This window comes from Podarcis bocagei (genome assembly GCF_964188305.1).
Source record: "Podarcis bocagei genome assembly, chromosome: 8".
In the NCBI taxonomy this organism is placed as follows: Eukaryota; Metazoa; Chordata; class Lepidosauria; order Squamata; family Lacertidae; genus Podarcis; species Podarcis bocagei.
The window spans coordinates 61,769,270-61,913,182 of record NC_138133.1 but is presented as its reverse complement, the minus strand read 5'-3'; the positions used below and the strand labels follow the sequence as shown (position 1 = coordinate 61,913,182).

The following is a 143,913-nucleotide window of genomic DNA, read 5'->3' as shown; positions in this document are numbered from 1 at the left end:
GAATCTTTGTACTTTTGTCCATTTACTGTATTTATTTTCCCCGATTTGAACTATAAAATGGTGATTTTCTTGAGTCAAAATAAGAGTACCCCTAAACATTTTTTAAAGAAAAAAACTGGATTTTCTGTGTGTAGCGTTGTAGGATAAACTTCGTCATGGCCTCGCATATCTTTCAGAGATGAGGCCAAGAACACTTGGTTTTACTTTAAAAAAGCAAAGAGGCTGATAGAAATGCAGTAGGCAAACCAGAATGTCAAATGCTACTTCTAATTGGATACATACTGTACTGCACATTCAAAGCTCATCTGAAGCTCACGGTTTCCTCAAAGCATTCTGGGCACTGTAGTTTGCTAAGGGCTGCTGGAAATAGTAACTCCTTAAGGGGTAGATTACAGTGCCTAGAATTCGTTGAGAGAAGTAATGTTTTTCCCCTCCCTCCAAAAATGTAGTGTGTACACTGGTTTGTTGTGAAGAGGAATAATGAAGTGTTTTCATACATGAAGCTTACATTCATTTTTCATTAAGCATATGAAACATCCTCACTATCCCCCAATCCCCATTTTCTGTAGTAATTAAGTTGAAATACATGTAACTGAAACTATTTCCCATTTATCCATCCTTCCATTTCCCTCCCACTTGGTTTTCCTTTTGTCTCTTAGATTGTTCTTGTGTTTTCAGATTATAGGCTCCTTGAGGAAGATTTCACCATCTTCATGGTAAAGCACCATGTACATAAATATGCACACACACAGTAGTACACTCCCCCCCCCCCATTGAAAATATCCAAAGGTGCTCTAGCAGACTGGGTTTCTTAGGGGTAGGACATGTCCGGAATACTGCATTCAGCAGCAGTGTCCTAGCAGAAATCAGAAATGTCCGGGGAAATCTGGATGTATGGCGACCCGCGTCAGCAGTGCCATTTTGGGCGATTTTCCATAATAGCTGAAAAATTGCTTCCCCCTCCTTTTTTTTTTTTTTTGCAATTTTGCCAAAAAAGCTCAGAACTTTAAGCAACTCAACAACTTTTTTGTCCGGATTTTCACTGTTTGAAATATGGCAGCCCTAGTTTTCTTCTTTTGAAAACAATCCCACACATTTCAAGCTTACGGCCCTTTACCAAGGACATGCCCTGCTTACAACTCTTCCTAGGGAGAGCAAATGATATTTCCTTGCAACACATTTCTGTCTCAACATGTGCATGTTATACAAACCCACACTGTTCCACACCCCTGACATGGAATCTTCACACTGCTTTTGAAACCCAGGACAGATCTGGTTCCACTTTCAATATTTGTCTTCCAAGAAGCAGTGTTGGAATTTTTGAAGAACTTGCAATAAATGTACCTTAGATTGCCTCGCAGCCTCAGATTACAGAACTCCGGAGTATGCCTTCATTATACACCTTTAGGCACCAGGCGAAAACGTTCTTCTTTAACCAGGCCTTTGGTTGATTTGATTGACAGCCTATGCCTTTTAAAATGTGTTGGGGCGTTATTGGGTATAGGACAGTATATAAATTTAATTAACAACAACAACACCTGTTCCCCATAAAGCTGACAAGCAGAAGACAGGAGACACAATGGTAGGCAGCCGCAAACAGTAAAGACGTGATTGACTTGCTAAGTGGATAAATTGGTGGGCAAGGGCAAGGAGATGTGAAGAAACAGGCATTGTAGGATTTCAGAAATGGAGAATGGTTTGAATGGATTGAAGAAGGAACAAGAGCTCATGGAGCAAGTGTGAGAAGGTCAGCAGACCCCAGTTATCAACAACCTAAGCATCCTACAGAAACAGTATATCACACCCACAGGGCAATAAGAGAACTGTCATGGACACCCTAGCGATAAAAAGGGACACCCTAACAAGAAAAGGAGGGGCGCGGGTGGCGCTGTGGGTAAAACCTCAGCGCCTAGGACTTGCCGATCGCATGGTCGGCGGTTCGAATCCCCGCGGCGGGGTGTGCTCCCATCGTTCGGCCCCAGCGCCTGCCAACCTAGCAGTTTGAAAGCACCCCCGGGTGCAAGTACAGTGGTGCCCCGCAAAACGAATGCCTCGCAAGACGAAAAACCCGCTAGACGAAAGGGTTTTCCATTTTTCGATGCACTTCGTAAGACGAATTTCCCTGTGGGCTTGCTTCGCAAGACGAAAACGTCTTGCGAGTCTTGCGATTTTTTTCGCTCCCCCCTTTTTCTATGCCGCTAAGCCGCTAATAGCCTTTTAGCGCTAAGCCTTTAATAGCCGCTAAACCGCTAATAGCACTAATCTGCTAAGCCGCTAATAGGGTTGCTTCGCAAGACAAAAAAACCGCTAGACGAAGAGACTCGCGGAACGGATTATTTTCGTCTTGCGAGGCACCACTGTAGATAAATAGGGACCGCTTACCAGCGGGAAGGTAAACGGCATTCCGTGTGCTGCGCTGGCTCACCAGATGCAGCTTGTCACGCTGGCCACGTGACCCGGAAGTATCTGCGGACAGCGCTGGCTCCTGGCCTATAGAGTGAGATGAGCGCACAACCCTAGAGTCTGGCAAGACTGGCCCGTACGGGCAGGGGTACCTTTACCTTTACCTAACGAGATAAGGGAGTTGTATCAAGGGTAAACGGCTTCTCGCACTCCACGATAAAGTGAGAAGACAACAGTTAAAGCTAAGATCCCAAAAGAATATAGACACTGGATTGAGACAAAGTTCCAATTGTGGTTCTGCTGCTCAGGTGCTGAGATTCCAAGACAGACTGATCACCTTCAGAGGTTTTCTTTTGGCAAACATCATCTGTTGATGGAGAAACAGTCTGCCTCAAGAGAGACTATATGCTGTTCGCTTCCTTCCGACCCTTCTCTCATTCTTTCTCACATTTTATGCACCACCAGGTTAGGTTTTATGCTAATGTATGGTAGATCTCTGGATGATTTGCAGTAGATCAGCAAAGGTTTCCTATGGCTCATCCACACCTTCCTTGAGTGTGCATTGTAAGTTGCTTTTCTCCCCTTAAAATGTCTGATGTTCCCATGGTGTTTCCCGGAAATCACTTTTGTCCCACACTAACCCTTCATTTAATCCAGATTTTCTCCCATCTCCGCAAATCTAGAAATGAGGATGGAAAGTGTTTTTAAGGACTGGTGGGCATTTGCCTCACCTGTGTGTGGTGTTTGGACAAGACCTGTCTACAAAAATTTAAGAGCTTGGTCAAATGGAGAGGATCTTGGACCATCTTCAAAATATGCAAATACCTCTGGGGGGAAATCAGAAAACACATATTTCTAAGTTTTTCGGCTTTCTTTGCCAAATCTGTCATTTTCTCAGAGCACCAAGAATCAATTTTAAAAAAATTAAGGTGGTGGAAAGAGGGAAGGTGTCCAGGGGAAAAACTTCAGCAATCCCACCCACCACTGTATCCAATGTGTTTTGACTATGCACAATTTTGGCTTTAGGCGCGATCACTGGAATGTAGCCCCTGGGTAAGTTGCAGGCTTACTGTACTCTGATAGGTTTAAGAAATTGTTCCACAAGTTCCATTCATTTCAATGGAGGTAGAGCAGAACTTCTAGGTAAATTGTGCTCAAGAACTAGGGAAGGAAGGACTTCTTCAGATGTTGAAATTTAAATGTGGTTCCCACATTTACAGAGTCAAAGATCCTATCTAGTGGAGAATCAATGTGCATGCCTGGACAACTCACATGCTGTAATCTTCACACATATTTGTGCAATCACTCTCCCACACTACCAGGTGTGGAATAGTCACATGAACTGGGCATCCATGCATATAGGCCAATGCATGGAGCACATAGCTCCCACATGTTTTTTCACATGAGTGATGAAGAGACACACATTTCTCTACAATGCAGACATTCCCCATTGTGGTAACTTTATAAAGCAGTCCTTTTTCTGGACCTCTCTGCATTTTAACAACCAAGATAGTTTATAGGACTCACAATTCTAGCTCTCTGCTTAATGCTTGGGATGTATTTTGCTTACTTCCTCTTCTCCTTTCAGCTTACAAGAGAGTTCCATGCAATCAAGTGTTTTTTTCCCCCATAAGTAATTTTATTTTCCTCTTAAAGTACTGTAGTGACAAAAGTTGAAATCCAGTGTAAGAACTCCCCCTACTGGCTCTGGGGGAAAAAAAGATTTTGGTTGCAAGCTTTTGCTTTGTACAAAATCTTGCTGCAAAGCATATACACGGATCCAACCAAATTGAATAACTTTTTGAACTCCCTTTTGAGTTGAGTAAGAGAGAATGCTTATCTCCTTTTGAAATCAATGGGACCTGAATGTGCCTTCTGCAACATATTGCTATGGCTGTTATCTTGGGGTGTTAGGGGTGCTAAGGGAGGGGTAGTACCTATAGTGGGAGACATGCCATGCTCCTTTGGGGGTAGTTTGTCCACCTTTGGTCCCCACCCTGCACTCAGCTCTCATCTGCGGCCCCTGGAAGCTGTCAGCATGCAGCAGCGATCACACTCCAGGAAATGGCTTCAACTGGTCAGCTAAACCAGGGTAAGGGTAGCTGATGGGTCTCCAAACCTGAGGTCAGTTAGGGATTTACCTGCATGCAAAGGCAGGCTCTGGCAAATTGAGCAAAGGAGACCAATAGTGGGTCCAAGAAGGCAGTTTCTACACATGCTGTAGAGGGAAATGAGGAGCAGATGGGTCCATCAACTTGGGAAGGTAGCCTCTCTAGGAGAAGGAAAACTCTGATCCTAAATCTCTGCTGCCTTGTGACTACACTCATTCATGAGAAAGGCTTCAGGACTAAACCCCAAGGAAAAATCTGTACCTGCTGCCTTGCAGGACATCTTCGGGACAAGAAAAGGCAAAGGAGTAAACCATACACAAATCTGGAGTGAAGTCCCTAAGACAGTTGGCATCTTGTATGCCTGATTCGAGCAACTCCTGCAGATAAGCTGGTACCAAATGTATTGCTCTGTTTTCCTTTGAACTACATCAGCGAGGCCAAGAGCTGGTGGGTCTTGTTGTCTGGGCAGCCCAGGACCTCCATACACACTGCCCAAGAGAGGTCACTTCGGTGCTGTAATACAGCAGAAACAATGCAGGAGGCAGCAGACACGAGTTCCTGGTATCTGCAACCACAGCAGGTACTGTGATTCTCCTGCTTTTTGACTTCACCCTGGGGGCACATTCCATTGTCTCTTAAGACAGACGGATGCCAAAAACAAAAACTATTTCTTTGTTGGTAAATAACTGAAAAAAAATCTATATATGTTTCCTGAAAGGCGCTACCTGTTAGGAGATCATTGGTGTTCTCTCCTAAGTGTTAGCCATCAAGTTTGAGAGAAATGAGCCAACTCTAGGCTGATGTGTATGTGAAGAAACCATATATCTGGGAGCCAAAGAAATGTATATGGGACTCCAGCTACTGTCATTTCTGAAAAATTAGCCCTGCTAACAATGAGAGTTAAGGGTTCAACAATATCTGGAGGGCATAGGTTCCTAATATCTTATATAAGTATTTAGCTAGCACCTAAAAGGTTGGAAAAAACCATTTCTTCTCTAGGAGCTATCTGAACGGGCACCAGCAGCCACTGATTTCCTGAGCTGCTCCATAGTTCTACCTACTTACTTTACAGCTGAATAAGCCACATCCTATAAGTAAAGAGGCAGAAACTTTGCCTGTTAATGTCAGAGGACACTTTGGTACTCTAGGCCAGGGGTAGCCAGGTGGTAGTCTGCAGACATTATCTGGTTTATGGTCCAAATTTTACTGCCCATAGAATGTTGCAGAAATCTAGACAAATGTCCCATTTATCCAGTGGAATTTCTTTTCCTCCGTGTCCAGCTAATACAGGAGCATGGACTAAGTTGGGGGTTGAGAACTTCATGTTACATGCCAAAATTTCATGTAGAAAGCCAAAATTATTGTGACTGTGGAGGGAAAAAACCTAGTCCCTGGAAAGTAGGCTCATGGGGAAATTGCTTCTTTTCCACCCAAAGCTAACAGAGGCTAACATTTCCATGGCAAAGAAGATTACACAGGCAGAAACAGATTAAGCTTGGATTTCCTTTTGTGCAGCATCAAGGTCACTCGTCTGCGTCATCTCATGGAGTAGAGCACATTTGTATTCTTGAAATGTACAGTTTCACTCTGCTGGTTTCCAGATTGCAAGGAAAATAAACCCACTGCTGCCCACAGACAGTTTTAAAATGTCTCCACGCTGAATTGTTTAGCTTGCCATCACAATACTTAGATAGACTAGCCTGACAGCACATTGCAACACCTTCTGCAGTGTATGAGCTTTATCCCTGCTGTCCTTCTCATGTGTTGACTTAAACTGGAAATGTAAAACCAGAAGAGAAATAAATGAAATAATACATTAGTTCCATATCTGTGCCCTATAGGTTTTAAAAAAACAAATTGCCAGCATTGGGGGCCTGATCCAGACTGCAACCCTAGCCAAGCAGGCTTTAACTCTTTGCCTCTGCTGTGTTCCTAATTCATATTGGTTGCCCAGCACTGGCAATTTGTATAGGGGAAAATGCCCATTCGCTTCCTCTTCCTTCTTCTCTCTTTTCCTCTTCCTATTAAATAAAGCCTAGTTATTGTTCTCTGTTCTAAGAAGTTGCATCTGTGGGATAACCAGCCTCATATAGCCAACATGCATTAATCAAGCCTTTGTTTCCACTCATGGCTCTAACAAGCCTCTCTTGAGTTCCTATACCAGTATTTTAGGAACTTTCACCACTGTAACTAAGCCAAAGTTTTGCTGCTTGTGCGACTTTTTCTGAATGCACATGAATTTGACCTTTGGAGAGTTTGTAAGTAATACATTTTTAACTTGCCAAATGTGTTGTCTTGTTCTATGCTAGGCAAAGTGGAGAACTTTGGAAGGAACTTAGAAGGGCGTATTTTAAAGCTCTAACAGCCTATATTTCCACACTTAACTTTGCTGCATATTTTGTGACTTTAAATCTCTGCTCAGGTTCTTTAATCAAAGAGTACTTGCCCCAAACTTGGATCTTGGCACCCAGGAATTCTACTTTAATACCTATTTTTTATCCTGTACCAACAGCCTCCTAGTGTACACTATTTTAGGGGCCTGACATTCTTTCCCCCTCACCTACCATGGTACTGTTTGAACCCAACCCACCAACCCCAAGTTCTTACACAACAGTGGGTTTCTGGGAAGCATAGTCATGTTACATAAATTATTGGTATTACTGTAGATACACTTTCAGCCAAATAGATAGGAAGCTATTGCAGTATTTCTAATCGTACTAGTCCCCAAAGGGAAAACAAAGCAATCAGTCAGCAGGACTACAAAGCCAATAGTTTGAGAATGTGCCTAGCTTTGTGGCCTGAAATCTCCACCAAAGTATTTTTGGAGATGAGAAGGATGCCCTGCAGAAAGTTAGCTAAATATTTTATAGCGACTCAGCAAGCAGAACAAATACGGAAGGCTGTGAGTGCTTTCTATGGATCTCCAGAGAACCTTACTGGAATGCAAAACTCACACAGAAATAACATTGCAGGAGACAGAGGCTTAGTTCTCAGAGAGGAGGATGGCAAACCTGTTTCTCAGATTTACCAGTTCAGAATGTAGAGAATGTGTGAGAAACACACCATCAGGACAGAAAGCTTTTCTGCACTCAAAAAACTCTTCTCGCAGAAAACTGGATTGCAGTGCTTTTACCTAGCCTTTCTCTGCAGCCTGGATTAGATACAGATTTAGCATATGGCTGAGAAGTAGATCAAGATGTCAGTTCGCCCTCAAACTCAAGTCTCTTGGCAGAGGTATCTGTCAACTGTGCCAAAAAGTGACCTCCACTGGACTTCCGGTGCTGCGCGATCGCGTTACAAGCGGGGGTTTTACCGAGAGGGAAACCCCGGGCTATTTTGGAGGTTTGGGGGTGCCTCAGGGCGCGGAGGCCCCCCGTAAACGTCTCTGGAGGGTGTTCAGAGAACCTGGTTCCCGTAGCGACAGAAAGCGAGCGGTTCGGTCGTCAGGTAGCTCCAAAATTGGAGCGAAGAGTACGGCGGTGCTGCTTAGCGGTCGAGGGAAGCCATTGCCGACCTCCACTTAGCGAAGCCCCGAGCTTGGTGCGAAAGCGCTGCATTCTCACGCAAAAGAACTCCGACCCAAGAACTTTTTAATAATGCGAAAATAACAACAAGGAAGTCGGGAGGAGAAGTGAGAAAGGAGTGGAGTTCAGCCTGAAAACGGAATCTGCTCAGCACAGCGCGACTCCAGTGCTGGGAAAGTGAAAGTGAGTTGCCTTGGCGGACACATTGTATCTCTCCCTGTCTATCCCCCTTACTAAGTGAACTTTGTTTAGAGACTAAATATCAAAAGGCTGGCGGGGGAAGAGGAGACCAGGGGCGTACAGTTGCAGCGGAGAGTCCTTGAGGAAACGGAGGCAGAAACAGATGGAAGGAGTACTTCTCCTTTTTATTGAACTCGAAAGATAAAGGGAAGGCAAACCGGAAGAGAAGGCTCCATTGCTGTCAAAAGACTTCGGAGCGTGGTGGATTGAGAAAGAGCTTAAGAGAAAGGAAGACAAAGATAGAGTGTGCTTACATCCACTCCTGCAGTGGGGGAAATAGGTTTCAACTTTGCAGTCGCCCCGAGACGCATCCCCACGGAAAACATCATATGCGGAGTCGAAGCTAGCCTAACCAAAATCAACCCAGATGAAGCCAATAAAATCAGACTTGAAGTCACCAACATCCTCTGCTCCAGCAAACCACCCAGAAGCAATTTACACAAAGAAGAACAGAAAGCACTCACCAACCTGAGGAAAGACAACAACATAATCATTCTCCCAGCAGACAAAGGTAATGCCACTGTTGTGATGAACACATCGGACTACCAAGCAAAACTATCAAATCTACTCCAAGACCCTACCTACCAACCTATAAAAACAGATCCCACCACCTATCTGGAAAAAACCACCAAATCCAAAATAAAAGCCTCTCCTATCAGTGAAGAAATCCAGCTAAGAATCATCCCCAGAGAAAAATCATCCAGATGCCCCAAACTCTACGGTCTCCCCAAGATACACAAAGAAGGAACACCACTCAGACCAATAGTCAGCTCCATAGGCTCACCTCTACAAAATCTCGCTAAATTTCTCGCTAAGCAACTTCAGCCCTATGCAGAATCTATCGCTTCACACGTTACAAACTCCTTCCAGTTCATAGAAACAATAAAGAAGCAAAACCTACATCCCGATGACCTACTTGTGAGCTTCGATGTTGTATCTCTCTTCACACAAGTGCCCATTAATGAAGCCTTGACAGCCATTCAAAACAAATACAATCCCCCCGAATACATCCTGGACCTGACCAACCACTGCCTAACCAACACGTACTTCATCCACAATGGACAAAGATACAAACAGATAGAAGGAGCACCTATGGGATCACCCCTCTCACCGGTCATCGCAAATCTGTACATGGAACACTTTGAAACCAATGCTTTAGACAAGTCAGAACACAAACCCAAACTTTGGCTCAGATATGTTGACGACACCTTTGTAATTTGGCCACACGGGAAGGAAAAACTAGATAGCTTCCTCACACATCTCAACAGCCTACACCCCAAAATACAATTCACTATGGAAATAGAAGCCAACAACCAACTTCCCTTCCTTGACGTCCTAATCTACAAAAAACCTGATGGCTCCCTAGGACACACTATCTACCGGAAAAAAACACACACCAACCGCTACTTACATGCACAATCACACCACCACCCTGCACAAATAAACTCCGTAGCCAAGACTCTCATCTCCAGAACCAAACACCTGGCTGACAAAGACCACTTGACAACTGAGTTACAGAATCTCTCAAATGTGTTAATCGCCAACGGATACCAGCAAAACAGGGTTACGAAGCTAATCCAAAAAGAAACACCCCCCAAAAACCAAGACACAGAAGAAAACAATGGCATGGCCCTCCTTCCTTATATCAAGGGCACTACAGATAAAATTAGCAAAATCCTCCATAAACACAATATCAAAACAGCCTTTTGCACCAACCAAAAAATAGCCAATATCCTCAGAAACCCAAAAGATAAAATCCAGTTAGAAAACCAAGGGGTCTATGAAATACCCTGCAAAGTCTGCCCAGCCACGTACATTGGACAGACAAACAAACAGACGAATAAATGCACGTATCGCAGAACACAAGAATGCCGTCAAAAAAGAAGAAAAAACTTCCTCTCTTTACCAACACATGAAAGAAACAGGACACGAAATTAATTTTGCAGATTCCAAATTGCTCTTTAACATGGAACATCACCACAAGAGAATAATCATGGAAGCCATCGAGATAGAGAAACACCCTCACAACATGAACAAGCGTGACGACACGTCCCGCCTGCCAGACATCTGGAAATTAGCCCTCCCCACAAAAACCGACACCAGAACCAGAGGCACACAGAACGCCATCTCCAATCAACCACACCAGACCCAAACCCAGACCCTCTCCACAGATAAATTACAGACACCATCCAGTAGCCAAACCATAGTGGCACCTCCGGATGCTGCACCCCCCTGCAATCCCTACACAGATCTGGCTGGCACAGGGCACAAAACCACAGCTCGCCCCTATACACGAAGCCAAGCCAGAGCACAACTAAGTGCAGTACAGCCATCTTCTCAGAAAAACTCTTCACAAGGTCAAGAGGTCAAGACACGAAAGCTTTAGCAACTAATCCACACCTAATGACCCTCCTAAGTGGTACTCAGAATATCACTCAAGTAATCACTCAAGATATCCCTCAAGTAATTAATGAACAAAAGAAGAAAAGACACATTAACCTGGGAACTTCCTCTCTGCCCAGAACGTTGGAGGCTATACACCACACCCCCTCAACAGTATTTATAGGAACTCAAACACTGAGATCCTGCTCTGTTCTAGTAACAAGAAGCCGAAAGCACCAGCCTGAAGATGACGAGTGAGACCTCGTCGAAACGTCGCCTAGACACCCCAACTCTTACACGGGAAGACACCCGAAGACACCAAAACCTGCATTCCTGTACCCGTGAAAATCTACGAAAGCAAATATCTCACCTCTACGGGGAGGAAACCTTCCAGCTGACAAGAACCTACGAGAAACTAGAAATCCGAAGAGCCACCATCTTATGTGATCTCTTGTTCCTACGCAACTGCCGAGACAACAACTTAATTCCCACATGCTTCCAACTTAAATTCCACTCTAAAACCCCAGCTACCGAAAGGATCCTGAAACGAACTGAACTATCCCTAATCAGAAACGAACTACATAAGAAAAGATACCTACTAAACCAAACCAACAAAGATCTGCTCACTCTTCACCTCAAACTCTGTAACAAAATCCACCCTGCACTCTGGGACAAATGCAAACAACTAGCCGTTTGGAGAGCTGAAACAGAGTCCTCACATAAGACAGACATACACACCAACAAACTCCACAAACTAGAGAAACGCCAGAAGCCCAGCCACCCTCCACAACAACCCATGAAACAAACAGTACATAACATATCAGACAGGATCCTCACCTCAACTGAAACCAAAGTACTCTCCAAAGGTTTCAACTTTGCAGTCGCCCCGAGACGCATCCCCACGGAAAACATCATATGCGGAGTCGAAGCTAGCCTAACCAAAATCAACCCAGATGAAGCCAATAAAATCAGACTTGAAGTCACCAACATCCTCTGCTCCAGCAAACCACCCAGAAGCAATTTACACAAAGAAGAACAGAAAGCACTCACCAACCTGAGGAAAGACAACAACATAATCATTCTCCCAGCAGACAAAGGTAATGCCACTGTTGTGATGAACACATCGGACTACCAAGCAAAACTATCAAATCTACTCCAAGACCCTACCTACCAACCTATAAAAACAGATCCCACCACCTATCTGGAAAAAACCACCAAATCCAAAATAAAAGCCTCTCCTATCAGTGAAGAAATCCAGCTAAGAATCATCCCCAGAGAAAAATCATCCAGATGCCCCAAACTCTACGGTCTCCCCAAGATACACAAAGAAGGAACACCACTCAGACCAATAGTCAGCTCCATAGGCTCACCTCTACAAAATCTCGCTAAATTTCTCGCTAAGCAACTTCAGCCCTATGCAGAATCTATCGCTTCACACGTTACAAACTCCTTCCAGTTCATAGAAACAATAAAGAAGCAAAACCTACATCCCGATGACCTACTTGTGAGCTTCGATGTTGTATCTCTCTTCACACAAGTGCCCATTAATGAAGCCTTGACAGCCATTCAAAACAAATACAATCCCCCCGAATACATCCTGGACCTGACCAACCACTGCCTAACCAACACGTACTTCATCCACAATGGACAAAGATACAAACAGATAGAAGGAGCACCTATGGGATCACCCCTCTCACCGGTCATCGCAAATCTGTACATGGAACACTTTGAAACCAATGCTTTAGACAAGTCAGAACACAAACCCAAACTTTGGCTCAGATATGTTGACGACACCTTTGTAATTTGGCCACACGGGAAGGAAAAACTAGATAGCTTCCTCACACATCTCAACAGCCTACACCCCAAAATACAATTCACTATGGAAATAGAAGCCAACAACCAACTTCCCTTCCTTGACGTCCTAATCTACAAAAAACCTGATGGCTCCCTAGGACACACTATCTACCGGAAAAAAACACACACCAACCGCTACTTACATGCACAATCACACCACCACCCTGCACAAATAAACTCCGTAGCCAAGACTCTCATCTCCAGAACCAAACACCTGGCTGACAAAGACCACTTGACAACTGAGTTACAGAATCTCTCAAATGTGTTAATCGCCAACGGATACCAGCAAAACAGGGTTACGAAGCTAATCCAAAAAGAAACACCCCCCAAAAACCAAGACACAGAAGAAAACAATGGCATGGCCCTCCTTCCTTATATCAAGGGCACTACAGATAAAATTAGCAAAATCCTCCATAAACACAATATCAAAACAGCCTTTTGCACCAACCAAAAAATAGCCAATATCCTCAGAAACCCAAAAGATAAAATCCAGTTAGAAAACCAAGGGGTCTATGAAATACCCTGCAAAGTCTGCCCAGCCACGTACATTGGACAAACAAACAGACGAATAAATGCACGTATCGCAGAACACAAGAATGCCGTCAAAAAAGAAGAAAAAACTTCCTCTCTTTACCAACACATGAAAGAAACAGGACACGAAATTAATTTTGCAGATTCCAAATTGCTCTTTAACATGGAACATCACCACAAGAGAATAATCATGGAAGCCATCGAGATAGAGAAACACCCTCACAACATGAACAAGCGTGACGACACGTCCCGCCTGCCAGACATCTGGAAATTAGCCCTCCCCACAAAAACCGACACCAGAACCAGAGGCACACAGAACGCCATCTCCAATCAACCACACCAGACCCAAACCCAGACCCTCTCCACAGATAAATTACAGACACCATCCAGTAGCCAAACCATAGTGGCACCTCCGGATGCTGCACCCCCCTGCAATCCCTACACAGATCTGGCTGGCACAGGGCACAAAACCACAGCTCGCCCCTATACACGAAGCCAAGCCAGAGCACAACTAAGTGCAGTACAGCCATCTTCTCAGAAAAACTCTTCACAAGGTCAAGAGGTCAAGACACGAAAGCTTTAGCAACTAATCCACACCTAATGACCCTCCTAAGTGGTACTCAGAATATCACTCAAGTAATCACTCAAGATATCCCTCAAGTAATTAATGAACAAAAGAAGAAAAGACACATTAACCTGGGAACTTCCTCTCTGCCCAGAACGTTGGAGGCTATACACCACACCCCCTCAACAGTATTTATAGGAACTCAAACACTGAGATCCTGCTCTGTTCTAGTAACAAGAAGCCGAAAGCACCAGCCTGAAGATGACGAGTGAGACCTCGTCGAAACGTCGCCTAGACACCCCAACTCTTACACGGGAAGACACCCGAAGACACCAAAACCTGCATTCCTGTACCCGTGAAAATCTACGAAAGCAAATATATATATATATATATACACTTTGGTCTTTTTGCAAGCACATCCCCCCCTTTTTTCTTTTCTCTTTTTTCTTTTCCACACTTTGGGACTGCTGGAGAGATGGAGAGACTGGCCGTTTCCGAAAACAGGAAATAGCTACACCTCGGAAACAGAGCTATTCTGAAGAGACTTGGCGACCTCTAGTGGATAAACTAAAATTAACGGTCCTACAATCTACTAGCTTCCCCCTCTGTTTTTTTTGCTCCCCTTTCTTTCGCTTCGGTTATACCTTATCCCACCTCTCTTAACAGATACTAGACTGTTTGCTTATCGGACTGGGGGACCGCTTTGGGAAGAAAAGGGTTACGTTGGGGAGTATTATATGATTATATGATTATATGATTATATGATTTGGGAAGAAAAGGGCTATGTTGGGGAGTATTATAAGATTGGTAAACGTCTGAGCGGGAAATAATATATTTACGCAAAACTGCTAGTAAAAGAGGGAGCTGTGGAGGTGGGAGGAGGGAGGTATAAGTGAGTTATACGGTAAGGGACACAGAGAAAATATAGGAATATAAGATGTCATATACGGCAAAGAAAGGTGCGAATGGGGGGACCCCCGGAGAAAGGAGGGGATCTAAACAAGAACCAGACCCTAAGACAGATATTATGAAAATGCTAGTGGAAATTAAACAGAGCCAAAATAACTTAGAGCAGAAGTTAGAACAAGTGGATAGTAAAATTGGAAATATGGATAAAAAGATTGATGAAACAGTAAATGAAATCAAAGGCCAGATAAAAGAAATATTTAGAAGAACGCAAAATGTAGAGGAAGGGGTGAAGAAGACAAGATTAGAATTAAAGGATATTAAACGGGATAAGGAAAGAATTAAAGTTGAAATGTCGGACTTGAATAAAGCGCAAGAGGAGATAAAAGATATTATTGCAATGAATGAACTCCGACAGAGAGAGGCGAATCTTAGGCTGAGAGCCATCCCGGAGATACAAGGTGAGAATATTAAGGAAAAACTGATAAAAGAACTGGCGGCCTGGATGGATATATCAGTAGAAGAAATGACTGGAAATGTGCAGAACGCATTTAGAATGCGTGTTAAAACAACAAAATCTAAAAAATTTACAGGAGACTGTCTGATAACATTTAGGGATAAAGAATTCCGAAATAAGGTGCTGCAAAAGAACAGGGAAAAAAGACTAAATATAGGGGGAAATTACATAATCATCTTTAAAGATGTCCCAATTAGACTACTTAAACGAAGAGATTTCTATAAACCACTAGCACAGACTTTGAAGAGGAATAGAATTGAATTCAGATGGGAGTTCCCAGAAGGAATATCATTTGAATACAGAGGGAAAAGACATAAACTATTAAATCCAGAAGAGACCGGGAAATTCCTGAGGAAATATAAGGAATTAAGAACAGAGGAGGGTGGAGCAAGAGAAGTAGAGGAAGGATCACCTAGAAATACGAGAACAGAAGACGAACAAGAAACAGACGGAAGCGGATCAGACAAAGAGGAAGAAGAAGAAGGGGAGGAAGAAAACACAGAAAACCAGTAAAAGAGAGGAAAAAGGGAGGGGAAAGGGGGAAAAAGAGAGAAAAGTTTAGTGATTGTTAGGCACTATGGGGTTAAGAATTTTGAGTTGGAATGTTAATGGAATGAATGAGAAAAAAAAGAGGAATAAAATTGAGCAATTCTTGAAAAAGAAAAACTTGGACATTATCTGTCTCCAAGAGACGCATGTGGCTAAAAAACACAAAAAATTACTAATTAATAAAAGATTGGGAATAGAATTTGAGTCTTCCGATAAAGAAAAGAAAAGAGGGGTTGTGTTATATATTAAAAAAAAGATTGAAGCTAAACCAATATTCAGAGATGAGGAGGGGAGGATGATCGCTGTCCGGATCAGTTGGCAAGGCGAGAGTTTGATTGTGATTGGGATCTATGCACCAAATAATAATAAGACTGATTTTTATAAATACCTCGAAATGAAAATCTTGGAATATATGGATCAGAGAATCATTCTAATGGGGGATATGAATGGCGTGGTCTCCTTAGAAGCGGATAGACTGAGGGAAGGAGCAAGTAAAGAAGGGAAATTGCCAAAATCATTTTTCACAATGGTTAAAAACTGTAATCTGATGGATATTTGGCGTCTCAGACATCCATTGGATAAACAATTTACATTTTATTCCGAGCCTCACCACTCGATGTCACGGATTGATCAGGTCTGGATATCAAATGAACTTTGTCCTAGGGTAAAACAAGTTGAAATAAAACCGAGAGTAATTTCTGACCATAGTCCGATAGAATGGGAATTGGAGAGTAATGATAGAAGAACCTTCAGATGGAGACTAAAAGATTATCTTTTAAGTGATCAAAGAATTGTAGAAAATGCGCATAAAAAGCTATCAGAATACTTCATGGACAATCGAGACAAAGGTACAAATATTAATATGGTCTGGGACGCTAGCAAAGCTGTGATAAGAGGATACTTTATCCAACAGAATGCAATTAAAAATAGGAACAGAGAGAAAGGAAAAGAGGAAATTTTAAGGCAGATTATGGACTGTGAACAAAAATTAATTCGAAAACCCAACTCTCAGAAAATAAAAGAAAATATAAAAATTCTCCAAGCCCAATTTGCTGCGATGATAAACAGAGAGATAGAGTGGAATATTAAAAAGTTAAGACAAAAGAGCTTCGAATTCTCAAATAAATCTGGAAAGTGGCTGGCGTGGCAGATCAAGAAGAGAAAAGAACAAAGTACAATAAATAGAATTTTAATAGAGGGAGAAGAGGTTACCGATCCAAAAGGAATCAGGAAAGAGTTCCTAGACTATTATAGAAACCTCTATAAAAAGAAAGACAGAAACAACTTAAGGAAGATAGAAAGATTTCTGAAAGAGAAAATGGTGCAGAAAATCTCAACCGATAAGAAGCAACGATTAAATAAATTAATTGAAACAGAAGAGATAGAGGAGGTAATTAAAGATCTAAAAAGAGGGAAGGCTCCGGGACCTGATGGATTCACAGCAAGTTACTATAAAGAGATGAAATCTGTACTTGTGAACCCTTTGAAGGAGACCATGAATAATGCTTTAAGAAAAGGAGAAATCCCGGAGACCTGGAAGGAGGCGTTTATTACTCTCATCCCGAAGCAAGATGCAGACCTAACCCAGGTTAAAAACTATAGGCCAATTTCGTTGCTGAACACGGACTACAAAATATTTGCAGGTATTCTAGCAAGAAGACTGAAGTCCATACTGGTGGAAATTATCCATAAAGACCAGGCCGGGTTTCTTCCAGGCAGGAATATGAGGGATAATATAAGAAATATAATTAATATGCTAGAATTCCTATCGGTCAGAATTGACAAGCAGGCGATAATGATGTTTGTAGACGCGGAAAAAGCGTTTGATAACGTGGCGTGGGACTTTATGATGAAGAATCTAGAACACCTGGAAGTGGGTAGATATTTCTTTAATGGGGTGAACGCAATATACAGAGATCAAAAGGCCAAACTGATCATAAACAATATAGCGACAGAGGAAATAAAGATACAGAAGGGAACACGACAGGGTTGTCCACTCTCCCCGTTGTTGTTCATAATGGTATTGGAAGTACTTCTGAATTCAATCAGACAAAACGGGAAAATGAAAGGAGTAACAATTGGACACCACGCCTACAAGACCAAAGCATTTGCTGACGATTTAGTCATAATGACGGAAGACCCAATAACTACAATAGAAGAAATCCTAAAGGAAATAGATCAATTTGGAGAAATAGCAGGCTTTAAATTAAATAAGAGGAAAACAAAGATGATGGTAAAGAATGTAGATCAAAGAACAATAGAAATAATTCAAGAACAGTCACAGATACAGGTGGTTAAGAAAATAAAATATTTGGGGATTTGGCTTACGCCTAAAAACATAGACTTATTTAAAAATAACTATGAGCCAGTGTGGAGAGAAATAAAAAAAGACTTGGAAACATGGGGAAGACTGAAACTGTCCCTTTGGGGAAGGATCAACACTATTAAGATGAATGTATTACCGAGGGTATTATTTCTATTCCAGACCATTCCCATAATTAAGGGGAGTAAAATGTTTAAAGAATGGCAGAGAGCATTATCAAGATTTATATGGCAGGGCAAAAAACCCCGTATAAAATATAAACTGTTGACAGATAGAAGGGAAAGGGGAGGCTTTGCCTTACCGGACCTAGGACTTTACTATGAGGCAGTATGTCTCTGCTGGATAAAAGACTGGGCTAAGCTAAAGAATAAGGAGTTACTCGATTTAGAGGGCTTTAATAATAGGTTCGGATGGCATGCCTATCTGTGGTGTGGTAAGAGGAAAATACACAAGGGGTTTGAAGATCATATTTTTAGAGGCCCACTTATTGAAGTATGGGAAAGATATAAGAATATATTAGAACCTAAGATCCCACACTGGCTCTCACCCCTTGAAGCGATGAGCCTCAAGAAAGTCAATATGAGCGGAGACTGGGCAACATATGAACAACTGCTAATGAAAGAGAATGGGAAATGGAAATTAAAACCGTACGAGCAGATTAAGGGGCACGTGTATGACTGGTTACACCATGTCCAAGTTAATGAGATGTTTAGAAAGGAGGCAAAAGATAGAGGGTATGCGGATAAAGAATCAAAATTCCAGATGGAAATTATAAATAGCGAGGTGAAAACAATATCTAGAATGTACAAGATGCTGTTGGACTGGAATTTGGCAGACGAAGAAGTTAAGACAGTAATGATTCGATGGGCTAATGATGTGGGCCATGCTATACAATTTGAGGATTGGGAGAATCTATGGAAAGAGGGTCTGGACTTCACCGCGTGTATGACAGTGAAAGAGAATGTCATGAAGATGTTTTACAGGTGGTATATAACACCTGTGAAATTGTCAAAAATGTACAAAGTAGACAGCAAATGTTGGAAGTGTGAAGTGAAGGAGGGTGTTTTTTACCACATGTGGTGGGAGTGCAGGAGAGTGAGAGAATTTTGGGAGGAAGTGTATATTGAATTAAAGAAGGTTTTAAAGTATACGTTCAATAAAAAACCCGAAATTTTCCTGTTAGGAATGTTGGGGAATGAAATTAAAAAGAAAGACCACAAATTTATGTACTACGCAGTAACAGCAGCAAGGATAGTCCTTGCTCAGAAGTGGAAAAAAAAGGAAATGCCAACAATAGAGGAGTGGAGATCGAAGTTACTGGACTACGCGGATTTGGATAGATTAACGGGAAAGATCAGACATCTAAGAGACCAAAAGTTTGTCAAGGACTGGGGGAAATATGTAGATTACTTGGAACATCTTAGTGAAGGTCAAATAACGCTAAGGGGATTCAGAGAAGCACTGTGAAATAGGAAGAGGTATTGTCCAAGATAAATAGAAGTAGAAGAATGTTTAATGACAATACATACTAGGCAATGTGTATCTTAGAATCTTATTGCGGAAGATTTACGGGCGGGCTGAAGGAAGTCCAGAAAGAGACGACTATGTTAATTTGATAGGTGAAAATCTTTTATTGTATATATGGTATATTCGTTTTGTGCTGTTATTTCTTTTCTTTATTCTTATGCTTTGGTATTTCATTCCTTCTTTTACTTTTGGAAAATTAATAAACACTTATCTGAAAAAAAAACAACAACAAAAAGTGACCTCCACTTCCTTGAGTGTTTTCTTCCTTTAGAAAAGAAGCTTTCATTTGTCTGCCCCCTTCTCAAGGCACTCTAGAATAGCCACTGATGTGGAGTTTCAAGCTTAACTTTTTATTGCAAGGTACCCAAGGTTTGTTAGGGTGGTGTGTGTGGTTTTCTTTTCAGTAAACCTTTCTGCAGCACTCTGCAGCTTCCTGGCACATGGTCAGAGTTACTTTATGATGTCCTACCCTGAGTTTTGATTGAAGTGTGGGCACCTGGGAATACTGCAGAGTGCCGACCACTGTTGACATGGGGCTCATCCAGACTTCCCTTTGTGCCTAATTTCTAGGCACAGGCCCACACTTTAAAGCGTCATGTCGGAGCAAGGTTTTTTTGTTCCATGAAGCTTTCCCACTCTTTACTGCTGAATTGGAGTAAATGGCAATCTGTGGAAAACTGGATTGCACAGTGAAAGAAAGGATACTCACAAACTCCCCTGGACCACCTTGAAGTTATGATAATGATAATAATGATTTGATTTATATACAACTTATGTGCAAAAAAAGGTAAGGTAAGTACAATAAAACCCTGCCCACTACCATAATACAGTGGTACATCGGGTTACATACGCTTCAGGTTACAGACTCTGCTAACCCAGAAATAGTGCTTCAGGTTAAGAACTTTGTTTCAGGATAAGAACAGAAATTGTGCTCCGGTGGTGCGGCGGCAGCAGGAGGTCCCATTAGCTAAAGTGGTGCTTCAGGTTAAGAACAGTTTCAGGTTAAGAACAGACCTCCGGAACGAATTAAGTACTTAACCCAAGGTACCAGTGTAATAATAATAATAATAATAATAATTTTAATTTATACCCCGCCTATCTGGTTGGGTTTCCCCAGCCACGCTGGGCGGCTTCCAACAAAGTATTAAAATACAGTGGTCTGTTAAACATTATAAGCGTCCTTAAACAGGGCTGCCTTCAGATGTCTTCTAAAAGTCTAGTAGTTGTTTTTCTCTTTGACATCTGGTGGGAGGGCATTCCACAGGGCAGGTGCCACTACTGAGAAGGCCCTCTGCCTGGTTCCCTGTAACTTGGCTTCTCGCAGTGAGGGAACTGCTAGAAGGCCCTCGGCGCTGGACCTCAGTGTCTGGGCAGAATGATAGGGGTGGAGATGCTCTAAATTAGAGAATTTCACTAATTTTTGTCTCAATTTTGATATTTTCAAATGCATCCCCCCCCCTTTAACTGACAGAAAATGTTGGGGGGAAATGCAGGAGACATTTTCAGCACGGCACAAATAAAAACACAGATGCTCAAGATCTTTAGCCTTTTGCATCAAAAATTCCTCTTAGGATATGTCAGTTACTCATTTATTTGAGTAGGTAAGCAGGCAAAGTCAGTTGTGATATTGTAAGGACGTAAGCCATTCAGATGATATCTTAAGACTGGTTTCCTGAGATGACAGACCACATTGGGTTGGCCAACATCAGTCTGACAAGATATATTTACATGAGGTGAGGTGGTGAGAGATGGAGAGGTGAAGTTAAATTTGTACCCGTAGGAAGGAGAAACAACACCAGTTTGTGGGAAGCATGGCTTTCACTAACTAAAAGAGTAAGCAGACAAGCAACATTTTAAGAGCATAAGGGGTGCTGTAAGAGGTGACAAATTGCAATGCATGGGAGGCTAGAAAGATCAGAGGCCTAAGCATTGGTTGGTGATTTCAAAGTTGCTGAGCCTTTTTTGGCAAAATCTCACAAATCTCTATTTTTCATGAAAAACTTCTGATATAGGCTGCTATACATGTCTGGATGTATGGCAGCGTGATATTATAGTCTTCTAGTACTAGCTCTTCATTTTGAGTATCAAAATAGGAAATCTTATCTTTGTTTTCCCCAATGATGGAGGAGAAATTATGTTTAGTTGAATTTTTATGTGAGTTGGTGTAAATTGCACTTTACTGAAACAGTGCACAAACTGAAAAACATCCATCTTTTGAAATTTGCATTTATCCAGCCAAATAATGTGTGCAATAATATATATCATGGGAGAGTATGCATAAGGGTGGCCTGTTGTGGTTACAGAGCAATCCTAACCATGCCTACTCAAAGGTAAATCCTATTGAATTTTATAGGGTTTACTCCCAGTTTAGGATTACGATGGTAGCCTTAAGGGTTAGTGAGGTCATACAAAAAGATAACTCATCCTAATTTTAGATTCAATTTATTCTAATTTTCTAACAATCAACAGCAAGGAAAACTGAAAACTAGAAGTACTCAGCTATATCATCTAAAAAACCCACACTCCTGAGAAGAAATAGTCATTACTAGACCACACCAAGTGTTCTTTCTGGATGGTAAAAAGAACTAAGCACTTGCCATTTGTGTTTTGTCAAATATTGACATGAACCGTTTTATAAATTTGCAAGAAAATATCATACACAGCCAGATGAATCCATGCTGGTGAAAAGCAAGTTTTCATTGCTTGTTAGCAGATTTCAAACAATAAAAAATATTTTTTAAAGGAATAGTAACCACTAGGGGGCATGTGTGTGCTGCTTTGTTAGGCTTACCTAAATGAGGACTACAGATGAGAAATAAGCTTCTAATTTTCTGCATCTTCTTTACTGACATCATGTGAGCAAAAATGGCTTCCCAAAATTCTACACCCTATTTACAGACAGCAAAATTTGAGGTGGGGAGAGGATTTTGTTGAATGGTCTCCAGCAGAATTTTCTTATGAGAAAGTTTTGCCTAATTTAATACTGAATTAATAAAACTATGTTGTTAGAATACGGGTCAATATCATTTCCTTTAACATTATTGCAATATTATCAAAGAAAATGAAAAGTGGGCATGCAATTGCAGCTGCAATTCTCCACCTCATTGGAGAGAGGACATTTCACTGTCTATTCATCATTCGTGGTGTGTACACTAAATTTCTCCAACAGTTTGGTGAGAGAAGGGAGAAAATTCATGGTACCGGTATATTTTTTTCTGGGGATTTTTGGCCCAACCCTAGTTTCGGTATTCAGGTATCACAGAGCCTGCTTATCTATGGATGGAGAAATCTGTCAATTTTCTTTTCTCTTCTCATTTTTTTTCTATCTTATGTTTAGTTTGCCACAATTGCACATCACTCTGCAAACCTTTTAAAGGAAGGAAATATGCATATTTGTACCCCAAAGGTTTTTGTCTTATTTTTTGTTTGCCTACTCTGGTTCTGTGGCTGATTTTTTTTGTACTGCCCTCTGTAGCAGCAGAATCATAGAAAACAGATGATTTGCACCATGTGGCAGCTTATCAAATATTTGAAGGTGGCTGTTACATCATGTGTTAATTTTATTTTCTCTATGATAAACATATCCAACCCTTTCAACTTTTCTTCACATATATTACCGGTTGGGATTAGTGAAATATAGTGTTCTACTCGGGGCATGCTGATCTGTTGATACAGTATGCTTGGATTGTTAAAAACCTTTGGTATTGCACTAAATGAACGTGAAAGTAATATGCCTGGGATTCTCTCACTGAGATTACTGCATTACAAGGGGTTGGATTGGATGACCCTCAAGGTCCCTTAACAATTCTGTGATTCTATTATTAATCATGAAAGTAAAAGTCGCTATAGCACCGCAATGAAGGATGTGATACAAATTGTTTCGAGTCAATCAAGCGAAATGTAAAGTTTCGTTAATGGAGGGTATATTTTCATTACTCGTACAGCTTTATGTATTATGGAAGGACCCTTTCAGAAAGTCAAGTGCCTTCCTCGTAGTGATCACAGTATACCTTTAAATACCGAAGCTCATGGAGAGCTCTAGATTGGAACAAGTTAAGCGGCTCTCTCCCTTCTTGGTGATCTACAGCTGTTTTGGATTCCCAAAGACCACCAGGCCTAGTCAGCTTGGCCAATGGCCGTGAATGATGTGAATTGTAGCCCCAAACACCTGAAGTGTACCGGGGGGGGGGGGGAGCTGAGATATAGCCTGAATAAATTGGAACTTCACTGATGTGAGCAATTAACAGGCACATTTCAAACAATGGAGATTGCTACCCTAGGAGTAGGACAAGCAGGAGGAAGCACAAGAGAAGGTTAACTATTTTCCCTGCCCCACTACAGCCCCAGCCCCAAACCCCCCCACATTATTAGCCAATTTAAAGAAACTCCTGTTCGCTTGCCTCCTTCCCTGCAGTGGGTAGTTTCTTTTCTTTTAAGGTCTTACATGCACTTAATGCCATATGTTGTGTGGCCCATAGCTGTGGTTGGACAGGACGACAAATGAGGCGTGTAAAGAGCAACCAGTGTGTATACTGCAGTGCTTATTCTATGAAGAAAAGCTTTGTTCAGGAAGGGAGGGCCTTCACAAAACCAACATGTTAATAATAACGCAATGCTCATTAAGCTCAGAAGGCCTCTGAGGACTCGGTAACCACCCTGGAGAAGCTTCTGTGGATTGTGGTAGGCAGTGCCTTCTGTTGTCGACATGGGGCTTCATGATGAAACGAGGAAATGGGCCTTGACACGAATAAACAGTCTCCAGGGGAGTTGCCTCTGCACATTGCCTTTCAAAGCCAACCCATAGCAGCACGTTCTCTGGAGCACCTCTGCACATGCTGAGCCACAAAACGTCTCCTTTATTCTTATTTTTACCATTCTCCATCAATGAATGAGAAAAGAAACCACGTTAGAAAATTATCAAAGGGTAAAAGTTATGTACTGCTGACATCTTAATTCTTGTTGTCCTAAGATGTATTAATAGTAATCTGTCTCCCAGTTGATGGAGGGCAGGGCATGAGGCAAATGGGGTTCTTGAATGCATATGTGGTGGCCCTGTCCCTATGGTTCTGAATTTGGCTTTTTTCTTTTTATCTTACCGGGAATCGCTGCCCAGCAAGATCCTAAATCACCTTTGCTAGCTCTTCTCGCTGCCTTCCAGGGTTCCAAGATTTGATGACTCAGCTCTTAGTAGCTACACACGACTATAGCTGGAGTAAGTCATGTGACTATCCTCCAGAAAGCTGGTACAACCATATTTGGAATATAGCTCTATCAGGAGAAAAAAAAATTACTGACAGCATCAGGCTGGCACAAAGCCTGTCTGAACCGGATCAGTGGAAGGCCTGTGACTACGGAGACACCAAGACACTCTTTGCACTAACAGTTGGTCTCATCTTTGTCTTGTAGCACTGACTTCTGTGCCAAGATCTTTCTGTATTGCCCCTCCTTTTCTGAATGCTGATATGTGTACATAGTGAGCAACCTGACATTGTGTTGCGTTGTTTTCTTATTGTTACTCACATGCTTATTTGAATGTGGCTGCTGTGTACTATATATTGAAAACAGTAAGTTTTTTTAAAAAATCAAAGGGCAGGGCGGGGGGGAAATCTGACATTCTCAAGGCAGAGTGGGGAACGTTCAATGCGCTTACTGAATTTCTGAGGTGGCCCAGGGAAATTTGTGTCCTTTCTTCTATTGTAACAAATAATCTCAACAGTGGTCTGCACTCAGCAGCCTTCCCAGGTGCCTGTGCTTCAATCAAAACCCAGAGTAAGACATCATGAAGTAACTTCTCCCAGTGGATTTTTTCTAGATTAAGCAGTACAAGCAGCCATGAAGGCTGCAGAGGGTTGGATAAATCTCTAGTGGAAAGAAAACCACATGCACACCACCCTTGCATATTTTGGGCATTGTTTTTGTCTGTTTGTTTGTTTCTGAATGCAAATAGCCTAAGGGCTCCCTGGTTACAGTAGCTGAATATAAACACCTTAAATAAATATAACTTGCTCCCATGAAATGGTGTGTATTATACTTACTTTACAACCTTCCTGAGAAGTGACATATTTATTTCTATTGTATAAGTAAATCCCAATGGCAATAGTTGGAGCTACTTATGAGTATAGGTCCATCAGATTACAGTGGTACCTCTGGTTACGTACTTAATTCGTTCCGGAGGTCCATTCTTAACCTGAAACTGTTCTTAACCTGAAGACCACTTTACCTAATGGGGCCTCCTGCTGCCACCGCACGATTTCTGTTCTCATCCTGAAGCAAAGTTCTTAACCCGGGGTACTATTTCTGGGTTAGCGGAGTATGTAACCTGAAGCATATGTAACCTGAAGCATATGTAACTCGAGGTACCACTGTATATGGTAAATCTACCTTATTCCAGCTACGGGGCTTAGTGTATTTCTCCAAAGGTCAAGCTGAAACTCCTCTGAACAAGGACTATTCATAACACTAAATGGCCTGTCTAGAAAGTCTTGTTTTTTTGTGTGCAACTGTTGTTGTGTTTTCCTGGAACAGTATTTGCAAGTGAGACAGTTGGATCAATTAGCGTCTATGAAATAGAAAAGGAAAATATATTGAAACATTTTCTATTTCTCCATCTGTTTTTGTTTCCACTTGCCTGTTTGTTAAACTTCACAGCTGAAAACTAACAGGGATTGGGGGTGGGTAGAAATAGTATCAAGTTTGCAAGAACTTGGGGTCCAAGCAATGGTTTAGTTCCATGATGACCACGTTCTACCTCCACCGTCAGACGTAGTATGCCTCTGAAAAACAGTAGCTGGGAATTGTAGGTGCACAGAATGCTTCAGCTTGCAGGTTTCTAATGGGCATCTAGTTGGCCAATATGAGAACAGGATTCTGGAATAGATGGGCTATTGGCCTGATCCAGTAGGCTCTTCTTATGTTCTCCAGTGAGAGTTCATCCATACAATATGCTAAAATTGTGTAAGACTACTTAGTGTGTCTCCACTCAAACTTCCTATATTCTCCGGTACATGGTGAGTTGCAATTTTGCCACCTATACTATATTCAGAGCAAATAGTTACTATATCAGCTGGTTCAACTTTCTGCATCTCTAGAGAAGTCATCCACATGCATCTATTGAGCAAATCCCTTTATATCAGGCTCTACTTGCTCACTTTTGCCCACCCTTTTTTTTTTTTGCTTTAAAAACAATTGTGGAAATGCTTCTGGAGCAAATCAAATGAGGTTGGCATAGCAATCAACTCAACGCAACCGATAAACCAGGGATGGCACACCTGTGGCCCTCTGGCGGTTGTTGGACTACAACTGGTATTATCCCTATTGGCCGTGCTGACTGGGGCTGATGGAAGTCGCAGTCCAACATGCTGTAGAACTTCCTGCTGCTCAAAATGTTGCTCATAGGAGCTGCTCTCTCTCTCTCTCTCTCTGTCTGTCTTCTGATTGCAGAGTTTTGAAGGGTGCAGAGAGAACTAGAAAGAGAGAGACTTAACAGATGACAGAGAGGAAGAAACTCAGAATGGTGTGTGATGCCTGAGACCTATACTTGCATCCCAGGTCTGTATAGCCAGACTAGTCTGAGAGACTTTAACCTCTCACCCATGTGTAATTCATGTTATTGGGACTCCATACTCCTTTAATCTGTTGCTCAAGGATTCTCAAAATTGTATACCAACCTGAGTTGTTTCCCTTCCTGTCAAACCAGTTCTACTTCTTGGATTTTCTTAAGTTGCCCACTGCTTCTTCTCCCCTGCCCCCTTTTGAGAAACATGAGGTCTACTGGGCAGAAACCTCTCAGCCTGAATGTGTTGTTTCTTCCTTCCGTATCTCCCATGTCACTATTGTCCACAGCTCCCACACCTTAGAATCTCTGTGATTTGCTTATAAATTTAATATACACACATACTCTATAGACTCAAGTTCTCTTTAATAGTTGGCATAAATTAATCTGTCTTGAGTGATCCCAACAATGCACATTTCCTTAAAAAGTATAATAAGTGCCCAGTCAAGCATTCCTGGCAAAAAATCTAAGCAACCAGCAGGCACTGAAATGTTTTTCAAAAAAACTGGCCAGCGGACTAAGATCTTTCTTCCACCTACCTTACACATGCATGTCAAATATGCACCATGGAAGCTTTCCTAGAAACCAAACTTGTGTATCAGACTTGTCACTTTTATTGATCTCTGTCTAATATAATTAGTGTTCTTATTTAAAAATGTATGCATATGTGACGGTAAAGATGAAATGAAACATAAGAGAAGCAGGTCACCAGAATGGAAACCACATTTCTAATTAGGTTGTGCATGTTTAAAGTCAAACCCCAACCATAAGTGGACTGTTCTTCAATTAAAATAGGAGTCTGATAGCTAGTTAAGCATCAAGGAAAGGACCTTCTAAATAAACTAGAGGTGTAGCAGGAGCAAACTGTGCTAAGGAGCCATAAACATACTGCTGGGTTTGTTATTTATTCAACACTAATTACTGAACTCAATACTGATTAGAGAGTTTACACATCTCACACACAAAAAAACCTCTAAGTGACAACTAACCACAATATGTATATATTGTAGAAACAGCCGTGGCCACAACAGTAAAGGTTGTTTCATTAACCAACGTTCAAATTTACTAGAAAGCAAAATTACACTAGTCCTTTAGTAAAGTTTATAAACATTTTAAAAAGTGCATAACATCTGAAAACAAGAAGAAAACAGGACAACACTTAAAAATAAAAATAAAGAAAACAAATTGGGATGGGAAGGGGGACTTGTGATTGCTGCTCCACTTGATTGCCACAGGAATATTCATGTTTAACTCCAATCTCAGCTGCTGAGATACAAGGTGACCCCAGTTCTAAACACTACAATAAATTTATGCTTCATTTCAGGATACAAGTATTCAGCAACTTTCTGGGGCTTCTGTTTCATCAGCTCCCAACATATTATTTCTTCTTTTAAAAAAAAGTTGTACTGATAAGTTTGCTCTTAAAACCTCAGCACTAACATCATGTTTGTGTTTTGGTTTTTTTTGGGCTTTTTAGTGGAAAAGGCCAGTTCCCTAAGGGATGAGATTAAATAAAAGATTCTGTCTGAATCTTGGATTTCCAACCATCTACAAGCAAAGTGACCGAACTGTACTGAGAAAACAACAAGACACACCAGACTATACGTTAATTACACTGTATGTTCTTATAAATGAAAGAATGCAGTTTCATCAGATTAGCAGCTGACTTGATAATCTTATCATGTGCACACCCACCACACTATGCGAAAATAAAACCCTAGCCCTTTTGAAACAAGTGGTAGAAAAAAATCACAGTCACAGAAGTTGCCTTCATAAGCATTTTGAGAAGGGGCAGTGTGGCGCATCTAAACTGTACAATATAAAACATTGTAAGTAATAGAGCTGAAAACACAGAAGCAGAGTTCTTAAAAAAACAAACCAACGGTGCTTCCTTGACAGGTGATTTTAATAGGTGAACACCCTCTGAAGGTCAGACAACCTCTGAAGATCACTGGAGCCATTGTCATACAATGCAATTCAAGCCTCTGGTGAGTTGAGGGCCGTTTGCTACACGATGTAGTTTGCTCTACTTCCTACGAGCATTTCATCAAGTGGTCATTTGTGGTGAGATCCATGTTGAGAGAGTCTCGAGATGAGCAACGAAGTCTCAACCATTGCTAACAGAGGTAGAGAAAGTTCTGTCTGCTGCTACAGCCTGCTTTGCCCCTTTCAGCATTGGACCGTTCAGCTCCCAGTAACGAGGCCCATCCATTTTCATTTTTTGTTCAATCAGCTTGCTCACAAAATACCTTTTTCCCAATAGGCTTTTGCAATTTGGAAACATCCCACAGTTGCAGCTGTCGGTCAAAGTAGGATGTCAACTTTCTTGCTTTGCTGTTTCCCCCTGGGCTTCCCCAGTTTGCTCAGTGGGATTTCTCTGTGCATCTCCTTCCCCTTCTGTAAGGAAAAAAAAAGTTAAGCAGTGGCGAAATAGCATCCAGACCACATAATCATAGAGTTGGACGGGATCCTCCAAGGGTAATCTAGTCCAACCCCTTGCAATGCAGGAATCTCACCTAAAGCATCCATGACAGATGGCCACCCAACCTCTGCTTAAAAACCTCTGAGGAAGGGAAGTCCGCAACCTCCTGAGGGAGTCCTTTCCACTGTTGAACAGCTCTTGCTGTCAAAGTTCTTCCTGGTCTTTGGCTGGAATCTCCTTTCTTGTAACTTGAAGTCGTTGGTACGGGTCCTACCCTCCAGACCAGGGGCTAGCAAACTTTTTCAGCAAGGGGCTGGTCCACTGTCCCTCAGACCTTGTGGGGGGGGGCGGACTATATATATATATTTTGGGGGGGGGTAATGAACAAATTCCTATGCCCCACAAATAACCCAGAGATGCATTTTAAATAAAAGGGCACATTCTACTCTTGTAAAAACACGCTAATTCCCGAACCATCTGCAGGCCGGATTTAGAAGGCGATTGGGCCGGATCTGGCCCCCGGGCCTTAGTTTGCCTATCCATGCTCCAGACTAATCTAGTTTGAGCCTGCAAATTCCATGGCACTGAAAGACATGGATGGGTGTTTGGTTTGGCTTCTTTAATTGTCAATGAGTTTTAAAAATGTGCCTGGTAACTAGCTAATTTAGAGTACATAAAGAAGAATGGAAGTTCTGTGGGTATACAGAAGCGCGTGATGTACTTCACACTTGGATGTACATTGCTTGAGGTGTAAGCATTATGTCATGTTATAACTGTGAAGGTCCATGCACTCATGCAACTGTGTGTGCCATCCAGCTTATTGTACTTAGCTGCCAGAATTATTATTATTATTATTATTATTATTAGGGAGAAGAAGAGGAGGAGGAGGAGTTTGGATTTGATATCCCACTTTATCACTATCCGAAGGAGTCTCAAAGCGGCTCACAATCTCCTTTCCCTTCCTCCCCCACAACAAACACTCTGTGAGGTGAGTGGGGCTGAGAGACTTCAGAGAAGTGTGACTAGCCCAAGGTCACCCAGCAGTTGCATGTGGAGGAGCGGAGACGTGAACCCGGTTCACCAGATTACAAGTCTACCGCTCTTAACCACTACACCACACTGGCATCAAAGGAGTGATGGGAAAACCCTTGGCTTTTTCCAGTACCATGCATAAAAATGGCATTTATGTTATCGGAAATGGAATCCCATAGGAGGGACGAATTCTCTTTTGCGCTCACATTCCAACCACTCTGCAAATATTCACTAGTGGATTTCTCCGCAAGCTGTTCCCAGGAACTGGGAGGTGGTTTCAGCCACCTCCCATACAACCTTTATTACACCAAGAAATTCCATGCATAGGTAGAGCTGTCATAACTTGTGTCAGTTCAATGGAAACAAGTTTTTTCAGACACAGTAACACAGCCAATATTCGCACCCTCACACATGGGAAATAGCAGACAGAAATAAAATGTCCTTCTATTCCCTGTTGCAGCTCTGTCCCTTGAGAGCGGGGAGGATTGTCTCACACCTCTGCATTCCTCTTTATGGTACCTAAGTACAGAAACCTTGCAGAGGCATGCGATAATGGCATGAAAGGGAAGGCGTTTGCCCTTTGCTCCCTGTACATCCTTCCTACCTAGAGAGTCCCCATGGAGCAAGTGGCCAAATAAACCCAGGACCCAAAAAGTATTGTGCCTACTGTAATTACAAGGCCACTCTGCTGCAGGGATGTGGATGGAAAATGTAAAAAGGAAAATCTGTTTCATAAGTTCATTAGTAGCAATCAGTGGATGCCAACTGCAAATACAGTATTAGGCAAGCTTGGCAGTTTCACAGTTTTTATCTGTGTTTGCTAAATACAAGCAAAATAAACATGCCAAATTGGATCGCTCTCTAGGGTATCAGGAAATCGAAAACTAAAAGGAAATTCTGATGCAAATTTCCAATGCAAAAATTTCCAGAAACCCAAATCACTGCTCTGTGGGTAGGATTTCCTGGGGTATGTTAGCTTCATGGTAGATGGTTCTGAGTTGCTAAGGGGTTGTTGGAGACCGTCTCCCATCAGCTGAAGCCAACATGGCCAGTGGTCAGCGATGAGAAGAATCAATGACATTCTGCACAGCAACAGTTTCCCCAATCCTGTGCCGAGCAGATTGACTTAAGTGGCTCTTATTAACACCATGAAACTTTCTCCGTATCACAGAGCTCATGTCCATTGTGGAGATATTGGGGTGGGGGAAGAGAACTTCCTTCGTAGAAGCTGGAAAGACTGAGTGGTATCCGACTAACTCCTTCCATCAGTGCAAGGGAATCCGCTTGTGCAATGCAACTCCACCCCTCCCCCTGCGTGTCCCTGAAATCTGTTCTGGGGGTTCTCCCAACCCTCCAGAGCAGATCTGGAGAGAGCATGAGAGGAGAGGAGGGAAATCACAGACAGAAATCCTTGCACTGATGGGATGCGTTAGGTTAGGCCACAACTGCACCATACATTTAAAGTACCCGTATACAACTTTAATAGACATGGCTTCCCCAAAGAATCCTGGGAAATGTAGTTTGTAATGAGTGCTAAGAGTTTTTTGGGAACTGTAGGATCTGTGAAAGGAATAGGGGTCTCCCAACAACTCTTAGCAAGCTGTACATGGGTGTACTGTTTGAAGTGGTATAATAGTGTTTTAAATGGATGGTGTGGGTTTAGTCTTAGCTGGTAAACCAGGGTTATCAATTGGACTCCTCAAAGCACATTTTTATTATACATTTCTCTAATATAGGCCCACCAGCTTGGCCAAAACTAACCAGCCACATAAAAGGCTAAATGACAATCCATCTGTTTTTGAAGGGGGAAGTTAGCATATTGTAGGTGGGTTGTGGTAGCCTGCACTAACTCAAAAAAGCAGAGGAGATGTTGTCCTTTTTATACAGCAACATATTTCATGAACTAGTCTACTATTCTGCTATGGCCTTGTACTAGATAGAAGTACATAAAATGCCCTCATATACAAACCTGCTAAAGACTAATTTTTAATACTGAATTTTAAATTTTTGTAGCCTGCTTTGGAACCTTAAGGAGAAGAGCAGGTAAGACATTTAATTTTTTTAAAAAAGTAAATAAATTAATAACAATAAATGTGAAAAGCCACTAAAGCCCAGCATGTTGTTTCCATGAATGATGTCCCTTGCAGACTTATTAATGCTTTTTCTCTTAACCTTTCAGATTAGTACTTACCAGTTTTGTTTATATCAAGTTCTGATAACTTCAAGGATAGTTCACTAGAATTTCCACTTGCAGAGGACACAAGGATATCGTGAAGGGCATTTCTTCTCCCGGTTCTCCCAGAAGCAATGAAATCTGCATATGTAGATTCCACATCAGTCATTGCTAACCAGTATCCACATAGCAGTACCTAAGAAAAACCAAAGAAAATCAAAAGCTACATTAGGGATAATAGGAGCTCATGAAGCAAGGAGACAAATATGGAATCTTTAGATGATTTGTACAACTGGTAAGACAATTTCACACCTTGTATCGTGGAAGGCTTTGGGGAAGGGATAGCTAACCTGTGTCCCTTCAGTTACAGATAGGTAGCCGTGTTGGTCTGCCATAGTCAAAATAAAAAAAATTCCTTCCTGTAGCACCTTAAAGACCAACTAAGTTAGTTCTTGGTATAAGCTTTCGTGTGCATGCACACTTCTTCAGATACACTGAAGAAGTGTGCATGCACACGAAAGCTTATACCAAGAACTAACTTAGTTGGTCTTTAAGGTGCTACAGGAAGGATTTTTTTTTATTTTGACTGTGTCCCTTCAGGTTTTGTTGAACACCAGATCCTGTTAGCGCCAGCTAGCATGGCCAAAGCTCAAGGGTAGTGGGAGCTGAAGGGCACCAGGTTAAAATAAGCTGATCTAAAAATGATGTTAATCTATTAATTAACATCATCAAAAATGGTTTACTTTAAAGGTAAAGGTACCCCTGCCCGTACGGGCCAGTCTTGCCAGACTCTCGGGTTGTGCGCTCATCTCACTCTATAGACCGGGAGCCAGCGCTGTCTGCAGACACTTCCGGGTCACGTGGCCAGCGTGACAAGCTGCATCTGGCGAGCCAGTGCAGCACACGGAATGCCGTTTACCTTCCCGCTGGTAAGCGGTCCCTATTTATCTACTTGCACCCGGAGGTGCTTTCGAACTGCTAGGTTGGCAGGCGCTGGGACCGAACGATGGGAGCGCACCCCGCCGCGGGGATTCGAACCGCCGACCATGCGATCGGCAAGTCCTAGGCGCTGAGGTTTTACCCACAGCGCCACCCGCGTCCCATGGTTTACTTTAGCTGGTGGGAAATACCATGGCTGTCCATCATTTGCTAATGGGTCAGCCAAAGCACATTAGACTGGTGCTGCTTCAGCTGCTTCTGCAGTTGCACAACATCTGGAAGGCACAATATTGTCTACCCAGAGTGTCTGGTTTATCTGGCTAGCCTGAGGTTCTCAACTAGAAAGAAGGGAACGCTGGTTGGAGTGTGTTGGAGGGCTCCAGGTTGAGGAAGACTGCTTTATATCAATTCCAAATTCATGGTTGAATGAGGAGATCTGAAATAATGATTCACGTCCATCGCTATCCTAGCCCCCTCAGCCTCCATGTCTTTCCTGCTTTCAAACAGAATCATACACCTAAAATAAGCCTGCTAACAACAGGCATTTGCCTATTTTTAGCCTCTTTACTTGTGTCTCCCCCCGCCAGCCCCCAGTCTTCCTTTCGATCAGACAAGAGACAAATAGTTACATGAGCCTTCCTGGAGCCAAGTGAACAGTTATTTGAGAAGCTGGCGGAAGGGGATTAGGTACAACATTTTATACGGGCTAAATATAGCCATATCGAATGTCTCTGAGCAGTTTATCCACACAGGGCTTCACACCAACAGAACTTCTGAGAATGGCAGGCGGCAGGGCCATCAGCCCGAACAATGACACACTAACGTTAATGCTGTAAACAACATGATCTAACACAAAGCTCAAAAATTTATTAAAACAAAGCTGCACACACACACCAACAGAGAAAACGTTTCTCAATAAACTCATTATTTCTAGCTTCCCTCACATCTCCGCAACACATATAGCTAACAGACCTCATTCTAGGGCCGAGGTAAAATGATACCCTGATTATTTGGTCCTATCATACTAATGTGTGCCTAAATTCATCACCTTTGGGCTAATGATAGAAAGAGGTAGTAAGGTGGTAGCAGGCCTTTCTTTCTTTCCTTCTTTGCTGCTGCCTATAGAAGTGGCAATGGCCATAACCAAGCTGGCAAAGTTGTTCTTCTTTGGTGTCTCCAGCCACCATTTTCTTTCCCCTTCCCAGACTGCCTTGGGCCTGGATAGTGTCATTTGGGATGAGGATGAAGCACCACGATGAAAGGCATGGTGGCCCTTGGGAAAATTACAAACCCCTCTTATGGGAAAGGAGTGGTATGCTGTCCCCTAGTTAAAAGCTAGGTGACAGGGAGGAGGTAGACCCATGCTGATGTCCCTGATAACCCTTTCCCTCCATCACCCAAATGCATCTTTCAGCAGGGGTGGGGAACCTGCAGCCTTCCATATATTGTTGGATAGCAACTCCAAGCCAGCTTTCCCAGGAAGAGATGATGGAGTCCAACAACAACTGGAAGACTACTGTTCCCCATCCCTGCCTACAGCCTCCTAGGAAGCTAAGGGAGCACAGAAAAAGTGGGGAAAGCACATCTGATCCAAGAAAGAAGTGTTGTCTCCATTGAACCACCGAACTCCATTGAACTCACCCAATGGGGCATCCTACATGGACAGCCATTATTAAAGAGAAAGAAAAAGGGCAGATGAACTGGAGTGGCTGCAATTCACTTACAGCAATAGGAAGCCTCTCTAAAACACCAGTTTGAAATATGATGCAAGGCAAAAAATTAAAAAAGGCTTGTGGAGGGGGGAAAGCCAGGCCTGTGAAGAGTGCAGCCTGAGGAGAGTATGTCTACATTTGGGGCCCAGGGCCTGTGTTTCCACACCACTGACTTAGAAAGCTATCAGATTCATAGGTCAAGCAGGCAAGGCCAAAACAGCACTGGGAAAAACTATGTTGTTTTGAGCCAGTGCACAAAAGCTTCCTAGAAGGGCCGGGGGAAACTGCCCTCTGTCCCACTCGAATTATTCATTGAGGCTTTGATTGGCAGCTGGAGAGGAGAGGAGTTTGAGTGGCACCCTGAAGCTGTTCAAAGCTTCTTCCCAATACAGTGATGCCTTGGGTTAAGAACTTAATTCGTTCTGGAGGTCCGTTCTTAACCTGAAACTGTTTTTAACCTGAGGTACCACTTTAGCTAGTGGGGCCTCCCGCTGCTGCCGCCACGCGATTTCTGTTCTCATCCTGAAGCAAAGTTCTTAACCCAAGGTACTATTTCTGGGTTAGCGGAGTCTGTAACCTGAAGCGTATGTAACCCAAGGTACCACTGTACTGTATCTGCAGTATATGTGTGGCAGGCCCTTTCCTGCAGTGGCTCCCTGTTTCTATTTCGCTTTCCTCTTGGTTTTAATGTATCTATATGGGGTTTGTTGTCTATTTGTTTGGCTGTAAGCCGCTTTGGGTTGCCCTGGTCAAGATAAAGTGACTAACAAACATTATATTAATAATAATATTAATAATAATACAAATACTGCAGATAATTTGACTGTGAAAGGACATAACAGGTGCAAGGTGGCAGAGAGAGGGACAAGGGGGAGGAAAGATTTTTCAAAGGTTCCATAGCACACTGTCATCTCAGTAGAAGGTAGACACAATGGTAAGTGAGAACTTAATGTTCTGTTTATCCTACTTAAAAAATAAATAAATAAATAAATAAATTAGCAGTGAAAGAGAAAAGCTTTTGCAAATAAACAATATGCAAGTCATGATCAAGGTGTCTCCCCTGCCAGGTAAGTAATATCTCTTGGATAATATCTCTTGGAGTTTTATGAGGAAGAATCTTCATGGGATGGGGGTAGGCCAGGGTTTTGAGAATGGTATGGCTGCAATATATTCTGAACAAAAAGCTAAGCTGATTGTAAATAATGTTGTGACTGAGGAACTTAAGATAGAAAAAGGAACTCGGCAGGGGTGCCCAATTTCCCCATTACTTTTTATTTCGGTTCTGGAGGTGTTGCTGAATATGATAAGAAATGACCAGCAGGTCAAAGGTGTGCAGGTCGGAGCTAAACATTACAAGTTAAGAGCGTATGCAGATGACCTAGTATTGACTTTGCAAGAGCCAAACACTAGTACGAAAAGGGTTTTAGAAATAATTCAACAATTTGGCCAGGTGGCTGGATTTAAGTTGAATAAGCAAAAAACTAAAGTCTTAGGGAAAAACCTAACAGATATGGAAAAGGAGAAATTTCAGGAGGAAACAGGCTTGACAGTGGTTAAGAAAGTCAAATACCTAGGGGTTTATTTAACACCTAAGAATGTTAATTTGTATAAGGACAATTATGAAAAATGTTGGTCAGAGATTAAAAAAGATCTAGAAATATGGTCAAATCTGAAACTGTCAATGTTAGGCCGAATTGTAGTAATTAAAATGAATGTATTGCCTAGAATGTTATTTTTGTTTCAGACCTTGCAGATTCTTGATAAGATGGAATGTTTTAAGAGGTGGCACAAAGACATTTCGAAATTTGTCTGGCAGGGCAAAAAGCCCCGAATTAAATTCAAAATACTGACTGACGCTAAAGAAAGAGGGGGTTTTGCCCTGCCGGACCTAAAATTGTACTATGAGGCAGCAGCGTTTTGCTGGCTGAAAGAATGGATGCTCCTCGAGAATACAGACATCTTGGATCTGGAAGGCTTCAATAATGCTTTTGGTTGGCATGCATATCTTTGGTATGACAAGGTTAACAGTACCTTCAAAAATCACATCGTTAGAAAAGCATTATTTAATGTCTGGATAAGATACAAAGATTTATTGGAAAATAAAACCCCTAGATGGGTGTCACCAGTGGAGGCTAAAGCAGTGAAGAAACTCAATATGGAGGTCGGATGGCCGAAGTATTGGGAAATTTTAGAACAGGATGGAGACAAGGTTAAACTACAAAGTCAGGAGAAATTGAAGCACAAAGTAGAAAATTGGTTTCAATATCGCCAAATAATGGAAATTTTTAAACAGGATAGGAAAATCGGTTTCCAAGTGGAGAAATCAAAACTAGAGACCGAACTGCTAGAACCCAATACTAAGAATTTATCTAGAATGTATAACTTGCTGTTGAAATGGAACACACAGGATGAAACAGTTAAATCTGCTATGATTAAGTGGGCGCAGGATGTTGGACACAACATTATGTCAGATGACTGGGAATGGTTATGGAACACCGGTATCAAATTTACGGCATGTAATGCCTTAAAGGAAAACATTATGAAAATGGTATACAGGTGGTACATGACCCCAGTCAAGCTGGCAAAAATCTATCATTTGCCCGATAATAAATGTTGGAAATGTAAAGAGACTGAAGGTACTTTTTACCACCTTTGGTGGACATGCCCGAAGATAAAGGCCTTCTGGGAAATGATCTATAATGAAATGAAAAAGGTACTTAAATGTACATTTTCTAAAAAACCAGAGGCCTTTCTCTTGGGCATTGTCGGCCAATTGGTGACAAAGAAAGATAGAAATTTCTTTATGTATGCCACAACAGCAGCAAGAATACTCATCGCAAAGTATTGGAAGACACAAGATTTACCTACTTTGGAAGAATGGCAGATGAAAGTGATGGACTATATGACACTGGCTGAGATGACAGGCAGAATCCGTGACCAACGTAAAGAGATGGTGGAAGAAGAATGGAAAAAATTTAAGAGCTATCTTAAGGACTACTATAAACTCAACGAATGTTAAAATGTTGTGGTTGCTAGAAGTAACAGGGTACAGGGATACAAGGTTAGATAATAAAGGAGGACTAAGACGACAGAGATTAGAAAGTAACAACTGGGAGTTGCTAGTTCAAATATGGACACTGGGATGCAGAGAGGGGGGGTATGGGGAAGTCCAAGAAAAGAGGTTTATGAAAATATCTTTGAAAGTATTTTGTATGTTTGTTTTGTTTTGTGTTTGTTTGTTCTTCTTAAAAATGCTGTAAAACCAATAAAAATTTATTAATAAAAAAAAAATAAACAATATGCAAGTCAAACAAAGTTGGGCTGACACTGTAGGAACAATTGCTCTGGATTCGATGATCAGACAATTTCCTGTATCAAAATTTCATACTTTGATCCTTCCTTCCATGTAAACATATTTACCATTTGATATTTGTCTGATCCCTTTATCCAGGGATGATTTCCGAGACTCATGTGCAAAGCTTCTGAGTAATTGGGCAAAAGACCAGCTGCAGCAAGCCACTCCTCAAAAACAAATGATAACTGGGCTCTTGGTGCTAATTTCACATCACTCCAATGTTGTTCACTAATTATTCCCTGCCAGGCTGCTGACTTACAGCAATCTGTTAATGCAAAAAGCTTATTACAAAGCCTGTTCTCATGCACCATAGAAAACTGCATCTTGCTCTGCTGATTGCAGTAAGTTTGCTGAACAACTGATAATGATGGCATTATGTCATATTTAGTCAATTAAGCTAAAGAGTCACTTGTATATGGCGGATGGCAGAATTAGTAAGACTATTTTCTGAACTTTGCCCTTTTTATTATACTATTGATCATACTGTTTTGTTAATGCAGGCATCTTCAACCTGTGGCCCTCCAGATGTTTTGGCCTACAACTCCCATGATCACTAGCTAACAGGACCAGTGGTCAGGGATGATGGGAACTGTAGTCCAAAACATCTGGAGGTCTGAAGGTTGAGGATGCCTGCGTTAATGGATGCACTGCTGTCTGTGTTTTAGGATGATGATTTAGATGTACCTGCCATAAATCTGCATCATCATAAGGTCCCAGGGTGGGTGACAACAATGTAAAAATACATAAATAAAACCAGTTAAAACACTTTATCATTAGAAGAATAGGATGGATCCTAAAAATAGATGTCTTGGATGTCAAACAGGAAACGAACAGGAAGAAGAAACACTGTATTCTGCTTGATAGATGTGGGGATATTTATGGAGACATTTGCATGGACATCATGGAGGTACTGATGGGCACACTGCCCCCTCTTAGGAAATTCCATAGTTAAAGTGACTACTTCATTTTAGTTCTACCCAGGCAAAGAACCCATGTAATACAGCAGCTAATAGCAGGATCTGGGAAGCTCTTAGTTCAAATCTCAGCTCAGTCTTTAACTTGACAGATCTAGAAACCAAGGTGTATGCTTTGTTTGGGGTGCCCTATGCCATGTTGTTTCTGCTTCTTCTGGATCATAGTCTACACTTCCAAGAAGTCCCAAAGAAAGAGCAGAGGACACTCTGTATAGATAAATATGGCCCAGTACCTGGAAAGAAAAACAGGAAACAAGTCCTCTCACTAGAATTTTTCATTTTCTCTAAGGAAACAGAAAGCCTTTAAGATCTATGAAGATCCCATAAAAACACATTTAATTTTTCATGTAACTGCATTAGCTGATAGTCCTAGATTTTAAAACATTTTTCCCCATAGAAAAACAAACCATTTACAATAAGTGAATTGCCTAGGGTTTCCTAAAAGCCTCACACATAATTATCGTGTGAGGAGACTAATGTCATTTAAATATAATAAAAAGATACAAGTCTTTTATAAATTCATGAGATTTCTTCAACTGCAACCCTATGTCCATATTCCTGGAAGAAAGACCCACAGAGCTCAGTGGGACTTATCTCTCAGTAGACATATATATATAATTGTGCTGTTGTTATGGTTACCTAACTTAGACTGTCTCAAACTCCAAACAACATGCTTAAGAGTTTGGACAACTAGAAATAAAGCTTGCCTGCCATTGGCAGAAGTGATCTCTAAGAAAATAAGATTGTGGTTGTGTTGGAAATACTGTATGCTAAAAGCATGTTTAAGCATTAGAAGTGCCACAACTCCTTTAATTTGTACAATACCATGTCTTTCATGACCCAAGCTGGGGAGGGAAAACAGAGCACATGGTTCATATGTATAAGATCCCAGCTTCAGTTCCTGTCATTAAAAGGATCACATAGTAAATTTGTGAAATACTTCTGCCCGAGATTCAGGTGAGCCTCTACCAGCTATAAGACCAATTCCTCCATTCCATGCCCCACCCCAAACAGAGCTTCGGCCAAACATGGGTCACTGAAACTTTATAGACCTTCAAATTGCAGATTTGGGCGAGAGCCATGACATGCCAGCTAATTTGTACTGAGCATTTAAATTGCAGAAGGTATTTACTTATTTAAAAGAAAGAACAAACATGTTCATTTGCTGGAGTTGGCTTGAAATTCGAGGAAAATAAACCATACACCCAAAGGACTTGAAAGTCAGCAAGTTGGTTCAGTAATCAACACTATGATCCAGCAGGTACATCATTTGACTTCTTACTCAATCTCTTTTAAAAATAGCAGTTGCTACCATCTGACTTGGATCACCACTTCTCCTTTTATTGAAATAGAACCTGGTGGGACCTGCTGTACAGATAAGAAAGGATGCTGTGTATCAGTTCTTGCTTTAGTGCAACACACTAAACATTTGTCCATTCTTACTGGTCCCAGCTGAGATATCATGACATCTGCAAAAGGAAACAGATGCATTTTCAGATATTGGTGCTTCTTTATGGCAAGTATTCTTACATCAGGAGCTTTCAAAGCAGCAATAAAGAGCTGAAATTGAACAGTGTAAGCTTGAAACAGAACCATTAAGGAAACAGCATTCCAAATATTTCCAGAGAGCATCCCTGTAGAAATATGAAGTAGACCCTAGTGAGAATGTGGAAAGACAATTTAGTTCTTTAATATGACCCAGGTCATACTAACACACACTTTCCAAACAAGCTGATTTTCAGAACTACGCTTCTGATACAATTAATTTCAATTACTGCAATGCATATGAAGGTTTGGCTGCCTTGATGCCCCAAGTCAGCTGCCCCAGATAGAGCTCAATGAATGTACCTGTCAATCAATATACATGTTTCAGTGACAAAGCAAGCATGAGTTATCACTTTAAGTGGTCACGTGAAAAGAGTCAGATTTGGGTAAGCCACATACTATATACTATCATTATGCACACAAAGACACTGCGTCAAAACTTTGCAGTGTATTTAAATATATGTTGTCTTGTTCTGCATATATATGTTAAAATGACATGCAATATTCTGGACCAGATTTAGAGGTTTGTTTTGTGGATTTATTTCTCTGCCCCAAATCAGCAACCCAGAGTTGGAGATAGAGGGGGAATCAGTGCGACACACTGCCTAGATGGCAAGGCCATAAGTGAAAAATGGGCATGGAACAGGACCTGGGATCTTTCACAGTTAATTTGCATGGATATACACAGCTCTTTTACCTAAAGGCATGGGTAGGCAAACTAAGGCCCGGGGGCCGGATCCAGCCCAATCGCCTTCTAAATCCAGCCCGTGGACGGTCTGGGAATCAGCGTGTTTTTACATGAGTAGAATGTGTGCTTTTATTTAAAATGCATCTCTGGGTTATTTGTGGGGCATAGGAAACTTTTTTTTCCCTTTTCAAAATATAGTCTGGTCCCCCACAAGGTCTGAGGGACAGTGGACCGGCCCCCTACTGAAAAACTTTGCTGATCCCTGCCTTAAGGGATATAAATAAACAATTAAAAAGCAGGACTGGGAAAGACATTGATCTGCCCCAAGGCTCTCTGGAGCACTCTTGTCAAGAGTAAACAATATGACACAGAATATAAGGCAGCTTCAAATAAAATCAAGGATGAAGATACAGGAGGCTGTAGAGCTCTTCCCTACATTGTTTGCATTTTATGTAGAGGTTTTCAAACATAGAGGTATTAATTTCAATCCAGCACATGACTATATCTATCCTTAAGTGATTAAATCAGACAACGTTGCATGGAAATACAGTGGTACCTCGGGTTACATACGCTTCAGGTTACAGACTCCGCTAACTCAGAAATAGGATGAGAACAGAAATCGTGCTCCGGCGGCACAGTGGGAGGCCCCATTAGCTAAAGTGGTGCTTCAGGTTAAGAACAGTTTCAGGTTAAGCACGGACCTCCAGAACGAATTAAGTACTTAACCCGAGGGACCTCTGTAGTTAAAGCAAAGCAGACAGGCAATGGTTATGCATTTTACAGCCCAGTCCTCTGACTCAAGTCTTGCTATGTCCAGTGGGTTTGCTCCCTGGTAAATGTGCATAGGATTGGCTTCTCAATTAATGTATGTCAAGAGACCTGGTAAATGCAAGAAAAGAGCTTGTTTCTCTTCTATCCCACACTTTTGCAAGGATGGGGAACCTGTGACAGATCAAGCGTTGTTAAACCAATGATCCCCAACCAGCATGGTGGGTGGTCAGGAACCATGGAAATGGTAGGCCAAACACAGCTCCCTACTCCTGCCTTTCTGTGTCATCAAACTGTCCCCGAACCCATCATTTCCAAGCTATTTTCCTTCCCAGCTCTCAGCTCTCTGTTGGAGGCTTTCAAAGGATTACAAAACTGAAGCCTTCTGCAGATGACCCATCAGCAGTGGCAAAAAAAATTAATGATTAGTGGCAAAATAGGGTTTTAAGCAAGAAGTGTGAATATACCTTTAAGCAAGGTTGTGTGCGCGTGCGCGATACTGTTTTATATGAGACAAAATAAATTCACATGGAGGAAGTACTCAGGAAATTAACAGAGGATGTGCACAGTAATGATATTATCCTCTAATAATGTTTCAGAACCTACGGCATTTTTCTGGGGGTGGGAATCTCTGAAACCTCTTCTATATGAAATGCAAAATAATTCAGCTGGAATGCGTGATCTATCAGCTGAATAATACCCCTAAGAGCTTTATGGTAACTGTCATAGTCCTAACAAAGGGCTTATGCACCTTATATAGAAGATTCCTCTTTAAAGAATGAAACAGCTGACAGTCAAGGAATGCCCACTGTAGCTTTCATTTAATTTGCTTGGTCCTAAAATGGCATATGAGCAACCAAGTTTTAGAATGAATTGAATTGTGTTTATTTCTCATTGGTTTAAAATTTAAAAAAGAAAATAAACAGAGTGGTCAATCATTTTTCATGTATTGTTTTTCAATATCATTTTAAGCAGGAAATTATATAATCAGAAGAACTCCCAAGTCTGATGATTTGCTCCATTTTGATTTGAATCTGCTCACAGAGCTGAACCGAAAACAGCACTACACATAGACAAAGGGAAGATCTTAACAGGAAGAATAATTAGAATATATTAATTAGAAAAGGTCCCTGGGCAAAGTGGGGGGAAACCCAAATAGCCAGAAACAAACCAAAACAGTCACATCCACAAATGACTCAATGGCATGAAATATAAACTAAGGGAGTGTACAGACTGAAGATCAGAATTATAATAGAGTACCTTGGAAATAAGAACAGAGGAAGAGAGCCTTAGAATTATAGAGTTGGAAGGGGCCACAAAGGTAATCTATTCCATACCACTACAATGCAAGAATCTTTCATCCAACATGGGGCTCAAACCCATGACCCTGATATTAACAGTCTCATGCTCTACTAACTGAGCTATCCCAGGTAGTTCTGTTGTGCATCTGTTGTGCACAAATGAAGCCATAAACACAGCACTTTCTACTCTTTTCATTTGCATTGCTGCAATCTTTGTTATTTAGGAATGGGAAAAGATAACAGGATTAAACCAGATGTGCAACCGAACTGTCATCCAAAACTTCATTCACTGGAAAGTCAATGAAACCCATTATGATTGCACAGCTGTCAGAAAGATTCCTTTTTATTGAAGCTTCTGAGAGAACATTTGAGGGAGATGCAGTTTCACGGGCATGGAGGGCAAGGGCATAGATGAAGCTCTGTTTGCTAAATAAACATATTCAAACACGGAACCTATCTGGGCCACCCATTTTGTTGTTGAAATTAGCACAACCATCCTACTTGGCTCGCTGCTTCTGGCCATGCGATGGAATGTAGGTCATATTCGTTCTGCTAGACTGGATGCTGTCTGAGCTGATAAAAGAGCTGTCACACCAAATGGTCCATCTAGCCCAGTATCAGCAACATCTCCCCACGGCATCAACATGTAGGAATTCCCATCATTGCCAAATGAAATCAATGAACCTGGTCCATTAATGCATGATGAGGACATTAATGACAGTTAAGCTGTGTACCTCCCCATTTCTCATTCCATCCCACCAACAAGAGGACAACTCCTTTCTCACCACCATCAGATAAGCCAGGACCCAATTCTTCAAGAAAGTCCTGAGGAGCAACACTCTTAAGTGTTACTCCTCCCATGGGCAATGCCTGCAGGCAACAGATATCAGAAGCCTTCTTAACCAGGAGTCATTGATTGTCCTCTACTAAAAAACAAAAACAAAGCAAAACTGTAAACACATTGAGGATTTTACTCATTTGGAAGGCAAGCAGACAAATCATAATGAGGCACTAATAAATGTGGCAACATTTGTAAAACTAGCTTAACAGCTCAGCAATCCTCTGGATTCACAGGTCGTTAGACTTTTAAAATCATGACCAGTGCTGTCCTTTTTAAGTGTGGGGCAGCACTTTTTCTATACTAGAAAACTTATGGCCGTAGATGAAAGAACACACACAAAATAAGTGGGACTTTCTGAGAAAGTGGGAAGAACCACTTTTGATTCCATAGGAAGACATCTTATACCAAATAAAAAAATTCCTTCCAGTAGCACCTCAGAGACCAACTAAGTTTGTTATCGGTGTTGTCTACTCTGACGTGCAGTGCCTGTCCAGGGTCTACCATATTCCCTGATACCTGAACTTCTGAAATAAAAGATGTTAGGGACTGAGCCTAGGATCTCCTGAAGGCAAGCTACAGCCACCCCTAATGGCATTTTACCCACTTGCTGCAACTAGCCCCACTTGCAATTGGGAAACACACAAAAAGGAGGTGTATGGAGGAGGAGGACTACCACCACCAGGATAGTTTTCAGCAGGACTCCAGCAAAGGGTTGCCTAAGCTGATTGGGAGAAGAGCCTAAGTCCAGAAGTAGAATAACTGCTTTGCATGCAGAAGATCGCAGGTTCTATCCCCAACATCTCCTGACAAGGCAGGAAAAACAAATCTGACTAAAGTCCTAGAGACTTAATTTTAATTGAAGTATTATGATTGGATATATAACTGAATGTTTTTTATTGGAAAATCAATAAAAATGATTAAAACAAAAAGAGAGAATAGCTGCCAGTCAGAGCTAGATGGACAAATGGTCCAACTCAGCATAAGACAGCTTCTTATCTTCTTATTCTGTGTGTACAGATAGAAGAAATACATAAAGAATACCTGCTCAGAGAGGCTTATGCCTCACTTGAACATTTGTCTTTAGAACAAACAGCTTGCTTGTCACTTATCTACACACCTGTATCCTGGGCATTCTATTATAACTGAAGACAGTGGGATTTTGTTTTGTTTTCCCCCCACCAGCTAGGGTAAAGTCTAAGCCTCTCGGCTTCTGCTGTTATGCAACTACACAGCCTAGTTAAGACAATTATTATTTCATCAACCTTTTTAGGTCCGTTTCCAGCAGAAATAAGTTTACTGCTTCATTACTACACGGATCATTAAAGTTCCCACCACAGTGATGGACACAGATGGTGTCCATCTGAAAATATATGTGTACCAGTTGAAAAACACAGGCAAAAACTGAAGGCAGCTGGTCTTACCCTAATTATGTCATCCTATCTTCCGGCAAGTGACTCAACATACTGCAAACTTATATATAGAATTTATAACAGCTTAACTATTGCAACATCCCAAGAATCTTGGGAATTATGGGTGGTATCCCATGTTTTCTGTCCCCTGACGGAAGGAATCTGCCAACAGACAGGGGAGGGAGGAAATTTCTGTTTATTCCCCTTCCTCCCACATACTCCTAAATCTGCTCCAGAGCCGATGAGGGAAGGTAGATGGAATCACCAGGAATTCCCCCACACTGCTGACCAGTTCCTTCCTATAGCTTTGTGAGGATGGATACAATGCTCTATTAAGAGGCACCTAGCTCAAATTTCCATGGTGCAAAGGGAATATTAAAATCAGTACGTGTCTGTACTATTTAGGTAATATTTCTAAGCATGGGCATGGAGTACAAAGTCAGAATACATCTTTTTCTCTGGGATAATTTCAGCATGGCAAAAATGAAGCAAATCAGCTTCTCTAATGACACTTCCATGCAGAGTTTATTTCATGCTCACATATGACTAACTACTTGTCAGAAGTGCCCCCCCCCCGGTATTTTATCTTGTTGCTCCATATACCCACAGAAGTAAATTGGCCTCTATGCCACTCCGCAACCGATCAACCTGAAACCGATTTCATATGTGCAGAACATTTTTAGCCTTCCACTGTCAGGGGCTCAAAATAAATAATGCAGATACAACATGGGGTTGCAAATTAACAGCCAATGTCTTCACAACCTGCTGCTGATGCTAGATATTGTATTCCTGCCCATCTGCTACATCGGGCTCTTTTGCTTTTTTTGGTTGCCATCAAAAAGGTCCCTGTATTGAGCTACTTTCTAAGTCCTGGCAGTGAAGAAGGAACTACTGCTAGATGGAAAGAATAGCACAGTGTATGGGCAGCTGTTGGAGCTCTGGCAAGCATGCCAAGACAGGCCTTTTCTTCCCTTCCTCCAGCCCTGGACTTTGGCTGCCAAGATGGATGACTGACTGTATCTTCCCATTTAGAAGCTACGAGTAAAAGATCAGTGCCTCTCGGGAAGAAGCATGCTCCTGACAGCATTTTGGACCACATGGAAGTTATTAGTATTGTAATGCACATACCACTCATCTGTAAGTACTGAGTATTGGGCAGCATGAGAGCATAGGAAGCTGCCTGATGAATCAGAGCACTGGTCCACCTAAGCTCCATATAGTCTACACCAGGGATGGAGAACCTCATTCTCAAGAGCCAAATGTAGCCCTCTCTATCTTGCCCCAAGGATGCCACCCCTTCAGGCCACATCAGACCTGCTCCATACACTCCTTGCAGGCTGTTGCCTGGCTGAAATGGCCCTTGCTTGCTTGGATTAAAAGGCATGGTGGGTGTAGAAACATCTACCATCAAAACAGAAGCTGCCAGCATAGTTGCAGGTGCCTAGGCAGCTAGTTAGCAGGACAGTGTTGTTGTATTCTTGTACGTTAGGAGCTGATGAACCAAATGCTTTGCCAATAAAGAACTGAAAATCTAGTCATTCATCCTCACTGTCTGGTCGTGTTTGGGACAAAGCCAAGAAAGCCCACCATGCTAATCTACTTTCAGAACTCACTTATCATTGAGCTACCGGGAGGTTGTAGGTGGGCAGGGTTCCATTCAAATAAGGAAAGTCTGTTTATACACTTTAAAAGGTTCTCGCTTTAGGGGGATCTGAAATGCTGCTAGACCCCCTTCTGCACTTCCACTTTGATCAGGTGCATGAAGCACTGAAGGAGATTGTTTGCTACATCTATAAGAGGATCTGGCAGTTCTTATATAGACGTTAGAATGTGCCCAGTAAGGATAGTTAGGGGCTGCTTCCTTTGCAACCCAAATATGTCCATGCACTGCCGCAAGTGATTGGCCCTTCGTAATCATGGCTGCCTGCCAGAGCTACACCTCCAATGCAACTGAACTCACTTTGTAACATTTGCCTTGATATACTGAGACACCTGTCCCTTCTGTTGTGCCACACTGCAGTGATGCAGAAAGGGGCTGTAGCTGAGTGGCAGAGTACATGATTTGCATGCAAAAGTCTCCAGGTTCAATCTGCAGCATCTGTAGGAAGGATTAGGAGTTGCCCATGTCTTAACCTTTGAAAGGCTACTTCTAGTCAGTTCTAGCCAATACTGAGCCAGATAGACCGGTGGTCCGAGGCAGCTCAACTACGCTCCTTTCTGTGTTTCTTCATTAGCCTACTGAAAAATGTATGGCAGGGCCACAGCATTCAAAAGCTGCAGGAAAATCAATTTTTTCTCTTCACTTGAATGTTTCCAACAGCAAACACTGCTGAGCTCTCACAGCGCTGTGTGGTCAAGTGTGTGATTAAGCACAATTATATCCAGGAACATTCTCTGTAGTATTCACAGGAACTACCAAAGCAGGCCTATTGATTCATATATCATGCACATATAACACCATTTAGCTGCAAGCAAACAAGATGATGCAAATCTTGGCTGAGAGCCCCACTGAAATCAGTGTGACCTTTCCCCCCACTTTATCATTACATTTCTATCTCACCTTTCATCTAAGTAGCTCGAGATGGCTTACGTGGTTCTCCCCTCACCCCATTTTATCCTCACAACAACCCTGAAAGGTAGGGTAAGGTGAGAGACTGACTGATCCAAGGTCACCCAGTGAGCTTCATGGCTGAGTGGAGATTTGAACCCTGATGTGCAAGGTCCAAGTCGAACTTTCTAACCACTGAAACACACAGACTCTCTTGAGTAAACATGTATAAAAATCAGTCCACAAAGAGTAATCAACCATTAGGGTGAATTATGAGCAATATTAACTGTATTCCACATATTAATTTACATGTGCATTATATTTTACACATTTACTTCTAGAGTACATTTCATATATTAATTTACTCATGGAGTATATCGTTTCTGTCTTGCACCAAAAGGAAAGGAGAAGCGAAAACACACACACACGCCCATCAAAAAAGCTTTTCTATTGCAAGAAAGATACTGACAGCTGAATGGGACTTTGCTTGGCACACATGCTACTTCCTCACTCCAGAACTATTTGAAGAGCAGCTTTGTTTGAAGTGGCTCCCATTCAGAAAAGGAAAAGGGTGACACAAACAAGCCCACGTAGATGTAACTTTTTAAAGGGCAGCAAATCCAACTGCTGAGTTGTACCAATTGGCATTTGTACAACTGGGTGGGGGGGAGGAGGAAGGCTGGGGAATGGGACAAATATTATACCTGCTTTCCTGTAAAAACTAAAGGCCAACGTTTAATGGAATTACATTGGGTTGTGTTCAATGTACCGCTAAGGGGATTGTTCCACCAGTGCAAGCGTTTCTTCAAGCCCAACAAAATGATCTCCCCTCCCCTTGTATGCTTTCCCAGGGATTCTCCAGACCCTCTGGGGCAGATCTGAGAAGGGTACAGGGGCACATGGTGGGGAGAGGACAGAGAGAAAGTCCTGCTTTGCCAGTATGCCCTAAAGTAAAGGCTGGTTGCTTTCTCAACCTTTGCACAACCTTCCCCTGAATACGGTTCTGCTCTTGGGATATTTCTACTGGCAAAAGAGAGGGAGAGAGAATTTTCACCTATTCCCCCTTCCCTTTTACTCCTGACAATCTGCTCTGGAAGGTATGGCCCCATCTAGAACAGCACTGGAAGACAGTGGAAGGATTGGCAGAAACGGCCTCTCCCTAATGTGAACCTCCACTGGATCTGAATCCCATCCATGAATGGAAGTCCTTCTGTCTGCAGTGTCTACTTAGGATCCAAACCACCATTTATTACATTTATACCCAGGTTTCTTACACAATGGACTCAGGCTGCTGTGCTCAGCTGGTCTCCCATTTGGGGCCTGAAGAGAACCAGATCTGCTTGGCTTCAGTGTAGTAACGGTGTGTGCTTTCACAGCATAGAGAATGTAGAATCAGCTAGAAACTGATCAATATTTCTTACTGAATTAACACAAATAAAACTAACATTTCAATCAAATAAAATCTCCCTGCATCCTAGTGAAATTCCTTTGACACATCATTAAAAATGGATGATGGCAATAGAAAAAAGAAAAAGGCTAGGGAAGTCCATACTAGCTAGACTTGGGCATCTCAAGTTGCCAGTACTTATCACTCTACTTTAAAGATCACTTGTGGTGAACAAGGTCTTCTAAAAACACAAACACAGGCTATAGGGAAGATGGCATACGGGATGTAGCCAAAGGAAAAACAGATCTTGAGTTTAACAGCTGGAGCCTTGCACAGATCCAAGCCCTACACACCATTTGTTTCCTGGAGGAAGCTATGCTGTCTTAAAGACCAGCACTGTGCAGAAGGGTTGGCTGCCTGCTCCCCCATACCCAGCTTGTATTTCCTGTGAAGATGACTGATGAACTGGTCCCCTGCAGATTGCCTCAGTTAGAGGATTCAAGGAGTTACTGGCTGGATCACTACAGGCTGAAAATACTATTGCTGAAATCCACCTAGGAGAAGATGATTAGAGCTACCCTGCTGTCTATGGACCCCAGTGCTACCTGCTGAAGTTCTCTCTTGCCATGAGTGCTGCTGCCTGTATTGTTGATCTCTTGGTGATCCACTGTTGTTAGCAGAATAAACAACACTGCTTGCACATGGCTTATGAGTGGGTGTGTATTGTGGGAAGGCTGCTACTCATAGAAGAAGAAGAAGAGTTTGGATTTGATATCCCGCCTTTCACTCCCTTTAAGAAGTCTCAAAGCGGCTAACATTCTCCTTTCCCTTCCTCCCCCACAACAAGCACTCTGTGAGGTGAGTGGGGCTGAGAGAAGTGTGACTGGCCCAAGGTCACCCAGCAGCTGCATGTGGAGGAGCGGAGACGCGAACCCGGTTACCCAGATTACGAGACTACCGCTCTTAACCACTACACCACACTGGCTCTCAATAGACATGCAAACTGGAGTCCCAGAATGTAATATAAGAATATCCTCTAGATACTGAACCTGGTCCCAAATGCTGACTCAAGGGTTACACAATACAGTACATTGGAACAGGTTCCAACAGCAAAAACTCTAATATCCATATTATTTTTAGTTTCTGGTTTACTGCCCTCTCTCAAAAAAGACTGAAAAAGCAGAAATCGGACCCTCAAATGAGAAGCTAGATAAACCTGCTGGGATGACCTTACATGCAACAAATATCTAGGAGAGAGCAGTCGAGACTAAATATTGGGCCTGGTCATACTTTTATACTGCTGCTAAATGTGAAATCAAAAACTACTTGCATGGCAGCACTATTTTTATCCTTTATGACATATACACTATACAACTCTGCCATTAAACTGATCTGCTTGGGAAGAAGATTTGCCTTTCTGATTAAATGAAATGGCAACACATTTTTTGGTGCTGCACAAACAGGCTAGTTAACAGCCTTTAAGTGGGATTACAGGAAGGAACAATTTGCTCCAAAAGGAGAGCTATAGATAAATGTGGCATTTAGGCCAGATTGGACATAAGATTAAATACAGGTATGTGTCTTTCCCTTTGTGAGCATCATCATGGTTTGAATTTAGTCAGGTACACCAGAAGACTCACAAGAATAAAGTGGTCATACCACTATAATGCCTCTGAAGCACTATAGGTGAACAAATGGGAATGTTTCCAGAACAAGAGGAAATGTTTCCAGAACAGTATTATCTTTAAAATAGGGAAGTATCATAAAAAGGGATTGTGACCAAAGGGTTGATGTTCTCTCCAATATAGGCAGAGTTCAAATGAGTTATGAGGGCCACAGACCTAACTAAAAAACAATATGGAAATTAGAAAACAATGCAAATGAATCTTACTCCCCTATGTCACTTAGGACTGAGGGAGGACATACTTATGACATGCGGGAAATACTGTCTCCCTCCCTACACCTAATCCTAAATTGAATTTTTTTCATACACACTTCCACTTGCCCTTTGCCTAGAAAGCATGAGTCTCAGCGGTCTTCTGCTTGACCCGTGCTTTCTAGACTATGGGTCCAAGCAGTTTTGCCTTTCCCTGCTTTCCCCCAGGAAACACTCTCTTTAGTGATAAATCAGAACAAATGGCAATCTGCAGAAACCTGATTGTTGCTTGTTTCAACTTAGTGCTAAGTTGCCTTTCATCTCAGAAATGGAAGTGCCAAAGCTGAAACATTTGTAAAGGCTCTGGGATCTTCCAAGATAAAAACAAAATGATGTGACATAAAATAAGTGCCTACAATACGAAGAGTGGAAGACAAATGATTGCAGTTTATCTTCAGCTAAAGTATTTCTAAATACAGTGTTGCCTAACAGTGAGTAGGTCGCCCATTCTCCCTTCAAATAATTGAACCTGCATTTGTGACCATTCAAGCCAAATGCGCCCCATCAGCCCCATCAATTGTGCCTGCCAGACCTGACATTGCCAGCTCATTTCTTGCATTTGTCACCAGCAGCTCTTCCATGCCCTCTTGCTACTACATTGCTTAACATTAACACCACATTATGATACTGCATAATTCACGCCCTTGATCATGCCATGTAGCTTTGTAATGTAGCATGTGTTGAGAATAATATAACACTGCCCATCCCCATGTAATTCATGTTGCTTTCACATCCTACATGCCCACACTGACAACTGTTATCAACAATGAACAACATATTTCTTTGACGGGTCACTGTGAAGCATGAGGCAGAATACGAGAGCACTATATTCTTGTTGGAATTTTCTACTGTTATTCTGTTTGACCATCCAAGCACTTCCAGCACTAGAACTCGCCTGTAGAAACTATTACAAAGGGAGGTTACTTAAAATTCTGAGCCGAAGCTTGTTGTTCATTCAGTCTTTTTTCCATGCATACTCTCAACCCACTTTTTCTTCCAAAGAGAGACTGAAATTTCTACATGCTCTAATTCTTCTATGATTTAATGAGTGTCGCTCTATTTTCTGTTTGACTGTTGCCAAGCTTTCCCTCATCCACTCTCATCTAGCAAGTGCACCACACAAGGCCGGAAAGGGGTGAGAGGAAACTCCCCATTACCAAAAAGAAAAGACAGATTTCTCAATTGAAGCATTTCGTTCCATACTTGTTATGTGGTAGAATATAGAAGAACAAGCCTTACCGAGAAAACAGCAGCATAGCTTTGGTAGAACCATGTTTCGGCAATACAGTCATACCTTGGGTTGCGAACGTGATCCGTGTGGGAGGTACGTTCGCAACCCACAGCGTTTCCAACCCGCAGTGCTGCGTGTAACGCGCATGATGTCATTTTGTGCTTCTGCGCATGCACGAGCACCAAAACCCGGAAGTAACCCGTTCCGGTACTTCTGGGTTTGGTGCAGTCCGCAACCTGAACACGCGCAACCTGCAGTGTTCGCAACCCAAGGTATGACTGTAGTGTACAGCTACTTAACGGCATATACAGTCATGAGACAGGAAGATGTGTACAAATTCCTTATCATATACAAATGGGTTATATTTGTATTTGGGTTATACAAATTCCTTATCATAGGCTCATGGTTGGGATAAGGGGATGAGTTCTCTTATCAGAGCCAACCTTTCCACTAAGCAGCCATTTTGATAGGAGGATTCAACGGTGCTTAGTTAAAGGAATTTGCTGTCCCAAGAAGTGGTGATGACCATCAATTTGGATGGCTTTAAGAGATTGCACTCTGGTCCTGCTTTGTGGGCTTCGCTTTAGTCATCTGGTTGGCCACTGTGAGAACAGGATGCTGGACTAGATGGGCCACTGGCCTGCTCCATCAGGCTCTTCTTGTGTTCTTCGTATTCCCAAGGGTCCCTTTCCTGCCTCTGACCTCCACTTCTATTGGCTTGTACAGATGCTACACCACAGGAGACAAGGCTTGAAGGATCACATTCCCTCTTCTCTGTCCGCTTCAGCTTGACTCACCCATGGCTATTTGGAATGACCACACCAAAGTTAATCACAGGTAAACACTAACTAGGGTTTGCTCCTTTCCAGGATTTGAAGCTTCTTACTCCTAGAAGAAAAGGGTATTACAAGCGACAAAAGCTGGTGACTGATATTACTGTGGAATAAGATGAACCATAAATCTTCTCTAGGAATAGAATTGACACGGTGACAACTAATATTGACGCATTTCATCGTCTACCAAGAGCGGTTTGTCTAATTAGAATGTCTATGACATTATTGGATCAAGTGTTAAGTGTGTAAAGTCAGAGAATTATTCCTGCTCAACCAGAGGAGTTCGTTCAGGAATCAGACATGGTCATCACAAACAACTGAAAACTTGGGGAATAGTCTGCCTGTCATTTATTTTAGCACGACTAGACTTAAGTTATTTAAGTGGAATTGCAGACAGGCCATCGATAAACATGACAGCCTCAATAGAACTCTTCCACCCCACCCTCAGCAATACTCATAGCAGCAGTAGCAGTGGAAACCGTATGCACGCAAGTCAATCATATTCAGCATTTCCTTCTGCACGAAGCTCCCCCTAGAGAGACAACCAGTCTAGATAAATTAAAATTAGCTCTTGAAGCTTTAGTGGATTGCATCTTTACCAAACCATGACAGGAAATAAATATCCTTCACTGTGCAGAGAACTGCAACCTTAGGAATCTCAAGAGCTTTAAAAACCTTGGAAGGGACGATAGAAACAACCTCCAGTGACAGAGAGGGAAAACTCTGGACGACAGTATCACTACAATACAGCGTAAGTAAAAACCATGTGCTAAAACTGCAGATTAAAATATATGTCAACTTTACATGTCTGGGTAAAAGTAAAGGACCCCTGACAGTTAAGTCCGGTTGCAAACGACCCTGGGGTTGCGGCATTCATCTCGCTTTACTGGCCGAGCGAGCTGGCGTTTGTCTGCAGACAGTTTTCCGGGTCATGTGGCCAGCATGACTAAGCCACTTCTGGAGAAACCAGAGAAGTGCACGGAAACGCCATTTACTTTCCTGCCGGAGTGGTACCTAGTCTACTTGCACTTTGACGTGCTTTCGAACTCCTAAGTTGGCAGGAGCAGGCACCAAACAATGGGAGCTCACCCCGTCGCAGGGATTTGAAACACCAACCTTCCGATCAGCAAGCCCAAGAGGCTCAGTGGTTTAGACCACAGCGCCACCCGCACCCTCACATGTCTGGGTAGGCTAGCCTAAACAAGAGCACTTTTAGGAGGCACCAAAAAGAGAACAACAAGGCATCACAGCAAAAGATGCTTGACTGAGGAATCAATAAATTTTGAACGTTTACAAACCAGGAGAATGCAATGTCATGTTGCATCATGCAACCATAACAAATGTCATCAAGGCAGCTTTTTTATTATAGGCTGGAGTTACCAACTTGACGCCCAAGTCTTTCATTGGTGCTCCCAGGCACAGGTCCAGACTCTGAGCTTTCGTTGTTTTATATACTGTATATATATATATAAAAACAAGCCTCTAGCCCTCCTAGAAATAACGTCAGGAAGCAAAATGTGCAGCTACCCTCCTAAGCAATTTCTGTGAAATGATGCAGCCCGACTGCTCATGCCTTTCAGTGTTTTTAGCCAATGAGTGAAGTCAGAGCTGTCACTGACGACCGAGTTGCTTGGAAACCAGGCAATAGGAATCCCTGGAGTCCTTAACAGTTTGTATTTCCCCCTTTCCTTTAGAGCACTTCTCCTGCTTCTCTTATTTTCCAGTAACCATTGGACTACCCATAGCTTGCCCTTCCTTTTCCCCTAGCAACCACGATGCATCTTTCCTGTCGTGGGTTTGTCAGAGATCAAGTACTCCCTAGAAGCTAATTTCCGCAAATACCAATACGTAATACTAATACGTAAGTGCAGGTGAATGTTAGAGAATCCCATCTCCAAACAGCAAAGGCAGAGTGCTAAATTTGCAAACAGGCACTGCCTTTAGCAGTTATATCTGCACAGTCAGGACCAGCAGGACATCACTGACTTCCTATGGTAAGCATGAGGTTGTTCTGGGGGGTAGGGTGGGGAGAGAAGCAGCAATGACTGTATTGTCTGTAATTCCGTGTCATGCTATGCCCCACCCCCTGCGGTAGCCCTGTCACGCTATGGCATGCTCCAAATGACAGCTTTTTTGTATGTGACTGGTACCTACAATGTTCTCAAAATCTGAAATGTGCCCACTGGTCCAAAAAGGCTGGTGGCCCCTACAATAGGTTAATGTCAGGTGTTGAACACAGCTTCAATGCTATTTAATTTAGAGAAAATCCTAAATAATGTTTTGGTCACGCATCATGGCATTAAAAAATTATTAATCTAACATCAGCGTAATCTTAATCCCAGCCAGTGAACACTGGAGTGACAAAGTTAACAAGCAGCTTTGGGTTCAGTTGACCCATGTATGGTGCTATTACAACGACCTATCCTTATCACGCGGGACGCGTGTGGCGCTGTGGGTAAAACCTCAGTGCCTAGGACTTGCCGATCGCATGGTCGCCGGTTCGAATCCCTGCGGCGGGGTGAGCTCCCATCTTTCGGTCCCAGCTCCTGCCCACCTAGCAGTTCGAAAGCACCCTTAAGTGCAAGTAGATAAATAGGTACCGCTTTATAGCGGGAAGGTAAACGGCGTTTCCGTGTGCTGCACTGGTGCTGGCTCGCCAGAGCAGCTTCGTCACGCTGGCCACGTGACCCGGAAGTGCCTTCGGACAGCACTGGCTCCCGGCCTCTTAAGTGAGATGAGCGCACAACCCTAGAGTCGGACACGACTGGCCCGTACGGGCAGGGGTACCTTTACCTTTTATCCTTATCATAACCAGTAGAAACGCTGCTGGCAGCAGTTTCTAAACTAATCACACTAATGGTTGGTTCCACTGGGGGCTGAGGGCTCAGAGGAGGGAGACTTTGCCCTTTCTTTTCCGCTTTTTCCAACAGCACCATAGATCTGAGCTTCAGGATTGATTTTACAAGTATTATAGTGTAGCCAACAATTTTTTCCCTTCAAGTGTCAATATTTTGCAAATGTCTTATATTTCCCATCTTCTATCCAATTTGGATGCATTTCAAAGATACTCAGCAATAATATATAGACATACATAATTATTTTCACATATTCTTTGTGTTCAAAGAGAACAGCTGTACTCTAAACAAGGAGCAGAATCTAATAAAAGTCACATAGCTTTCTGAAATGGAACCACTCTAGTAGAAATGAAGAGTTGTGACCATTATGAAAAATCAGGATAATGTTGGCCACGTAATATTAGCTGCAAGCTCTAAGGGCAGGGGGGGGGGAAGAGACCTGTGAACCATCTAATTCAGCCTCCTGTTCAATGTAGGAAATCCAGAGCAAGGGCATCCCATTAGATGTCTGTGAAGCCTCTGTCTGGATATTGCTAGTGAGAGAGGGAATATCATCTCCTGCTAGGCAACTGTCTCCATGGTCAAACTCCTCCTACCGTTAAAGACATTTCCCCTAAATGTTCAGCTGAAATCTACCATCCTGTACCTTGAGCCCTTGACATATAGTCCTGACCTCTGGAGCAGCACAGAATAGATTTTTGCTCTTTCCTACGCAACAAGCCCTTCAGCTCCAGCCAAGTTGCTTGGATACAACCAGAGGGCTTCCAACCCAAACAAAATCCACATCTAACCACAAGTGTGTGCTTAATATCCAAACCCAGTTTTGCCTCCTATGCACTCTGGTCTCAATTTAAGCATACCACTCATGATGCAAAGCTCCAGAACAATACAAAGTCCCCATATAAAATAAGACTCTCTTTAAAATCTCACCTATTTGAATACAGTCTTTTGAATTGCTAGAGATTAATCACAGCCTTCCCTTGACTTTCAGAGACCTTAATTTGAGAATGAACTTTCCTGGGCCGAACACACAGTAAATTTCAGGGCACAATCTGCAATACATGTTGGAGATAATGATGCAATTTTTTTAGGCTAGTAGTGTACAGCAGGGCTGGAAAAAAACCAGGGTTTTCTGCTGGGTAATCTGCAGTAGATTAGAAAGATTTTCTGATCAATAGCAACAACTAAAAGGGCCCTCCCTCTTAATTAGCCAATTAAAATCCCTGAGCTTCAGTTACTCAGCTACAGCTACGACTCATGGCAAGGGTGGGAAGATGGTAGACTGGGGTCTACCAATAGGTCTCCAAGTCGTTTGCAGAAGATCAGCAAGTATTTCTGACTCTCAAATTTCTAACAAATAGAAGCCAACACACACAGAGCTTGCCCACCCGAAAACTGTAAGTAGATTTTTGTGTGGCAGGAATTATGTGCTTGGTGCTGGTACTGATCACAAACTCCTGGACAGAGGCTAAACCCAGAGACATCTGGTTCCTTAGTTCCTAGCTTCCCATCTGAACCACTGTTTGGTTCTGGTTGGTAAGACTCTGAGTTCTAGTAAAAAACAAAGCAGATCTTCCAAACCTGCAGTCTGCCCACCCAGCTCATGGAGTGCCATGGATACTTAGCTCCACCCACTGACCCCCCCATGTGAATCTTGCTCCACCCACCCCAAGTGACTATTTTGAATCTGGAGCTCTGTTCTAAAAAATGAATTAGAACCTGCAACCTTCAAGTCTGCCAACGGCTGGTGTTCTACATGATGATATCTTGGCACCAAGGACCATTTCACATACTACGCCGCAGCAGGCCTATATCCAATAGTCAGCCACAGCCTCTGCTCTTGGATGAGTGCTCAGTTTATTTTCTGTAACTTTGTCATATTCATTTTAGGTGTGAACTTTTTTTAAAAAAAAAATTGATGTGGCATAGCTAGTGATAGGAAGGCCCAGAAAAAAAAACTGGAAAAGTTGGGGGGTGGGGAGAGAAACCAATTTCCTACCATTTTCCAGGTTTTTCCCCCTGGATCTCCACATCTCTAGGAAAGACCCCCAGCAAGAGAACATAGGATGAACTCTGCTGGATGTGCCCAATGGTCTGTTTAGTTTTTGTATCCCATCTCCCACTGTGGCCAGCCAGATTCCTCTGGGAAGTCCGTAAGTGGGGCATCAAGACAATAGCCCACTCCCTCTGACACACCTCAGCAATTGATTCTCAGAGACATGTTGCCTCCAAACAGGGATGACTCATAAAATCATCATGACTGGCAGCCATTGACAATACTTATTCTTCGTGAATTTGTAATCCTGTTTTAAAGTCTTCTAAACTAGAGATAACTGGCATATCTTGACAGCAGTGAATTCCAAAAATTCCACAGGAACCATAACCAATCACTGAACACCTGGAACTAAGGTTGCTAAGGGCTTCTGCAGTTAGATCTGATCCAAGCACCTATCTTTAGAGGAACAAAAGCCTGCTGTTAATGTAAAACCATATTGATTCTGTGTTTATCAATCTGAAACCCCTTGCTCTCTCCTCTATCACTATTGAATACAATCTTGTACTTGCAATCAACAGAATGCATGAGAATCACCATTAGTGTCAAATTCACTCCTCCTTTTTTTACCCTAGGTGGTTCCAAACTTGCATGCACAAAAATGTAATGAACAGTACAACCCTATTCATGTCTACTCAGAAGCAAGCTAAACTGGGGGCTTACTTTAGAGTAGACATGCCTTGGTTAGGCGAGAATCCTCATTAAGTGATATCCAGTACAGGCCCCTTCCCATCTCCATTGTTGTGAAACATTACTTTCTTTTCTCTAGCAAACACAAACAGCTCTTTGACTGCACAAAATGCTGTGTCAACATCAGCACCTACTTACGCCATCCTACACAACAAAAAGAAAAAAGGAAGAGTATTGCAGCAATGTGTTTTGCTCAGCAGAAAATAAAATTAAATATGCAGAATATGTGAACAGCATGGTAGTGGGGAGGGAAAGAGAAGGAAGTATTATTCAATCACCCATTCTATTTAGCCATACAAAATGAGGAGATGCATGGCTTAAATCATCAATCTGAAACTGCAATGTATGTTTTAAAACTCACTGTTATGTTCAAGGTTAGTACAAGGACAACTGTGAATTGAGGGAGGGGGAAAGATGACAAAAACGGATCAATACAGACCTCTGCTATTTTAGATTCCTTTTAAAACAAGCATCATAGATTAACAAGTGGATAATATTCAGCAGAGCTAAGTCAATAACTTTTACTTAGGTTCATTAAAACAAGGTTGTTTTGAGCAGAGTATCACAAGGATTATGTTTACAACAAGCGTGTACTATTGGGAGCCAAGTACTGTATGTTTCAGCTCCCCAAATATGGGACTCTTAGAACTAGATGCTGAATTATAGAAGTTAGAACAATAGTTTCAGGTGCAAGGCACCTAAAAATCTGCAGCCCTCAAAACACTGCACAAAGATTTGTGAGGTCCTTTCAAGATATTCCTATGATATGCATAGGGAGTCAGCAGCTATGGCTGGAGAAACTCCATCTTTCCAAAGTCTCTGTAGTTGTAAGTTCAGCAATGTGATATGCAAGAAATATATGAAAAAGAGTTTGATACACTCCTTGCTTTCTTTCACTACCAATGTGACATAACCTCAGCGCTTATACACATACCGTATTTTTCGCCCCATAAGACGCACCGGCCCATAAGACGCACCTAGTTTTTTGGGGGGGAAATAAAGGAAAAAAATTTTATTTCCCCCCCAGGTGCGCTGCGCTAATCCCGAAGCTTGGGGCGTGCGGAGCTCAGCACGCCCCAAGCTTCTGGGTGCCGGCAAGCAGTCCGCTAGTCCTGGGAGAGCCGCGCGGCTCTCCCAGGGCTAGCGGACCGCTGTGCTAATCCAGAAGCTTGGGGCGTGCTGAGCTCAGCGCGCCCCAAGCTTCTGGGTGCCGGCAAGCAGTCCGCTAGTCCTGGGAGAGCCGCGCGGCTCTCCCAGGGCTAGCGGACCGCTGCGCTAATCCAGAAGCTTGTGGCGTGCGGAGCTCAGCGCGCCCCAAGCTTCTGGGTGCAGGCAAGCTCTCCGCTAGCCCTGGGAGAGCTGGGTCTCCCACAGCTAGCGGATAGCTTCCTGAAGCCTGGAGAGCGAGAGGGGTCGGTGCGTACCGACCCCCCTCGCTCTCCAGGCTTCAGCGAAAGCCTGCATTCGCCCCATAAGACGCACACACATTTCCCCTTCATTTTTGGAGGGGAAAAAGTGCGTCTTATAGGGCGAAAAATACGGTACATATCAGCATCATATATACAGTAGGTAGATAGATATATTTTAAATTGGGAGTCTTTTCCTGGTATATTACAGGGGAATTTGCAGTGGAAATTTTTCAGTTTAAATCAAAATGAATTCTGGTACCCTAGACTGTTACCTAATTTAGCATGTCTATTTTACTTGCATTTAATAAACAAAGCTTAAAACACTGAAACTACTAAGCTCACTTAATATTATTGGCAATTGGCATCCATTCATCGTTTCCAATATGAACTTAGGAAACAGAACGTTTTCCATAGAAAGATAAAGCACTGGAGAGAAAGGAAAAGAAATCAGGATCCTGCACTATGTCATGTATATTGATGAAGAGACTTGCAGGACAACCACTCAAAGCTCACTTGCAATTCATGGTTCACGTCTTCCAATTCACGAGCACTAAGCAGGTACCTTAGCCTGGTGTTCTTTTTAGCTGGGCACACTCACATCTTGGTGGAAGCAGTCAGGTCACAATGGAGTGCACCAAATGTACTTCCCTGCTCTGACCTTCTCTCCCTGGCCCCACAAAAATGGGGCAGGGTGAGGAAAAGCTTTCCACCAAGTCCCATTTGCCTAAATGGAGGTAAGGTGGGTAACGGGTAAATGGACAATAAATGCATTACAGCACAGGGAAGAAGAAAACAAAAGGGTACAGCCTCTGTCTGGAACAGCTTTAACATTTAACATAGGCAGGCGTGCAAGGGTAGCTGAAGACTTACGTTGCTATCTTCCCGCACTAATTAATGCCTCTTTCTTTCGATGCAAGATGACTTTGCCTCTTTGTCCTCCCACAAACACCTCTATATTTTTCTCCTCCTCACTGTGTGAAGTAGCTTCTCCATATCGACTGTAATTGCCTCCCACGCTAACATCTGCTTCCAAAAGACAACTCTACCCTCTGAGGCATGTCAGGTTGTGGGAGCATTTTTATGAGAACAGAATTAAATCAGCACCCCACTCTCCCCAATTCTTCCTTTCAGCTCATGTCTTTAGAGAGACCCATTTCTTTGGGGCTAAGCTACATAAATCACACAGTTTTAGCTTTTCCTTTAAAAAAAAATAAATGCAGCCATGGAAGCAGTATTCTAAGGCAGAAGAATTTCACCCTGAATTGGGATGGGTGGGGAAGGCAAAAGCCAGTTAACTTTCCTCTCAAGTGGTTATGCCATTAAAAGCTATATACCCCTACATGTCAATTCCTAGGCAAACGTGTGTGTAGCTTAACTATTCTGAGTTGTACCTTCATCCTCCTGCCCCCTCTTTACAACCAACCAATACAGTTTACGGGTAAGCACAGCAAAGGCTTCAGTGGATTCCTCCTCAACTTTCATATGAATCTTAGCCACTCTGCCCAATAAATTAGTTTCCATGTTGAAAGGCAGACAACAGATGGAGATAAACCATTTCATGTTGGTATCAGCTCTACCAACGAACAGCTTGCCATAAAAGCCACAGCAACATTTGCTCTCTCAAGACAGACCACAATGAAGAACTTACTGCTAACGTTGCTGCTTTTTTGTCTGGTGGAACTTCTGTAATAGCTGCAGAACAGGCAGCAAATCCAACAGATGCAGCTTTTGCTGGTATGTCTCATTCCCAGTTCTGGCTGCCATGCCACTTAAGGGCACAACAGCCCCAATGGCAACTCTGTAGGCATTCTCAAGCTTGCAATGCCGAACCAGTAGGATTGAATCAGCTGCAATGGATCATCAGGAATGCTTACTTCTAACAGTTCATAGAAGAATGGATTTCAGGAGGTGGAAGTCTAAGCACCCTGTCAAAAACTGCTTGACAATGCCAGATTACACCAGCCAAAATCCTTTTCCGCACAGCTACTGAAAGTACAGCAGTTTTCCTGTTCTGCTCATTCCAGAACCCAGCAAGCTGAAGAAATAGACTAACAAGGCCAGTTGCCCAAACAGTGATACAGAAGGAACGATGGTGCAGAAAACACCACTGATGGTCAAGGCTATTGCTAAGATGAAGCTCCATGAGCACAATGCAAGATACCAACCTAAAGGTGGCTGAGGTAAATAATTATTTCATGCAGAACTAAAATCAGGACAAGCCTTGCTTAAAGACAGTAGCAAAACCACCACAGACTGCTGCTAAAACAGCTGAGGTATCCTACCACAGAAGAGGAAGAACAGAAAGGACCTCCCATAGGTTGTTCCAGTCCATCTCCTACTCTAGCAAGACTATTTTTGGCTAGCTGTAGACCAGCTGAATGGGGACGCAGATGGTGCTGTGGTCTAAACCACAGAGCCTAGGGCTTGCCGATCAGAAGGTTGGTGTTTCGAATCGCCGCGACGGGTGAGCTCCCGTTGTTCGGTCCCAGCTCCTGCCAACCTAGCACTTCGAAAGCACGTCAAAGTGCAAGTAGATAAATAGCTACCGTTGCGGCAGGAAGGTAAACGGCATTTCCATGCGCTGCTCTGGTTCACCAGAAGCAGCTTAGTCATGCTGGCCACATGACCCGGAAGCTGTCTGTGGACAAACGCCGGTTCCCTCAGCCAGTAAAGCAAGATGAGTGCCGCAACCCCAGAGTCGTTCGCAACTGGACTTAACGGTCAGGGGTCCCTTTACCTTTAGACCAGATGAGGGCAACTTTTTCTTTCCCTTCCTGCCCCCACTCCAAATGGACGAAAAATTAATATTACAGCCCCAGGATGGATATAGTTTTGGATCTTCTTCAAGGCCATGATGTAGGGGGGAATCCTGCAGATCATGGCTTCCCCTGACACATGCCATTTGCCCTGCGCACTGCTGGGGAAATAAATAGTACTACCAAGACAGCTTTGACTGGCTGACTGAACCAGGTTAGGGTGGTTGATGGGTCTATCTCGGTGAGTTAAGGACATCCCCTGCATGAGAAGACAGGCTCTGGTGGATTGAGCGGATGAGACCAATAGTAGGTCCAATGGTCAAGGAGGCAGTTTCTGCATGTGCTGTAGAGGGAAATGAGGGGCAGATGGAGCTCATTAACATGGGAAGTTAGCCCTTCTAGGAGCAGGAAAACTCTGATTCTAAACCTTGCGGAATATCTTCAGGAGAAGGCTATGGATGAAATGGGAGTGGAGTCCCTGCATAAAGCACATGTGTGTTGAATGCAGAGTTCTTCTGTGCTTTAGCAATGGATACCTGGAGTGCCTGGAGGTGATTGGAGGATGGATGGCGGCTAATGGATTGAAGTTGAATCCAGACAAGACAGAAGTACTGTTTTTGGGGGACAGGGGGCGGGCTGGTGTGGAGGACTCCCTGGTCCTGAATAGGGTAACTGTGCCCCTGAAGGACCAGGTGCGTAGCCTGGGAGTCATTTTGGACTCACAGCTGTCCATGGAGGCGCAGGTCAATTCTGTATCCAGGGCAGCTGTCTACCAACTCCACCTGGTACGCAGGCTGAGACCCTACCTGCCCGCGGACTGTTTCGACAGAGTGGTGCATGCTCTAGTTATCTCCCGCTTGGACTACTGCAATGCGCTCTACATGGGGCTACCTTTGAAGGTGACTCGGAAACTACAGCTAATTCAGAATGCGGCAGCTAGACTGGTGACTGGGGGCAGCCACCGAGACCACATAACACCGGTCTTGAAAGACCTACATTGGCTCCCAGTACGTTTCCGAGCACAATTCAAAGTGCTGGTGTTGACCTTTAAAGCCCTAAACGGCCTCGGCCCAGTATACCTGAAGGAGCGTCTCCACCCCCATCGTTCTACCCGGACACTGAGGTCCAGCACCGAGGGCCTTCTGGCGGTTCCCTCATTGCGAGAAGCAAAGCTACAGGGAACCAGGCAGAGGGCCTTCTCGGTAGTGGCGCCCGCCCCGTGGAACGCCCTCCCATCAGATGTCAAAACGATAAACAACTACCTGACATTCAGAAGACATCTTAAGGCATCCCTATTCAGTGAAGTTTTTAATGTATGATATTTTAGTGTTTTTTGGTTTCTATGGAAGCCGCCCAGAGTGGCTGGGGAAACCCAGCCAGATGGGCGGGGTACAAATTATTATTATTATACCTATTTTGTAGGCCTATCCTCTTAATTTTTATATTGGCTTATTCTTCACTGCATTTGACATCACTGACTAACTGGATATTGAAAATTCTAGGATGTTTTGCAATGAGTTTAGAGTCCAAAGTTTCTTAAAACACACACATTTGTGGTCTAAGGCACTGCAAGCATTTGAAAAATGTGAATGAAGGACCTTCCTCAAAACAGGGCATTAAAGCGTTTCCTTAAATCAGGGATCAGAAATGCTAGAGAGTTATAACTTGCACAAACCCTCACCAACGGCCGTGTTGGCTGGTGCTGGTGGCATTTGGGAGTCCGGCAACATCTCAGAGGCCAGTTTCCCTAAACCAGCCTTCAACAATCAAGATACTTCCAAAGTGCTTGGAGCTAGAATGGGGGACATGCATAATAAAAGGTAAAGGGATCCCTCACAATTAAGTCTAGTAGTTAATGACTCTGGGGTTGCAGTGCTCATCTTGCTTTACAGGCTGAGGGAGCCGCCGTTTGTCCGCTTTCATAGACAGTTTTTCTTGGTCATGTGGCCAGCATGACTAAGCCACTTCTGGCGCAATGGAACACCAACACCAAAACCAGAGCAGCACACGCAAACGCCGTTTACCTTTCCACCAGAGCGGTACCTATTTATCTACTTGCACTGCGTGCTTTCGAACTGCTAGGCTGGCAGGAGCTGGGACCGAACAACGGGAGCTCACCCCGTCGTGGGGCCTCGAACCGCAGACCTTCCAATCAGCAAGTCTAAGCAGCACAGTGGTTTAACCCACAGTGCCACCCGCGTCCCTTCTGCATAATAAAAGGGTATGTCAATTACCAGAAAAGTCTGAAAGGGATACATTTTAAAATCTCCTTCCAGAAATTGTGAAGCTTAAAGTGTACCTCTGTCACAAGACCAAGATATTCCCAAATTATCTAGGAAGCTGAAATGATGTTACCTTATTCTGGGAAAGTGACCTCCTGATGAGGCTCTAGTGATTTCTGCATGTCACACAGCAGCTACAACCATAACAGCCTCATCAGAAAATAATGGAGAATTCTAAATGTTGACCCCCCCCCTTAGATTTTTAGTAGTCATCAGTGGTTTAGTAAACCAATAACTAAATGAGCCACAACTATCTTCTTAATGCATCGTGTGTTCTTCTCATCTGCTTCATAAATGTAACCCTCTGTGAAAATATCTACTGGGGGGGGGGAGAGATTATTTAAATACTGAGATCATTCTGGTAGTTGAGAAGCAGTACATAGCCAAGAACTGTGGACAATTAGGCTCTTAACCAAGATTCACACCTGTCAAGCATAGATTCTATTTTAAAACAGTTTCTCAGTTGCTCAGAAGATGGAATGTACACCAAGGAAAGCAAAAGATGTCAACCTATAGCGATAATATATGCGGGTCTTCAAACAGGTCATCTATGCTGCTATATACAGAAACCTTCAAAAGTCCAAGTGTGCCATGCTAAACAGGAGAGGATGGGACACTTTGAGCCCATTTCTGTAGGCAGCAACCACTTTGATACACATCATTCCTAATTTTAATCAAACAAGATAGATGACTTGGCTGGCAGTCTCTCTCTTGAACAAGCGGTAGTGTTGATTTTAACCTATATTTATCACTTAAATTAGTAGCATGTGGGGGGTAGAACTTGGAAAGGCCCACAGGAAGCACTTCCTTATTTTCCACATTTGCTAAAAAGAACAAAATGCCCACTATTAATTCGCTTCCAGCAAACATAAAGGATGCTTCCATGGCATTCAGCAGACTATTGGCATAACACATTGCACATTCTGGCACAAAACCCACATTTCAGCAGGAAGGATTTTCCATTACTGGAGGGAAATGATAGATTACTACGCAACCCACCCGTTTGTGGGTTTTTATTCAGCCAAATGCTTGAAACACTGAAGGCATCCAACAACAAATATGGGGGCTGCTGCCTGACACCTTCCCTGTGGCTGAAGAAGAGAGATTCAAATCAAGGGTCCATATAGGTGTTACGTAGCAAATGTCATCCTTCAGAGAACCTAATCCTTTAAGCCACTTTTTAAAAAATGAACACTCACACAGAAGAGGGTTAGTAGCACAAAGGACAGAAAGCATATATTTTGGGTTATGATCCAAAACAGGCTCAATATTAGATTGCTTCTCTTTTTGGACTCTGATACAAGAACTGGTTCATATCTTGACACATCACAACTAGTTCTTCATGGGCCTCACTGTTGTTACTGACATTTCTCAACTACCAGCTGTGTAACTGTATGTGCATAACATTAAAATGGCTGCTTGTGTTTGGGGGTGGGGTGGGAAGACACATGGTAGCACCTTTTAAGAGCAGCTCCCAATAAGCCCCGGGGCTGTGTGGGGAGAAGCAGGAGTACCCAGGAGCAGTAAATGACCACACACACCCCGCCCCTCCAACCAGCCTGACCCCCCAACCCCTGCCATATTTTGGCCTACCTTTAAGTAAACTGAAGTAGAGCTGTCACATGTCCCATAGTTTAGGCGTCATCCCTTAGCAGTCCACCACACTGGCGCGTAGGTCCGTCGTTTATTCCATCCCGCCGGAGCGCCACAAACCCCAACGGGTGCCCCTTCTTTACGCACGTCCTGGGGAGGAGAAGAGGAAGCAAAGGAGCCGCCGTCACGCCGGTCCTGGTTCGAGGAGAGGCAGGAGAGAGGCAGCGCCCCCCCCTCCCGTCCCCAGCCACCATCCCTCCCTCTAAACACTCGGGGCTATTTTTAGGAAGGCGAGAAAATAAGCGCTGCCCCTCGAGGAGGCGGCTCGCTCTGCGCGCAAGCCTGTTTGGAAGACATAAGGAGAGGAGGGAGGGGGACCCCCGAAACCAGAGGGCCGGGCAACCCTTCCAAGTCAAAGTCCCCCCTCCGACCCCAATTCTCAGCAGCTTAGGGCCCCCGCTGTCACTCGACAGCAGCGGAGAGGCGGGCGTGGGACTGGGGGGAGCCCCGCTCGGATGCCAGCAAAGGAGCATCCCCGATCTCTCCGCAGCAGCTTCTCCAGCCCTCACCACGGGGCGCTCGGCCCAGCAAGCGAGGCTCTCTCGCCCACACCGTCGGTTCCGCACGTGTTGCGCCTCCCTTTGCTGAAGTGGCAGCGGCGGCAGCGGCGAAAAGGGTGTGTGTTTGTATCTTACACATCTACTCACCTCCCCGACGGCCGATTCAGCGAATCGTCTCCTCTTTCCCCCTCGCACTGCGGCTGAACCTTCTCAGCTTTTGGGCACCTCTCCGCCCCCTGCAGGTTGTTGCGGGTGGTGGTTTATTTGCAAAGGAGGGGGGCGTCTTTTTTATTTTGGAAAAAGATTATGCCGGGGGTGCTTTGGACAAACGCCCGGGCGGAGCTCCCGCTGTCATTGCCTCCCCAGCGTGCAGCTGCAGCTGCTGATCCCAAATTCACGGCGCTCCGGCTGCATGAAGTCATCGTGCTCCTCCTCTTCCTCCCTCCCCCACTCCGGATCACCGCATTCAGCTCTTACTGGGGGTGGGTGGAAAGGCAACCCACCCGCCACGCGATAGATGAATGAGGCAGGGATGGATAAATGAGGGCGTGGGGAAGCTTCGCGCCTCTCATTGCTAACAGCTTCCATCTCCGGGAAACCGGCGAGGCTTGGCGTGCCAAAGGAGATTCCCTGCCTACCCTCCCTCAGACTTCACCCCGGCTTTGGATGCTCGATGGGCTGCTCCGTGAAAATCTCCCCTCCCCTCTTAACTTCTCTCCGGGCTCCCCCGAGGATCTATTTACGAGGGGGCGGGAGAGAAGCTGATGATCTGTGCGCTTTAGCCGGGATCCATCCATTTGCACCTGCGAGTTGCAAACCCGAGTAGCTGTGGAATGCAGAACTTGTGATCCCTGAGCCTCGTTCGCAGGCTGAGCAAGAATTGCAAGAGTGCTTGGGAAAAAGCGATTGCTCCCTGCAGAGCGTTTTCGAGGAAAGGCTACGTAGGCCCCTCGCGTGGTTGCTGTAGATATCTGCTGCAGTCCCAACTGTTTGCAATAAGGTTTCCGCAGCGTTTTAGCAGAAATCTGTTCAATCTTTCTCATTTCTGTTGAGTTATTGCCAGGCTTAGTCATGCTGAGAGCAAAACTGTGAACCTTGGAGCTAGTCCCATTAATTTCAGTGGGTCTGCTTTAAGCGTGAGTAACCTTCATCTCACTCGTAATTTGCATGAAGGCACTATGCTATTGGTAGCCTTATTTTTGGCCCTTTGCGCTGAATTTTCATTTTTCACCACTCCCACCAAAATAGTTTGTACAGTGGTACCTCGGGTTACATACACTTCAGGTTACAGACTGCGCTAACCCAGAAATAGTGCTTCAGGTTAAGAACTTTGCTTCAGGATGAGAACAGAAATCGTGCTCCGGCGGTGCAGCAGCAGCAGGAGGCCCCATTAGCTAAAGTGGTGCTTCAGGTTAAGAACAGTTTCAGGTTATGTACGGACCTCCGGAACGAATTAAGTACTTAACCCAAGGTACACTGTATTTTCATTCAGCTGTTCACCACGAGCCCAAAATCACTTTTCAGTTCAGTCATGGCCAGCTCAGAGCCTATTGGTGTATTGGCGAATTTAGGGTTTAAACATGTTATTTTGCCCCAATGTGCATAATTCCACAAATACATGAAACTGCACTTACCATTTTCTTGCACATTTGCCCAGTTTGGAACAATCCTTTTGGGTGCTTGTCCTGAATAATTTGGTGTCACTATCAAACTGGCTTCTCAAGGTTCTCTTAAGACTTTTTGTGAATGGGGGGGCACCAATCCCCCCAAATTTTAGGGGGGCACTTCTTACATTCCTCCATTGTAGGATCCACCCACTTGCACCTACTTTATGCTCCCTGTTCTTTAACCAGTTACCATTCTGTAAAGGACCAAAGCTCTGATCCCCTGACGGCTAAGTTTACACATTAACCTTTTGTATGTTTTTGTGTGTGTTCCAAATCTCTTTAAAAGTCCAAGCCCAGATAACCCCATTTACATGCTTTTTGACGCTGAGTGGGACAGGACTTAACCTTTGCAGAAGCCATGTTGATTCCTCTTCAGTAAAGCTTGTTCATTTAAATCCATGTTACGTCTGCCTTTATTAATTATTTCTATCAATTCATGTTAAGCTAACTGGCCTGTAATTTCCCTGGATCCCCCTTAAAAAATAATGTTGCACTGGCATATGAAGGCTGGTCTTAGGGATGTATTAAACTTTTTTGTATGTAAGCTCAACAATTTCACTTTTGAGTTCTTCAAGGACTCTTATGCAGATGCCTCCTGGACGCAATATTTTTGTCTGGCTTGAAGCATCCTCAGATTGTGATAACTCCCCTCATCGGGGTGGAGAGGTGATTTTTGCATGGCTACAATATAATTTACCATACAAAGTAAGAATCACAACCAATATTACTCTTTCCACCTCTCCCCACACATTGTCAGTATGTGGCCCTCAGAAGGTTACCCATAAAGAAATGGGCTGAAAAATGTCCCCCATCCCTAGCTTACAATGGCTAGATGTTTTCCAATGCCAGGCACATAGGAGGTTAGTAATAGGATAACAGTGGGCAGGGGTCACCTAACTAGCCTTACCAGCAGAAGCCATACTCAAGGACTTGCACAGTAGGGTTTCCTCCCTTCTGCTCCCCCATGTGCCCATGACCCCCTGGAATTGGCTCACGGCAGGTGGGTAGGTCAGGAGAACGCTCAGAACCACACGTGGTTTGCAGTGTGTTCAGAGAGCCTTTTCCTACAGAATATTCCTACAGAATACAGTGGTACCTCGGGTTACATACGCTTCAGGTTACAGACTCCGCTAACCCAGAAATACTCCCTCGGGTTAAGAACTTTGCTTCAGGATGAGAACAGAAATTGTGCTCCGGTGGCGCGGCGGCAGCAGGAGGCCCCATTAGCTAAAGTGGTGCTTCGGGTTAAGAACAGTTTCAGGTTAAGGACAGACCTCCGGGATGAATTAAGTACTTAACCCATGGTACCAGCGTGGTGTAGTGGTTAAGAGCAGTAGTCTCGTAATCTGGGGAACCGGGTTCGCGTCTCCGCTCCTCCACATGCAGCTGCTGGGTGACCTTGGGCCAGTCACACTTCTCTGAAGTCTTTCAGCCCCACTCACCTCACAGAGGGTTTGTTGTGGGGGAGGAAGGGAAAGGAGAATGTTAGCCGCTTTGAGACTCCTTAAAGGGAGTGAAAGGTGGGATATCAAATCCCAAACTCTTCTTCTACCACTGTACCCACAACCATAGCTGGAGTTTCCAAGCAAGTATTGAGGCCTGACACCTTGCTCACTTGAGAAATTTTAGCACTGTAATCTTCAAGGTCATTGCCTCGTGCGTTTCTATGGTGATTCAGCTGGCACTTCTAAACAGAAATGCAGCCTCTTCACACAGATTATGTTTTATCAGAACCATCTGCAGAGAACGCTCAATGGCTTTCTCTCTCTCTCTCTATTGGTCGCCTATTGCATTTATAACAAAGTTTGCCGTAATCTCCACCTCGGACTTTTATTTTATACTTATAAATATTCCGTGTAAAGTGTATACTGCAGATACTTCACATCTGTGGCCAGTGATTCTAGACAGTGATTTGTGGTGGATCTATTGTTTCTTCAAAGCTGCAGAATGTTCAAAGAAAGGGCAACTTGGGCAAGATTTTTAAAAATATCACAGGCTGACATGGCAAATATATAGAACTATCGAAGTAGGCTGAAGTGCTTGATCGAGACCTTTCTCTTGAGCAAATTCTCTTGAAATGGATGTGATTTGATTATGTTTAACATTCAGTTGTTCATTTTTGAAAGTGTTTGTTACTTACATCCTGCTTTATAGCCCTGAGAGGCTCCCAAATATCAAATAGTTCAAAAGGTTAGCAGATCTAATGAGGGGTGGGGAGAACCATAGTGCCCAGTTCGTTCATATGGCCTTTTGTTTGCCTTCATTCTTGGCCTTCATTGGTGTGGATCTTTGAGAAAACTAGAACTGATCAGGTGAACCATGAAGCTCAGTCCATAAACGGGTCAGGTCTTTGCTGGTTGGCAGTTGCCAGGCAACTGCTTCCACTGAGGACCTCTGAGGCAAAGGAGTAGTTCAGCCCATGATGCATCCAAGTTCTTCCCTTGTTGGGAGCTCTTAATCATCACTAGTATTCATCTCAGTCTTAAGCCAGTTTCACCTGATGGGGTTTGAGAACCCTGAAGATACTAAACTATGAGCTACTGAGAAGGGACAGAGCTCAGTAGAGGATACTATATACTTTGCATTCGGAAGGTCCCTGGTATCTTCAGTTTACAGGATCCGAGAGAAGAAGATCTAGAAAATCTCTCCCAAGGAGCTGCTGGCAGTCAGGGTAGAACAGATTACGCTGTTCTAACAAACAGTTTGATACAGTATAATAATCTTCTGCTACTGTGAACAATATGCTCTATATTTAGAACTTCGTATTTTTACCATGTCAGTAGAACAAAGTGAAGCTCCTGCCAGAAAAGGGTTTATGAATTTCCTTTGTGAAATCCTGCAGCTGTGATTCAAGAGCCCGTTCAATCAAAATGGGAGAGAAGGAGAGCAGATAGTGAAAGCAACAAGAAGCTGTGCTTAAAATATATATATATCCATGTGCACTTTCATGTCCTTGGCCACGTTAAACAAACGAAGGCAGCCATAGCTGGCTAATAACTGATTGGTAGAATCTCAGCCCAAAGCCCTGAGAAGACAGCATTTCAACTCACTACTGCCGTGATAGGCTAGGATTGGATGAGCATTACTTGAGCTGCAGCTTTTGCTGCTGGAGGATGCTCTGAAAAGTGGAACAGGAAGGGAAGCTGCCTGTGAGCACTGATCCCACAAGCAAAAGGGAGAAGCAGAAGCTCTTCAATTTTTTATACCAGAAAGTGAAGCTTGAAACCACACATTCTTCATTTGCAACTGCTTCAGATGCTGTATATCTGATATCTCACAGCCTTTCTGCTGCTACCATTTTCATAGAGTTCAAAAACTGCACTTCAATGACTTTTTTCCTCTGCTGTCAGCTTAATTTTTGCCATCTCTTGAGGTGGGATACATCTGAAGGAACTCTCTATCTTCTATTGCTTACAGCAAATCGGCTGCAATGGCTGTTGGCAAGGACTAGCAGTGTAAATCCTATTCATGTCTACTTTGAAGTAAGTCTTACTGAGTTCAATGAAGCTTACTTGCAGGTAATATAGGATTGTGCTGTATGATTCAACAGTAGTAATGGTCACAGTATCAGTCGCAAGAGATTGCCTGATGTACTAGAAAGGTGGAAGGACGGATTAGGTTTTGTAACACATACCCAATCACTCAGATTCTAAGCCCTGAAACTCTTGTGGCAGACATGTGCAATTGTGTGCCCTACCATGTCAACACTGAGTACTTCAGCAGCCAACTGCAGCAGAGCAGGGGTTTTCTTCCTCTTAAAAATATAATACCGCCTAATATTTTTACCTGACATTTCAACAATCTGGTATTAGTTCCTGGTTAAAGCATCAGATATATAGTCTGGGTGTATTCCTCAACTTGACTGCCACTAGAAGCTAACATGACCTCAGTGGTGGGTAATAGATTTTCCTAGCTATGGCTGGTTTGCCAGCTATGGCCATTCCTGGACAATTACGGCTTGTCCCCAGTGATTCAAACACTAGTGACCTCCCATCTAGATGATTGCATGGCAGGGGGTTGGGCTAGATGACCTTTGGGACCCTTTCCAACTCTGCAGTTCTATGATTCTATGACTACAGGTTGGCTCAACATGGAGCTGGCCTTGAAAATGGTCCTGAGACTGCAGCTAGTACAAAATGCAGCAGCCAGAGCTTACCGGGTCCAATCAAGGATATAGTTTTAGCATGCAAAGTCTTGAATGTCTTAGGCCCCTTGTTAATTAACTGCTCTCTATAGTGCTGAGCTGCACATATATTTTAAAGATATGCATCCCTTAACATTTTCACTACCACTTCATGTTGCTATTCATCACCCGTAAGTGCTGTCAGCCTTTTCATATAAATTGCTTTCATTGATTCTACCTTCCACTGAATGAAATGCATGGATGACTCCATTCAGACATTGAACTTCAAGGAAGAAAGAGGTGTGTGGATCACTTGCATGCCTACATTTTCTGTTGCCCCCTCCACCAAAGTCCCACACCACTTTTAGACAAACTCATGTGCTGCCAGGGCATGTTCCATTAGAGACAGGGGAGGTGTGCCTGTCTGTGTAAACCAAAACAGAAGGACCCTGTACAAGAATATACTTATAGGCAGTGATAGCTACCTGAGGAAGGGAGTACAAACCTTAACTGCTACAGCCAACGCTATTTTCCTAGAAAAAGAGGTAGTGGAACTCACCATGAACCCCTCCCTCGTTCTCTGAGAATGGCAATGGCACCCACCTAAGAAGTTTCCTGCTTGGCAGGGGGTTGGACTCGATGGCCCTTGTGGTCTCTTCCAACTCTATGATTCTATGATTCTAAGTGCTGGAACCCACCTGAGAGGTGCTGGGACAGTTCTGTCTGAAAGAAAGCCCTGGCCACAGCTTATATATTAGGTGAAACCAATCACCGCCACAATTACCTAGCAAAATCACAGTCGTGTTCTTGACTGTCTGGGCCAGCCTTTGCCAACCTGGTGCCCTGCAGATGTTTTGCATGAGCAGGCCCTATGGAGGTTTCATCCAAAAGATCTGCAGGGCATCAAGTTGGAAGCAGCTGGTTTGGGAAAGCGAAGGGTGCCTAAGAGGCAATAATAGTTGGATTATCCAAATGAAGGAATAGGAGGTGTGGAAATAGGGGGTGAAGATGAAAGGGATACTAAAGGTCTGCAGAACAGAACAGGATGGCAGCTTTGTAACTGAGTGAAAAACGAAAAAGGTCCTTAGTGTTGCAATATGTGGGACGATGCAGGAGGTTACCATGGGTTAGGGAGTGGTATGTGTGCAGGGTGGGCAGGCTTGCCAAAAAAATGGGAGGAGGCATGGACATGGGGATAAAAGTGATGATGGGTGCGAGGTGAAAGCTGCAGAGATAGTACAGGATAGTGTGCACCCCGGAAATGATCTCTTTCAGCTTCTGCCTTCTGGAACTAGGACTAGCCGCCTGAGAAACAGTTTCTATCCAAATGCGATTTTGGTTTTAAACAAAGTGTAAGGTAGTCTTTATGTGAGTATATTGTATTCAATTATGGGGTATCAGAGTTTCTAGGGGCTAACCAGGCTGGGATAGCTGGGATAGCAGGCTTGTGGGTTTTTGAATGTCTGATGTAGATTTTTTCAATTTCGTTGTTCTGTATAGGACAATGACAATAAAGATTATCGTATTGTATCATATCATGGAGCTGCTAAATGGAAGAAAGAAGCTACTTCAGAAATAGGGTTGTGAAGTTGAAAATACTGTTTAGTGCATGGGGTGGGAAGAGGAAGCTCAAGGGGTCTAACATGGTGGGGAGTAGCAGGAGGTTTGGCAGGGGAGTAGCCCCTAGTTCAGCTATAAAGACACTGTACCCTTTTTGATCTTGTGTCGCAAATCTTCTGACAAAATGGTGTTCTGCACCTATTTATGATGCATGTAAATTCCATTGAAACCCATCAGGTCTGTAATACCCTGACACTTTTGGTTACACAACTACCTACCATCACTGATGATGAGATAGATAACTCTTCTAAGGTTCATGGTGTACCAGAAGCTCTGCAGAAATGAATTGTGGCAATGTAATAACAGTGATGCTACGCTCAGGAATGGGCAAGTGTGTCTACCTTTTCATTTCTGGTTCCACCTGAACTATGCGGGCTTCTTTTTGGAGATGGAGGGCTAACGGTGGCTGAGGAGGACCCTTGAAAGCAAAGGGTGGCCTGAACAGCTTGAGTCCAGGTTTCCAGGATGCCTGTTTATGAAGGATGCACTTGGCAGTTAAAATTATGAACTGCAAGTGACTTTGCTTTCTTCCTCCTCCTGTCTGGTACCTTTGATTGCTTTCAGACCAAGTTTATCATTTGCTTCGCCTTCCATGTGTCCAGCAGGACCCTGCCCAAACTATATCATGTTTCGCAGGCATTTCCTTTAAAACGGATTTCAGAGCTCTTCTTTCTTTGCCCTCTTGTTTTCCCCACAATGTGTTTATTGTAAGCACACTGACAATATAATGAATGCCCAGACAGTCCTGATATTGTCTGGCGCTTTGTCGCTCCACTGCGTACCGTTATAAAGGATTTGTGCTAGAATATATATTTTGTGCTGTTGGTTCATTGTGGCAAACCTCATTAAAACTGAGGGATGGGGTTTGGAAATACAGCCCTGGATGCAAAGGTCACTAGGGTCACGCAGAGTTGACGAGATGGGTTGCACGTAAGGCTTTGATAATATCTTTAAAAACAGGATGGGTAGCTGAAGAAGCATTTTATTTTGCAGGTACTGCAGGGCTAAGGGAAGACGTTTTGATGTTCAAAATGGCTGTGCTTCGTGACGCAAGAGATGTGCAACGATTTAGTTCCCTGGGGGAAAGCACAGCTTGTGTGATTATGGCCTCCTTGGTGTTTCTAAAAATATTACGATACCAAGCAACCAGTTGGACTTCTTGTGCCGTTGTGCTGACTCTGGTGGACTGAAGATACACAGAAATGCTCTTAGTAAGTGGATTAGTGTCATATTTAAGGCTGAAAAGCTAGGGACTAGCTCATACACTATAGAATTGAGAAAATATAAAACGCAGAAATACAAAGTAGCTGGTATAATGCAAGGATGCCAACAGGATTTCCTGGGCCTGGTACACCGTATGTGGACTTCCCTTTCCCCCACATAACCTGTGATCTATTGGAAACAACTGCTACTTATGTACATACAGTGGCACCTTGGCTCTCGAACTTAATCCATTCCAGGAGTCCGCTTGACTCCCAAAACCATTTGGAAACAAAGGTGTGGCTTCCGATTGGCTGCAGGAGCTTCCTGCACTCAACTGAAAGCCGCGTAAGCCGCGTTGGACGTTCAGCTTCTGAAAAATGTTTGCAAACTGGAACACTTACTTCTGGGTTTGTGGCATTCAGGAGCCAATTTGTTCGACAACTAAGACTTTCAGGAACCAAGGTATCACTGTATATTAATTTAACCTAAGCCTCCCTCTTGTACAGAAAAATATACATCCATCAAAGGCAGAAAAGCAGCCTCCGTCTCCTTGCAACATTTCAGAGTCCTGATATTTACACTACAGTAATGATATTATTTGATAATTTAGTTGTTAATTTTTCTCCTCCAAGGCAGCCAAAGCACTATATATGGGTTTATTCCATTTCCCCTCCCACAGCAATCCTCTGAGGTAGGCTTGGCTTGCACAAGTTCACCCAGTGACTGATTTTGTACCTAGGCCTTTCTGGCCCAAGTCTAGCACATGAAGCGCAGTACTTACTGATCCAAGTTCAACACCACACTATAGTTATGGTAAAACTACAAACCAAAAAATACAGTAATAAGACTGTATTAAAGCTATGACTTATATAAAGTGCATCCATTTTTAAGGCAAATGCAATGGCTCAATCTCTCATATAGAAAGCTGCCTCATGCCCAGTCAGACCATTGGTCCATTTAGCCCAGTATTGTCAACACTGACTGGCAGCATCTCTCCAGGGTTTCAGCCATGAGCCACTCCCAGCCCTACCTGCAAAGCCACTTAGACTGAGGACAGTTTATCAGCTCCAGACAGAGAGCTAATCTTGACTCCTGAGTAGCTTTGCAAGCATTGCACTCGTTCCAATTTCCTCTAATCCACTCGTTGCTTCTTTCTGACCTTTTCTTTATTTAATACATTTATAGCTTACATCTTCAACACCTAGGGTTCTCTGGTCAACAAGTAATAGAAAAATATGCAACTCCTTCCCTGAAGGTATCAAACAATTAAATAAAAACATAATAATCCAATCTCAAATCCTAACAGCAGATTCCTAATGCAAACTTGAGTTACAGGAACCTAATTCAGGAGAAGGGAAATACTTCTTCCTTGCCATATCTTAAGGCGGGGGGTAGTTTTGCAGTGTGTCATTTTTGCATCTTGTTCTAAACCTCTCATTTGAACTTGAGAGATCAAGTTGTAAAAACACCTTGAAATAGTTTATTAATTCAGGCCGTACAAACAGCTTGAAAAGCTACATCGTTTTATTTGAATATATTCAAAGGCTGCCCTCATGTGGTGGTCTTTAAAATAGGAATGTGTCTCTTACATAATGGCATTACGAATGAACACAAAAATCTCCTACCTACTGATTTTTATTTTTTTTTTTAGTTACAGAAGCAAAAGATTTCAGAACTTGCACAGGGCTGCCCAGCCTGATACATATCTAAACCTTGGGATTTGTACAAAACTGGTCAGCTTCCTTATTCTAGAAGGGATGAATATATTTATAAATCTTGGTTTCTACCAATTTATTTCATTTTTCACATGTCAAATTAAGTTCATCACATTTCTTCATCAGTTTGTGTTATGGGTTCAGTGAGAACAAACAAGGAGGTCCTGGCAGGATTCATCAAAGGGAGAGGACAATTGGGAGAAGATTACTGAATGAGTGGCAGGTAGACCCCAAGTCGTTCACTAAGAGACATTCCTGCCCACAGAGGCAGGGGTATCGAGTCTTCCATCGCCCACCTCATTGAGGTTGCCCTGGTAACCAAGAAGGCATGAACATGAGTTGGACCACTAGTGAGCAGACTGAGACAAAGTTCCACAGACCCTCCAAGTGTCCCTCTTTTCCAGGGACAGTCCCAGATTTACAGAAGCTATCCCGGTTTCTGATTTGATCCCAGAATGTCCTGTGTTTCCTTAGGCCCCTGTTTTCATCAGAGGAATGTTGAAGGGTATGGTAGGGCGTCCCTATTTTCATCAGAGACATGTTGGAGCAGATGGAGTTAAGTGACAACCCCCCCTCCACCAGCCAAGGAGATAAGTAACTATGAAACCTTTAGAAAACATCTGAAGGGGCTTCTGTTGTCAAACATAATCTGTTCCGGAATACCATTCGACTTCCGAAACGTTTGACAACCGAGGCGCAAAGAGCTGTTCGCAATTTTCATTGCGAAAATTATTTTTTTTAAAAAATAATATTTATTGAGTTTCCAAAAATTTAAATTTAAACACTACAAACAAAGAAGCAAAAAGAAAAAACAAATGAAAAACAACACAATACAATACAAAAACACTACAAAACTAACACATAAGACAAATAAAACAAAACAAAGACCATTTAAAACATATTAAACAATTTCAATGTCATATCTTTCGTTCGCTTATTTACACGACTTCCTCACACCTGCCTTTTTGTATTCCACATCAATTAATTATTTCAGCAATTCCTTTCCATCTTCCCCTGTTTTCTATCCTATAATTATCTTAACACATTCTAACCTTATTTTGTTCCCTTTAATGCTCTATTAATCTATTTATACTTAATTCCTTATAACATTTCTGCTAAAGCCATATAACTTCATTCCAACTGTGTTCTAACATTCATTAATTTTGCAATATTTCTATAAATAGTCTTTAAACTTCCAGTCTTCTTCCACCAGCTCTTCTCCCTGGTCTCGGATTCTGCCGATTCTCTCAGCCAGCAAAAAGCAGATGATTCACAACAAAACTTAGGGCTCTGGCAGGGCAAGTCCACCTTCTTTAGCATCCGTTAATATCTTAAATTTTACTCGAGGCTTCCTGCACTGCCAAACAAATCTAGAGACGTCCCTCTGACACCTCCTGAAACAATCCCTCCCATCCATAGCTTGCAATGTTTGAAACAAAAGCAACATCCCCAACATCACAGCAACCCTCATCCCCACCACAGCAACTCGGCCCAACAATAACAACTTCCAATTTAACCCTATTTCCAAATCCCCCTTCTCTTCAAGCCAACGTCCTTCACAGTTGCCCTTGAATAAATTCACATTTTCCTCAGGTAGGGCTCTGATCCTCAATTTCATCTGTTTCTCTTTAAGTTCAGTCATAACAAGTATCAGCTTGAATTCATCAAGTTGTCCTTGTATGGATGGGACTCTCTCTCTCTCCAGTTGAATTACTTTAACTTCAGCAGCAAGGGTTTTCTCCTTAACTTCATCCACAGTTTGCCGTATCAGGATAGATTCCTGTATCAATTTCTGGGTGGTTTCTATATTGGTATTCACCTTTTGTCCCAGGTTATTTAAACTTTCTACCATTAAGTCAGTTTTAATATTTGCAGCATCCATTTTCATATTTATCACATCCATTTTCTTGTGAAGTTGTTCCAGCGAGTCATTTATTTTCACTAATACAACCGCTAAGTCCTCTTCTGGCGACATTCCGTCTTTCCCATCTGCCATAACACTCAATAGATTCAATGTCAATCTCACAGTCTCACGGGTTTTATCTTACCGCTGGAAATTTCCCAGCCCAGATCTTATGTAGCCGCCAGTTTCAAGAACTTCCACTAGAGGGAAACAGTTTCTATTTGTATTGATACATAATATCCTCTTATAGGCACAGTTCAAACGACCCAAAACTAATTTCAATTTTCAGTTACTTTCACTGCTGGAGACAGTAGAAACAATGTATCTTCTCTTATGCTAGCTGTCAATGAACGATCCAAACGCTGTCAATAAACATCCCACCAAACGTCGGACCTACTAGCAGCCCGTTCCCAGGGTCCGAGCGGCGGTATTTTACCTCTCTTGGTCTCTTCCGCAGGCAAACTCAGTCCACAACTCCCCCCCTTCTCCTGCCTCCAAGGGGGGGGGTTATATTCTTTACTTATGGAAATTTAGTCTTTTACAAAAGGCTTTCCAAGACTTCAGCTTGCAGCCTCAATTGCTTCAGTCTATTTACAAAAGGGGAAGGCAAACTTCCTGTATTGAACCTTTCCCGTTTTGATGACAAATTAGACGTTTTAAAAATCCAATTTCCCCGATTAAGCTCTACTCACGGGTAGTTACTTTAGAGTCAAATTGTCCACAGGAAAAAGTCAGCGCTCTCCGACAACAGCTATGCGGCTTTGCTCCATGGAAGAAGCAGATGATTCGAAGCACCGCGCCGCTCACCCTATGTCGCTCCGGATCCCCAAAACCGGGTTTCCCCGCGAGTGGGGGAGGCATAAAAGGTGCCCACCGAATCCCACGCTCACAGGCTTCTCCCGCCTGTGATTTTTAACGGGTCTCCGCCTTCGCCGTGGCAGCCAGACCCAGATTTCCACAGAGCTGATTCTTCCCGATCAGAGGAATCCAGACATTGCCGGAGGCGCCTCCCCGGAAGTCTCTTCATTGCGAAAATTAAAAAACACACGCCTTGGAAGCCGTTTGACTTCTGAGGCATGTTCAAATATGGAAGCAATTACTTTTGGGTTTTCGGTGTTCGGGTTCCGAAACGTTGTGCTACCGAGATGCTCGAAAACCAAGGTTCCGCTGTATAGGGAAATTTTAATGTTTAATGTTTTATTATGTTTTTATATGTGTTGGAAGTCACCCAGAGTGGCTGGGGGAACCTAGTTAGATGGCTGAGGAAATATATATATATGCATAAAGGTAAAGGTAAAGGGACCCCTGACCATTAGGTCCAGTTGTAGCCGACTCTGGGGTTGCGACGCTCATCTCGCTTTATTGGCCGAGGGACCTGGCGGCCAGCATTACTAAGCCAGTAATGCTTAGTAAGCCAGTTTACCTTCCCTCCGGCGTGGTACCTATTTATCTACTTGCACTTTGACGTGCTTTCAAACTGCTAGGTTGGCAGGAGCAGGGACCAAACAACAGGAGCTCACCCCATCACGGGGATTCAAACCGCCGACCTTCTGATCAGCAAGCCCAAGGCTCAGTGGTTTAACCCACAGCGCCACCCGCGTCCCTATATATAGGCATCCCTATTTTCATCGGAGAAATGTTGGAGGGTATGGTTCCAGTGCTGCTGGATGTCCAAGTGTGAGCAGACCTGGCCTACCCACAGGAATGTCTGCTTGCACAGTCCCGTAGGGCAGTGTTTCCCAAACGTTTTTGGGCAACGGCACACCTGTTTACCGGAAAAAAATCTCGCGGCACACCACCATTAAAGCCCCGCCCCCGTGACGTCAATCGGTGAGCCGGCGGCCCGGGCCTGAGCTGGAAGGAGAGGCGGTGCTTTTCGGCACAAGGCAATCGGCCTGGAATTGTTTCCCGCGCGCTGCGAAAGGGAACAGCTGCGGTCGCGCGATCCCTCCGGCGCTGGGAGGGGAAAGGGCGGAGTCGCAGAGCACCAGCTGGCCGAGCGGTTGCGCGCAGCGTTGCGCTTTTGGAGAGCGTGCGGCTGCTGCTAGGGGATCCGGGGACATGAGCAGGCCTGGCCCGACCCGGGTTGAAGGAGGACAAGCCGGCAGCGCGCCAAGTGAGTTCGGTTGCGCGCGACGGCCCCCGCTCCCCCCACCCCCGCCGGATCCTCGCCGCCGCCGCCTCTCGCCCGCCTCCCTCCCACGGCACACCAGCCGATGTCTCACGGCACAGTAGTGTGCCGCGGAACACCGGTTGGGAAACACTGCCGTAGGGTACAATCATGCACATAGCTAGTCCAAAGTCAATCCAGCTGAGTTTAGTGGGGCTTACTCCTAGGTATGCATGCTTAGAATTGCAGCCTTAGCAAACTGACATAATGTACTCAGAACCTCATTTGTCCCCAGGAATCACCTGATCCTTCTCTCTCTGTGGCCTCTGCCCATGGCTGAAATGGAGACTGGAAGCTCTTTGCAGAAAGAAAACACCCATTTTGCTTATGCTGCTATTTATTTATTTCGTAAGGTTTAAGGGACGCAGGTGGTGCTGTGGGTTAAACCACAGAGCCTAGGACTTGCCGATCAGAAGGTCGGCGGTTCAAATCCCTGCGATAGGGTGAGCTCCCGTTGCTCAGTCCCTGCTCCTGCCAACCTAGCAGTTCGAAAGCACGTCAAAGTGCAAGTAGATAAATAGGTACCGCTCCGGCGGGAAGGTAAATGGCGTTTCCATTCACTGCTCTGGTTCGCCAGAAGTGGCTTAGTCATGCTGGCCACATGACCCGGAAGCTGTACACCGGCTCCCTCGGCCAATAGAGCAAGATGAGCGCCACAACCCCAGAGTCGGTCACGACTGGACCTAATGGTCAGGGGTCCCTTTACCTTTAAGGTTTATATACCACTTGATTGTAATAAAATTCAAAGTAGTTTACAAAATCTAAAGTGCTGTATACATTTAAATAGGGCAAAGACAAATAATAAATAGACTCCCAGCCCCTGCTTGCTTGGCAACAGTCTACGAAAGACTGCAGCCTGTGTTCATGTTCAGGATATACCTACAAATGTGCCCATTCTGGCAATCATCCATGCTTTCACCTGGTGTTTCCCATTCCTCTGCAATTGGTTTATTTTGAGCACATCTTTCTTCCCTTGCGTCCTTCACTGATGTGGAAATATATGGGTTTTTACGTATATTATAGTGCACAGTAGACATGCAAACCTCAGTCACCAACAGACATTAGCAAATCAATTACCTTACCTGTGTGTTACTTTTCAAAGTTAATGAATTTCCAATTGGGTAGCACTGTTAGTCTTTTGCAGCAGAAACAACAGTCTTGAGGCACCTTAAAGACAAAGTTAATGAAGTGGCTGATGGCCCATCAGAAAGCCATCTACGGCTGCAATTCTAGCCATGTCTACTCAGAAACAAGTCCCATTTGATGCAATGAGGCTTACTCCCTCTTAAGTGGGGCTAGGATTGCAGCCTTTCTCACTAGCATGATTTCACAGTTCAGCAGAAGCTTGTCTTCCTTCTCCTTTCTGTCACAGAGGTATCAGGGAGGGACAGTTTAGCACGCTTGGTATTTTGTTCTTTGTGTCCTCAATTGCATGAATTACTCCTTCACTCAATTGCAATGCTTATTCAACCACATTCAAGGCCCTTTTTATTGCAAGGTTTTGTTTCACAGATGCATATTCTAGGCATAAAAATGGATGTGTGCATCTTCTCTCAATGTTTTACATCAGGCTCAGTGAGGCAGCTGCCTCAGGGCAGCAAGTATGGTACAGCTGGGGGGAGAAGCAGATCTGGGTCCAGGGGAAGCTAGTTGTTCGCCACCCTGCACCTTCCCCTCTGCCACCACTGACTTCCCTTTTGCCCCCGCCACTGCTAACTCCTCCTCTGTCAATGCCCACCAATGCTGCCTGTTCCCCCTGCCAATGCTGCCAACTCCTCTCCCGAGAGAGCCAGTGTGGTGTAGCGGTTAAGAGGGGTGGACTCGTAATCTGGTGAACTGGCTTTGCTTCCCCGCTCCTCCACATGCAGCTGCCGGGTGACCTTGGGCTAGTCACACTTCTCTGAAGTCTCTCAGCCTCACTCACTCACAGAGGGTTTGTTGTGGGGGAGGAAGGGAAAGGAGATTGTTAGCCACTTTGAGACTCCTTAAGGGGAGTGAAAGGCGGGGTATCAAGTCCAAACTCCTCCTCCTCCTCTTCTTCTTCTTCTTCTTCCCGATGCCGACTCTTCCTCCCCAGCCTTCATTTCAGCCTTTTTCTTGACATCATTGACTGGGTGGGGAGGCAGAGGTGTCATTGGCAGTGGGGAGTTGCAGCATTTTCTGTGTTGCCCAAAGCAGCAAAACGTCCTGTTTTATATACAGTGGTACCTCAGGTTACAGATACTTCAGGGGTTACAGTTGCTTACAGACTCCGCTAACCCAGAAATAGTACCTCGGGTTAAGAACTTTGCTTCAGGGTGAGAGTAGAAATCGCATAGTGGCGGCGCTGCGGCAGCAGTGGTTGGCCAATTAGCTAAAGTGGTACCTCAGGTTAAGAACAGTTTCAGGTTAAGAACGGACTTCCAGAGCGAATTAAGTTCTTAACCCAAGGTACCACTGTATTGGGATTTTGCTGGGAGTTAGGCAAGGTTTTTAAACCAATGATTTAGCAGACAGATACAAATCCAGAAGTTTCTTTCCACTTTGTCGAAAAGGCTTAGAGGAGCACAGATGAAGTCAACAGGTAACAGCAAGAGACCACTTAGGCTTCTGGTCTCCAGAGTTATTAGCCACCTTTTAGAAGACTAGGTATCATTATTTTGCATTGTTCAATGGTTGCTTAATTTTGTAAAGTAGGTTTTTAATGGCTGGAAAAGGAAGTTTCACAAATGGAGTGCCAGAATTAGAAGGTCCCATCCCTGTAAGCAGGGGTGTACCTAGGGATTGACCCCTGCTAAGGGCCCAGGCCTGGTGTGGGGAGCAAAAATGGTGTCTTTCTATTCTGGCTCCTTGCACCAGCGCTGTGAGGTCTCCTCCCCAGTTGGCTGTCGGTACTGTTAGCTCCTAGCCCATGGTGCAAGGGAACCTAGGTTTGTTTCTGCCTGTAAGGTACTACAGTGGTACTTCGGGTTAAGTACTTAATTCATTCCTGAGGTCCGTTCTTAACCTGAAACAGTTCTTTACCTGAAGCACCACTTTAGCTAATAGGGCCTCCTGCTGCCGCCGCGCCACCAGAGTACGATTTCTGTTCTCATCCTGAAGCAAAGTTCTTAACCCGAGGTACTATTTCTGGGTTAGTGGAGTCTGTAACCTGAAGCGTATGTAACCTGAGGTACCACTGTACCTCAATTCTACAAGGATACTCAGAGTAAGGCCTCAGTTGAAAATCTCAATAATCCAACAGATTTTATGTGGGAGCATGCTGTCCTTCAGAGTAGTCTTTGTTTTTAATTCTATTATGTATTTTGTAGGGTTTTTATGTTGTAATTTTATTTGGGGAACTGCCCTGAGATCTATGGGTGTAGGGGACGGTATACAAATTTAAATAATAATAATAATAATAATAATAATAATAATAGAGATGGGTAGGCATCAACAAGCACACTTTCCACACTCGCCATGGAGAGCTTCAATCTCACTATTGTTTCATAATTCCTTGTCAAACCTCCTACAATAATTTTCTTGAAGACCTTTTGTGGCAAATCCTATTCAACTTCTCATTGCTGCCATGTTTACTTGACAGTGAATGTACATGATTTCAGTTTGGCTTCCTTCCAAATTAATAGGCAGCCCATAATTGCAACTTTAAGATTTCAGAGTCCTTAATTCATTGTGGGCAAAAATGCATGCACAAATAATCAGCTTTTTTAATTTGGAGGGTGAAAATGAAAAAGCAGTGCAGAACAGACATTCCCATGGAACCAATTGGTTGTTAATCCATCCCATAGATTCTCAGTGGGACAGAGAAACAGAATTAATAATAGCATTTCTTCAGTGGGTTTCATGCAACACTAAATCTACTGAAGAGGATTCTGTGAGGATGCGTAAGAGAGGTTTTGTAATTCGGCACTTTGATACATTGAAAAGTGCTGCAAAAATGTAAATAAATAAATAAATAAATCTCAGCTGGCCATGTTATGCCTGAATGGAGTCTTTGGGAAAATTGATTTGGGAATCCAATCCCCAAATCTGTTTTATTTACATTTATTTATTACAGTTATGTATATGCATAGATCCTATTTTTTGCACCTTCATTATTTACCCTGTTTCCAGATGTGTCCAAGATTCAGAATATGTCAATATGGGGAAAACCCACCCACCAAATATTTCCCGATTTCTTCATGCGCTTTGTACTGTGGCCTCGTGGTGGCAGAGTAGGCTAAGAAATCGCATTCACGTGGGTAGATTTAGGACTGAACATCTGTATGTGTGGCAGCAAACATAAGCTATTAGAATGACGATTCCTTTGTCTGCAGTCCAGCTTCCCTGGTTCTTTTTGATGCTCTGACTTTCTCTCATTAGATTGGTAACAATGTCACCTCTTCATAGGAGACAATGGATAAATCCAGGAATTTGATACTGCAGTGATTTGGAAGCAGCAGACCCCAAAGAAGGTAGAAAGAAAGAAAGAGAGAAGTTTATACTCTTTCGCTCAAGTCTTGGGGCACACGCGCACACATTCTGTGTGTGTGTGTGTGTGTGTATTCACACACCCTGTAGATGCTTTCAAGTAGTATAGATGCCATGTTTCAGATGGGTGAGAGACAAGTCTGAATAATATTATGCCCATATCACAGGGAGTAATGAGGTGAAGCAGGAAGAGTGAGAAATGTACTATAACCCTGCCATTAATGTAATGTAACAATCTGCTGCTAACATCTGCATATGGCAGAATAGGAACAGGCTGAGTGAGAGTGGCTGCAATATCGTCTTTTCTTACAGGGTTACAGAACCACCCTGCATTATGCTCTCCAAGGTTGCACCCCCGCATTAGGCTTCCTGCATTTTCGACAGGGGTGAAGGCTGATAGATAGGAGCTCTCTAATAAAGGCTTCAATTACTGCCACCAAAATACTACATCACAGAAACATGTCTTTACTGGAGTACTACATGCAGATAGATGATAGATGATAGATAGATAGATAGATAGATAGATAGATAGATAGATTAGATTAGATAAGGATTTTACAAAGAATATGCAGATGTTTCAAGTGACATCATTTGACTATCTTGGCACGTGTATCTAAATTACTTGAAATCAGACAGTTATGTTGGAAATAGTGCAGCAAAATGAATCCATCGCCTTTGCAAAGAGATCTGTCTACTTAGGCACCAACTTTAGGGTTCATACCTGGTCTTGGGCCACAGAGACAGCAAGGATCCTGCTGGGGCATAGCGTTTTCCACCCTGCTAACCACCAAATTCCCTGGCTGGGGTGGTTTCTGAGCTTGTGTTGGAGAACCTCAGGACTATTGTTTTGGGAGACTTCAATGTCTATGTCAGGAAGGGCCTGCTTGGGACTTTATGGCTGCCATGAGGATGCCATCAGCACATGACATTTGTTTTCTGCCACTGGGGAAATGAGGTATTGTTAAGCACAAACTCTTTCCTTCTTGGGTTTGGATTGACAGTGGAAATCCTTCCCTGAAGGGTGGGAGACAAATTAAGTTGTCTGCCCCCCAGGGGCACCTATGGGATCCAATGGATTGCTGAATACTCTGGGGGAACTTTCTGGTTGACAGATTCTGTCAAGGCTTTGGTCTCACTATGGAATGACGAGAGTAGGGAGGGTGATTGACTCAAATTCTCCCTGGTACCCCCTCCAGTGCTGCAGAGCCTATAAGGCTCCCTGGTTCTCAGACGGTCTACAGGCAATTAAGCAGCTCAGATGATGGCTGGAGTGCAAATAGGCCAAGTCACACAATGAATGTGGTCAAGCACAAGCAAGACGATAACATTGTGCTTACTATGTGGCAGGTAAAGAGCACAATGGAAGCATGTTTGGAAGGAAGTTGTTTGGAAACCTTTGCTTACCTGCTGTGTCACCTATTTCTTCTTCTTCTTCTTCTTCTTCTTCTTCTTCTTCTTCTTCTTCTTCTTCTTCTTCTTCTTCTTCTTGAAAGACTTTGAGGTTCTACTCAAATCTTGATGCCACAGTATCTCATCTGGGAAGGTGTCCAGCACACAGTCTAGTCAAGTTTCTTCTTTGGATCAGTTTCAGTTGTTGCAAACTGAAACAGTCAAGCCACATGTCCTCCCAATCCTTTTCCTGGTTCCTATTGGCTTGAAAAAGGCAGTGGTGCAGTCTTTCCTGAATAGTGATGACATTAAGACCCCTGAACAGTTTGAGACCTTGATGCTTGAGACCCATATATTCCTGCCCAAGAATTAAGATTCGCTGGAGAGGTTCACCTCCGCATTTCACCTATGGGAGATGTGCATCTTCTTGTGCAACAAATTTTTGCTGGCGCAAAACATTTTGCCAGTGGAAGAAGACATAGAGCTAAGGGTCTTGAACTTAGTACTGCATTGGATGCAACCTCGAGCTCTCTTTAAAGTACCACACAGAATATGGGAACAAAATGATAAAATATAAAGCACTACATTAAAAGGTTGCAAAAATATAGGTCAAGATAATGAGGCCCACACAGAAGCACAGTAGTTGCATAAAAGCAACCATTTATTAGAGCAGTTAAATTTGGACCACAGTCGCCATTTATCTCAGCGCTGTTCCTGAATGGGCAAACACCACGCTGAATGTTAATTATTAAAATGGGCACCATATGCATATTTTCTTTTTTTAAAAAGAAACAGCAACAGCCAAGAACCACTCACCTGATTGGAAAGAATCACTCTGTTTTAGAATAGTGAAGTGAATGGTTGTCTTAACCTAGCTCTTTTTGCCAGTTTGTAGTTTTTGACTTAGGGATGATGAGAATACATCTCGGTTCCAATATATATTTAGGGAACTGTTTAAATGTGAAGAATATTTCAAACAAGGGTTATTGTGATTCAGTGAAATAAAACAAGAGCTAAATATGCTGAAAAAATAACATCCAAATCTAGATCTATGAGGCCCTGTGTCAGATGTAATAGAGGGGAAATGGTTTTGTTTATGGTTTGCTTTCTTATTCCAGGTGGCCAGAAAGGTCCCATCTCATTAGATTGTAAAATGAGTATTTTTATATACAGCAGGCATTCTGTTCCATTCAATCCCTAGGCATTTTGCACAAATGACAGCAAAGGGAGTGGCTATTGGTCCATTTCCATACAAATCTTGTATTGGCTGATATTCACTCAACTCATATAAAACTCTTTAAAAACAGGATAGTGAATGTGAAATGTTCAATCAAAACATGCATAGAGTCTTTCTCCTAATGCCCCCAACTGCATTACTTCTCAGTCATTTGAATCTGAAAACAGACGGGAGTGCTCTGAAAAACACATATTTCATTCCCTGTAACTGTAGGGTAATACAGGTAGAGATACAACAGAAGAGGGGTGGGTGGGGGAAGGGGGTAAGCCATCTCAGCCTGCTTTCAGAAGAAAGCCTCTTTTAATTCATTCCATTTCAATTTTGCATCGGTGCTGCCTTCCCTTTAGCCAAATTAATTTTGCCATGCTTTTGCAAGGAAATAATGTCACACTGAAATCCAGGCAGTCCCTCCTTATCAGTCAACAACTGTCCCCAGACAAAGCATTTTAATTTTGAAAAAAAGGAGGGGGGGCGTGAGACGCAGTGGGATTGGAGCGGCAATACATTTTCATTGACAGCCAGGCAGCAAACAACCTGCGTTCTATAATACCTTTCCTAGAGTGGTGGGGATCATTTTTGTGTGTGTGTGGTAGGCAGAGAGGGATTGGTTTATAGATGCTGCTTCCTGTCTCCCATAGCTGAATTTTTATATATCTCCTCCCTCCAGGGGTGGTTTTTTTGTGCTTTGTTTAAAGAGCTTCTATGATAATTTAAAACTCATTATTTTTGCAGGTTCCTTGTCTTTATGGAGCGGTTCCTTGTTTGCTGTGTGCCTGTTGTCCAAGCAGCAGGAATGCCATTGTAACCAGAGTGGCAAGCTCGGCCTCCCTGCGGTTTCCCTCTTTAATTGCCTTTATTAGGTTTGTCCCTAAGTGAGGGAAGGCTCCAGCTAGGGATTCAAATATGAGAGGGCACAATGGTTTTATATATATCCTGCAACAAGAAGTCCATTTAAATGTGTGGTTTTTTTTAAACGAAGCCATAAAATCAACCAGAAATGATTTTAGTTACCTGTGAAATATTCAGAATAAACAGGATTACTCAAATGGTTCCAGCGCTATAACTTCCATCCAGATTAGCATAGCTGTGGAAAGGGGCGGGGAGCAGAAATCTGCGTTAAATCTAAAGTTGCAGCAGGACAAATGCCTGCCTGCCTTGTAAGGACGCATTAAATATATGTGCTTCTTAAAAAAATGAGTTCATTTTACTATGAAGTGAATCTCTTACTGCGAATAGCTGAATATACAGCACTTAAAAATGTACAATTGTGACAGAAGTAATATCAAGGAGTCTTTCGCACCTTAAAGATGAGAAAACATATTATGACATAAGCTTTCGTAGACCATAGTTCACTTCACCAGATGTATCTGATAAAATGGACTGTGATCCATGAAATCTTATGCCATGACAATTTTTCTAGTGTTTAAGGTACTACAAAGTACTTAGTTTTTGCTACAACATCCTAAGGCTGTGTACACACTCCTGCTTACTCTGCATAGAGTGAGTTTCCACCACTGGTTTGGGAAGCAGTAAACACACGGCATTAGCCAGTCTGTCTCTATCCTGTCCCTATCCTGACGCTTCTCATGAAATACTGTGTTTTGATGCATTTTCCTCCAAACCACTTAGGATCTGAACTGCAAAAAGAATGACCTAACTACATTTTAAGCTGGTAATGTGTACACTGCCTAATATGGCTATCTTCCTGGAAATGAATAAAATTCAACCTGTCATGTGGATTACATACCAATTACAGTCATACCTCGGGTTATAGACACTTCAGGTTGCGTTTTTTTGGGTTGCGGACCGCCAAAACTCGAAAGTACCGGAACAGGACACTTCCAGGTTTCAGTGGTTGCGCATGCGCAGAAGCACTGAATTGCAACCTGCGCATGCGCAGACGTGCTGCTTCAGGTTGTGGACACTGCGGGTTGTGAACGTGCATCCCGGATGGATCACGTTCGCAACCCGAGCGTCCACTGTACATACCAAGATCTTTGATTCCAAAGGAAATAGGGAATAGTGGTAGACTAATAGTGGGATGTAACAGAGGCAGTATGCTGGTTGGGAAGCAGAGGAGGAGCAGTTAGGAAGTTTGATGGATTTTGTTTCTTGAATGACAAGCTCCACTGGCAGATGTTTCAGAGAAACAGCAAGAAATGTTCCCATCTCTACAGCAGGGGGGCTTACAACTATCCCCAGTCCCAGCTAGCATGGCCAATGGTGACAAGTGATGGGAGTACCAGGGTATCAACATCTGTAGGGTATCAGGTTGCCTATGCCTGCTTTAATGCTTCTCAACACAGGGCTTGCCTGTACTTCTATATTTGCTTAAATTGTTAAGAAGCTGTTAAAGGTGAGCTGGCAGCCGAGTGACCAAGCCAAGGGGGTTCAGGCTGAGGAATTCATGGAAACACAGCAGAACCAGGAATGCTTTGTTGCTCAGGCATGATCCTAGTTCCAACAGGCAGCCTTTTATAGCCTTGTCTGGCCAGTTTGGGTGAGCAGGGCTTGTCCACAGCAAGATATTTTGCTGCCAGCAAGATGTTCTATGCTAATTCTGATAGCTATATGGCTCACCTTGCAACTCTGGGGTGAATGCAAGATTCCATGTGAATTCCAAAGACAGCAGTGGCCATAATTACCAAGTGGGAAAGTAACCACCACCAACCTGGTGCCTTCCAGATGTTTTGGACTTCAACTCCCATCAGCCTCTGCCAGCATATGCTGGCTGGGCTGTTGGGAGTTGTAGACCAAACCACCTGGAAGGCAACAGTGTGATGATAGCTGCCGTAGAGGAACAGTCAGCACAAAGACACATATGCTTGGTCCACTTATGCCAATAGTCATCAATGTTTTATCTTCCACATCCTTATCTGGCCCTTTTGCCGCATTCTGATCCAATGTTATTACATTTAAAATCAATGTAAAACATGCATTTGGTTCAAATATCCATAGTTTTGAAAACAGCAACGGAGCTGGAAAACATTAGATTCTACATATCTATGGGGTTACAAAATACAAAATATTACATTTGAGAGGACTTAACTCAATAAATTCCTATGATTCAGTGAATTCCTAAGATTATCAGATTCCAACTAATCTGATAGTTCCCTCCTCAAAGAACTTTGTATTGGCATTGAGATGAAATAATTCAATTGGACACCCATCATGGGTTGTGCTGTGACCGTTAACTTTAGAAAGATGGGGGCTATAGAAGGAATGTACATAAAATCGGGAGCTGATTCAAGCCAACATAAATCCCCCCTAATTCTAACCAAATAATCTACAAGCTACATTCTTATCTATTTTTTTGGCATAAGCTCGCACCCCCAAACATGTTAGTAAGCATTAACTGGGCAACTCAGATAGCAAATCTTGCTCCTTGCAACACACCCAGGTATGCTAAACATACGAGGGCTTGGCCTCTTTTGTTTTGGAGTAAGTAAAATAAGGGTAGTGGCCACAGTTGGAGACAGGGATGGGAAAGTTTTCAGACTTGGACTACAATTTCCATAATTTCTGACCATTGGCCATGCCGGCTGATGGGAGCTGGAAGGCCCGGCTTCTGTATCTTCGAAAATTAGCATAGGTATTACTGTCGTAGACACAACAGAACATAACATTAAATGCAACGTGCACATCTCACGAGACGTACAAAAGTGTACATGCCAAACCTTTGATCCCTTTTAGGGGGACATGCTTTAGTAGTAGTAATTGGTGATTCCCCCCCCTTCCCAGATTGATTTGAAATTGAGCTCTGCAAACCAAACTAATTCCCCAAAATGGGAAAAAGCCAATTTTGCTGATTTCTCTCTAACCACTCTGGTTCTACTCCCCAAACACAACGGCACCATGAAGAGGAGAACAGCAGGGTATGTGTGGCTTCTTGCTTACCGGGAAGCAGCAGCACCTAAGTTTTGTTGAATGATGATGATGATGACGATGACGACAATAACAATGACAATGACGACGACAACAACAACAACAACACACGCCCCTCTGCTAAAACAGTGCTCCAGGAATTAGGAACCAAGATGCTTGAGTCTATTATTATTATTATTATTATTATTATTATTATTATTATTATTATTATTACTATTACAAACACCCAAGTCAGATATCCAATCCTTCTAGAAAAACACGGCGAAACAAAAATGTCTTCATTTGTTTCCGGGATCAACAAATAGTGGCAACCTGTTGTGTCTCAGCATGGTCTGTCACACAGAAAGCCCTGCTTCGAGTTGCTGTGGAGCATCTGCCTGAGATTGTAGGGACCAAGGACAGATGCCCTCACAGATGGCAGTGACCTACTGGATATGTAAGAGATAATGTATAGGGCCTTATATGTTAACAAACCTTGTTCAGTAGCAGATTGACAGCCATTGCGGATCCCATAGGTTCCCAATTGTGCAATGGAACTGGCCTCTGCCCCCAGGCATGCCGAAATCTATTCTGGGTTTCCCCTACCCCTCTGAAGCACAGGGCATGTGTGGAAAGACAGAGTAGATGGGTTCCTTATACAGTATTGTAGGAGCAAGTTGGCTGGATACCACCTAAGGAGGGGTGTGTGTGTGTTGGTGGCAGTGGGCCCTAGTTACAGCCTCAAGGGTAGCCCCACATAGAGTGCATCACAGTAATGAAGGCTTGAGGTTATGAATGTATGGACAATTGCAATCAAGCTATTCTGATCCAGAAACAGCTGTACTGTCTTACTAGGCGAAGCTGGGAAAAGTGATGCAGTGAAAACTCCCTGTACCAGGCCCCTAGCAACTGGTGCTGCTGTTGCAACAATGAAGGCACTAATGATGAATGTGGAGGCACTAGAGCTTGGTAATAATCTGAGATTTACTCTCAGAAACCTGGTGCTGCCTTTAAAATCCAGCTGGACATTATGAGCTGGACAGGCGCACATCTTTGGTGATGAAATGACATGAAGGTCTTTTAACCATTATGTGCTGGCTGGGGGTCCATGATAAAGTCTGCTCTTCCTTTGGAGTCCAGCAATTAATAGCAGCGTATACAACATCCCAATTCATATATTAAATAGGAATGTTGCAAGTATGCAAATTGTAATATGTTGCAAACCTAATTTGCTGCATGCACAAACAGCGATTTTGTACCGGTGCTATTCTAGCATATTACATTCTCCACGAAATAATTGGTCATGTTTGCAATAGGCCAAATTGCCTGATCCAGCCCAGAAACTGTAGATCACGGAAGTGTCAGCAGTTCACAACATTTTCAGCTCTCCAGCAGGTGGCAGCAACCCCCAATAGATCAAGCCCTATCCTGCTATAGAAAGAAGCACAACTTTCTCCCTGTCTCCTGCCCTCATCTGCAACCATCACCAACCAGATGCATGTCGGTTTTAAAGTTGGACACCAGAGACCAGATTAGCTTTTAAAGCCTCCAAAATTATGTTACAGAAAGGAAGTTGGTTTATGAAGATGAAGCAGAAGGAACCTCAGCAGGCAAGCCGTACCCTTGTCTGGCAATAGGTGGGACAATCTAAAGAGCTACAGTATTTAAATTAATTTAAATTAATCTTTGGAAGGTAAATATTCTAGGAAAACGCAAGGGCTGCTATATCCATATTGTTTCCTCTCCTGGTTGTTCAGGCTCTGCCATCGCACACATGTAGCATTATTTTAATTTCTGCACCTTTTTAAAGTATGAAGAGTTAATACTTCACCATCTCTTAATTTACTATTATACAGAAGAACTGCGAAGTAATTTACTGGGAGCCAAAGTGGATCAGTGTCAATTCAGAGCAGGTATTATCTCTAAGAATCCTGGTTCCAGCCTCCCCTTTGTCACAGTAGTGGCCTTTCTTATTCTCAGCTCTGTGACACATTTTGTATAGCATTTTGCAAACAGTGCGGGCAACTATATTGAATCAGACCATTGTTCCATCCAGTCCAGCATGACCTACTTCAGCAGTAGCTCTCTAGCTGGGGCAGAGGTAACAGTCATGATGCCCTCCAGATGTTCTTGGACAACTTCCATCAACCTTTAGTTTTGGCCATGCTGACTTGGGGCTGATGGGAGTTAGGTGCCTTCAAGATGTGACTGGGCTCTATTTGGCAACCTCTGAATTAGCCAGAGGTCTTTCCTAGCCCTGCTGCACTAAGGAGTGCGTTCCACCATCAGCCACAGCCCTCCTCTTGAACAGAGGCCAAGAGATGTGTCTAAAGACATACAGTAAATGAAAGACTAATGAGGAATTTCTGCAATGTGTGTACAGCTGCAGTCTGCTATGCTGTCTACTGAACCCCATGGTGAATCAGGGTTTTGCCTGTGCCTGTCTTAATATTTAACATCTGTGTAATAATTAGAGTTGCTAACTAGAAATTAAGCCAATGGAATTTCCTCCCAGTAGTTATCTCCACATTAGGAAACTCTTCAGCTGCTTAACGTTCCCGAGTCAGGCTGCTTCTCAAGGTAAACAAGCAGAACCAGAAAAACAACATCAGTCTAATTGCTAACATGGCACAGAAAAGGGTGGAGACAAATTTTGCAGAACCAGAACCATTCATTCATGCACTGTGGGTTAATTACACTATGACCTTCATCGAGCCATCTCCATTGGCACAACCCTACTTCCTTGACACATTGTTTAAATCTTTTCCAATGGCATTGCAAAGCACCAAGAGAAGTTTAAAATGAAGTCTCAAAACTGCATGTTGCTGTTGTCGTCAAGTGCTGGGGCACTGAGCCGAGACCTTTCTCAGACCTGAAGCCATACACATCCACTCATGACCGCATCTTCAGGAAATGATTTTGAGATGCAAGTAAACCATTACAGATTGAGCACCATGGACACAACATTCATATAATTTCCCTTCAAGTATCAGTGAGTCATCTCAGCACTGAGCAATAAAATCTTGAGGAACCAAGTCATGTACATGCAAACTCTACATACGTGTTTTCATGGAGAAACTTTAAAGATTCTGGCCTGAACTTATTAAGGTATATAAGGCACCCTATTTGCAAAAAGGTGCATTAACCAACTAAGGTTAAAACCTTTCAGCTGGGAAACATACTAACTTCTTATTGGCATGTACAATTCTTTTGGCAATGGGTCTGAGTTAAACTAAAAAATGCAGTGAAAGATAATGTGTATGCATAGCAAACACCCTGTTTGTTTAGATAGGTTTTTCCCAGGTTTAGCAGAAGTCAGTGTTCCCCTTTATTTTTATATTTCAAGCGCTGGCTGCATTGTCTTACAAAGTCCAAATAAGCTTCAGGCCTGCTGCAGTCATAATTGTGTTGTGGGTCAGTTACCTCAGAAATTGCCATCTCTCCCTCAACAGAAATGTACAGTACTTCAACAATTTAGCAATTTGTGGCGATTGCATTGCCTAGAAAGATGGCAATAGCAATGTTTCACCATTGGTAGGTTCTGTCTGGGTATTAATATGCGCCCTGCATCGGAACAATTGCTCACAGTTCTGCTATTATTGCTCACTTTGAAATTCAGTCAACAGCGTGTGATACCAAAAACAAGAAAAATATGTACACTTATCTTCAAGCCATTAAAACCTTACAGCTGTGTTTACTTTCTTTCCTGTGCAAGGAATGAGTAAAATGGTTTCAGACACGGAGCTTTATTCGGGGGGCTGGATAAGGAAGAGGAAGAAAGGGAAAGAGTAGGAGAACAGTGGAGGAGATACATCACGGTTTCTAGTGGTTGTTTCAGAATGGTAATATCTCATCTAATTTTAGCTTCTCTTTTGAAAGAGCAGAGATTCCAGCACCCCAATACATAATGGGTAAGGACCCATGGGTACACTTCAGCAATCTAATCATTCCAGGTAATTTGCTGTATGGATGATTGCATTAAGGCACTGTGGTCTAGAGACTTCAATTCATTTCCACCCCCACTCAGAGTCACAAGTGAACTGGAATGAGATTCATGCTTTAATCTCAGATTTTCAGCCACCATTTACGCTAATGTTTTTAACCCTGCAGTTCAATGGAAAATGTATGCATTTTATTGTCTTAGATTCACTTCCTTTGCTGGAGGCAGATGCTTGCAATCTAAGCAGTGGCCAGAAAAAGAGGGCAGAGGAACCAATCAAGGTGTTCCTTGGAATTAATGACAGCAGGCCTCTGAAAGCAGTGCTACCTGATCAAGAAGGTCATCTTTTTGAGAAAGCTGTGCTGATATTTTTTCTCTCTCTCAGCGATGGAGGCAACTCCTCTTTGTTCACAAAAAAACATCACCTGTGTAGCAAAATTCTACCCATATCCATTTATCATCTAGATAGCTGTTTGAAAAGGCTTCTTTTAACAGATAATCAAATAAAGGAACAGTCTAAACCAGGGGTGAGGAATCTTACATTCCTGAAACTGAGTTGACTTAGGGGAAAGGATATACTGTTGCTGGGCAATATACTGTTGCTGGGCAGGACCAAAGCTTGGATAATTTGGAGTCTTGAGCAAGATCCACAAAATGTCAGCCTAGCCAGCTTACTCAGTAACAGCCTTTTCAAAGTAAATTTCAAAGCTCCCAAGGAGTGCTCAGGAAGTTAAATGGGGTCACAATGCCAAAGGTTTTTAAAACTGCTAGGGCAAGAATGACGGTAATACTAAACTCGCACCAAGTACTTTTTTTTGTAAAGTATATGTGCAAATCATACATGTGCAGATCAAGTGGACTAGCTCACATAATTAGCATAGTCACAAATGAAACCTTCTTTTCAGAACCCTGAGGGTCATCTAGTCCAACCCCTTGCAATGCAGGAATCTCACCTACAGCATCCATGACAGATGGCCAAACAACCTCTGCTTGAAACCTCCAATGAAGGAGAGCCCACAACCTCCTGAGAGAGACCATTACACAGTCAAACAGCTCTTATTGTCAGAATGGGGAACCTGTACTCCTCCAGATGTTGTTGGATTCCAACTCCCATCAGCCCCAGCCAGCATGGGCAATGATGAGGGGTGATAGGAGTTGTAGTTGAGCATTATCTGGAGAGCCACAGGTTCCCTACCCATGGTGTAGACAATATCATGCTAGAGAGATCAACAGGCTGGCTCAGTACAAGACAATGTCCTACGTTTCTCAAAAGTTATCACCTTCTGTTGCTGTTGTTGTTGGCATCTGCCTGTCTTGGTTGAGTGTGCCTTTGGAGGGGAAGTCAAACTATCAGAGAGTTACAGTGCCAGCTGTGGCAGTACAGACCGACACAGGAGAGACATATTTTTTGCAGCTGGGGCAGATGAAGGTGTATGGTTTTGCCGTTACTGGTGCACCATGGCATTTCCTTCCCTCTGCCCTCCTCTCAGTGGTCATTCCTGCTCTGGTCACTGCAGTGGATAGACAACCTGACCTCTAGGTACTGTGATGATCTGTGAGGAATTCCCATATGGCGGGGTTAATGTTGCCAGCCTTCATGTCATGTTTGCAGACATCTTTGTAACTCAGAGTTGCTCTGCCAACAGGCCTGGTGCCAGAAGCCAGCTCCCCACGGCGCAAATCCTTGGGGATCCTGCCACCTTCCATTCTGTGTACGTGACCAAGCCAGAGTAGACGTCACTGAGACAGAAGAGCAAACATACTGGGAATGTGGACTTGGCAGTGTACATCTTTGTTTGAGACTCTGTCCTACCATGTGATGCCCCAAATCTTCCTCATGCAGTGCATTTAGAAGGCATTGAGGTGTCGCTCTCAGTGGGTGTAAGTTGTCCATAAAGCAGTATGCTCAACATGCAAGCTTGCTAGACTTTCATCTAGGTGTTGCTCATAAGCATCACATTCTCCCATACCCCTTTGGAGAGTTGAGCCACTGCCAATATGCTTGTCCAGCTCATCTTCTAGCCATTTAACATTAAAGAACTGGTGTTGGTGGTCTGGTCTGCACAGAAAGGACCATTCCAAGCAGGGGGAAAACTTCATGGCCAAATGGCACCACATTTATATCAACTGAACATTATGAGATAGCTACACTTGTATATATGAAAGGATGGTGGAGACGATGTCAATATTTAAAAGGCAAAAATGCTAAGTAGCTACAAAGAACTGCTTCGTTAAGTAAGGAAGTAAAGTATTCAATAATTTTATGAGCCAGTTTCCATAGTGGCTTATACATACACAACCGTAGATGAAATCTAGCCCTCTGCTATGAATAATTCTCTTCATGGCAGCTCCAGCCTTATTTCTGTAGGGAAATGGTATCTCTCCGTTTTAAGAATTTGATAGCTGGAAATGAATAGGTAGAGAACAGGAAGACAATGTGGAGAAGAGAAAACAAAATGCAAAGTAGGCGCACATTTCCATACTGAGGAAGTCAGCTGCAATGTGATCTGCGGCAGACCCAACCACTTTCTCTCTTGGGTACTTATATGCTGGATGTGCTGGATGAAAATATGTTTCTAGTTGTCTGATCCTAAGATGTGCTATTCCAACACACGAGGGCTTAGCAAACAAATGTCAACAATTAAGCCATCATAAAACGATGGTGTCATAGCAATGTTGCATCAGAGTTGCAGGCGGATGTACCTATTTAAATATTTAGAATCTGGGTATAAAGCAGTTTTTCAACTCCAATTATCAGTATAATATTTCTTCCATGTTAAGTTAATGCAGCCAGTATGTGTTTCTGCTGGTAGAATATATGCTTTGCATGGAGAAGGTCCCAGGTCCAGTCCTGGGCATTTCCAGGTAGGGCTAGGAGAAAATCCTGTGTGAAGTTCCAAAGGGCTGCTGCTGTCAATCAGTGTGGACAATACTGAAGTAGATGGGCCAATGCTCGGATTTAGTATAAGACTGTATTTTATGTTTCTATGTTCCCAGTGCCTCTAACTTTACATGTTCTCTTTAGCAATATATGGATCGTTCTGATGGGGCCAACATGGACTCATCACTGGAGAGTAACACTCCTGTGAACAAACAGCCTGGTTGCTTAGCAGAACCACCACACAGTTGTCTCCTGCACAGAGGTGGGAAGAGTCCAGGAGAGGGCAAATAGATACTTTGCTGAGGCCCAAGCCAAGATTCAGTGGATGGTTTTCATAAGACCAAAAATGTATGGTTACTTTGATTACGTGGGCACTTTCCACAGAAGCTTCCCCTTTCCACCAGAACCACTGACACACTGGTGTGGAAAATATCCAGGTAATTTTAGATATTCACATAATCTGAAGCATCTTTGAGACCCAAAGCAGTCACAGGACAAGGGCAGTTTTGTGGCAGCAATAATGTGATGTAGTATGGGGCTGAATCAGATCAATCTAGTTCTGTATTGTTTGTATCTCAACTAGTGGTCACCTTCCAAGTTTTCCAGTAAAGATGCTTAAAAAAAAGGGGGGGGGGAGAGAACCACTCTGCAAGCTGAGATGGGGTGAACTGAGTCTGTATCTCTATACATGCAGAGTACCTGCTCTACCATTGAAATTTACAGTAGCTTAAGAGCCTCTTTGCTGAGTTTAGTCTCAAGAATTATGCATCTAGGTACAGAAGAATAACTGCAGCCACTCGTTCCTACTTAGTTTTACAGTCAGATACAAATAAAAGAGCTCCGCTTGGCCTTTCTTCATTTTTTTTGGGTGGGGAGGGGAGTTAATTATGGATTTTGTTGTCGTTGTCGAACATACAAGGCTTAAAAATATGAATGCTATTTCCCTGGGGTTCTTAGTGATCTGCAGGAGTCTGAACATACCCTAATCTCACTGACTCAAAATGGATCAGAAAGCCATGTTTATTCATAATGACTAAATCATCTGTACAATTGGTCTGCTGGACTGTTAACATTTAGGAATGCAAGTTGTGCATGTATACAGCAGTAGATGTTTGGGACTTTAAAGGCTCACATAGTTTATTAAATAAGGTTAGGCCATTGATCTGTTTTGGCGGGTTCAGTAATTCTATTTTATTGCTTGCTGATTGAAGCAAAACAGAAATTGCATTTTAAATCCCATCTTGGAAAGGGGAAGTTTCTGCATGAGATGCTTCTGCTCTGATTCTCTTGCGGAAAGTTTTTTTCTTGAGCTTACAGTGCTTAGCTATGCCTCAGGAAATCTAGGTGCACCAGTCTAGGATGATATTTTCACTGTTACCTCATATGACTGGGCTTACAGCGATATGTGGCTTAAACGTAGCAAGCATACAAAACAAATAGACCCCTTCTGAGGCCATTACAGGCAGCGCTGTCTAGGACCAAAAGAAATCTTAATGAGAATAAAGGCCAACCATACTGAACTTTGTTTTAGGCTTGGCCAACCATAATCTTTGGTCAGCTAGCCCTTAAATATCTCAGATGACAGAAATAACGACTCATACCTCTCTAGTCACCTGAGGTAATTCTTCTCAAGCTACTAGCAATGTGTTTGTGTGTGTGACCTCAGATTAGGGAACCCTGTAGGTTTGCTCCTCACCTCAAAAGCAGACCGGTACCCCAACCTTTTTGAGAGGTACTTATGGGGGAACATTGCAGCGATCCCCACCATTCTTGTTTGTCTCCTCCTGTTACACCCCTTGTATCTGAAGAAGTGTGCATGCACACGAAAGCTCATACCAAGAACTAACTTAGTTGGTCTTTAAGGTGCTACTGGAAGGAATTTTTTTATTTTGACCCCTTCTAAGTTTCTGGTTAGGGGAGAAATTGCTGTCACTCTCTCCTCTAGGGTTCTCACCATTTAAAATCATAGAGTTGGAAGGGACCTTGAGTGACAACAGCCTAGATAACCACCCCTACGAGTGGTTGGTAGGGGGTGTTGACTGGAGCTTCAAGGGGGGGGGGGGTTACAACCTGGTTTCATCACTCCTGTTTGACATTATGACTACTGTGCCCCACTGCATCTCTCACACTTGCTACTTGCCCACTGCACTTATCTCCTCTTTTTCTCCCCAGAACAAAAGCTCCCTATTAGTATGGAGCCCATGACAGCGGGATGGATCTAGGAAACACATAGGCAGAACACAGCTCATCAGTCTCCTCCCGCCCTTTGTTGTTCAAGATCTTTCTCCAGCACACAATTGCCTATTTATTTTCTTTTGGATATAATATAATTCCATAAGAACATAAAAATGCTTTTGAGTGTCTGACAAGAAATATGATTCAGCCTTAGTGCTTCTCTAACATACAGTCATTCCCCCCCCCCCCAGATAGGTGACATTCTAACACTGAATTTCATTTACACAAAGACTATGATATTAGGAAACAATTTAGTGTAATCACTTGTTTCATTGCAAGGAAGAATCCAAACATTATTCTGTGGAATGAATTTTTCCTGCAGTGTTGTAGATAATAATGATGGTTTCCCAGATGTTGTTGCTGAGTTTTTCTTTTAACCTTTTTCACTCTCATCTCGAAGGCTACTTTAGCAAGGTAGGTTGTGATTGTTGCTGGGGTATAAAATTAGTAAATGCCCAGGTTTGCAATAGCACTTAGGGGAGTGTACCTACTGCTTTTTCCCATCTGTGTCCTAGCACATATTAGAAAAAAGCTGCACCTCATCACAGGCAAAATCCATTGTAAGGACTTCACTTAGGCATTTGGTCTTGGAAAAATTAGTGCTTGGTTGAAAAGGTACTCACTTCCTTACAGTGGTCCAATGTCTGAACAGGCATCACAAATATTATGGTCTTCTTTGCCCCCTGATATATCAAGCAGTCATGTCCACCATTAATTCAAGCCGGAAACCAGCATGTCAACCCTCACAAAAATGTTTTTGCACTGTTTATTTTATTTATATCCTCCCTTTCTCCCCAGTACAGGACCCCAGGAGGCTCATGACATGGATCAAAGAATCGTCAAACTGTAGCGTTGGAAGGGACCTGAGGATCATTTAGTCCAACCCCCTGCAATGCATGAATCTCAACTGGATCATACATGACAGATGCCCATCCAGCTTCTGCTTAAAAATCTCCAGTGAAGGAGAGTCCACCACCTTTTGGTGGGAGTCTGTTGTACTGCCGAGCAGCTCTTACTGTCAGAAGGTTCTTCCTAGTGTTTTGTCAGAACAGAGGTGGATTTAGAGGAGCACCACAGGTGGTCATTTAACCATTCACATTCCAAACACACCCAACACACACACACACACACACACACACACACACAGAGAGAGAGAGAGAGAGAGAGAGGGAGGGAGGGAGGTATGCAACAGCAGCAACTGTCTTGGCAGTCCGGCAACCATTTTACATTTCTCTGAATTTATCTTTTTTCTGTGCCCTGCGATGTGTGTGTGTAAATGGCGGCCACCCCCAAAAATGGTGGAGAATATTAAGAGAAAACTCTGCAAAGTCTCCTTTTCCTGTATGTATGGCATGTAAAGAAACATCTCAGAAATGTTATCAGAAAAAAATGTCTTCTGAGGAATTTTCCCTCCGCTCTAGTTCATCATTCCCCTCCAAGAAACACCCTCCTCCATTTTCTGCATCTCCTTTCTTGAGTGGTATTTTTGCAGAGAATTATAGCAATATTATTTTAAACAATATTATTTTAACAGGATTATAAAAACCAGCTGCCCTTTTGTTCTCTCTTGACTGGTAATCTTTTATTTATATAGTACATCCTGCCAGAATAATACTGTGGGTGCGCAATTATAATGCGGGTGATGTTAGAGCCCAGCCTATAAAACGGAGACAGCAAAGGGAATCATTTATATCCAGAAGAGGGAGAGAGAGAAAAGAAGTTCCTTTTATTTTATGCAGAGCAGGTCATGTATTTATTAAACATATTTATTAAATGTGTTTGTTTTGCATTTTTTCTTTTTCTTTTGGGCACAAAGTGAAACCACAGCTCTGTTCAATAGCATCAAGACTTGTGGTTTTGGTTTGAGGAAAATATTTTTCATATGATGTTTCCTTATTTCCCTGCTTGTACTGCTTTTTACAACTTAGCATAGAGCGGGGAGGAAGGAATAAATTCTGTGGCTGATAATGGGCTCCATGTCCACTGAATCATGAAAAACTACCATTACTGCGTTTTATTTTACCAGTGATTGGATTCTGCAGGACCTAATTTGTAAGCAACGGCATGGCTTGCAACAGCTCTACTAACTCTCTCGTCCCGAGCGTAGAAGCCGGACGCCAAACGTATTGTGAAACCTCAGGGCTTGTACACATAACTTCCAACCTAATTAGTCAAAAACATCATTACTAAAATTATTCCAACTTCTTTTATTGCCATGCTATTATCCCTGGTCCCTTTTTAGATTCTCCGTTATTAAAGTTTAATTAAGCTTCACTGCCCTCCAGTGGTGCATGTTATGAACAACATTTCAGAAACTGCAAGTGGTCGAATAATGTGGAGAAGAAATGATCTCAATCCATTTATAAACAAGGCGAAATATTGCGCGGCGTCCACAGCTGAGCTATGCCTCACAGGACCATGTCTTAGCATTGAAAATGACTCGAAGCTATCCTCTGCATGTCATGTGAATAGTACAGGTTTGTTTTTTTAAGTAGCTGTGCAGCCAAGTGACGCGGGTGGCGCTGTGGTCTAAACCGCTGAGCCTCTTGGGCTTGCCGATCAGAAGGTTGGTGGTTCGAATCCCCACAATGGTGTGAGCTCCCATTGCTCGGTCCCAGCTCCTGCCAACCTAGCAGTTCGAAAGCACACCAAAAAGTGCAAGTAGATAAATAGATACCGCTCCGGCAGGAAGGTAAACGGCATTTCTGTGCGCTGCTCTGGTTTTGGTGTTCCATTGCGCCAGAAGCGGCTTAGTCATGCTGGCCACATGACCAGGGGAAAGTGTTTGTGGACAAACACCTGTAAAGCGAGATGTGCGCCACAACCCCAGAGTCATCAGCAACTGGATTTAACTGTCAGGGGTCCATTGCCTTTACCATTTTAGCTGTGCGGCCAGAGACCACGATTCTCTGTATGGCTGGAGAATGAGTAGCAAGGAATAAGAATCAGGGCCAGCCCTAACATTAGGCAGAATGTGGCAGCTGGCTCATGTGGCAGAGGCTGAGGGGCGCAGAGCAGACTGAGCTGTGACACAGCCCTGTGCTCCCTAAGCTAGCTGTTGTTGCTACTGAGGACAATGGTGGAGCAGAGAGCAAGGAATCTTGATTATCTGTTTGTTGCTTTGTGTGTCTGTGTTTATTTATTTATTTGTTTGTTTGTTTGTTTGTTTGTTTGTGTCTGGTGGCTTTCTTTCTTTTAATCTACCAAAGAATACAATAAAATAAAAGAAGGATTAAGGGGTTTTCTTAGGACGGTGAAGGGCATGTGTGCTGTGTCCCGTTGGTCTAATGGCAGTGGCACTCGCCCTTCTCCTGATAGGAATACTCTGTGGGAGAAGAGACACCCAAAATTTGGGGAGGTCGAGGAGGGTCAGTTGTGGTGGAGAGTGAAAAATGTTCCTATTTTCATCTGAGGAATGTTTGTGGATCTGTAGTATGTGCAATTTAAGACAAATTTCTAACTCAGGTTTAATTTCATGGGGAAATGTTTGGTTTTTTTTATGAGTATGTAAATCCATGTTGGGGAAAGTACCGTGGCTGAGGGAACATAACAGCTCAGTGTTTCTGTATCAACATTGTGGCAGGGTGTGCATGTGTATGTGCTGAGAAAAGTGGTGTGTGATAACCCCGCAGTGTAGTCTAGTGTTATCCACTTGGGCTTTTTTTTAATAGAAAAGTTGTTGGGGTTAAACTGACCAGTTACATAGGGCTGTGGCAACATCACATTAATTCTGTGACCTCTGATCTCAAGCAAGGAGAAAACAGGGTGCAAATAGTGTCAAAGGAGCAGCAGAGAGGCGTTAAACAATTTACCGTTTGGCTATTGTGTTTATTTTCTTTGTACATCTGCTTTTTTATTCTTTTTCTTTGAATCAACCTTGCCCTCACACCCTACTCCACCTTTTTCGTGAATGTGTATTTTACCCTGAACTATGTTGCGAGATGCTCTGGTCTAAGCCCACATAAGCCTCAGCCCACTTGGTTCCTATGCTCCGCGGTTATAATATCTTTATAAAACTGGTTAGTCTACTCCTGTTATTGTGTGTTTTTAAAATCACCCTAGGCTCTGAGGGTAAGCAGTGTGTTGGCTCAGCTGCAGGAGCAGCCGAGTTACTGCACACCGGTAAGCAAAGCTGTGCATATGATGGAGCTTTTAAAGTGCTGTGAAGCTTGAAAGCTTGCACACCCTACCCAACAGATGCAACTTCAAATAAAAGGCATCTTATCATTATCTACTGCGTGCCTCTCGTCCTTTGCAACTATCTCAGTAATAACACTCCTTCATGAAAGGTAATAATAGCAGTGATTTCTATTGATAATTCAGATTTTCCAGGGCAGGAGTGATTGCTGATTGCTGATTTTCTGATCATTTGCCATTCATTACTATGCTATTGATCCACCTGTGAAGTATACAAAATTACCAGATGTGTCCCCATCCTATTAACTGCGAATGTATATGGCTGTGTTTGCAATATAATTATACATTTGAATAAGGTCAGTGATGCCATTTTGTCTGGAAAGTACAAAGACCAGTGATGCCCAGTGCGGACATTTATCTTGCTTGGTGCAAGATACAGGCCTCGGTCCTGTATACCTGAAGGAGCGTCTCCACCCCCATCGTTCAGCCCGGACACTGAGATCCAGCGCCGAGGGCCTTCTGGCGGTTCCCTCATTGCGAGAAGTGAGGCTACAGGGAACCAGACAGAGGGCCTTCTCGGTAGTGGCGCCCGCCCTGTGGAACACCCTCCCATCAGATGTCAAAGAGATAAATAATTACCTGACATTCAGAAGACATCTTAAGGCAGCCCTGTTCAGGGAAGTTTTAATATGTAATGCTGTACTGTTTTTAACACTGATTGGGAGCCGCCCAGAGTGGCTGGGGAAACTCAGCCAGATGGGCGGGGTATAAATAATAAATTATTATTATTATTATTATTATTATTATTATTATTATTATTATTATTATTATTATTATTATTATATTCCAGAGATATGCTTTCTTCTGCCCAGGTTTCATTGCACCTTCTATTTGATCTGTTTTATAGGAAGAAGCTTGATTTTGTTCTTCTTTCTCTCCTTCCATCCCCACCCCCCTCTCTATTAAATGAGTGCAGGGAGTGCACTCTGTATTGCATATTCATGATCATTGTGGCCATGATGATATTGATATGTGGTCCTGCATTCAGCTCTTACCTGTGGCTCCTGGAAGCTGTCAGCATGCAACAGTGGCCACACCCCAGGAAACGGCTTTGAATGGCCAGCTAAGATAGCAAATGGGTCTCAAACCCTCAGTCACTTACGGATTTCCCCTGCATGTGAAGATGATCTCTGGTGGATTGAACAATTGGGGGTCCAATGGTCAAGAAGGTGGTTACTGCACATGTTGAGGGAAAGGGAGAGCAGATGGTGACTGTCCACCTGGGAACGTAGTTCATCTTAGTACCTGATCTTAAACCTCTGCTGCCTTGCGGCTATTCTCATTCGTGAGAAAGGATTCAGGCGTAAATCCTGATGGAAAATCTGTACCCGCTGTCTTGTGGCACTTCTTCAGGAGAAGAAGATGCCCAGAAGTAAACCCTACACAAATCCAGAGTGGAGTCCCTAAGATGGTTGGATGGTGTCTTATATGCTTCTTTCCAGCAACTCCTGCAGCCAAGCTGGTGCCAAATGTATTGCTCTGCTTTCCTTTGGACCACATCAATGAGGTTGTGAGGGAAGTCTTGTTGTCTGGGCAGCCCAGGACAGCCCAGGCTTGCAGAGACGTCACCTCAGTGCTGCAAACACAGCAAAAACAATGCAGGAAGCAGCAGTTACGAGTTACCAGTCTCTGCAGCCACAGCAGGCGCTGTGATTCTCCAGAGATTTGACTTCAACCCAGTGTAGGTGCACTGCATTGTCTTTTGAGGCAGACGGGTGCCAACAATGTATGTTTTTTATCCAATATTGTATATGTAGGTGATTTTAATTCTATGAATGGTTGATTGTTTTCTAATTATTGTTTTTCCTGTGGCTTTTTAATCTGTAAGCCGCCTTGAATCCCATCAGGGGAAAAGGTGGGAAATAAATAAATAAATAAATAAATAACAATAATGGGTTGAATCCCACCCATTCTGTATATATCTTATTGCACTAAATGCTAGTCATTGTAATACCAGCTCCACCTCAGAAGTTTGTGGCTGGTTGCCTGCCTTGTAGATTTAGGACTTGGCTGTCTTCCTAAATCCAAAACACACCTATTGCTGCATTGTAAACCATTCAACACTGCTAAAATAAACGTGTTCTGTTAAACATGTTCCAAACTTACTCCTTACCACAGGCTAGATGTTAGATTTTTACAAGCTCCCGTTGCATATACACCGCATATTTCCAAATAGACAAGGTTTCGCTTTGCTGGCATCTTATTACACTTTGAACAGTCTCTCAGAATGCCGCCATAACAAGGGCTGTTCTTGAGACTCTTCTGCTCCCACCCTCGTATTAGCAATGTGACACTGATAACCCTCACACCTTCTCAATGTCAGGCTGCCTTTCAGTGACAATTAAAGAACTTCAACTGAGCTGATCTCAGAGAGAGTAGTTCATGTCCTCCCAAAAAGCATGATTGGATCATCATACTCATACTTTACCCTGGAGAGGGAGCCCATTGTATATTGGAGAGCTCGCTTTTCACAAATGTTCTTTCTTTTTCACAGTTAAGTCTACAAGGTGGCTTGATGGATTGAGTGCAGGACTAGGTAAGGTCCCCATTGTTAAGATTCATAATAGCACAGACCTTGGGCCAGGCTATCTTTTCTTACCTAACAGACTTACAGCTTGCGTCTTTACCGTAAAAAAAAAAAAGTTCAGCTATTTTAAATAGGTTTGGAAGTGTTTTTTCTTTTTGTACCCTCTAGGTATGCTTAAGCAAACAGCAAATATTAAATAGTAAAACTTTTCTACATAGTAGTACAATGATGCATATGCAAAATTAGCCCTTAGATCACCGGTTGAATGTTTTGACTGTTTTCATAATATTTTTAAAATTGTTTTTAGTATGCTTTTTGAAGAGTTGTTTTATCATGATGTATTTCCCGCCCTGGGCTGCTTTGGAGGAAAGGGTGGGATACAAATCAAAGAATAAACAATCTCCATGTCATTTCACCTCAGAAAATCTGTGTCTATTAGTTTATTGTAGATTATATTATTTTAAAAGACAGAAAGAAAGAAGGGTTAAAAGAATGAATAGCGTTCTTGAACCAGCAGCCATTCCCCCTCCACGAGGTCCTCCAGTTACACAGAAGGCAGATTTATAAATCCACAAAATTAAGGTAAAGAGAGGCCACGGAGAATTTACATTCCTAATATACAGGAAATGGTTGCGAATGTAAAAATACTAGGAAGACCTGACATTATTTGATAATGGGATTTTTGAATTCCAGCTCAGTCTTGTTTTAAGAGGTTTTACTAAGCATGGCATCAGAAAAGTATTGAATTTCAGGAATGCAGCATTAGAATTTAGCAATCAAGATACACAGAGCCAGATGCTGAAGTCCTCCCTTTGAGTGCCGCCAGCAGGAGCTGCATAAGGCGATCAGGATTTACCTTCTATAACCCTGTAATAAAAAGAAATATTAAAAGTGCAACACTGTGGAAAAGGGTTGTGATTCCCAAGAGAAAGCTTAAATTAAGACTCAGCTCACAGCACAATGTAAGCAGAATAAGCAGGCAACTGAATATAGCTGGTTGTTTTGCTTTTTTATTCTTTATTTAAAAAAGTAGACCACACATGAAAATTCACAATAGGCTGCTCATAGGTAAAACTGAACAGGATCGTGTAAGAAAATACACAAGGAATATATGTAGCGAATGTTGCTTTGTGATGAAAAGGTGTTGCTCCATCAAAGAGAATGGATGTTTGCCAAGGAACTATGGGAAACAATTGGAAAGTGTTGTGTGAAACCCCCATGTAGTATGATGGAGAGAATAGAGACAAGCCACATGCTTCCCCATGTGGGCGTGTTTACTTCGATATTGTATCTATGGAGTACAGTGGTGCCTCCGGTTAAGTACTTAATTCGTTCTGGAGGTCCGTTCTTAACCTGAAACTGTTCTTAACCTAAAGCACCACTTTAGCTAATGGGGCCTCCTGCTGCCGCCACGCCACTGGAGCACGATTTCTATTCATATCCTGAAGCAAAGTTCTTAACCTGAAGCACTATTTCTGGGTTAGCGGAGTCTGTAACCTGAAGCATAAGTAACCTGAAGCATATGTAATCCGAGGTACCACTGTACAGTCAAACACCGGTTCTCGAATGGCTCCATTTTTGAACATTTTGGCTCCTCAATACTGAAAACCCAGAAGTAAATGCTCCAGTTTTTGAACGTTTTTTGGAACCCAAACATCTGACGTGGCTTCCATTTTGAGCTTCCCTATTGAATTGAGGCTTCCGCTTTCAGTTTTTGGTTTTTGAACGTTTCAGAAGTCGAATGGTCTTCTGGAACGGATTACGTTTGAAAACCAAGGTTCCACTGTATTTCTTTGTGTGTGTGATGACCATTACTTATAAATTAAGAAACTGCACTGCAGGATTCCTTAGAACAGAGCTGGGGATCTTGTGGGTCCTCCAGTTGTTGCTAGGCTTCAGGTTCCATCAGATCCATAGCTGTCAACTTTTCCCTTTTCTTGTGAGGAAACCTATTTGCAATAAGGGAATTTCCCTTAAAAAAGGGAAAACGTTGACAGCTATGCAGATCCTGATGGTTAAATCCCAATAGTCCAACAATATCTGGAGGGCCACTCCCCAGATTTTACATCTCCAGAACTGAATTATAAGCACATACCGTATTTTTCGCTCTATAGCACGCACCCGACCATAACACGCACATAGTTTTTAGAGGAGGAAAACAATAAAAAAAATTCTAAACGAAACAGCGAATGTATGATTTTTGTGGTTCATGCTGTGGCCACAGACATGTGATCTGACAGTGAGTTTGGGGTAGCCCAATGCAAAAATCCTGAGGATCCATGTGAATCCATGCTTTGTAACCACGTTTTTGCACCACTGCGGCCCCAGGCAACAGTGGGTGCGTGAATTTTTTTTGTGCAAGCTGTAGCCATGGACATGCTATGTGATCTGATGGTGAATTTGGGGTGACCCAGTGCAAAAATCCTGTGGATCCTTGCTTTGTAACCATGTTTTAAGTGGGGAGGGAAGGAAAAGCACTCAAGGGACAAGGAACACGTGTGGGGTGGGTGGAGAAGGATGCTGTTAATAATGCAGAAGAGGGGTATAAGAGGAGAAGGCTCCTCTCCTCTCCCGCTTTGCTCCTTTAAAGCAAGCAGGCTCTCTGTCCCTCTCTCCTCCCCACTCAGCGGGTCTTCTCCTGCTTTGCTATTTCAAAGCAAGCCACGGAGGAGGGAAGGAAGGGGAACCATGGATCCTCTGCTCACAACTGCAGCAGATCCCCCTGTCATCCATAGGCATTCACTCCATAACACGCACAGACATTTCCCCTTACTTTCTAGGAGGAAAAAAGTGAGTGTTATGGTGCAAAAAATACGGTATATAGGATTGAGAAAAGAGTTAGCGTGGAGAAGGTTGGCACCACAGGAAAAGGGGATCAGGGATGCACTAGACATGGGACAAAGGTTCAAGAGTGCTCCCTGAAGTACAGAGAAAGTGCAACAACCAAACTAAACCTCATGCATTTGTTGAAAACAAAGAGGCAGTGAGCTTATGAAAATAGGAAACCCATTATAAAGTGCTGACTGTATCATTTATTTTGAGGCTGAAGAACACTGAGTGTAATTTTACAAAATGTATAGAGTAAGAAGCAGCTAATTTAAAAATAATCCAAAACACATGTATATGTGTGTGATAAATAATTGGGTTGTGTGAAATATGGAAAATATGTGCAATTGTAAGGAAATAACACTCATAACTCATGAGATTACAAGCAGCCAAAACAGTATTACAGAGCCAGAAAAACCACTTACAAAGGGGAATAAAGAAATTCCACCAGTAATGGTTAAATGGGGTGTTTTATTCATTTATAATATTTTTAATATATATTTTAAAGACGAAAAGCGAAGCAAGGCTATCTGCATCCGGGCAAAACTCATAATGCTGAAGAACAAAGGGAAAACGGGGCAAGGGAACCTTGTGATCCTTTGCAAAGAAAACCCAAATTGTGTCTCCACTGCAGCAGAAATAAGACGAGCTGCAAACAACCTCTCCTCCCACCCCTCTGACAAAGCTGTGCATTTTTTCATAACATTTTGCAGTTTAAAAAATTTGTTCCCCTCTCAAGATAAAATGGCATATTTTTTGACGCTAACATGATGTAATGCAGAGCCATGCAGCGAATTCTTTTGTGTTTAAATTATGCAAGTAGGTATTTTCTGTAGCAGGAAATATGTTTAAAAGAAGGCAAGGAAGACTCTGAAATGTGTAAACCTGTATACTTGGTTTAGTTCCTGCGAGCATGAGGTGTTGGGGACTCACTTGGGGCACCACTGCTCAGCATTACCTGCCATTAATGTTAGCTGCCATTGCAGTGTAGTGGGTAGAATGTTGGACTAGGATCTGGCAGACCAGGGTTCAAATAACTGCTCAGCCAGGCAAGTCACCTGGTCACCGTGGGCCAGTCACAGTCTCTCAACTGAACTGACCTCATTGGGTTTGTTAGGATGATAAAATTGGAAGGAAGAGAAATATGTATCCCAGCTTGAGCTCCTTGGAAGAAAGTTGGGCTATAAATGCAACACATAAATAAACAAATCTACTATATATTTTGGAAAATGTTTTCTCCACCCATTCTCCATGGGTTTGGAGGCCTTTCACGATATCGTTGCCAAAATCAGTACAAGGGTTCCTGAGGTGGGAGCAGTGGTTATCTATCAATGTCTGATGCCAGCTGCTATTTTGCATCAGGATAGTGGACTGAAACATTACTTTGGAGTGACTTTGCTTTATTTTTGGTGTGACAGGTCCAAACGCAGTATCCATTTAAAAACCACATTATGATTTTTTTATTTCTGTAAACTCCCAGGGAATGCTGGGCACATCCTACAAATAAATAAATAAATGAATGAATGAATGAATGAATGAATGAATGAATGCATGCATGCTGAAGACCTACCTAGATTGCTCAGCTTAATCTTGGAGAATGTCAAAATTCCCCAAAGGAGCCTTAATCAAATTGGTGGCTTCCAGATGTGGTTGGACTTCCATTTTCCTCAGGTCTACCCAGTCAGAGATGATGGGAGTTGTAGTCCAAAACATCTGAAAGGCACCAGATTGAGGACGGCTGACCTAAAGCAGGCATAGGCAAACTCCAGCCTCCAAATGTTTTGGAATTACAATTCCCATCATTCCTAGCTAACAGGACCAGTGGTCAGGGATGATGGGAACTGTAGTCTCAAAACATCTGGAGGGTCGGAGTTTGCCTATGCCTGACCTAAAGGATAATGTACTGAAACGTTAAGAATATATTTGATGAGCTGCCTGGCACACCCAAGTCTACAATTTCATCCCACATCTGGGAAAAACATTATTCCTTTTTTTTGAAGCTGTACTTTCTTTTAAAAAAGAGTAGCGTTTTTCATATGAGATGGTTTAGCATAGGAATTTGTTGCCACTTCCTGTCTTCTTTGCTTATGAAATATTTTTATTTCTCTCTATTATGCTAATCCATGCTCAAGCCAGTCTCCATGACTTACCTTCTGTGGAGCCCTTCTCCCAAAATGATGATTAATGAAGGCCCTACTCATTAGAAATGAAAACAAACCTTTTTTTTGTCAATAGCAGCAAATTGTTCACGCCAACAAACCATCATCGCACATGCTGCAAAGGAGAAACAAATATGGCCTACTTTCTGATTCCAAGACTAATTAGAAAGGAATGCACCTTCCTTAGACTATAATGTGCCAAGGCCTATGACTCTCTGCAGCACTTTTATTTCTGAATTCTTCACAAGCAGAATTTCCCATGCAATTTTATTGTTCTCTAAATGTGAGGCTATGGGACAGCAATCTGAGGCCCCAGCCAGTGAAATGAAGTCCTTCCTTCCTTAAGCAAACCTCATGTGTAACGCCATCCATGTGCCAAGCACAGGTCACTGCTCCAAAGGGCTTACAGTATAAGCTTTTGCATGGCATGGCAACAAAGCAAGTAGAAGTGAGTGGAGGCATTAAACAGGGCAGTCATTTGTGACTATCGCATTACAGTTACTTAAGTTTTGATGTAGTAGGGCATGGGAACTAGGAGCAGTAATACCTGGACAGCTGGTTTTTCAATGCGGAGCTCACATCCAGTGACCAAGAATGAGAGAGGGAGGGTGAAGCAGGGAGGTGATTGTGCAGAACCAGGAACAGCAATGGGAGCATAGGATTGGCTCCACTGCTGCCCTTGTACTGCGCCAACCTCCCCCTCTTAACTACCAGCAGTGACCCATCCAAAGCAGGTTGGAAGGAGGTCTACTGTCTATGTGTGTATCAGTGTATGCATATAGCTCTCTTCTACCCAAGGTGGAACTCTGATTTGGCCAAAACTCCTCTTAATGTGTAGACGCTCTTCCTATGTAGTCCAAATGTGTAGATAGCATGGGGGTTCTCCAACTCTACAATTCTGTGATTCTGTGGATGTGTCAGTGTTGAGGGAGTTCTAGCCTATATGGTCCTGTTTCCCCCTCCCCACCCTACCATGTGTTTTTTCAACATTTGCAGGAGGGTCATCCCAAACCCCCTAATATGAAGATGTACACAGTGATTGTATAACGAATTTTTAGTATAACCAGTCTTAGTTTAATGGTTAGAGCATTTGACATATGCTGGATAGACTCAGGTTGAAATCCCCATTCAGCCATGAAGCTCACAAGATGATCCTGGAAGAGTAAAACCTTCATAGTCATACACATAGGCTCACAAGACTGTTTTGGGCATAAAATAGGTAGGGAGAAACCAGTCACACATCCTGAGCAACTTGGAAAGGCAGGATAAACAATATCCTAAAGCAAACCATTGTACCCCAAAAGTTCATTTAGCACCAGATCTGTTGCAAATGTACCTCAATCTTGCTCATTTGAACTGACCAATTGGATGGTTGCTTATTTGCAAAGTTCATTCGGCCCCCACGAAGCTTGTGCATACAGAGACTTAGCCTATTTCTTGTGTCTGCTTAGAAGTACTGATCGTCCCCTGAGAAGACTTCACAGTGAATCTACTTATGTACATATGTTCCTTCCAACTTCAGGGGCCCATTGAGTATTTCAAGGCAGAACAGATCTTTTTGTTGTCAAGAGATTTGCAATGTGAAGGATTCACATGGGCCTGTATGTTTCACAAGCGCCACTGGCCATACCAATATGAGGTGCACTTACTACCCAATCTCTCTGGTTTCCCTATCTGTAAGTGCCTGAGTTGTAAAGGTATTTTGGCAGGATAAAGCTTTGTTATGTCATAGATGTATCATAAATTTAGGACATAGTTGCCATAATTGAAGTTTCTGCTCTGGAGACATTCAAGCCAACCCAGCAGCAGAATTAATTATTGCCTCAGGAGAGAATCACCTGCCATATCAAGTTCTTTAGGAAAGATAAATTCTAGAGTCTTACTAGCTTGCTATAGTTCATCTCTGTGTTCGGAATTCCAACCTCGCTAAGTGTTTCATTTTGCTCTGATTTGAATATCATGCTTGAGGGCTTTTATACATTTTTTCTATGTAAATTGCCTCCTTCACGGAATTTACATGCATGTCAGAGTCTTCTGTTCAGGGCGCACCATTTCCAAACTGATCCGCCGTTGCTCTGCTATGCAGCCTCATGTTTACATAAAGTAAACAGCACAACGAGATATATCACAAAAGACACAAGAGTCAATATGACAGTTCTCACAAAAAGAAGACGTGATCAAAATGAGAGCTGACAGAGAGGCAAGATTTGCATTAGAAGAAAAGGGACTGGTTGGTATATTCACATACATCACTTCATTTCCCATCACTGAATGACTCAGAACAGAAGAAGGAAAGGGCACTGCCAAGGGCAGGGCTGGTGCCAAATTTGGCAGGGTCCTTTGTGCCCCCTGGGTGGGGGTCATCGGTTGCAGCATCCTTCCCTTCTCTTACCTTGGTGGTGTGAGGCAGCTGCAGCAAAAATAGCTGGTCTAGGTGACAAGCACTCTTTAATATCCACAAAATGACTCTGGGACCCCAGCAACTCTGGTGCAATGCAATGTCAGGCCCCCAGAATACTTGTGCAGGAGTTAAATGGTGAGTGGGGAGGGGAGGGCAGCGAGACATTTTATTTTTTGACAGCCAGGTCTAGCTTTCAATCACAGTGAATTGTTTTCACAGTGCACTCCAATCAAGTGATTTGGAGGAGGGGCGTTGTAGCAAACAAACATTGTTATTCTTCACATGGGTCATCATTCTTATTAGGTAGTGGGTTGACATAGCAGCCGGCACAGCGATTTCTTCAAGTAGCTCTTTATTAAGACAAGCTGGAATAGAACTGACTGCGAACAGCTCAGCCGGCCTGTATTTATAGGCAGCCGGCTGACAACATTGTAACCACAACAGCCCAGAGTTCCCGCCTAAACTAACTGCCGCGGACCTGAGTGAAAACTATCTACAGACCTGAGTGAAAACTATATACAGTATCCCCCTGTTGGCCCAGGGTGAAAACTACACTACATAACACCCCTCCCCACCCAGATAAGGCGTTAGGTACAATCATAATGGTTTCCTTATATACAGCACTACGCGTAATGGTTCAATTAGGCACAAAAGCATAACGGTTACATTCCCATACTTAGACCAACAGTGATACCTGTCCAACAACGTAGTCCTTTAAATAAGTTGGGCGCTTGGAAACTCTGCCAGACCGCCGGGGACTGGTAGCCAAGTCCGGAGGGCCACACAGTTCTCGCTGAGGCTGTGGTGCGACCCTAGGTGGCGTTGGAACCAACTCCCCTGGATCCGCTGCTGTGGGTGGAGCCTCCGCAAGTGGAGTGGTCTGAGTCTGTTCTGAGACGGCTTGGTTCGGCTCCACGCTGGCAGTTTGTGAGGGAGGTGTAGGTGGGGCCTCGCCATCTGTACGTGTCTCTTCTGGAGCCGCAAGCGCAGTTGGGGGCACCTCGGTAGTGTCCAAGTCGCCAACCCTGCGCCTAAGCTGGTCTATGTGCCGTCGCCACAAACGTCCGTCTTCGAGTGCCACCTGGTACGAGCGAGGTCCAGTGACTCCCACTACTGTGGCTGGCACCCAAGGGATGTCCCCCACATAGTTCCGGGCAAAGACCTGGTTTCCTGGGACAAATGACCGTGGTGCGTTGGCACAGCCTGGGGGTTCAGCCACGGCAAAGTCTGGGTGTAGCCGGTCGAGCGGTGACCTGAGGCGGCGGCCCATAAGCAGTTCAGCAGGACTCCTCCCTGTGGCCGCATGAGGAGTGATGTGTTGCACGAACAAGTTTTCGGCGACCCGCTCATGCCAGTCTCCCCGGTCCAGGCGCGCCAGTGCCTCTTTTGTCGAGCGCACCATTCTTTCCGCTTGCCCGTTGCTGGATGGATGAAAAGGTGCCGTTAGGGCATGGCGGATGCCCAGTTCCAAAAGATACCGCTCAAACGTGCCTGACGTGAACTGTGGTCCGTTGTCAGAGACAAGGACATCAGGACACCCATGCGTTGCAAACAGGCCTCGCAGCACCCGGATGACAGCTTCGGTAGTGGTGGAGGACATCAGGGCGACCTCCAGCCATTTGGAATAGGCGTCCACCACTACCATAAAGGTCCGGCCGTGAAAGGGGCCAGCCAGATCGATGTGCACCCTCGACCAGGGTATCTTTGGCGTCTCCCAGGTGTGTCCCTTAGCTGCCGGTGGTGCAGGCCTCGACTCTTGGCACGCTTGACAGGCGGACACCCAGGCAGTGATGGCATCGTCCATATTAGGCCACCAGACGTAACATCGAGCCAACGCCTTCATTTTGACAATTCCCGGGTGGCCAACGTGCAGAGCCTCCAGGACGCGCTGACGGAGTCCCTGGGGAATCACGACGCGGTCTCCCCACAGCAGACAGCCGCGATGAGCTGAGAGTTCATGTTGTCTGGTTGCGAAGGGCTGGAACTCCGATGCAAAAGGCCCTTGTGGCCACCCCCTCCACACCCAGTTGAGCACCCGGCTGATGGTGCGATCCTGGGCAGACGCGGAGGCCACAGTGGCAGCCGATACAGGCGCTGCCGGAAGATCCTCAATCAGAAGGAGCGATGAAGCTGGAGCCGGGTCTTCCACAAATGCTGGAAGAGGGCAACGGCTGAGGGCGTCGGCATGGCCCATCGATTTCCCCGGGCGATGGATGAGCCGGTAGTGGTAGGCAGCCAGGAAAACAGTCCATCGCAGCATGCGTGGTGAGAGGACCGGTGGAGTTGGACGATCACCGGCGAGGAGGCCCAGGAGTGGCTTGTGGTCAGTGATGAGGTCAAAAGTCCTGCCATAGAGGTATTCATGGAACCTCTTCACTCCAGCCACAAGTGCCAATGCCTCCTTGTCGAGCTGGCTGTAATTCCGTTCCGCCGGAGATAGTGTCCTGGAAAAGTAGGCGAGCGGTGCTTCTCTTCCATCTGGAAAACGGTGACTAAGGACAGCACCGATGCCAAAAGGTGAGGCGTCGCAGGCAAGGACCAGCGGTCTGGATTCACTGTACTGTACCAGCACACTGTCTGAAGAAAGGAGAGCCTTGACCACGTTGAAGGCCGCCGTCTCTCGATGACCCCAGGCCCAAGGCGTCTTAGTGCTAAGGAGTCGGTGAAGAGGCTCAGCCACTGTGGCTTTGTGGGGCAGGAACATGTTATAAAAGTTCAGCAGCCCCAGGAATGCCTGCAACTCCGTTTTGTCCTTCGGGGTGGGGGCCTGCTGGATAGCGCGGATCTTGGATGTGGTTGGATGAAGGCCGGAGGCATCAATAAGATAGCCCAGGAACTCTACCTGTGGAACGGCAATCAGGCACTTCTCCCTCTTTACCTTGAGCCCGGCCTCCTGGAACCTGGTCAGCACGGCACGGAAGCGCTCGAACAGCTGCTGGTGTGAGTCTGCAGACACCAAGACATCATCAAAATATGGTACCACGCCCGGAAGCCCTTGCAGGAGACGCTCCATAAGGCTTTGGAAGATGCCAGGAGCCACACTCACCCCGAACTGCAACCGGCGGCAACGGAATGCCCCCCGGTGGGTGACGATCGTCTGGGCTTCAGCAGTGGCATCATCGACTGGCAGTTGTTGATAGGCTTGGGCAAGGTCCAGCTTAGCGAAGACCTTACCCTCACCTAGGGAATGCAGCAGGTGTTGGACAACAGGAACCGGATAAGCGTGCTGCTGAAGTGCCTTGTTGATTGTGCACTTGTAGTCAGCGCAGATTCTCACCGACCCATCTGGCTTGACAGGCGTGACGATGGGGGTTTCCCACTTTGCGTGGTCAACGGGCTCCAAAACTCCTTGGGCGATCAGTTTGTCCAGTTGTTCGTCCACCTTAGCCTTGAGAGCAAAGGGAACCCGGCGTGGCTTAAGCTTGATGGGAGCGACTTGTGGATCAAGGCTAAAGGAGATGGGCGTACCAGTATATTGTCCCAAGGTGCCGTCAAAAACCTCGGCAAAGTCTTTGACCAGACCCTCAGTCTCTGCGTTAGAGATGCAGTTAATGCCGGTGACTTTCAGGCCGAGGGCATCAAACCAGTCTAGCCCTAGGAGGCTTGGCCGCTGACCTTCGACCACCACCAACCGGAGCAGGCCCGAAAAATCCTTGAAGGCGATCCGGAACCGGCCAACGCCTACCACGGGAATGTCGTTTCCCTGGTAGTCTCTCAGGTGTACGCGGTGAGAGTCGAGTTGCCTTTTGGATACTCTGGGTACCAGTCTTTTGATGGTGCTCCATGACACGACGGACAGGGCAGACCCGGTGTCGATCTCCATGTCACATGGAGCTCCTTCAATGAGCACCGTGACGTTCAGCTTGCGTCGCGTAGACGAGTCGGTTTGGCCAATCGTGGTTCCAGACGGGCAGCGGCAGTTGGTGAGAGCGAAACAACTTTCCTTGGCGGACTGGAGTGAAGACTTGAGCTTGCGAGTCGATGAAGGGGGGGTGTCAGACGGAGCCGATCGGCAGACCTTAGCGATGTGGCCCCTTCTGGAACACCTCCTACAGATGGCGTCTCTGAATCGACACTTGGCACGGGAATGGTCGCCTCCGCAGCCAGCACATTCCGGTTGGCCCTTGGACTTCTGTTGGAGCTTCCTGCGCTCCCGCTTTGTCTGGTGCACGTCATCGTCTTCACTGGAGGATGCCTCATCACTGCTGGCCTCTTCATGATGCACCGGAACTGGCCCCCTAGCAAGACGCGGGCTGCTGGACTTGCGGATCTCCTGGGCGGAGCGTTCAGCAGCTTCTGAGGCCACAGCCTCCTCAATGGCTTTCTGCAGCGTGAGGTCTGGCTTGGCTAGGAGACGCCGTTGCAGATGGATGTCCCGGACTCCGCAGACGATTCGATCCATCAGGGCATCGTCTAAGTCTCGGAACTCACAGTGCATTGCAGCCTGTCGCAGGGCGGTGGCGTAGTTGTTGATTGACTCCCCCTCTGCCTGGTTCCGGTGGTAGAACGCATGGCGGGCAGCAATCTTGGACGGCTTTGGTGCGTAGTGGTTGCGGAGCTTCTCTTGGATCGTGTCCCATGGTGTTGCCTGGACTGCTTCAGGCGCAACCAATGCTCGGGCCGTCTCAAACACCTCAGGCCCACAGAGGCTGAGAAATAGGCCCCGCTTCCGATCCACTGATACTGCTGTCAGCTCGTTGGCTTGGAGGTAGCAGTCGAACCGAGCGAGGTAGGAGTCCCATGACTCAGAGGCTGGCGCAAACGGCGGTAGAGGCACAAGTGAAGCCATGATTCCGATGCCGGCGTGAAGGGCGATGGATGGAACACAGTGCTCTAGCCAGAACAGTCAGCTCTGAATTGGTTCTGCCCAGTGATTTCGCTCAGTGATTTCGCTCAGTGATTTCGCTCTGTGATTCAGCTCAGTTCAGAGGCTGGCCGCATCTGGCTGTGCTCTGATGTCCATCTATCCCACCCTCGTCGCCAGTATTAGGTAGTGGGTTGACATAGCAGCCGGCACAGCGATTTCTTCAAGTAGCTCTTTATTAAGACAAGCTGGAATAGAACTGACTGCGAACAGCTCAGCCGGCCTGTATTTATAGGCAGCCGGCTGACAACATTGTAACCACAACAGCCCAGAGTTCCCGCCTAAACTAACTGCCGCGGACCTGAGTGAAAACTATCTACAGACCTGAGTGAAAACTATATACAGTATCCCCCTGTTGGCCCAGGGTGAAAACTACACTACATAACAATTCTCATCTGAGTTTTGGCTGTGGGCAGAGCAATGAATGTAAAGTTGACCTGTGTACAGTAGGCTCCTTCCAGGGAAGTAAGATCAAGGTCCGAGGACACATTTCAGCCAAAAGAAAACACTCAAGGAGGCTGCCAAGCAGGGCAAGTGAAGGGAATGACTTAGAGAGAGAAGTTGTGGCCTGGGCAAAGTCCTAAGGACCAGGCAGAGATGTGGAAGGGGCTGCATTTGGCTCATGGGCCTGAAGTTTCCAACCCCTGCTCTAGAATTTCATCCCATATCTGGGAAAAGCATTATTCAGTTTCTTGAAGCTGAGAACAGATTTTTTTACTCCGGCCTTCTGCAGTGTTATAAACTTTGCTAAAGACCATGGATTAAAAATACTTAACAATACTGGCAACACTAAATACATTCTGCATACTCAGGTAGCATCCATACTGACTTCTGATGTTATTTGAAGGGGAAAACATGATCCGTACCATCAGCAGGAAAGTCAAAACTTCTTCAAATATTTTTATCTACCAAAGAGAATCTATGAGATGTTAAACACATTAGGAAACCAGAATAAAATTCTGTTGCACTTTTAAGGTTTTGTTTTTTAAAAAAACAAAAACAAAACAAAAACACAGAAAAAACTTTTCAGTTATTCATAGGAAAAGGCTTAGCTTTTTCAAGACTTAGGGAGAAAGCTGGAGAGAGAGAAAAATGATGAGATCTTATGACAATGCTTGTTAACAGTTTGTGCCATTGAAGTGAAGGTAGGCAAGGGCTGTCTGCAATTTCATGTGAAACCATTTTTCCTTTAATAAGGTTGGCTTTTTAAAATAAGAGTTGACTTCTTGTTTTAAAGTTTAGTGTACAAGGCTTTATCAAGGGAGAAAATGCTCTGACATATCTGAACATGGATAATAAATCTTTCCTTATTCCAAAATATCTCTAAGCTTATATGGCCTTGCTATCAACATATAAATTTAGATCAGGGTGTGTTCAGTGCTTGATAAAGGTAGGACTATTCAATTTCTTATAAATATAATATTGTTCAAAGCTGACTGTCTCTTTAACTGTGGACAAACATAGGAAGAACTTGCAGTTGTATGAAGTTGCTTTAAACTGAATTAGATCATGGGCCAATTTAGCACAGTACTGGCTACCCTGACTGCTAAGAGCTGCCCTGGATTTCATTTTACCCTGATATATGTATATTTGTATGCATTAACTGGCTAGAAAACTGTGCTGCAAAATCCGAAGAAGAGCAAATTTCGAAGGGTGGCTGGATTTCGGTTCACATATTCTTTTGGGAAATGTGAATTAGGTAGGTTCACCTTTAAATGTGAAATAACTAGCATTTCTACCCCATTCCTCCTCATGCCTCATGGTACTACCTGTTAATCAGCCATGAGAAACCTGGGATTCCCAGAAGTACCTGATGCCACACACTGTAAATCAGGGGGTCCCTCTTTGTTAAGTGATCAGTTCTTATATATTCACCAGGTAATCACCTTTGTGAGGACCACCCAATGCAAGGGAAGCTGCTCACACCCCAGTCTCTAATTGCTTCCATATGCCAGGATTACAATACACTTCTTTTCCTCTGGATTCTCCAGCATTCCTTCCTCACCTCAAGATTCTTGTCTGCCCTCAGAACGGTTCCCTTTTCCACACACCTCCGTGGAGCCATGTTTTCTGCTTCCTACACCTCTCCTTCTACAGCTCATGAACATCTGGCTGCCTTCAGGACCATCCTTGCATCATCACTCCATGTGGTGGATAGGTTTCTGTCATAGGTGTCTGCTTTGCACCATTGTTAAATTTATCTGCTGTTATTTTCTGCGTTCTTTTAAATTGTTTTTTCCCCCTGAATTTTGTAGACCGCCTTCAGATGTGTGCAGAAGGTGATTCATTAATGAACAACAACTCATTTCCCAGTCTGCAAAGGTCAGGGGAAAAAAAAAAATACTTCTCTCTCTCTCTCTCTGTTTTCAAACATCAGAATGTCATCCCTGGTTATGTTTTTCTAGTTATGATGCTGCCTTCATTGCTGTCCTCAAATATGTAATATGGACTCTGCTGTCCTGAACTAAACAATCTTGTTTTTCATGCTCAGCTCCTTAGTGTTTTTGTTCAAAACATGCTAGGCTCACTTTACCAGCCTGCCCCCCAGAGGAAAAAAAACCAAGTGTTGAAGAAGGAAACAATTGCTTAGTGAAACATTTGAACTAAATTTCCTACTCCACAGTCATTCATGTTCCAGATTGGCCACCGTCCTGAACATGCAGGTGTTTTTAGAGACATAGAAGGAACATAGGGAGCTGCCTTATACTAAATCAGACCATTGGCCCATCTATCTCACTGTCATCTATACTGTCTGACAACAGCTCTCCAGGGTTTGAATGCAACTGGAGATGCCAGACAATAAATTTGGGGCCTTCGATATGCAAAGCAGATATTCTAGAACTGAGCTACAGTCCCCCACCAAAAAAAAGGGTGCTGCAACTGAGCATGATAACAGAGCTGGTCTCTCCTTGGATGTAATTCAATTAAAATATTGTAACAATAGTCATGATAGCATTGCTGCCTCATTTGTTCGGATTACAAAACACAATTACTAAACTAGATGCAGCAACATAAATGAATGAATGCATCTCCGTCATGATTAAACTTTTGTAGATAGAAACTACTCTCTCAGTGTGTTGCAGACCAGCAAGACTATGGTACGGATGAGAGGGGTTAACTATTTTCTCCTCTTATTGTTTTCCCATTGAAAATTAACTTCAGAAGCCAAGCCTCTATTTGCTCCAAATAGAAAAACATAGGTGTAAACTGGGGTGGGGGTGGGGAGTCGATGACAAGATACTAAAGTACTATAAAATCTGTATCTATAGGTGGTGACTGGTAGAGGCAGAGTTTGCTCACAAAGTCAGGCGGGTCTGCTTGTGAGCACTAAACAGTAGTCTCAGAATGGCACTCAAACTGATGCATATGGAGGCTTTTGGACAAGTTTCTGGTCAGTGACATGCTGAATATATGCAAGAATGCAGATTATAACCTAGATATGTAGGGACACAGTAACAGTGGCTTTTCAGAGCCCTCATATTGTCTTTCTTGAAAGGTCTGGAAATATAGAAGCAAGTCAAATCTTCCCAAGCTGACACAATTTAGAAATGCACGTTATTGTTTCAAGTTGATATTCTGCCTTCAAGAAAGGATACCAAAGTGACATATTGAAGTCATAAATTGCTGGTATGTCAATTTGCCTAGTATTATCTTCCATTATAAGCAGTGCTATTTTTCTAGAAAAAGAGATGCCAGAACTTGCCATTGACGCCTCCCTTGTTCTCTTGTAATGGCAATGGCGCCCACCTGAGAGGTTCCAGAACGGAGATCTAGTGAGTTCCGGCTGAAAAAACCAACCCTGATTATAAGCTTGATTTGGGGACAACAGATTATTACATAAAATAAGTGGATCTTCTAGGGAGCCCTGGGAATACTGAAGAATGAACAAAGGGTATACTTGTTTTTTTTAAAAGACTTTCTTGATAGCTCCAGTCTCAAATTGCCCTTCAATTCAAAGTTTCATTTCAAGACATATCAGATATGCCATATGAACAATTAGTGGGCCTTGGTTGTAATAAAAATCTTTCTGATTGCTGCTTGTAGTAGTTGACAACTGCAAATAGTTCATGCTAGAAAAATGCACTGGACCCAATCCAACCATATGAATTGTGCAACCCTGTCAAACAAGGAGTAATCATGCCAGTGACTGTTTCTTTTTGAGGGGGTGGGGTGGAAATAGGAATAGTGTGCAGAGTATAGACTTGTTTGTCCTCCTACTCCTCTCAGACAAATGAGCAAGCGGTGTTATACACTATTTTTGTTCTTATCTTGTATTTTTATGTTGTGAACCACCCTGTGATCTTGGATGAGGGACAGTATACAAATTTAATAAGCAATAATGATAGCTAACACCAAGTCAGACTGTTGGTCTATCTAGTACGGAGTGGCCCTCACTGACTGGCAGTGGCACTATAGGGTTTTGAGGCAGGGGCCTCTCACAGGCCCACCTGGAGATGCTGGGTTGTTCAACCTGGGATCCTCTGTATGCAAAGATGATGCTCATCCACCGAGCTACAGCCCTTCCAGGGCTACAACCAGTGTTATCACTGGGAGTGGCAAAGTACATACAGTCCTGTCTGCCAGATGAATTTGGGGGGATTTGCTTCAGCAGCCACCTCTAGCTCAGCATCATTACTATTGGTTTCCAGCTAAATCAAACATTATTTTACTGAGTTAGGATATGAAACTGCTGTAAATAAATGATCCAAAGTAAGTGGCTTGCAGTCTTTCTCCTCTTGTCAGCAGAGACTCCTGTAGGTTACAATCCAGTGTAGTTTGGGGCTAGAAAGGGCAACACTGACTGGCATTAAGCTGAAGGAGAGATTTATGCAAGGCTGTGATTAACATATGTTTACACATTGCTTTGCTGAAGTTCCACAGAGAGATATTGTGATTAAGTAGCAAGTGCAATTAATCAACCAGAATGGTGGAAGCACAGAAGATGACAGACTAATACAAGCAACCAAATCAACCATGAGATGATGTTAGAAATTAGCATATACCACAATCTTTCATATTTATTTGGTATTTTTTTAGCGGTTCACCTCTGAGGCAGAGGAAAACGAGGGAACTTCTAGAAAGGTGGTGGGCAAGATGCCTATCAGCTATTTTCTTTCCATTCAGGAGCCCTTCATAAGCATTCAAATGGATTTTCAGAAGATAGCTTTACATTAAGTGGTATACCATATACCACAGTATTTGATGGTTGGCATGATATTGAATAATATCTGTCAGGTGACATATAATAGCTGTGCTGTTGTTTTTTAAACTTATTGCAGGGGTAATCAATAGGGTGCTCTCTGGATGTTGTTTGACTACAGTTTCCATCATTCTGCACCATTGACTATGTGGGCTGAGGATGATAAGAGTTGGAATCCAACAATATCTGAGTCTGATACTTCTTGCATATAACTGATAAGATGCAATGCAGATACACAATAAGGTTTGATCCAGTGAAGCATGAGCACAGTGTCCACATGCAAAGAATCCTCCTGAGCTCAATAGAGTCCTCTCCCACTTCACATCAGTCTAACTACACTGTTCTCACACTTGCTCAGGATTTGTGTATCTACATAGGTATCAGCAATCCCATGGTCTAGACATCCTGGTTCATTTAGGTCTTCCCTACTGTGTGCGTAGCTCTAATCTTTCTCTGTAACGCTGATCAATAATAGCTGTTACTTCAACCATTGGCTGAAAACACTGAAAGGGAGTTGCCCATACTGTGCTTCCTGGTTTTAATTACCACATTATTCCCTTGTAACAGAATATTATCCAGCAACCTCTTCAGGTGGGCCAACTGATGGACCATTCATAATGTCAATAACAAAACCATAGGTATTTCTGTATCCCATAAATCCCACATGAGAGTTCTGTATCCCATTTATACGCATTATTTCCCGCGCTAAAAAGTAAAGGTTGCTTATCTCTTTTTTTTGCCTTTGGAATACAATTGGCAAAAATACCTGTTTGCAATAAAAAAGATAAACACACTATACATGCCATTGTTTTGTACAGACACAGCTCTACATTGGTACCAAAAGCAATTTAGTAATAGAAAATTAAAATGTTCAGTCTCTTGAGCAGTGAAACCACAAACTGGTTTATTGTTGCAGAAAGAATTTTTTTAGGGTGTGGGGAACTGCCCTTCCCATTCACATTCCTCCTGCTAAGGTTCATTAAACACCCATGGCTGGATTAACAGACCCTCCAAGTGTCCCTATTTTCCAGGGACGTCCCTGATTTAGAGAAGCTGTCCCGGTTTCTGATTTGATCCTGGAATGTTCCACTTTTCCTTAGGATGTCCATATTTTCATTGGAGAAATTTTGAAGGTTATGGTAGGGATGGAGAACATTGGAGAAATACTGGAAGGTATGGAGTTATCTGACCCCCGAGAAGGTTTTTTTAAAAAATGTTTAATGTTTTATTAATGTTTTTATATATGTTGGAAGCTGCCCAGAGTGGCTGGGGAAACCCAGTAAGATGTGTGGGGTGTAAATAGTAAAATTATCATTATGGAGTGGGACGTCCCTGTTTTCATCGGATAAATGTTAGAGGATATGGATGAATCATTATTCTAAGTACCATTTCAGTGTACAACTCCCCACAAAATTTGGCGCCTGGGTGGGTCACCATTCCTGCTTTTTGAAATGAAGTTTTGTTTAAAGCTAGGGAAGAAAGCACTTTAAAGAAAAACGAACTGAAGCAGGAAGAAGGAAGTTCAGGCGTGGCTGGCAGAGAAGAGGCACATTCTGATACATACCGTTCCTTTGCTTAGGGAGCAAATGGGAGCTGAAACAGCCCGTTGGTTTTCAAAATGAACTGTGAGACCATGCCTAGACCATGCCCCCTTCCCGGGTTGTACCCTTAGTTGTCCCACTCCATGCCCTTCTCAAATGTTTCTTCCTAGCTGAAATGTGCCCTTGAACTGTGATCTTGCTTATCCTTTGACTGGATGGAGATTCGTATTTGTAGAACTCTCTGATTTATGTGTAGTTGGAATGTAATCTACTGTACAAAGCTAATAGACACACCTATGGTTTCACTCATTTTGGCCTCTGGCCCCATCTAGTACTGGCATTTACCCTCCAGAATGAATGAACCCATGGTTCCGAAAAGGGTTCCTCATCCCTGATATAAACCCCCATTTGCTCCCTTGTTTCACAATTCTGATAAAGAAGTTGTTTTTTTTTTATAAAACTTCTGTAGAAGCAGAACTGAAGTGCTAGCATTTCTCTGCCCCCTTTCCATCCAGAATTAGCCAACATTGCTGCAACCGTCTATTTATTTCATCACATGATTGTTTTAGTGTTATTTGAAGCACTATTTTGGAGCCAGACATAATCACATTATACAGTTCCCCACCTTATTAACTGGCAGAGAACCATTCCCCATTAGACAATTGATCCTGGGTAGATGAAGCCATTAAAAACAGCACTAATTAGCTGAAGATAGGAGACAGAAACGCAGGCTGTATCCTTTCCTTTCATGCTCCGGGAAGTTCATGTTCCAGACAAATAATAATTGATATGTACTCTTCCTTAATTGTGGATGTTAACAGCCAGCAGTATAATGACAGGCTGACAATCCCTGTCTAGCCCATTGTATGTTTAGTTTTGAATCCGTGTACCACTGACTAACATTTCTGGTTAAAACCTGGATTTCAGAGAATGCACTTACAACATTGTCATAATCAGAGGTGGGCAGACTACATTAGTTTTCCGAATTACATTTAATATGTGCCCGAGTGTCTGTTGTTTTGTTGGCTCAGAGGACTGGATGTTCATAATTATGACATGGCGAATGAGAATAGGAAAATAATGAGCAGCATGGAAAACCAAAAACACCTAAGCAGAGTCCTAAGTCGAAACAAAAGATAGCAGCCTTAAGTTCACGGTGTTGCAGGCCACAGGGCTAGGAAGTGATATATAAATACTGTATTAAGTAAAACGGCACTTTTACCACCCCTCACCTGTAGCCGAATTCTTGTGTCTCATCTGCAGCCACACCCTGTGCTGCTCTAGTAACACAAGAATGTCTGGGGAGGGAGGAGAACCTAGGACTTATTTATTATTATTATTAAGAGTAGGAGCAATATTAGCAATAGCAGCTGGCAGGTGAGGCTGCATTGGTCTCCTGTCTTCCCAATGTCACATGACACTACCATATAGCAAGAGGGGGAAAGGACAGGCAGCAGGAGCTCCATGTGATGCATGCATGGTGGAGCATCAGATTGGCTCCGCTGCCTTGCCCCTTCCCTCTAGGTAAGCAGCAGCAACATGTGGAAAAGACAGGAAAGCAGTGCAACCCCCACCAGCCACTTCTTAGTGTTCGGGGGTAGTCAACCTTTTTATACCTACTGCCCACTAATGCATCTTTCTTGATGATAAAATTTCCTTACCACCCACCAGTGCTGCAGTAACATGTGCCATAGAACCCCCTACCGCCCACCTGGAATCCTGAAATGCCCACTAGTGGGCAGTAGGGACCAGGTTGGCTACTCCTGTTAGTATTAGTATTGATTGCAGGTTTTTATTTGTAATTTTTTGGTCTTGAGCCCAGAAATTTGCACGCATTTGCAAAGCACCAATAATGTGTTAGGTGCTGTATAGCATGCAAAAATTACCAAATGACACCTTTACCAAAGGTGTCATGGACTCTGAAGATGCTTGAACTCAGGACGAAAGGGAGAAACGTGCTAAAAGGAAGGCACATTTGGCAAACCCTCACCATGATCAACTCCTGCCTGGAAGCCTATGTCCCCACTGTGGAAGGACGTGTGGATCCAGAATTGGCCTCCACAGGCACTTATGGATTCACTGTTAAGACCATGTTCATGGAAGACAACCTTTACTCAGCTACGAGTGATTGCCAAAGAAGAAGAAGAAGAAGAAGAAGAAGAAGAAGAAGAAGAAGAAGAAGAAGAATCATAGAATCATAGAATCATAGAGTTGGAAGAGACCACAAGGGCCATCGAGTCCAACCCCCTGCCAAGCAGGAAACACCATCAGAGCACTCCTGACATATGGTTGTCAAGCCTCTGCTTAAAGACCTCCAAAGTAGGAGACTCCACCACACTCCTTGGCAGCAAATTCCACTGTCGAACAGCTCTTACTGTCAGGAAGTTCTTCCGAATGTTTAGGTGGAATCTTCTTTCTTGTAGTTTGGATCCATTGCTCCGTGTCCGCTTCTCTGGAGCAGCAGAAAACAACCTTTCTCCCTCCTCTATGTGACATCCTTTTATATATTTGAACATGGCTATCATATCACCCCTTAACCTCCTCTTCTCCAGGCTAAACATGCCCAGCTCCCTTAGCCGTTCCTCATAAGGCATCGTTTCCAGGCCTTTGACCATTTTGGTTGCCCTCCTCTGGACACGTTCCAGTTTGTCAGTGTCCTTCTTGAATTGTGGTGCCCAGAACTGGACACAGTACTCCAGGTGTGGTCTGACCAGAGCAGAATACAGTGGCACTATTACTTCCCTTGATCTAGATGCTATACTCCTATTGATGCAGCCCAGAATTGCATTGGCTTTTTTAGCTGCCGCGTCACACTGTTGGCTCATGTCAAGTTTGTGGTCAACCAAGACTCCTAGATCCTTTTCACATGTACTGCTCTCAAGCCAGGTGTCACCCATCTTGTATTTGTGCCTCTCATTTTTTTTGCCCAAGTGTAATACTTTACATTTCTCCCTGTTAAAATTCATCTTGTTTGTTTTTGCCCAGTTCTCTAATCTGTCAAGATCGTTTTGAAGTGTGATCCTGTCCTCTGGGGTGTTAGCCACCCCTCCCAGTTTGGTGTCATCTGCAAATTTGATCAGGATGCCCTTGAGTCCATCATCCAAGTCGTTGATAAAGATGTTGAATAAGACCGGGCCCAAGACAGAACCCTGTGGCACCCCACTAGTCACTCTTCTCCAGGATGAAGAGGAACCATTGATGAGCACCCTTTGGGTTCGGTCAGTCAGCCAGTTACAAATCCACTGAGTGGTAGCATAGTCAAGACCGCATTTTACCAGCTTCTTTACAAGAATATCATGGGGCACCTTGTCAAATGCCTTGCTGAAATCAAGGTAGGCTACATCCACTGAGTTCCCTTCATCTACCAGGCTTGTAATTCTGTCAAAAAACGAGATCAGGTTAGTCTGACATGACTTATTTTTCAGAAATCCATGCTGACTATTGGTGATCACAGCATTCCTTTCTAGGTGCTCACAGACTGTTTGCTTAATGATCTGCTCCAGAATCTTCCCTGCTATTGATGTCAGACTGACTGGGCGGTAATTATTTGGGTCCTCTCTTTTCCCCTTTTTGAAAATAGGGACAACATTTGCCCTCCTCCAGTCTGCCGGGACTTCGCCTGTTCTCCAGGAATTCTCAAAGATGACTGCCAGTGGTTCTGAGATCACATCTGCCAGTTCTTTTAATACTCTTGGATGCAGTTCATCTGGCCCTGGAGACTTGAATACATCTAAACTAGCCAAATATTCTTGTACTATCTCCTTAGTTATTCTGGGCTGTGTTTCCTTTGCTGAATCATTTGCTCCAAATTTTTCAGGTCGGGCATTGTTTTCTTTATCGGAGAAGACTGAGGCAAAGAAGGCATTGAGGAGTTCAGCCCTTTCTGTGTCCCCTGTTTGCATTTCACCATCTTCTCCTCTGAGTGACCCCACTGTTTCTTTGTTCTTCCTTTTGCTACGAACATACCCATAAAAGCCTTTTTTGTTGCTTTTAACCTCTCTAGCAAGTCTGAGTTCATTCTGTGCTTTAGCTTTTCTGACTTTGTGTCTACACGTGCTGGCTATTTGTTTGAATTCCTCTTTGGTGGTTTCCCCCCTTTTCCATTTTTTGTACACATCCTTTTTTAATCTTAACTCAGTTAAAAGTTCTTTAGATAGCCACCCTGGCTTCTTTAGGCACCTTCCATGTTTCCGTCTCAATGGTATTGCCTGACGTTGTGCTTTTACTATCTCCCTCTTAACAAACTCCCAGCCATCATGAACTCCCTTTCCTTTTAGTATTGCTGTCCATGGGATCTCACCCAGCACTTCCCTAAGTTTTATGAAGTCGGCTTTCTTAAAGTCAAGAAATTGAGTCCTAGTATGCTTGGCTGCTCCTTTCCGCTGTATAGTAAACTTCAGAAGAGCATGATCACTCGCGCCTAATGATCCTTCCACATCTACCCCACTAACCAAGTCATCAACATTGGTTAGGACCAGATCTAAAACGGCTGTTCCTCTTGTTGCTTCTCCCACTTTCTGGACAATGAAGTTGTCTGTGAGGAATCTGTTTGACCTTATGCTCTTGGCTGAGTTTGACGTCCAACAAATATCCGGGTAATTGAAGTCCCCCATTACTACTATCTCCCTTCCTTTTGCATGCTTGGCCATCTGTTCCAGGAAGGCATCGTCTATGTCCTCCGTTTGGCTTGGGGATCTATAGTAAACTCCCACAATGAGGTCTCTGTTATTCTTCTCTCCCTTAATTTTGACCCAAATGCTCTCACTTTGGCTTTGAGGTTCTAAATCTTGGATCTCTTCACAGGTATACACATCCCTGACATATAACGCCACTCCTCCTCCTTTCTTGTCTGGTCTGTTTCTCTGAAAAAGATTGTATCCCCCCATTATTACATTCCAATCGTGGGACTTATCCCACCAGGTTTCAGTGATGCCTATTATGTCATATTTAGTTTGCTGTACCAAGAGCTCAAGCTCATCTTGTTTATTTCCCATGCTTTGCGCATTAGTGTACAGACATTGAAGTCCATTAATCATTCCCCCGTGTCTCTTATTTAAGGATTTTTTCCTCCCACCACTAGGTCCGCGTGCTGTTTGCTCCATTTGGTCTATGACATTTGGATGATCATCTTCATTAATTGATAGACTCCTACCTTCAGGAGCACTGTCTCCCTCCCCCACATTAGTCAGTTTAAAGCCCTCCTGATGAGGTTTCTGAGATTTTTGGCAAAAACATTTCTCCCAACCGTTGTGAGGTGCAGCCCATCACTTGCCAGAAGTCCATCTTCAAGAAACTGCAGTCCGTGATCTAAGAATCCAAACCGTTCCTGTTTACACCATTTGCGAAGCCAGCTGTTCACTTCCACTATTTTCCCCTCTCTCCCTGGGCCACGTCGTTCAACTGGGAGGACAGATGAGATGACAATTTGTGCATTTAGTTGCTTCAATTTCCTGCCAAGAGCCTCGTAGTCTCTTTTGATCTTCTGGAGGCTATTGCTTGCAGTGTCATTGGTTCCCACATGAACCAAGAGGAAGGGGTATTTGTCAGTGGGTTTTATGATTCCTTGCAGTCGTTCAGTTACATCTTGGATCTTAGCCCCGGGGAGACAGCACACTTCCCGAGACATCTTGTCAGGCCCACAGATCACTGCTTCTGTTCCCCTCAGTAGGGAATCCCCTATCACCACTACACGCCTCCTCTTGGGTTTGGTCGGGGTTCTTCCGTGAGCTGTCCGTTCCAAGGTCGCCTGCACATTCCCTGAGGACTGACTTTGCTGCTCGTCTTCATATACCTGATCGACTGTAATGAGGGAGAGATCCTCAAATGGAGTCTGCTCTTCATCTTCCATGCTAGGGGAGAGGACCTCAAAGCGATTATGTATTTCTAAACAATCAGAGTGAACCCTGGGCCTCCTACTTCTTTGAGTCACGTTTCTCCATATATCTGGCTCCTGTGTTGGTGAACTATCCTCCTTCTCAGGGGAGTCCCCTGTCTCCTCCTTGGTGGGGACGGTGTGCTCTGTTGCTTCCAAGAAGAGCTCCAGCTCTCTAATTCTTTGGAGCGTAGCTACACGTTCCTCCAGTTGCTGGACTTTGTCTTTTAAAAGGGCAATCAACATGCAATTGCTGCACGTAAAGCTGCCTGCAACCTTTGGCAAGATGGCAAACATTGCGCAGGAATCGCAGGCGACTGCAGCTGTTCCCTCCCCTTCCATCTTGAGATCGTGTCGTTGGGGGTGGCTACAGAGGTCCTCCATCATAAAAAGCTCGAAGACAGGACAAATAACTTCCCCCACAAAAAAACAAACCTAGGTCTCCCCCAACAAACGTTTGAGACTAGCTCCCCTAAATCTAAAAGATGGGTATAAGAAGAAGAAGAGTTTGGATTTGATATCCTGCCTTTCACTCCCCTTCAGAAGTCTCAAAGCGGCTAACATTCTCCTTTCCCTTCCTCCCCCACAACAAACACTCTGTGAGGTGAGTGGGGCTGAGAGACTTCAAAGAAGTGTGACTAGCCCAAGGTCACCCAGCAGCTGCATGTGGAGGAGCGGAGACACGAACCCGGTTCCCCAGATTACGAGACTACCGCTCTTAACCACTACACCACACTGGCTCTCAGAAAGAAGATAGAATGCAAAAGTTATGAAGTCCCTACACACACACACACACACACACACACACACACAAACACACACACACACACACACTTGCCTTGAGTCCAGTTTGGACTGTTAGAAAATATATCAGGAAGTGCAAGACTGAGACAGTGAAACTAGAAAAGTACAAAGTGGTGCCTAGTATGTTGGATCAACAGCCTGTCTACCTGCTCAGTCTGAAGAGTGGTCTCATCCCAAGTACACAGGGAGGAATGAGCCAATCAATATTCTAAAACTATGTAGGGCAGATGCACCCTAAATATGCAATTTAGGAGTGGGAGAAGAAAGGGAAGTGGCATGTGGGATAAATGGAATGTTGTATATCTGGGTTGACATTAGGATAATTCTTCTGTTTTATTTATACTATGCTATTCAGAATTACTCATTATCAGAGAAAACAGCACACAACAGATACTCTGTTTGACTGATTGTACCTTTGAAGAAGCATCAGATTAATACAACCTGCATAAGGGCCAAGGCACAAGGACATTATGATTCAAAGAAATAGGAGATAATTGGAATCTGTCCTGATGTATGTCCAAATGTGGAAAGCCTGATAGCTATTAACGAAACAGGAAATTTAATGTCAAATATCAGCATTCAGCAAACTCTTCAAAACTAATGAGTTAAGCTGTTAAGATAAGATGTTTCTCCGTTTATAAAAGGGCAAGAAATAAAACTACTAACTCCGTGAAATAAAACGATGAAGGCTGAGGCAGTGTGTTATGGAGACTGGCTGTCTACTCTTTACAAAGTGTAAGTCTTTGGTCAAGCAAATGTGGAACAAAAAGCCATTACCCAAGAACCCTAAGAGACCTGTAATAACCCAAGTTAACATGAAGTTATAGGGCATGATTTTCTTTTCTAATGAGGAACAGGGGGAACCCCTGATGCCGTAGTAGTGCCTGAATGGGAGACCACCAGGAGCCCAATATAAGCCACTCTGAGCTTTCTAAAAGCACCGGGAGCGCATATTAATAGAAAATGGAGCTACCCCAGATCTCACTGATGAAGATGTATTACCTGCAAGGCAGACACATTAAAAATACACAGTAACTTTGGAAGCCTCAACCCATGTCTGACTTCCTCACAAAGATATATGCCTTAGCAATTTCTATGTAACATTTCTTTAGGAAGAAGAATTCCCTTACATGGCACAGCAACAAACTGAAGTTTACCATTTATAGTGGGCACCAGGTTATTACAGCTCTTTGTCAAATGTACATCTGTTCCAAAAATGTACCATACTTTCAAATATTTGTTTCTCACATTCACACATTACTGTATATTTTTAGGTACACACATACACGTCATAGGCATATACCCCGACCCTCAAAGAAGTATCTGGTACCATGTGGGTATAGTGGTCATGCGCAAAAGGATCCTCACAGATCCCAAAAAGTTTCTTCTGCCTCTACTGCCTGTGCATGAGTGTGCATACAGAAACCTATGAAGCTGCCTTACACAGAGTTATGCCATTGGTCCTTCTCGCTCAGTATTTCCTACAGTGATTGGTAGGCAGGAATCTCTCCCAGTCCTACCTAGAGATAGTTGGGGTTGAAAATGGGACCTTTTCATGCAACACCTGAGCTGCAGTGGACCATTACAGAGATCAGATGTGTGGGGAGAGGGCCGGACACAACTCTTCCATCCCAAGCTTCTTCTGGTCAGCCAAGTGTCATGAGTTGAGTTCTGGAGGGCATGTACAGACCACTCATTGCTGCCTGGGCATGTTGCTTGCATGCATTTCTCTGTGCTTGAGAGGAGAAAAAGGGCTTTGTGGAGCCCTATGAACACCCCCCCCCGGTGAAAGGGCATTGTTTCTGCACAGAGGAGGATTATAACCTAACCCAAGGTGTAGAGACGTCCATCGTGAGTGTCTTTAAATGACAAGCAATAAAAAGCTCCTATAAAAGGAAACCAAGAGACAGTATGTAAGTGTGGACACTCAGAAAAAGAAGATTATGAGAAATCATATATATATATATATATATATATATATATATATATATTCCTTGAGTGTCCACTTTTGCAGGCTGTCTCTCAGCTTCCATTTACGAGAGCTTATTTCTCATACTTGTCATTCAAATACACCCACTAAGAGAATGAATAAATGCCATGAAAACTAGCAAGATGACATAATGAATGAGTTACTGTAAATGCCTCCAGCATAAAACAATTATGTACCTGCTATTGTCAAAAACATTCAACATTTTCTTTTGTTGAAAAGGAAGCAGCTATAAATTATTCACAGGGGCACTGAAAGTACTTCTTTTTTCTTTTTGGTTGCTACCAATTAATTCTTCCCTGAACATCCCCAGATATTTAGTGAAGGACAGAAAATTTACATGCAGAGTTTTGATTTTTCCATGGGGTTATCTAAATGAACATCCTTTTGTTTAAAATATAAAAAAATGACATTTGCGATGTGGAATGGTGAAATACCAACTTTGCATCTGTGAGCTGAGCACTGTTATAGGGGGTAATTTAGGCTCTGTTTTGCAACAGCAATGCAAAGCAAAGTAAAAATAAGAGCATTGCAAAACAATATATGTTGGTGTTCATGTTGCCCTTGTTTTATTTAAAAAAGAAATTAATAAAAACTAGGGAAATTGAATCAGATCATTATAATGTTGACTCAAGAGTGAATGCTTATTGATCGATCGATATGAGCACTTACAGTCACTATTTTCGGATGGGATTCAATCACGTAACAGCAAATTCAGGTTTCTCATTTATAGTCGATGGAGACTCTTGTTCAACAAACTCGCTTCTCCAAAAGATTGGACTTTTCACGATAAGGAAAGTGATGGGAAAATGCAGTGGAAAGTGTGGGATAACACTGGTTTGACGCAACGTCATCTAACCCACCCACAAACAAATCAGGATTTAATGGTCATTCAATAGCCAACATCGTATAATCTCCCTGCAGCGTATAATCTCCCTGCAAGAGAAAGCTCAATAAACAGGTTGTCTGGACATGCTATCTATCTATGTCTGAGAAGAAGCAGGGGCCTGGGAAGGCAGGTGGGAAGAAATTCTCAAAATTCTCAGGGAGAAATGTCTTATGAGGTAAAATGTTTTCATCCTCAGACTTAGTTGTGCCAGTGCCACAAAACTACAACAATCAGAAGCCTGCAGCCTGCCTTATTGAAGGCACCTTCAATTGAAGACACATCATTCAAGGCATGGTGTGTGTGTGTGTGTGTGTGTGTGTGTGTGTGTGTGTGTGTGTAAAAGGGTGGCTTCCACTGACCAACCCAGCTGGCTACAACTGTTGCAGTATCGTCACTGCCTGAGGCAGTTGCTAAAGAAGATTTTTATTTTTTAGTTTATTTTCCACCTTCCTCCTGACATACATTGCAAGAGTCACAAATAAAAACACACAATCAATAGAAATATTTAAAAAACAATTAAATAAGTAACCCTATAAAAGTGTGTGTGTGTGTGTGTGCGCGCACACACACACACACACACACACACACACAGATAGAAGTATAACATTCACTGTCAGAAGTGTCAGAAGACCCTGTCACAACACCCAGTTAGTTGCCAAATGCCAGTCAAAACAAAAGTCTTTGTCTGCTGGCAAAAGGAAAGTTGAGAAGGGGGCAGTCTAGCCTCCCGTGGAGGGGGAGTAGCCACTGAGAAGGCCCTCTCTCATGTCCTCAGCAAACGTGCCTGTGAAGGTGGCATGGCTGAGAGATTTTTTTTGTAGCAAAACATATAATGCCACTGATGCTTTCCTGGTAAGCCCTCCCCTCCTTCCCAAAAATGTTTGAAAAATTATTCTGCCCCCTGATAAAAATGGCTGAGATGTTCCCATTCACTTTCAGATTTCTAGTCTACTTCCACTCCATTTCAGTGGCCGACCACAGCTTCTAGTACAATGAGGGCAAATTTTTCAAATGCCTACAGGTTCCCCTTAGCTGTCTCTCCCTCTGTAAGATAAATAACCCCAAATGTTTTTAGCTTTCCCTTGCAGGGAGAATGCTCCAACCGCTTGCTTTGCCCTTTGATTGCCAACTTTGATTGCCCTTTTCTGTACCTTACTGTCTTGTTTTTGTCCGATGATGCAGTTTTGCCCCCCCCCCACTCCCTTTGGATCTGCTTCTTTCCACCTTGGGACAAGAAGGAGCCTTGTCTGGTGTTTCATCTCCGTAACACCTGGAAGGCTCCATTTGTTTGGACAGGCTCACTCTGACAGGATTCAAGAACTCCCCGACTTAGGCATAATTAGTCATTTATACAACTGAGGAACTGGGTATATACATTTATAACAATTTAAGCTGAGATGTTTCTTAAAATAATTCTGGAAATGTGCTTAATTATTAGGTACTAATGCCAATGCCAATGGCTTACAATATGATACCGTAATGACTTCCCAGCAAACAATGGGGGAAGTGAACACTTCATCATTGTAAGCTATTTAGAAGACCCTGTCTAATATTAGTCTACGACTACTTAGCGAAATGAGAAAACAAACTGTAAAATCCTAACAGAAGAAACCCACTTCCTTTCCGAGTCTCAAGAGGGAGGGCTGGGCTGTAATAAAGCTTTGTTGTCAATTAAGCATATTTTTCATACCCTCATTAGCGCAAACGTCTATTTTAGGAAAGGATTTCTTGTTGCCGTTCAGCTGTAACATTTAGGCTTATGTTGGCTCCCAGAGTCTCTGCTTTTTAAAAAAGTAATATGAAGAAAAGAGGTGTGTGTGGGGGAAATATCTTCCATGGGACGTGTGCGTGTGAGTCCTGTAACTGTTAAGTGTAATTAATAGCAGCACATTGGTAGAAAGTCAGACATAATAATTGATTTCTTCTTTTTACTGTGCTAAAGATCAAGGGAACATATCCTTCATCCTCCATTATGCACGCACAGCAATAGCAGAATAGATCCTTTGGGAGAGTTTGAATATCCGGTGTTTTGCTGCCCACAAGATCCTTATTATAAAAGGTGTTGTAAGCTAGCCAAGATGAAGAAAAGCTGCTGCTGCTGCTAGAATTACTGAAAAGTGCTTAGCTCTGATTCCTCATTACAAAAGGAAGGAAGTGGGGGCAGGGAAACAGCACCCCAATAAATGAGATTAATAAATGAGAGGGAAAACCAAGTTGTTCCGAACAGGCGGCAAGCAGAAATAAACCTCTAAAACCCTACTTGTGGCTGCTTTTCTATAATGTATTGCTCTTATACTAACTGTATTTACTCAGGAGTAAGTACATTTGATTTCATGGATAGAATTATGATTGTAGCCTTTGGCATTGTCAGTGGCTGCCCCGGAGTGGCGAACACACATTTCCCCAAGTCTGTGTCTGAGGGTGCACAGCGGTGTTTGTAAAATACAAATGCACCAGATGTGTGCTAAAATCTCCTTTAAATTTGGCTGGTGACCAAGCTATCTTTAACTGAGAGAGTTCATGCTGGGCCATTGGTCATCTGTGTGACTTCTGAGTGTCTCCTGGAAGCAGGGTAAGGTGTTTTTATTTGAATGGCTTTTGATGACCAAAGACAGGAAAAGATGGGTTGAAGGTAAGAAGAGTTAATGACTGTACTGTAGCAAAGGGTATCTAGCTTTCAACCACTCACCCAATTTCTTGGGATGGAGTAGGGTGAGAAAATGTGGATGGATCCAACCTAGGAAGAGAAGGCAAATGAGAAATGTCTGCCATGGTAGCTATTTTCTTAGGACTTACATTTTCAAAGAGATTGTTGTCTACTCAGCCTGTTGGAAATGATCCACTGGCAATTTTAGCTCCCACCTCCAGGATCCCATCTTTCTATCCATGAAAGCTTTGATCAGCTACTTTATGAGCTGGAAGAAAGGGAGATGGAGTCTATATAGGCCATCAGAAGGGGAAATCATTTCCCACTCATCAAAATCCATGAACAGTTTTGTTTTTTAAAATCCAAGTTGCTATCCACAACTATTTCACTGTGATCAAGATGGCTAAACTTACAACAATGTGATTAACCACAATCCTGTAATTTGCTAACAATATGCCTCTCAGTTCATTCAATATAGAATGGATGTTTCTAGATTCTGGTTGTTATTCTTTAAGAAAACACTATGACACAGATAACAGCTGACAGAATGTCATTACCATGTCTAATTTCTGTGGTTTTGCAGCTACTTATGATCAATCTAACCCAACAGATAATGTAAGGCAGGATATATCTATACAGCAATTATAATGAGGCTAAGCAGCTGAGCCAGGCAGTTGATCATATCCACCACCCCCATTTCAGGATGAGTACTGGTCCTGGATATTGTGGTTACTTCCTATGAGATTTATCTAGGAAGGATATAGAATTTACCAGAAACAGAAGTATCTGAGGATATAGTGTTACAAAACCGATTTCCTATCCCCATTATTCTTTGAAGCTGTGTTGACATGGGCATAAGCAAATAGTAAGGCACTAAAGAGCTACTCAGAAGTGTGGATTTTTCATCTTTTTAAAGAAGGTAAATATATTCTATTTTCAACACCCTCGGCAGAGGGAATGACATTCAGTGAGGCAATGGAGGGTGGCCCAGGTTCTTGGTTCTGCTTCCTACAGTATGTTATTTATTTGAAATATTTCCAGGCTTCTTTTCTGAGGAGAAGTCTCTCTCAAAAGGCTTAAGTGGTTTTTAAGAAGTCAAACTCCAACTGCAAAACATATTGCCCTCAGATGGTTGTCCATGAGGGAACGTGGACCTTGGGCTGAAAAAGCTCCCTCACCTATGAACTGATGGAAGGACCTCCAAGAAAGATGATGTCACCACATGCTTGTGAACATGTGTTATGTTTTTGTCACATTGCTATGTTAGCAATGTGATATGTAGGTTTAAGGGTCTCACAAGCAACTTAATGGTTGGGTTTCAAAGTTTATTTAGGGAAGGAAAGCCAAATCCTTCCTACATTCGAATGTTTCCTTTGCTGTTACTCTATTGAGCTTGATAAAGTTGTATAACAGATGTTAAGCCCCGCCCCACATAATAGATCACATGACACGGTGAATGTACACCATTTGAATGTCAATGCTCATCAATTTTGTGGGGGCCTGGCCCCCTCAGATATTTTATTGCGAGAGTTGAAGCCCCCACGGCCCCAAGGAGTTGGATCCTATGATAAGTCTCTCTCTCTCTCTCTGTGCATCTTGATGATATCTCTTTAAATTCAGGAAATGGCATACTAGGTCTATGGAAGATTTTCTTCCAGCACAGTTGAACATCCACAGTGAGTCTGCTTCTGGTGGGTATAATACTGTGTCAGGTTTTACATTTTAATGCATTTCATACACATAACACACAAATACTCAAAACTGAGTGTTTTCCTGAGAGCATAAAATGGTATGGTATTTATGATGAGCCTTAACCTTCACAGTGCACTTTGTATGGCTAATACAGTCATACCTTGGTTCTCAAATGGAATCCGTTCCATTCTGTCCCGTGTGTTCGACTTCAGAAAACATTCAAAAACAAAGGTGCGGCTTCCGATTGGCTGCAGTAGCTTCCTGCACTCAATTGGAAGCAGCGGAAGCTGAGTCGGATGTTTGGCTTCCAAAAAACGTTCGCAAACTGGAACACTCAAATCCAGGTTTGCAGCGCTTGAGAACCTAAATGTCTGAGTACCAAGGCATTCAATAACCAAGGTACAACTCTAATGATGATGTCAAACCATAGAGACCATGTAAAATGTAGTCTCCAATCTACTATTTTTGTAACCTCAAGCCTATAGCTGGGATAATAATTGCACCCATGGATAGCTGTAAACAGTGCTTCTTTTCTAAAAAAAAAGTTTAGGGGTACTCTCATTTTCCTACTCATATTAAAATATTGCCCCTCAATAAGGCCAAACTTCGATTCACAAAATGTTTAGAGATATGCGTACCCCTGCTTCCCCCCAGAAAAAAGCACTGGCTGTAAACATAGCAAAGATTCTTTTACAAGAGTCTCATCCATCTTGTTAGTGTAGGCCAGGGGTATCCAACATGTTGTTGGAGTACAACTCCCATCAGTCTCAGCCAACATGACCAAGCTAGTCCAACAACATCTGAATGGTCATAGCCTCCCTGAAATATGATATGTGCATGCACGCAGTGCCACCAACATTACCGGTATTCAGTGGCGTAGCGTGGGTTCTCAGCACCTGGGGCAAGGCAAGTAATTTGCGCCCCCTAACCCGTGGATTTTAGCACTCGAGTCTCTTCCACGCCCCCCCAGATGTTGCGCCAGGTGCAGCAGGCCCCCCTGCACCCCCCACGCTACGCCACTGCTCCCACCACAAGTCTTCAGGACAGCCATCCGAAGGCTGGTGCGGGGAGAAGGTCTCTCCGCCCCACCGCCAGGCTTCGGAGCAGCCTTCCGAAGGCTGGCGCGGGGAGAAGGTCTCTCCGCCCCACCGCCAGGCTTCGGAGCAGCCTTCCGAAGGCTGGCGCGGGGAGAAGGTCTCTCCGCCCCACCGCCAGGCTTCGGAGCAGCCTTCCGAAGGCTGGTGCGGGGAGAAGGTCTCTCCGCCCCACTGCCAGACTTCTGAGCAGCCTTCCGAAGGCTGGTGCGGGGAGAAGGTCTCTCCGCCCCACCACCAGCCTTCGGAGGAGGTTCGAGGACAGTGGGGTTCCTGCTTCCTCGAGGAGGGCCGGCCAAACGCGCCCCCCCAAATGTTGTGCCCGGTGCGGCCGGCACCCCTGGCACCCCCCACGCTACGCCACTGCCGGTATTAGCTGGGATAGAACTCATAGTAAACATTTAAGCTTTTTCTGAATGGTTGCTGAGCAAGTTCATAGATACTAAATGAATTTCAAACAGAGTCAAGGTTAGTTATCACATTACTACTAAAAAAATACCGTAATGATGATAGACTTGAGATAAGCTTTAGGAACTACACC

The 143,913-nt window shown here is 43.4% G+C and overlaps 1 protein-coding gene and 1 long non-coding RNA gene across 3 annotated transcripts; one reads left to right on the top strand and one right to left on the bottom strand.

Annotated features, from left to right (window-relative positions):
- Positions 1 to 27,333: 27,333 nt before the first annotated feature.
- On the bottom strand, positions 27,334 to 68,669 carry PKIA (cAMP-dependent protein kinase inhibitor alpha). Its single transcript, XM_081205331.1, has 4 exons — positions 68,424 to 68,669; positions 67,717 to 67,866; positions 32,630 to 32,807; positions 27,334 to 29,381 (listed from the first exon to the last, which is right to left on the bottom strand). Exons 3-4 carry the CDS (start codon positions 32,778 to 32,780, stop codon positions 29,302 to 29,304), a joined length of 231 nt encoding a protein of 76 aa, XP_081061457.1. The 5' UTR covers positions 32,781 to 32,807; positions 67,717 to 67,866; positions 68,424 to 68,669; the 3' UTR covers positions 27,334 to 29,301.
- On the top strand, positions 68,149 to 138,937 carry LOC308593215. 2 transcript variants are annotated; one of them, XR_014010857.1, is made up of 3 exons: positions 68,149 to 68,392; positions 76,680 to 76,897; positions 138,879 to 138,937. It is a non-coding gene; the product is annotated as an uncharacterized lncRNA (long non-coding RNA). The 2 variants fall into 2 exon arrangements; XR_014010858.1 differs by lacking the exon at positions 138,879 to 138,937 and adding an exon at positions 90,485 to 91,411.
- Positions 138,938 to 143,913: the final 4,976 nt, after the last annotated feature.

Excerpts from the sequence above, each read along its gene's own strand:
- PKIA (XM_081205331.1), bottom strand. The coding sequence starts at position 32,780 with ATGACTGATGTGGAATCTACATATGCAGATTTCATTGCTTCTGGGAGA. Across the intron at positions 29,382-32,629 it reads ACTTGATATAAACAAAACTG|AAGGGGAAGGAGATGCACAG; the intron begins GTAAGTACTAAT and ends TTTTCCTTACAG.